The 121,803-nt window shown below is 43.9% G+C and overlaps 5 protein-coding genes and 1 long non-coding RNA gene across 10 annotated transcripts; 2 read left to right on the top strand and 4 right to left on the bottom strand.

Annotated features, from left to right (window-relative positions):
• Nucleotides 1-1,111: 1,111 nt before the first annotated feature.
• Nucleotides 1,112-22,784, bottom strand: LOC119712918 (pre-mRNA 3'-end-processing factor FIP1-like). Its single transcript, XM_038164787.1, has 16 exons — nt 22,289-22,784; nt 21,474-21,513; nt 18,519-18,603; nt 17,253-17,359; nt 16,486-16,544; nt 15,339-15,449; nt 12,946-13,076; nt 12,109-12,233; nt 11,053-11,158; nt 9,836-10,034; nt 8,924-8,950; nt 8,342-8,399; nt 7,807-7,862; nt 6,529-6,733; nt 4,858-5,016; nt 1,112-2,415 (listed from the first exon to the last, which is right to left on the bottom strand). Exons 1-16 carry the CDS (start codon nt 22,380-22,382, stop codon nt 2,283-2,285), a joined length of 1,695 nt encoding a protein of 564 aa, XP_038020715.1. The 5' UTR covers nt 22,383-22,784; the 3' UTR covers nt 1,112-2,282.
• A 978-nt stretch (nt 22,785-23,762) lies between these two features.
• CHIC1 (cysteine rich hydrophobic domain 1) lies at nt 23,763-45,433 on the bottom strand. Its single transcript, XM_038164788.1, has 6 exons — nt 45,212-45,433; nt 38,842-38,896; nt 32,317-32,472; nt 30,684-30,740; nt 30,431-30,490; nt 23,763-29,735 (listed from the first exon to the last, which is right to left on the bottom strand). The coding sequence occupies exons 1-6, from the start codon at nt 45,382-45,384 to the stop codon at nt 29,685-29,687; spliced, it is 552 nt and encodes a 183-aa protein (XP_038020716.1). The 5' UTR covers nt 45,385-45,433; the 3' UTR covers nt 23,763-29,684.
• A 57-nt stretch (nt 45,434-45,490) lies between these two features.
• LOC119695167 lies at nt 45,491-71,837 on the top strand. Of its 5 annotated transcripts, XR_005255070.1 has the most exons (8): nt 45,491-45,814; nt 46,193-46,291; nt 46,800-46,942; nt 48,622-48,799; nt 49,688-50,101; nt 50,456-51,720; nt 52,102-52,196; nt 71,660-71,837. It is a non-coding gene; the product is annotated as an uncharacterized LOC119695167 (long non-coding RNA). The 5 variants fall into 5 exon arrangements; XR_005255068.1 differs by having other exon boundaries at nt 50,456-52,196; XR_005255069.1 differs by lacking the exon at nt 71,660-71,837 and having other exon boundaries at nt 52,102-53,818.
• Nucleotides 53,856-62,073, bottom strand: LOC119695166 (homeobox protein CDX-4-like). Its single transcript, XM_038123127.1, has 3 exons — nt 61,641-62,073; nt 56,558-56,703; nt 53,856-54,071 (listed from the first exon to the last, which is right to left on the bottom strand). Exons 1-3 carry the CDS (start codon nt 62,071-62,073, stop codon nt 53,865-53,867), a joined length of 786 nt encoding a protein of 261 aa, XP_037979055.1. The 3' UTR covers nt 53,856-53,864.
• LOC119695165 (homeobox protein CDX-1-like) lies at nt 70,871-84,731 on the bottom strand. Its single transcript, XM_038123126.1, has 3 exons — nt 84,150-84,731; nt 74,320-74,465; nt 70,871-71,119 (listed from the first exon to the last, which is right to left on the bottom strand). Exons 1-3 carry the CDS (start codon nt 84,583-84,585, stop codon nt 70,871-70,873), a joined length of 831 nt encoding a protein of 276 aa, XP_037979054.1. The 5' UTR covers nt 84,586-84,731.
• Nucleotides 84,732-110,183: 25,452 nt separating this feature from the next.
• On the top strand, nt 110,184-110,984 carry LOC119695142 (keratin-associated protein 4-2-like). Its single transcript, XM_038123045.1, has one exon. It carries the CDS (start codon nt 110,184-110,186, stop codon nt 110,982-110,984), a length of 801 nt encoding a protein of 266 aa, XP_037978973.1.
• Nucleotides 110,985-121,803: the final 10,819 nt, after the last annotated feature.

Raw genomic sequence — 121,803 nt, 5'->3', positions numbered from 1 at the left:
ATAGTAAAGGCAAACAATTTACCTCTATTTAATGAAAAGAAACCAATTTAAAACTACTTACCTCAAATTCACAGCTACTCCTGACCCCAAAAGCCTGCCCCCATTTGTGGATATCCTGTGACCTGGGTCCAGCTCATTCTGGTAACACAGGAGGAGGTGCCTGGATCCATGCTGGATCCCCTATTCCCAGCCCCACAGCAGCAGCTGGGGTGCAGACTGGATGTGATCACCATGAACTGTGCAGGAGGTCAGGCAGTGGGTGTGGAACAGCCCTGGCTGCCCCTTGAGAGGCACCAGGGACAGCTGAGCACGCAAAGGTGGGAGAAATGTCCTTGTTTGGGGCCAACCCCCCTCCCCTGGGTGCAGCATTCCAGTGGAGCACCGTTCCTGATGCAGGCAGGGAAAGGCAGCTCAGAGGGGGCTGGGGGCACTGCCAGCCCCACAAGGTCAGAGCTCCTGTGCTGGGAAAGCCAGCAGCTCTCATCCTCACCAAACGCAGGCTCCCGAGGGAGGCTGGGCAGGGCTCTGGGCCCCTCTCCCCTGGCACTGCCCTGGCCTGGGCTCTGCAAGGGAGGGGGCCCCCTCTGTGGTGAGCAGTGCCAGGGGCACGGAGCAAGCACTCCCGAGTCCTCCTCACCGCTCCGGTCTGCATTGCTCCTCAAGTTCATCCCATTCTCCTGAAAGCTTCTGGGCACTCCCAGCTGAAGCCCAGCCCTGAGCAGAAGCTGCCAGGAGGATTCTCTTGTTGCTTGTGCACGCAGTGCCAGGAGCTGGGAGTGCTGCAGCTGGCAGAGCTGCCCAGGGGGCAGTGAGCGATATTCCCAAATCTGGGCTCCGCCGTGGCTGCAGAGGCAGGAAGGGCCTGCAGCCTGATCCCAGCTAACCCCGCTCAGTGCACACGCATTTCCCAGGAGCTCAAGCACATTAACAAAACTCCTTGAAAACCAAAGCCAGCAAAGTCCCACTTCTCCTCCTCCCCTGGGCTCTGCAGTTACAAACTCATCACTGCACTGTCACAATGCTGAGCCCAAACCAAAGGGCACTCCTGGCACAGGTTGGACACCTCCCAGCACACTCAAGACTTCCAAGATTACAATACCAAAAAGTACAGAACATTTCAGAACCATATTATTTTAGGACAAATATTTCAGACAGTTTTAAATAACAAGTCAAAGGAAAATGAGACATTTGTGGACACGCGAACAGAAGGGGAGGAACCTAATGACCTGACAGACGAAAACCCCGCAAAATTATTTCCCGTTCTTCCCACCCAGAAACATTTCTGTTGCCCCTTCCCCAACCAATACTAAATCCAAAGAAACTTTGGAATTTGACTAAATTTATTTTGGGATTTAAAGGAAAGGAATGCATTGGACAGGAGTGTTGGTGATACCCAAATAGAAACATCAGTCCCACGAGGGCAGACTGCTAACTGGGACTTGGTGTTCTCTACTGTACTCTAGGTTATTCAGTCAACTCTTAGTAAAAAAAGGAAATAGTCAAGTCAAAAGGAATTAAAGATAAATTCATGCTCTTGCTGTGGATCTTCATTGATTCCCCACGCAGGGGTGTAACATGACAGAACTACCTTTGCAATGGATAAAAAAACCAGTTTTGGAGTCTCTGCACACGCTGTGTGAACGCCCTCAGCAGCTTCTGGAAGCTGCCACATCCAGGCAGGCCTCTGTGCCCACCTGGAGCAGATCCTGCAGCTCCTCCTGACACGCCCAGCTGGTCACGGAGAAATCAGAAGCTGTTTTTGTAGCTATAAAGAAATTTATTCGGGGATGAGACTTTTCACTACTGGACACCAGACTCTAAGCTGGCTCCCGGGATCTAAGTCACGCTGTTCTTTGGACAATAAATTCAAGTTGCACTTACTGTCCTAGTTCTCAAAAAGGAATGATGATGACAAAAAGAACCAAGAACTATGACCTAATTGCGTTAGTTTCAGCTGAAGCCATCTTCCATCAGAAACCATAGGATCTGATACACCAAAGTTCTCCCCAGGGATGTGGATGAGTAGAGTAGCTCAGTGCTTTGTAACTAGTACTGCTGTATTGTCTTGTATCAAAAACAAACAAAAAAAGGAAGTTTAAGGGCACGTGCAGCCTCAGCTCCTGAAGCACTGCTGGCTGTGCCACGGTTTGCCCAGTCAGCCTCTTCCCTTGGAAAAAAGTAAAAAATAATAATAAAAAAAATCACCCCCCAAACAAAACATCACCAATTCCATGCTGGTTCCACAGGAGAGAATTCCTGCTGCGGGCTGATGGGGGCCTGGCTCACTCCTTGGAATCCTGCTCCTCACCCTCCTGGGCACCGTCCTCGCTGGCCTCCTTCTCCTCCTTGCTCCGCTTGTTCTTTTTGTGCTTGTGGCGCCGGTGGCTCTCCCCCTCCTCGCTCTCGTGCTGCTTCCTGAGTAGGGAACAGAGGGGACAAAGTGACATCAGACACAGTCCTGCCACAGCAGGGACCAGTGATGGGCAAAGGGGCTTTGATCCCCACCTGAGGGAGCCACCTCAGCAGTGCCGAGGGAACGGTGGGGCTTTTTGGGATGCATCAGCACTGCCACACTGCCACTGTCACACACACACACACACAAACACACTGTCACAGTCACACACACTGCCACTGTCACAGTCACACACACACACTGCCACACTGCACAGCCACTCCTGGCAGTGTCCACAGGCAACACCTTGCTGTCCTTCCACTCCTGAGCGAGCTCCAACAATTCTGACACAACAGAGGCTGAGAGGAGGAGGAGTCCTAAACCCAAGATGTGTTTGAAACTTTCACTCCTCTGAATGTGTGTGGGAAATCCCTGGAATAGAGGCAGCAACGGGATCAGTGGAGCAAGAGAAATGTGGGTTCCCCATGGGAGGCAGATCCTGTTTCTCCTTCTGCTGACTCACACCTGACCTGGCTCTTCACTGACTTCGTGCTTTGGAACTCCTTTATCTCTCCGTTTTCCCGATGTGGGTGATAAGTGGGTATGCTTAGCCAGGATTTCTGTGATGTGGGAGCAATCCCAGGCAGAAGAGGCCTGAGCAGGCTGTGCATGCCCTGAGCCTGTGCCATGCCAGCTGCTGCACAGCCCCAGGAGCAGCTCTGCCTCCCACCAGGAAAAGGGCAGAGTGCTGGTTTGGCCTCCCCAAAAGGAGATTTTCTGCTGCTTCTCTCACAGGTTCAAACCACAGGAGCTCTAAGGAGCTGACTGTGGTGTGAAGGTGGCAGAGTTAAGGCACAGCCCAGAGCACAGGAACAAGCAGATGAATTTATCCCAGGATAAACTGTGACTGTGCAGGCACAGCTCCAGCAGCAGGGACAGCATCAGGTGTACAGACCAATTCTTAGCACAGCTGGAATTCCAGTTTAGCAGCAGACACTGAACTGGCTGAACCTGGCTGAAAAGCTCCTGGCTTCAAGTAATTTTCTGGCTGGTTTAATAAATGGCTTCACAGCCATTAAAGGCAAGAAAAATAGGGAAAAATAAAAGGCTGCTGCCTCTCCACAAAACACCTTCAGCCACCTCGTGGCCGATGTGTCAGTGGCGTATGCTGGGACGATGTGACCGTCCTTTAATTCTGAAACCAGCGTCAGTGATTTCCTGCAGACTGCTCAGTTTGCAGGAAGCTGGAAACAAAACCCTTTCATCTGCAGGTGCCTCAAACAGGCTCAAACCTCAGTGTGCCTCAAGCAGGGAATACCAGAATGGTTTTGGTTGGAGGGGACCATGGGCTGGGATTCCTACAGTGAGGTATCTACTCCAAGGTTTCAATTCTGAGTAGAGGAAGCTGAGAAATAACCCTAAAGCCAATGGCTTGTTTGTCTGATACCAGCTCAGCTTTCAGTTCCGTATTCAATTATTATCATGGTCTTAATCTTTCTTCCTATCATTTTGCTTCCAACCCTTTAGCAATCAGTCCTTCCTTGAAAACTTACTCATCTCCTTAAGGATAAAACCAGCCTTTTTCCTCCAGTCACTACATAGGAGTTTTTCTGATACCAGCTTCAAAATAAGGGTAATTACCTACAGAGCTGACAGGAATTTCCCCTAAAAGAAGGGAGTTGACACATCAAGAAAAAAGAGCAAGAACAAGTCATTAATGGGATGGGAGGAGACATAGGACATGAGCACAGACATAGGACATGAGACATAGGACATGAGCTCTCTGGCCTCAGTCCAGAGAGCACGGCTGCTGCTTTGCTGGGGACTGCTCTTCCAGGAAGATCATCTGTTGCAAATCCATTTTCTGCAGAAAAGCTGCGATTTCAGGACATGCTGCTCTGCCCCAGAACTTTCACCTTGGTGCAGACCATCACCCCCTCACTATCAGGCTCTGGGCAAGAGCTCTGCTCCTCCTGCTCAAGAAGCAATTTCTGAGTGCATGCAGAAGGAAGTTCTTCACAGAAGGAGTGACTGGGCATTGGAATGGGCTGCCCAGGGAGCCGATGGAGCCACTGTCCCTGGAGATGTTTAAGGAAAGGCTGGATGTGGCACTCAGTGCCATGGTCTGGGTGACAAGGTGGTACTGGGTCACAGCCTGGACTTGATCTTACAGGTCTTTTCTGACCTAATTGATTCTGTGAGCTCTGCCCTGGTGCACAGCAGCAGCAGGATCAAAAGCTGATGCTTCTCTCACAGCCTTGCACCTCCTCTGTGTGTGCTCTTGTTAAGATGGCAGCTCTGTTGGGAGGCTGAGCTCAACCCCTCCTTCAGCACTGGGTGGGAACTCAACCCCAAGGTCTCCTTTCCCTGTCCCAGAGGGTTCCTCCTGCCCACGGCTCTCGGACAGAGGGAGCTGGGATGAGCCGGGCCGCCATTCCACCCGAGAGCATGAATTCCTCACTGACCTGCGGGAGGATTTGTGTTTGCTGCCGTCGTCCTTGTCGCGGTGGCGGCGCTCGCGGTGCCGCTCCTCGCGCTCGCGGCTGCGGTCGCGGCTGCGCCGGTAATCGCGCTCGAAGTCGTAGCTGCGCTCGCGGCTGTAGTAGCGGTACCGCTCGTCGTCACTGGGGGGACAAGGGACACGTGGGCACGGGGACACGGCCCCGGGCCTGAGCCACCGGGCAGGGCTGCAACCGCCCTCACCGGCAACACGTGGCACCTCCTGCTGACAGGCGCTCCGGAAACACCCGCACCAGGAGCACACAGGCTCCTCCATGGCTCCCCCCCTGCTGCTGGGGTCCCTCAGTGCAGACACCCCACATAACCTCCCATCCCTTTGCGTAAGGAGCTCTTTTCTTCTCCACAAGCTCAAAACTGTGATCAAACTGCGAGAGCAGCTTTCCGTCTGCGCCCCTCTACCTGCTCAAAGCAGCTCATTCAATCCCCAGGAGTGGGCAGGGTGTACCCCAAACTGAGACACATCCCACGCTCCCCTCTACATCCCCCTGGTCAACTTCTGAAAGCCAAAATCTGAAGGGTTAACGGTCCCCCTGTAGGAGCAATACTCAAGACTTGGGAGAAAGGATGTCAGAGACATTGTTCTGACACTCCTGGAAACAAGCTGCACAAATAAATGTTCAGGATCAATCAGCTGGGAGTGCTCCAAAGGACTGCACGGCCCCTTGCCCTGCTTTGACCTGCACCAGGGTGCTCCACACCACCCAGAAATGCCAGCAATGTGCTCAGGAGTGCTGATCCCAGGCCTTGGCTCCAGCATGGACCAGGAAGTCCATGGGGGAGTCTGAGCTCTTTCAATTTTAGCAAGTTTGTCTTCTGTTCTCTTCCTCCCCACTCCCATCCACAGTTCCCAAAAGCTTATAAAGGGAAAAAAAAATATTAGGAGCACACTGCCCTGTTTGCTCCCTCCCTGGGCTGGGAAGCTCCCCAGCAGGAAGTACCCTGTGCCAGGAATGCACATTCTGATCATGTTTTGAATGATTATTGGCATTTCTGAGCCTAGAGCTTGCAAAACACAGACGCTGCTGCTGACTGAACACCAAAGGGATGGGTTTGGGAAGTGTCTGCAGCCCAGCCTCCACCTCAGATGAACACAGGGAGGCTCCAAGCCTCCTGCTCTTTCCCAAGTGCTCCCAGCACTGCTGTCAGCTGAGGTCACAGCAGCTCCCACCAAGGTGGTCTCTCCAGTCCTGCTCCCATTTCCTGGCTGACTCCCAGGGAATGGCACTCCCAGCCCCACAGGAGAGCGGAGCAGAGCAGGCTGTTTGTCCTTTGATCTGACAGTGACATTTAGAAGACAAGAAGCAGCAGCTCCTGCAGCCAGTGCTTCACACTGAGCTGTGAAACACTGAGTAAACACAGAGGGGCTATTTCATTGACTGGCCTCATGGGAGAGCAAGAGGAACTGGTTCTGCTGGATTTAAACAAAAAACCCCAGACCCAGAGACAGGAAATCAGCCAGTGGCACAGCTCCCTGTCTGTGCTGTAGTTATTGATCCAAAGGAGCTCTTCCCCAGACATTCCAGAGAATTCAGCTGGTGTCCTCTATACCCAGCCCTTGGCCAGACACCCTGAGGTGGCCCAGGGCTGCCCAGGAGCAGCAGGAGGGCAGCACTCACTTGTTGTATTCACTGGTGGTCGGGGTGCGGTCCCGGTCCCGGTCTCGCTCCCTGTCCCGCTCCCGCTCGCGCTCCCGCTCCCTGTCCCGCCTGGAGCCCGAGTACTCCCAGTGGCTGCTGCTGGAGCTGCTTGTGCCCTTGTCCACCGTGGTCACCCAGGGCGTGTGAGACGTGGAGATGGGGGGGTAGCTGATGAAACCTGAATCTGCAGCCAGAGAGCAGAACCCTCCGTCATCCAGAGCATGCCCGGCATCCCCTCTGTCCCTCCCTCTCCAAAGATCCCCTCTGGCAGCAGAGCTGGATCCAAGGAGACCATGGCCCAGCTCCCTGCTGTCCTTCCCCTTTGTTCCCAGCAGTTGGCTAAGAGCAGGGAACTCCTCCCTGAGGAAGGCACAAGGGCAGGCATTTACAGGCAGCACTGCACAGTCTCTGTCAGCCCTGGGCTCTTGGTCACCTGTACGAGGTCCCACCTCCCACCAGGTACCTTCTGCTCTAGGGTGGCACCTGGGGAGGGCCAGGGGCACCAGCTGCCAGTGAAGGATGTCACCTGGGGAGCCCAGAGCAACCAGCATTTCCCAGACAGAGGTGGCCAGCTGGACTGGTGAGGTCATATCCCAAAGCAGTGCCACATCTGGCAGCACTGCAGGCTCCTCTCCTTGGGAAGGGCTGGCACTGCCACTCCTCCAGCCCTGTCCTGCAGGAAGGCACTGCAGGGCTGTCTGTGCTCCCACTGCTCAGCACAGCCAGGAGCCACTCCTGGTGACTACAGGACTGGGGGAGAACTGGGGCTGCACCAGGGAAGGGAATCTGCTGAAATCCTGGCACTGCCTCTCCATTACAAAACACAGGAGATGGTGCCTGTAGGCAAGGGAGAGGGTGAAGTGGGGGAGAGATTCAAACACTCGGGGAGGAGATGCCAAGCTCAATAGCTGTGGATGGTTGAGCTAATCCCTAAGGCTGGGGAAAAGGGAGAGAGTGAGAGAGGCTGAGTACATGTGTGTGCAAACGGGCAGGAGAACACACTGCTGAGGCACTGGGGAGGCTTCTCTGTGCTGGGGATCTGCCCTGAACAGCGACCTGAGCCTCAGCACTGGGCCACAAAACTGCATCAGCACACCTGTACAACACTGAGAGCAGCACACCCAGCCTGGGCTCCTGACTGGGACTGTCTGGGACACAGCAAGAGCCTGGAGCTGGAGCAGACATGGTGAGTGCCAGCCTCAGAAGAGCCAGGCAAGAGAGAGAGCAGCAGGGGGATGTGTCCTGCCTGGTGCTCACCTGCAGAGTTGTAGCCAAAGGGAGGTGGCTGCCTGTTGTTGTAGCTGGCTGGCTGCCTTTGGGAGAGAAAAGGGGGTGAGTTACTGACATCAGGGACCCCCACAGCTCTGGCTGTGCTGCAGCTTCACCCTGTTTTTCCTGGAGATCTGTGGAGCATTCTTATGGGAATCCCACTACCAGAAATGCTCACAGGTTTTGCCACAGCTTCCAAACATGCCATAATCCCACTGCTTGCCCCGGGAAAGCACCACTGCTCACAAACTACCTGGAGCACCTTCAGAGAAAGCATCTGCAGTAAGAAATCATGCCATGAACTACTCTAGGCTTTACCTAGATTTTATTGGCTCCTTCCTGTGCCTCGAATATGACAAATCCAGGCGAATGCACAGAGGATTCCTGACAGACTCTGCTCTCCCCCACCCCAACTCAACACCAGACCATGCATCCCCAGCACTGATTTTGGACCTGTTCTCCTCCCCGCCTCCCTCCAGGGGAGCAGCTCCCATGGTGTGATCTTACCCAGATGTGGTCTTACCCATCCAAGGTTGGGATGAGGAGAGCTGGTGGTGGTGCCAGAGGTGGTGGGAACAACCCTAGACACAGAAGGGTAAATCAGCATCAAGATCTTGCAGCTTCACAAGGGCTGTTCCATTAAAGCATCTTTTTACTTTAAAAAGGGCCCTGTTTAAAATGGAATCATTTTCCTTCAGGGTAGGATCTGCTCCCCAAATTCGCACCCTAAAGCTCGGTTAGTTTTGTAGGGATATAGGAAGAAAAACAAAACAAAAACTACCTTCTATTTTGGCTTATAAATACTGAACATAAGATTCATCAAGGAGTAACAATTAACTCTTACAGCCCTAGGGAGGAAAAGTGGTCCTTGGGATGGAGACACGTTACATTCTGATCAGAAGGCAACAATCAAGTTATTCTGACCAACAGATTTGTGTCAGAAGAGAAGATAAGCAGCTCAGGTTCAATGCTCAGTTGGAGTTTATTAATCTTAAATTAGCTGTGCTCCAAACTGGTGCCATCCTATTTCATGTTACTTAGTCCAAATGCTCTGCACCTGTGTGATCAAAATTGCTGCTGTTACTAAGAACAAGGTAACACCTACCTGGAATTGGACCTGGAGGTGGCAGGCCTGTGGAAATAAGCAGGGAAAGCAAGTGAGGACAACAAGGAAAGCGTGGCCTCTCTGTACTGCATGGACTCTCTGTACCTCAAGTTAAACTTCAAAGCACAATTTTGACTAAATCTCACGCTGGAGCAAATAGAGCAGGAGAAAAATTTGTGCTACTAAGCAGGAATTAGCCTATAAATTATATAATTTCCTCAAACATTCTCTTTACCTTTATAATTTAAAATGTTGCTGTTTTCTTACACTGGGAAACTCTTTTTCTGAGTGTGAACACAAGAACAATTGGTTTGGTCTTCAGAACAACTGAAGGAGCTGGAGAGGAGAACCTGCTGCAGGTTCCACTCCAGTGTGTCCAACTTGATTTTGCCAGCATTTTAATCTAATGCAGCAGGAAAAGCTACCATGGAAAAGTTACCAGGGAAAAGAACCCTTGAGTGTTGCAGCAAAACCTCCTCAGGCAGGAGTCACTGCACGGAGTGCTCCTGGTGCTGCTCCAGAGCCTGGCTGCTGCTCCAGGACCAGGAGAAGCCCACAGTGTGGCCCCCTCACTTCAGCTTGGTGTACTTAAGCCAGAAGCAACAGTTCTCAGCTTCCCCCAGAGAAACAGGAACCTGCTTCTTGACATTTATTAATAAAGCAAATGCATCAGTAGCACTGGAAGGTTCCTTCAGGGAAACTAAGCCCAGAGGTTTTTCTTCAAGGACCAGTTGCCATTTTTAAGTATTCAGGGCAAATATTAAATAGGCTGCTGGAGACTAAACAAAGGCTGGCCAAGGGTAAGGATCTGTTCCCTGAGCGCCCACCCACCCCATGGCACTGAACCATTTAACCTCTGACTTGCTCCAAGCCTGGGACATCCCAGCTCAGCTCCATGGAGTGACCACTTACCTGGAGGATGCAGGGGAGGTGGAACAGAAGTCACTGGAGGAGGAGGGTGCAGGAAGTGTGGAGGAGGAGGCCCGGCCAGCGGGGGAGGCGGAGGCCCTGCTGGTGGAGCAAACGGCTGCTGCTGAGGAGGCTGCTGGGGCTGGGAGGGCTGCTGGGGCTGCTGGGGGGGCTGGGGCTTACTGCCATGGTCTCCCAGGACCTTGGGGGGCACAGGAATGAGAAGAGAGTGTTTTAATCCCTCTGCTCCTGCAGCAGGGCCCTCACAATGCTGGCAGCATCAACACAACAGGACTGTGGCTGTGCCTGAAGAGTGACCAAAATGCAGAGGCACCACAGTGACCTGAAGTGCAGCTGGCAGTGCTTGTGAGGGGGAGGAACAACAAACAACCCTTTCCCAGCAAATTCTGTTTCTCAGGCAAACTCTTCTTGTTGGCAAAATCTGGGAAACTGACTATTAAAAAAATAAAGGGACCACACAACCATGGAGAAAAACCCAAGGAATTTGGCCTAGGAAGGAAAAGGTTCCATGTTTAGGTTTTTCTGGCAAGTTAGCAGAGTTGGCAGGAGGAAGGTGGTTAAGAGAAGGGGGCTTGGCAGATGGTCCTCAGACCCTGCAGCTTCCTGCCTAGGAACCAACCAGAACATTATGGTCACACACTAGGCAGGCAAGCCCAGAACTGAGACCAGCTTTAAATCCAGGCTTTCATTTCTTAGAAGGGACAAGATCCAGTAACACAGGCCCAGGCTCAGTCTGAGGTGTGGGCTGCACCAACTGATTTGAGACTAAATGTTACTTTACAGTAGAGAAACACCAGCCCCAGGTACAAACCCTTCACTGCAGATCTGAAGATTCCAACCCCACAGTAGAAGAGAAGGGAATAATCCACAGAAGAGATTCCCAGCTACACACTCCTAGAAATACTTTGGAAGGGCTGATGCTGAAAGAACTCAGGCCCCTACCATTCCAAAGGGAAGACTGGTCTTTAAAGGACAAATCTGGCTCCTAGCAAGACCAAGCTTTTAACCCAGAAATTAACTGAACCTGCAGAAGGGAATGATCCATGCAGATACCTCAACAGGGCCAATGCATTACCTGCTGCTCTGCAGGTATGAACTGGGACATGGGAAGTCAGGAACACACAGACATTTGCCCAGGGTTCACCAGAAGTGCAAGACAATCAGCAATTGGTCAAGGCAGCCCCTTGCAGAGGCTTTACCTGGATGGGGTTTTCCTCCGAGGCGTGTTTATCCCGGCGTCTCCCTTCCACCCTGCGGATTGTGCCTGCCTGGCCCCCGATCACATCAATGGTCCCACCCAGCTTCCTGGTACAAAGCACAGGCACCTTTTTAGGCTCAGAAACACCACAAGGAGCAATTTTCCCTGCTGTCAGCAGATTTCTTTCATGCTTTTTTTCCCACCAGGGAAACATCTCTCAAGGAGAAGCCCGTTTTGCATTCCTGAACAGTTTCCCTCTGAGCGGGGGTGGGTTTGGGCTCTCTGAACACTCAGAAATGTTATCCAAAGAACCACCACAAACAGGTGTAAAAACAGGGATTACACACCGGGACAGAAATGCTCCCAAAATGCTCAAATCCAACAGACTGAGCAGAGCTTTAATGCTCATCCTTGAAGCACAGAGCTGGTTCCCAGACAAGGGGTAAACTTGGGATGCAGGGCTGCTTTCTGCAAGGCAGGTGTGCAAAAGCTGTTTTGTGAATGAAGCAACAGAAACACCCCGAGCCCAAAGCTCTTGCTTGTCTGGTGTATTCTTCTGAAGCTTTTGATAAAACCCCATCGATCTCCTAAGGGCCAAGTGGTTTCCCCAGCAGAGGCTGCCCCTCAGAATGACTCAGTTGTTTTACCACACATCCAGCAGCGTCGCACACAGGCTCAGGAACCAACAGCTCCTCTTATCCTCTGCCAAACTTGTAATCCACTTCCACTTGAGGAGGCAAAGATTAACATCGTGGGAGTAGGAATAAGCCAAGCAAGCACAAGCAATGTCAGCAGTGTGAGCCCTCAAAGCTGAGGTGTTTGCCTGGCTCCTTCCACTCCCAGAGATGTGTCCCATCAGCTGGGATCCAGGATTCCCTCCCTGCGCCAAGGAGGGGGCAATGGAGAGGCAGGGGTTGCACTGCTGGAGGTGACACTGAATGAGTGACCACAGCAGCTTCCTGCCAAGCTTAAAAGCTTCTCTTTGAGGCTTGAGGAGACTCCGACTTGGCCCAGGTGGTTCCCAGGTGCCCCCATGAAACACACGCTCCTCTCTTACCTGTTGGGAGGAGGCCCAGCCTTCATTCGTCCTCCCACCAGAGCCAAGAAGTCTGTTTTGAACTCTGTTTTGATGATGTTGCTTTCCACTTCTTTTTCAGCATTTCCTGTTCTTCCCTGCTGAACCTGTGGAAGGTAACAGATAACACATGGGTGCTGTGCCCTTCTTTCAACTGAATGGAGCACCAGAGATTAACCCTCAGCAAAAAAAAAGGAACAATCACAGCAACATATTCTACAGTCAAGGCACAGCCATTTCTGTCAGCTAATGGCCATTCCAGCCTCAGCCTGCTGTCCACTGTCTCCCACCAGAAGCTCTGCTATGAGTTTATTAAACTCAAATCATTTTCCATGGAGTCACTACGTCAAAACTGGAATGAGCAATACTTGTACTGACAATTTGGCTGAAGCTCTGATGGCCACCACGGACTCCTGCAAGGTTGATGGCCAAGGCAATCTGCAAACACAAAAGGCAGCCACACCACTGCAGCAGGCTCCAGCAGTAAGCAAAACAACCCTGGGGGCTCAGCTCCCCTCCCTGCACTTCTCTTATCCAGAAGGTTTTCCAAGCAGACACCCCTACAAATCAACTGGAAATTCACTCCAGTCTTGCTGCTGTAGTGGTTCAAACTTGCCAGGCTGGTGGAACTATTCAACACAGAAAAGATTTTAAGCAGAGATTTAATCTTTAAAGATTCATTTTTGCATTTCTTTTTGCTGAAAGCACACAGAACAGTTCAGAACTGAGGTATCTCCTGCTCTTACACCCTCATCTCTGTGACTACAAACACAATCCCAGTTTTCCTGGAGCCAGGAGCTGGAGTCACGCGTCACCCACCGTGATCTTGTTCTCAGTGCTGATGGGAGGAGCAGGGTCCAGCCCCAGCTGAAGCCGCCGCTGCTTTTCACAATAAGCTTTCCATGTTTCTTCATTGAATCCATAATTAAAGTAATCAGAAAGATCAGCACCTGGCAGAGGGAGCAGGAGTTAGCACAGAGGTTCTGCACACTTGCACTCTCAAGCTGTCCTTTAACTGCTTATATAAAGGGTTAAGGCAACATAAGTTTTCCAGAGAGCCCAGCTTGTGCCTTCCCCTGTCAGAAAGCTGTGGGTGCCACAGAGGAGACAGTGGCTGCATCTTGGGTGGCAGGGGAACATGGCCTGAGCAGCAGTGGGAGCCCCTGGGACACACAGGACAGCAGTGGGAGCCTTTGGGACACACAGGACAGCACCTCCACAGGCCATTGGGAGCTCCCTGCAATCACTTATTCACCAGCCTGATTTTTTCAGGTTGGTTTCTTCCAACTGTCCATATGAGCTGAGTGCTGGGCACAGCACAGGACTGACAGTTCTAGCCCCCACCACAAAAATGGGGTGGAGACACAGAACCTTTTTCCTGGCAGAACTAAGCTCACACATTCCCCTCCTGACCATCACTGCCTTTGCTGTTTTGAGAGGAGATTCTGGGGCTCACCCATTTCGTGAAAGGCAGCTAAAGTGGAAGGTTTTTATTGATGCATCCCAGGCTACACAAGTAATTACAGTTCAGTCACAACCCTAATTAGCCATCCCAGAGTGTTATCTCCCACTGCCAGTCTCCTGTGCAATGTGCTAATTCAGCACGAGCACTTCTGAATGACAGAGGTGACCACAAACTGCTTGCCAAGAAACCAGAGATGCGGGGGGGCAATCCCAGCTGCAGGAATTACAGGAGCACCCCTCCCACCTCCCAGCACTACAAAGCACCTCCTGCCCTGTTGAGGTGTCCCTCAAACATCCCCCATGTAAAGATATTCCTACACAGACCAACTCCAAAACAAAGAGCTGCTACAAGAGCGAGGCAAAACTCTGCCCAAGCTGAGCTTGGTTGAACTGTGAGGTCTAAGCAGTGAGGCTTATCTCCTGGGCTGGCCACTCTTCCTGCTGTACCACCCAAACATGCAAACTGCATCCACACCGACTCAGCAACACAACATTCACCTGTCGATTTTATCAGCTTCTATTTCAGACCTCTATCAGTTCTTCCACACAGGATTTCTCCTTCCACTCCCTCACTCAAAGACATACCAAGCTGCTGAACAATTAACTGTAAAGGATATAAACTTAAAAGGCTGTTGAGTAATGAGCTACTTGCTATCTAAAATAAACTTACAGACCACACAGCTCTGCAGAAATCTTCCCTCTATTGCATTCCAACACTGTTTTAGGGCCAGCTGGCTCTACTTTGGTCCAGGGATGTCAGCATGGCCACAACCATGTCCACGCTTTATCTTTGAACTTCACTGCATTCTTTCTAACTCATTTTCTTCCCATTCCCCTCTGTCTCACTTCGCAATCAAGGAGAAATCCCTGCAGAAGAAAAGCTTCTGTTCCATTCTGCCTGCACTATCTGCAGGGTGTTTCAGTGCTCTTTGACACCTGGACATGCCCGTGGAGCTTTCAGCACTGGAGTGACCTTCATGTGGGCAAGAGGTACCCAGACCACACCACAGGCAACCTCAGGAAAGCTCTACTTACTCAGCACAGCAATACTGCTGAAAGATAAATAAGATACAGGGGCTGGCAGGGAGAATAATGATGGCTGAGAAAAGGCAAGTGGACTTTTTGTTGCAGTTGACATTTCATCAGAGCACATTTTATGAGAGTAGCACAGCAAAAATCTGGATGTCTAGTTCCTTCAATTACTTCTGTATCAGAAGAACAACAGCAGCTGATTTGTAGCATCCTACAGCTGTAAGAGGAGAAATCTCCCTCATACAAATAAGTGTGGGCAGCCCTAGGACCCAGATGAGGAGGGTCCACAGGGACAACTCTGGGCTTGGCCTGGGGACACAGAACAAGCTCCTGCACAGGAAGAGGAAAACAAATATCAACAGCCGAATCCTGACCCCACTCAGCTGCCTTTAAGGCCAAACATTATTGGATTGGTATCAGTGCAATGTTCTCAGGAAGCAGGGAATTAATAAAATAGACCATTTAAAAAAATAGCTGCTCCCTTTAGGGAAGTTCAATTACTAGAATAAATGCAACCCAATGTCACATAGAGCATGGCTTGTTCAATCAGTAAATGCCATTGACTGTCTAGCCAGGCAGCAGAGACCGAGCAACACATATTGTTCCAGCTTCCCTGTTCCCTGGCAACAATAAATGGACAGAAATTACATGTGGAAATCAAGAGACACAACTAGAACTGCAGAAAATATTTACCACAAGGAACTGTGAGGCCTCACCTGGCTTCCTCCACGGTTTGTCTTCAAATGAATCCAAATCCACTTCTATCACAGGCAATCCATTTATATTCCCTGCGGCATCCAAGTCAATACCTTTGGGCTGCAACTTGGCTTTGGGGAGAGAGGGACCGTTACAACTTTTAATGCAATGCCTTTAATCCACTCATTTGCTCAGCAAATTATTCCAGCAAAAACAAAGCACTGCAGTGAATTAATCACCAGGTTTACAGCACGCAGGTAACCACAATCAGCTTTTTAATAAAAAGGACTCCAGTCACTCCATAAACAAACAGGGTGTGCAGCACCTGCAGCTGAACAGCAGAGAAGCAAATTCAACCCAGATTGGTACTACAGACAGAGTAAATCATTAGGACATGCATGAAATTTACCCCAAATAAAATAAAATAAAATGAAATTATTTTTCTCCCCAGGCAAAGCACCTATTTTCCCCTCCCAAGACAGACACATTTTCTCATAACGAGAGGCGTTCTCAGGATCAGTCTTTAGTGGACTAACAGGAGTTTGCTAAAATCTTTCAGGTACAGAACCTACAAGGGGAATTTGTTCTTATTTTCTCAATCAGAAGAGAATTCATTTGGATAAAGCAATTAGTGGAAGGGAGCAGATGAAGCCCATGAAAGGACAGTCTCACATATGTGGAAGGACAGAAACCAAGACTCAACTTACAGTAGAAACTAAACTGAATGGTGTGGAAAATTTCAACAGCCAAATAAGCACAGCTGTTACTCAAGGCCAGAGTTTGTTTCTTTTAGCATCTCACACTGCAAGTAGCTCAGGACACTGAGTTCCAGTCCTTCTCCAGAGCTGCAATGCTCAGCCCCAGTGCAACAATATATTTTAGAAATATTCTGGGGTTTTACTGTAAAAATATCAATCAATACATTTTTTTCCTAGTTTAAATAGAATTATAATCACCTTGCTCAGCGATGGGTAATTAAATCACTCCATTGCATCCTATCCCCTCAGACTGTGCTGGGAGCACTGATTTTTATGAAATGCACTTCCTATTGCTGGTTTACACTAATTCTATATCCTTTTAAATAGAGCAAAAATTGCAGCTGCTGCAGCTGTCAGTGCCAGGTAGGTGAAACACTGGAAAGGTGAAGGATAAAAATAACAGCAGTACCTGAAGCTGATGCTCCATAGCCTCTACCCGTTTTTAAGTTTAGATTCATAGGAGTTCCCCTATTGGAAAAGAATCACTATGTTGGCATTTGAACAAATTACTTGGCTAAAGATTCTCATGCAAAATATATTCAAGCCCTGACACCCTTCAGGAGATGCTTTCGTTCACCTGGGTTTGCTATTCAGAGTCATCCATCAGAGTGAAACCACCTCTACAACAAGAGAAGGAAATTATCCATAAAGTGGAAAAATTAGAATATGCAGCAAAGCACAGGTAAGTCATTTGTGTAAGAGGAAGGCTGCTAGCAGCAAGCACAATGCTCTCTCATTATTTTTATTCAATGCAGAGTTGTAGAAAGTATAATTTCCTGCTTCTCAAATCCAGCCTTGCCATTTCTGAGCCACAGAAAATCAGACAGCTAGAAATTAGTAAATTCACAGCTTATGCAAATTCTTAGCAGTACAGATTTTGGTTCTGGAAGTTTTCATGTATGAGTTAAACAGAACTTCCCACCTTTGATTCTGCCCCAGGGAGGCCAGGAATTAGTAAGTTAATTTTCCAGCAGCAGCCCCACGGATTATCATTGCCATTTTACAGATGGATTCTCCAAGAAGCAATTGCAGGGCAGAGCTGCCCATCAGCTCCTGAGCCCGTGGCGGTGTTCTGGCCACTGCTCCCAGGAGCCAGAGCAGCTCTCAGCTCGTCCCTCGCCATCCACGCATGCTGGGGTCCCTCAGCCCCAAACCCCCACCCCCAGCAGTACCCACATGTAGGATGGTGCTCCCGTTTTGATGTTGCCAATTGTGACCTTCACATCATCGTCATCGCTGTCACTGTCACTGTCATCCTCATCATCCTCACCACTGGGAAGGGCCTGCAACAGCACAGTCACACAGCAGCTCATCAATACACACAGCTTGAGAATTCTCCAGCACAGCCAAATCTCAAGAAGCTTCCTGAACAGCCTTCAACAACAATGGGCAGCTGCCCACAGAGAAACTCCCCCGTCCTTTGAAGATTTGGCCCTACATGAAATTTGGAGTAATATTTTTGAACCTGGGGAAGGTTCAGCTCAGTTCTAAGAATTTTACCACATCCCTCAGTTCCTCTGCCCCACTCTTTTTGAGAGCTGGGGCTTTTCTGACACACCTCCTCCACAAGGGCCATGGTCAAAGTACACAACCACAAATGAAAACCACCAAAATACATTCACCAGGTTTCACCTAAGAACCTCAAGGCAAATATTCTCTCACCACATCTTCTGTGGTAGGGAGCTGCTGAGGAGTTTGGTTTGGCTGATTTAGCACAATCAGCCCTCAAGTCACTTCACTTTACAGATCTGACTCCAGTGCAACGCCAGTGCTGGGCACAAAAGGAAAGGAACAGAAAAAGAAATCTTCCAGATATCCAGCAAGTGCCATTTTGTGAGAAGCACGAGCTGAATTAGCACATCACCTGACATGAAGAAGGCATCCCTCACCCTCCCTCTTTTTCCACAGCGCGTGGGTCTGTCAGAACCCTGAATGAACCCTGCTGATGTGGCAGAAAACACACCTATCAAAGCCCAGGAGAGGAGGGTGGGGAGAAGCAACCCTCCTCCTCCTCCTTCAGCACCAAGCCATCAGATTGCGTTTTCAGAGGTCTGAGCCTGAACCAAAATTGATTCCCAGCATCTTGGGCTTTCTATCCCAGTGTTGCCCATATTTTACAGGTCCTTGAGAAGTCACATTGAATACTGAGCTGGAACACACCGTGTTCTGCTCTTCCTACCAGACTGCAGCATCAGAGACCCTGATCTGCCTCCTGAGAGGGTATGAGCAGAGCCTGCAGCAGGGTTCCCTCCCCACCACTCGAGGCAGGATGACAAGACAAGGCTGTTTCTGGACCTAGGTTTGGGAATGGCTGGCAGTACATCCCAACTCTGCAGATATCAGGTATTAGGCAGTACCAGGATCTTTACACCCCCTGCTTGTCCCCAGGAGTGCTGAGAAGCACAGAAACCCCCATGGCACCGTGGGCAGTGGGACACGTACGTGCTGGGACATCTCTCTGTCCTCGTTGTTGACGGGCCGGCTCTCCTGGGGAGCATCCTGCAGAGGGTGAGCAGACTCTGTGTGTCTGGTGAAGGGGACAGAGAAAACAAAGTGACCATGACACGGAAGAGAAAGTGGACAAGCCCAGCCTAGAGGGTCACTACAACCAGTTCTAAAGCCTTTGCCCGGGTGACTTTCACACAGTGCTTTATTCTTCTTGTGCGTTTGTTCTGCTGGCATTTGCTTAACTACCTGACAAAAAAAATCCATCCTCCTGGCTTGGCTTTGCTTTTGCTGGGAAGAATCAGTTTCACACATCTAGAGAGCACCTGACAGCGCTCAACAGCTCAGTGACAGCTGGCTCAGCCTGGATTTGGCACAACCACAACTGATAAGAATAAGACCATAATAAGCAAAATTTCACCTCCTCCTTAAGGATGCTAATAATTACACATGCATTTAGTCAGCAGCAAAGGCATCTGTCCCAGAAAAATTAAAAAAGAGTGATTTTAGTGTTTCTACGAATAGTTTACAGTAAGTAGTTAAAATTCCAAAAGGAAAAGTTACGGGAAAAATTATGCACCCATTCTTCTCACTCATTACAAATTAGACCTGATGAAACAATGGTCAGGTTTGGATTTACCTCCAGTTCAGGAGTTTTTACAAATGTTAACATTGTTTATGGCACTGGCCAAGAAAAAAAGAGGCATTGATGTACACACACTAGAAAAGAGTGTGCCAAGCGTTACAGAACTGAAATACAGAGAGCTCATCTGTGTCTAATGTCATAGGTAAAGCTCAGAAGAACTTCAAAATAATTCCAAGCTTTTTCAAGAGAGACAATCAGAACAGCCCAGGCCAAAGAAACCCAATTCTCCACCAGTGCTTTGTGGAGTTGGTGCTATTAATTTAAAATCCCACGTTGGACAGCAAACATCCACAGGATTGTTTTCAAAAATGAACAGGCAACATCTCACAGAATCCAAACACTGGTCACATTAAAGCCACTTCAGAGTGACACAAGACACCACACAAGAAAGGCAAAATAACACAACTCAACTGTTACTGAGTGTAAAACAAAGAACAAACAACCTGAGCATAACTGAAGCCCCATATTGGGAAAGTCCCATACACAAAGAAATTCATCAGGCCAAGATCAAAAAGAGGGCTGAAGGCTGGGCAGCTGACCAAGCACAGGTCCCAGGGGTGCCAAGTTCCTGATGTGACACCTGCACACACTGTCAGGTATAAAAGGCAGCCAATATGTCAGAGGGAAAATCAGCCTCCAGGTATTCCCATGCTGCAGACACAGGCTGTGACACAAGGACCAAAGCATGGACCACTGCAGAAAGTCTCTCTGATAGATTCAAAAACCTTTTGTCCAATACAAGCAACTCAGCATTGACCTTCACCCTGAATCTCCTCAAAACCCTGAGATTCTGTGTTCAAGAAGAGTGACAAATGTTACCTTCAGCTTCAAAGTCACATGAAGCACCTGTAGGTGTGCATTAAAATGCATGAACTGGAGTTCAGAGAGATATTTGGGAACCAGGAGCCTTTCCCTAACCTCTCTGCTTCCCAGGAATGAACCAGCTGACACGTCCCCAGCATTGTCTGGGCACAGAAAAACGTGGCAGAGATTTCACCTGCCCAGAATGCCAACATAATCCTGGGCACTGCTGACAGCACAGCATCCTGCTGGCCTCCAACACATCCCTTAGGCTCAGGAATGTCAGTGATGCTGCATCCCAAACTCTGCAGATTTCTGCTGGGGACAAACACTCCAGAGAAGCCAGCAGTGCATCCCTGGAGCTGCAGCTGCTGACAGCAGAGCCAACAAAGAGTCATTTTTCTTAAAACACCCCACAGCTCCTCATTTAGGTGGATTCTCATCGTGCAAGGAAGCAATATGGGGGGAAAAATGCAAAAAGAGGGGGAAAAAAAGGACAGCCAGCATGGCCACTAATATTCCTACTTCCTACATTTTGCAGCTATTGGAGACAGTTGCTAGAAATTCAGATTTTTAGTCTTGCTTGTAAAGTAAAATTACATTCAGATGAACGTGACGAGGAACAGCAGATTTTTGTAAAGCAGGTGTAAATTTCTGTCTAAAAGTTGCTCCTCCTCACAAAGCTCATTTGATGTTTTTAGGTAACAATTTACCATGTTTTTTACCACTTGCTTATTTGAACAAGCTTTCATATTCCTTAAGCACAGAAGTAGGACAGTATCTGTAACGAGCTCAACATTCCAGACACTGAACCTACAGTGACAATAAGCCCTAAACCGAACTTTGGAAGGGGCTGAACACACACAGGCCCAGTGAAAACCAAGCCTTCTGAAAAATGTTACATTTAAAATGGCAAACAGGTAATCCTGTGCTGAGACCAAGCTCTGCTGGTGCAAAACACACAGCTACAAATAGAGAGGAAATATAACCCAGGACAGACAATCCCTGCCACACACAGGAAGCCAAACTGATGACTGGTTTTATCTCCAAGTCTTACCACACCACTTGAGAGATCTCACAGAATGTGCTGGTTTGAGCAGCTCAAGATTTTAACCCAAGCTCAAGGTTTTTACCTTTCCCAGACTAAAGCACAGGCCAGCTTTACCAACGCCAGGCTAGCACAAAGGCAATCCTCAGGGCATCATTTTTCCCAGGGAATTAAACTGGAAAAGAGATCTGGTTTGAAACTAATTGCTGAGAGAAAAAAAAAAGGGCTAAAAGTTAGCTCTAAATCAAACCAGTCCACTCATCCAGTTCAGCTTCCATATCCATAAATGCCTGCCACCCCCATGGGGGCAGCTGGGGATGATCCCATGGGATGGGGGAAGGACAAGCTGCTGTTCCTGGCAACAGCAGTGCTCCAAAGCACTCACCAAGCTCTGCTCAACAAGGCTCAATCTTTACACCATGTATTGTTACAACAAATAAACAGCCTCAGGACTCACCCAGAAATTGGTCCATCTTCTTGCTTACCAGTGGTGTCATCTGCAAAAACAATGGTAAGAACAAAGGAATTATTCAAGTGAAAGGAAAAAAGCTAAATTCAAGCACAAAAGGCATCACAGGTACAGAAATACCCAGCAGTGCCAAGGCACTGTAACCCAAACACTCTCTTTTCAACTAAGTTCAACTAGAAATGGAACAACTAAAAATCAACCCAACCCAACAAACACCATCCATCTGCAGAAGTGATGTCCCACACCAAACCAAATTCAAAATGTATATCCTAAGTCTCAGAGAACAGAGACAACTATCAGATAGGAGCTGAAGTCACCTATCAAGGTCTTTATATAGAATTTTAACGTGCCAGGGAAGAAGAAACATAAAAGCGGTCATGTGGAAAGCCTACGGGGAGGACAAAGACGTTTCAATGAAGTCCTGTGGTTTATAGCGGCCACATTCCAGGCCCGTTAGCCCAGGGGTTCACAAGGTTTGGGTAATTAGGAACTGAAACTCTTAACAAAGCATCTCATTAACCTCCCTGAACAGTGTTACTGATAAAAGGACAATAACACGCCGCCACCTGCCCAGAAAGAGCCGCTCAAGCGCTCCTGAGGGGAGGCCGGGGGCGGACGCGGGTCCCTCTCTGGGCCCGGGGGCAGAGGCCGGTCCCTCCGGGGGGGCCCAGGGAGAGATGCCGGTCCCTCCCGCGGGGCCGCCCCCGGTCCCGCACGGCCCCGCAGCCGGGGGCGGCCCTGAGGCGGGGCCGGGCCCGCTGCCGGCCGGGGCCCCGCGCTGACCCGCGGCCGGCGGTACCTACCCCCGTACAGCCAGTGCTCCTCGTCCTCCTCCGCCTCCAGCGGCGCCGCGCCCGACACGGCGCCGGCGGCCGGCGGCTCCAGCTCGGTGGCCATGGCGGCCGCGGGGCTGCGGGGAGCGGCGGCGGGAGGAGGAGGAGGAGGAGCGGCGGCCCCGCTCGGCTCCCGCCGGGCCCGGGCGCGGCGCTCGGGCGGGGGTTCGGCGGCCGCGCTACGGCGCCGCCATTGCTCCTTCCGTGGCGGGAGGGGGGGGCGAGACCCCCGGCGTGGGCGCGCAGGGCCCCTGAGCCGCCCGCCCCGCGCCGCCGGGCCCTAGAGCCGCCCGCGGTGTCCCGCCGGGCCCTAGAGCCGCCCGAGCGCCCCGCAGGGCCCTAGTGCCGCCGGGCGCACGGAGCCGCGCTCACGGCCCCGCCGGGCCCTACCGCCGCCCTCAGAGCCCCGCCGGGCCCCGGCGCCGCTCGCCCGCCAAGCCCGCCCCGCCAACCCCGCGCGCGCATGCGCGGTGGGGGAGCGCGGCCTGCTCCGGCCCCGCGGCGCTCCGGTGAGGGGCGCTCGGCGCGCTCGGGCCTCGCCGCGGGCTGAGGCGCCGCGGAACGGAGCGCGGCGTGCGGAGCAGAGCCTGAACGGCCGCTGTGGCGCCTCCCGCTCGGGGCTGCCCGGGAAGGGCGTGAGGAGTCCCGCAGGATTGCCAAGGAGGCGCCGGGAAGCGCAGAACGCCGCTCCATGTCACTGCTGTCAGCGCAGCGCTGCTCCCGAACGGCTGGGGACACCTTCGGGTCTGTCTGGGGGGGGTTTGCACTTCCCAGGCCTGGCTGTGCAGCTCCTCGGTGAATGCTGAACTTCGCGGCCTGGAGATGCAGCGCCTGAGGCTCCTTCTGCAGCTCCACCTGGGAGCTCCTGTTTGGAGCATCACCCTCTCCTCTTCCGGAGCCCTTACCTCCATCAGTATCACAGGGAAACTCAGAGCAAGCTGATTTTCAGCACTAGTTCTCACAAAAAAAACTATAGAGAATCCTGAAGCAAATTACCTTTTCCATGTGCTAAACAGTTCCAGAAAAATCCCGGATTAAAATATTCCCTCTCTCTGCCCTGTGGTCCATTCGTGCTCCTTGTGCCCTGCTGGACCTTACACTGGGAATGCTGAATGAGTACTCACCGTAGGAACTGGAATTGGACATCCAAAAATCACCGGGAGTCACTGATGAGATCCCTGGTTATACCGATGGACCCAGGTTAACTCTACAGAAGTGGCAAAGTGCTGCTCACCAACAAACCTCAGCAGTGCCTTCCCATTTTCCACTCTTTTCCATTTACAACAAAACCCTGAATTCCTTTTGCTGCTCTGTTCAGACACTTCACTGTCAAAAATGTCCAAGGAGATTGCTGTAGAAACTGTCTGGAGAACCAGTAGTTTTCAATTAACCCTCCAGGCTTGCACACCATATAATTTACAGTAAATACAGATCAGTCATCACCTTTTGATTAATATTTGCCTTTTAATTTTAAATTCTTATTAGTCTGAGAGCTACTGTAATTCCTCTTTCCAATTTTATTACCTATCCCATGGGACCAGTACTGTTGTGAAGAAGTGTTTCTTTTCTAGCCAAAATCTCAGGTTATATTTATCACTGAATACAAATATACAAACCTATTTCCTGCAGAAATTTTAATTTACTGCTCAAGAAAGGCTCCTGTAGATCATGAGGTTTACATAAAGAACGTGAAATAAAATGTGAATGTATTGAAAGGATCATTACCTAAACACATTCAGTGATTAGGGAAAATGTGGAATTCAGCAGGTTAGCCCAGACCCAAATCTGCTGTTAGCATGTTTATAAAATAACCAGATGTAAATCAACCAAGTCCAGGTAGATTCGATCTCCCAGATAAACCACAACAAGGAAATTACTGATTCAGTCCGATGTAGAAATAACAGAAATATTTAAAGCAGGTCAGGGACTAAGTAAGTAAAAGGGCATTTAGAAAATCATGAGTAAAATTCAGGCATCTATCTGGGAACTAATCTTTTTAGTAAACTCCTTTGTGTTAATTTTTGCAGACTGAATCAGCCTGTGACAAACACTTTTTACAGGAAGACTGGGAGCACAAATACAAGGAGAATTGGAGGACTGGGAGGACACAGTAATGGAAATACTGAGATATTCACCTCAAAGATTAAGAGTACAAAGTGTCAGATGCTGAGTCTGGACTGAAGAGTGTCTGCAGGGAACTTGTATAAACTACAAGTGGCTGAAGAGAAATAGCCCCAGATTTATCACAGAACAGCTATGGATCAGAAATACAACACAGCCACTAAGGAGACAAATGTGACCCTCTAAATTTAATGGATCACATTCTTTTCACACAAGAGAGGGAACTATCAACACTGAAATAAAAACCTGGTGCCTTGGCCATGAGCCACTAACTGGAATATTGTTCCTGGTCACTCTTATTCAAGGAAAATTAATTCAAATAAATGCAAGCAGGATGAACAGAAACAGAACTTTGCTTTTGAGAGGAGGCTAACATTTAATTTGGGCTAAGAAATGAAGGGTTGAAGTCTCTCCAAGTTTCACTAGAAAAAATAAACTCAGCTAGAACAGTTCAAGTGATGACAGACACAGCATTATAAATACACTGGCACAGACACCACAGCGAGCTGCTCTACCAACAGGTCTGAGACTGCCTTCCAACAGAGTCGGGGCCAAATCCCAAATATCCTTAACACAGGCCTTTGCTACTGAGTCTGGGCAATTACATCTCCTAAAGCCCCCAGGGGATTAACTCCTGACTCAGCTCCTCATCCTCCTTTTGGCTGAACATCCCAGAAACATTCCCTGCGTTTCTCAGCCAACATCCAGGATCAGCTCCATGCTCCAGCAGCCCCGGGTTTGCCCAGAACAACTTCCAACAAAAACATTGCACGTGCCCCTTTCAGGAATGCGTGCTTTTCCCTCAGGGATGAGCCAAAGGCTTTAGTTTTAAGTCCTGCTTTCACAGCTCCAAAGCCAGGCTGGTCACACACACAAAGGGCTGCGTTGTGCTGGGCACAAACCCCTCTGGGAGCCAGGATTTGCTCACCCTCACACACTGTCCCTGCTCAGGCTGGCTCCCTGGGAGGTGTGAGAAAACCTCTGCTTTTGGAGAGGAATGCTGCAGGAGAGATTCCTGTGCCCTTACCAGGGAGGGTCTGTGAGCCCACCGAAAAAAATGGAATTGTTAAGGCTGGAAAAGACTTAGGAGATCACCAAGTGCAACCATCAACCAGCAGCACCACTGTGGTCACCACTAAACCACGTCCTCCAGGGCCACATCCACGTGTTTTCCAACGCTTCCAGGGATGGGGACTCCACCACTGTCCTGGCAGGAAGGTGGATCACCAGGAAAATCAGATTGATGATCATTCTGCAGTTCTCATCTTTGGAAATCCCTCCTCCTATGCTTTCCAAGCCTTGTTGTTTGAACCAGCTGAGGCCCTGGCCTGGCTGTGCCAGGCGTGTGTCTCATTTGGACACACCCCACCCCTGCTGCCATCCCACTAAAACACCTCTACAGGGAAAGACACAGAAAATTTCTTTTTTTTTTTTTTTTTTTCCATAAACACATTGCACTACTCAAGGTTTTCATCTTTGAATTTAATTAAAGAAAAATGTTTCAAAGTGATGAAGCATGTCTGACTTCCAGCTTCTTTCAATGGCACAAGCCAGTGCAGTAAATTATAGAAAGCAAGCTCAGTTAGAATTTTATTTTCATTTAAAATAAAAAATAGAGAGAAAACTCTCCAGACGTGAGGTCCTGTTAAAAAAGTGGCTGTTCACTTGTAAACAGAATGAAAGTGTTAAGAACACAGTTTCATACAGCTTAAACAAAACCACTTTTCAGAAGCAATACAAGTATGTTACAACACTGTAAGAACACCAAAAGCAGAAAACAAAAGAATGGCAGAAGAATCACATAACATTGCTTACTAAAGTGATAAATAATTGATGGTGAATGTTAATAGCTTGACATTTTTATTGCTCCAATGGTAGTGTGTTGACAAGAAAAGGTAGTAAACTGTCAGTGGGACAATAATAAACATCAATTTATGGTTTTGCATTTGGAGTTTTGTACCTATGAAGAAGAGCATATGAACTTTTTTTTTTTTGTATTTATCAAAACCACACCAGATTTAATAATTTTTTTTCTCTGTTTAAAAGTCACCCATTTACGACTGAACCCACACTCCCTAGACTTGGGTGTGCATGTTTGAACATTTCTGTGTTCCACCTCTGGGAAAACACCTTTGCAGGAGCAGCTGGGGAATCACTAAGGAGGGGCTTTGATGTTCTGCCAGAGTTCTACACTCCTTCAGTACTCTCCAGATACAAAACTTTCTAGATACAAACCCAAAGATTTCCTGGATAAAATCTAGAAACAAAATTAGTGTCAACATGTTGACATGAAGAAATAAACACTGATTTGGTAGACAGTAGCTGCTTTTCAAAATCTGCTGCAAACTCCCACTCCTGAGAGGGACCAGTTAGTTCCCTTTTCTCCTTCTCTGCACAATGGTGGTGGAACCAGCCAAGGCACTTTCTTTACCACTTCCACTCACTCTGCTGACATTAATCTGTTACATTGCTACAAATTCTGACAGATATCCTCCATGAACACTTCACCAACTCATGTTGATCATTTACTGTCAAAAATGAGATTTCTAGTCTTGAGAGACAGAATTACCTGTGCTGTTTTTGTATTAAAGGACAGGCCAAGCAAAAAGAAGCTGTGTAGAGTTCACAGCAGTACTGCCAGCTGCCTTCACCTTCCAGTGAGCTACGAATCCTGTGTCTTTCACATGCAAATATAATACTGCTGCTGGTTTTGCATTTTAATGCAAATTTATCTACTTATTAAAACATGGAGCTTACTGTAAATGACAGGTTTGGCTCTGGTTCTTTATATTATGGCCACATAATTAAATGTCAATTAAAACACAAAGACAAGACCCATTCATGGTTTGAAGACTGCACAAGTAATAATTAAGGACAAATTAAAATGTATAGGATTTATGTACTTCAAATGTAAACTTTACAGATTAATATTATATGCTTAAGTGTTCAAGGCCAGTTTGGATGGAGCTCTGAGCAACGTGGGCTAGTGGAAGGAGGGGGTGGAATGAGAGGAGCTTTGGGGTCCCTTCCCCCCAGCCCATTCTGTGGTTCCATGGGAAGTGCCTGTTCTCCCATTTGCACCAGTACAGGGAGAAAAATGAGTTGCATGAAGAAGAAAATCAGAACCTGCTGAGATTTCTTGAGTATTTTGCACAACAAAGTTCTGGCAGAACAGTAAGAAACTTGCATTGTTCTGTTAATTATTCCAGAAACTCATTTCTCAGTGAAACCCAAAGAAAGAACCGAGTGTGCCAGTTCAGTTTCGCTTTACTCTGCCTTTTCTGCCATTATTTTTTCTGCTTCCAGTTAACACTCATCCCCAAAAAAGAAAGAAATAAATTGGAGACAACACTTTGCTTGGTTCTGCAATGGAAATCTGAGTTGCAAGGTGTAGCTAATGATAATTTCAAACAACACAGGAGGTTTTTATTCATGTTACAAATGCAATTACACATTTAGTTGTCACCAATCTACCAGTCAAACAAAATTTCTGCATGAAATATGCAGATTTCAAACTCTGAACCATCACTCTGGGACAGGAAACAGCACAAACTTCCCTTTCAGTAACAACTTGCATAAAACTGGCCTTCTGTAAACACTGTGTACAAGGAATCTGACCTACTACAGGTATTAGGATGCAATGGTCTTACAAATACTGTATTTTAATAGCATATTGCAAACTGGAGAGATGCAAATACATTCAGAGGAAACCCCAAGTCACCCTGAAACTAAAAAGCAACTTGGGATGATGTTGCAGGGAGTCAAGATGCTGCAAAGAAATGCCTGGACACTGATAATGAAATCCACCACAACTTGCAGATGCTCAGTTATCTGCTGGGCTTGTTATTTCTAGTTAGGAAAGGCAAGGAACTTGCAACAATTTCCATTTGCTTTCTTTTATCAAGTGCTCTTGCTTAGATCAGCCATTAGAGGAAGTTCTTCTACAATGACTTCCCTTCCTGAGATCAGGCAAACAGGGAAGAATCCAAAATAATACTGAATTCCACAAGGCTTTCCTGGCTCTCCAGACAGTGCCTGACTGCCAAAACATATTCAGGAGCCCTTTCAACTGCTGCACTTCCTCCCCTCAACATGTTTGGAAACTCCACTTTGACTGAGATAAAACCTCTTTCCACTGGAAGGGACTTCATGTCACTTAACTGTGAAAATGCTGAAGTGCGACCACAGCACAGCAGTAACAAAAGTGCTGCTTCAGCTTGGATTTGGCTGTTCCTAATTTTTCTCTTCTGTAACGAAGATCTCCAATTTGAGGCTACTTTCTCCTGACTTCAAAACAAAACAGAACTTAACATCCATATATATTCCTCACTTCAAAAGAGACTTTAGGGTATTTTGTTAATAGCAGCTGCCATCTACCCCCGCACACGCAGCTTTTGCGGAGGTGAAGATTTCAGCTTCGTATTTCAGGCGCTGCAAACACCACCTGAAATACTTTTCAAAATAAAGACAGAAATGCTATGCATTTTTCATCCATTTCCTAAACAAAGTGCAACTGAGCCCTACACATCTGACATATGTACAAACTCCTTATGGCTTTCCCATAAAACCAGTGTGGGTGGGGCTGTACAATCCCAGGGGAATGAGCACATGGAACAGATGCTGGGGACTGTTGGCAATAGAATAAGAGCTATAATACATTCTGTAAACCTTGGCATACCACACTTTACATTATGCAAAGAGTCAATATTTACAAATCCATAGCGGGTAAACTAAAGAACCCCCTAAATGTAAATGATGATTTTGCAAAGTGCAGGACAAAACCAGTGCTGTTGATTGCAAGTCCTATGCAAGCAGGTTCTACTAAAATGATTACTACTGGAGTTTACCTGGACAGTCCTACTGAGGGTTTCTAGGATTGCAACACTTAGGATGGAATATATGATGACACAGCTTTAGGATGCACACTGGAGGACAGCAAAGAGAGAAATTAATAAGGCCGCATGCTCAGAACAAGTTTAAGCAGCACTGATGTTTTAAGATCCCTAGTGGCAACTCTATCAGTTATTGGTAATGTTAAAAATTCAGAGTGCAACATAGAAGCCTCGTTTAACATAAAAAAATGTGCAAATTGTTCTCTTCTTAACAAAAGAAAGTAACAGCAAGGAAGATTTCTACTGAAGAACATTTTTAAGTCACAGCAAAGTAGACCATCTTCTTTCCAAAATCATCTACAAGGCACTAAGGGTAGAAAATGACAGGTAACATGAAAGACCAATGCTGTTCCTCAGTCAGGTCGAAATATGGGGTATTTTGGTAAGAACTCTATTAATATTACCTGTTGAAGAAAGGAAAAAGACAAGAACAGAAGACAGTAACCAAAAAGTTCAAAGCTTCATCACAATTTCCATGAACATTAGCTAATTCATAAGACTAAATATATCTGAGATAGTCTGTGAGGAGGGAATGTTCCCCAGGGTAACAAAGCAAGAGATTGCAGTCATTCTGAAATAGAGGGATTCTGGGTGCTTGGCTTTTTTTGGGGTGGATCTCTTTCCCTAAAGCCTACACAATCTTCACAGCTATATGTTAAAGGGGATAGGGGAGTGGTAGAACCACAGAAATACTTGAAATTCTCTTTTCCTAAAAGGTCTGTCTTGTTTACAACCATGTGAAATTTAGAGCTGGCAAAAAATACCCCACCAATACAAACCAAAAACAAAATCACAAAAGAAAAGGTCTAACCAAAAAAACACATTACTGTAAAGATGCAATATTTCTGCAAAATTATTTGAATCAAAGGGGTTATGAACACCACTGGAAAAGATGGGTAAGTGTTAAGGAACTGTGGCCTGGTGCTGGTGTGGGAATCACTCCAATGCAGAAAGTCCCACTGGGTCACCCTCGCTCCAAATTACAGACCAAACTGCACATTTGTCTGCGAGATCTTTTTGCACAGGATCACTAAGTGAAGGATTTTCTCTATTAAATCATAGTTCTGTTGAATAGCAATAAGTAACAAGCAATACTCACATATTCCATCATATTGCTAGTTTCACATTTCCTTTTACTCAGCTTCCAGTGCAAACCAAGCTGAGGAAATAATTAACAAAGGATTAGCACAGCCCTGTTTGGAAGGGTAACGCAACAAGCATTAGCAATATTAAATTATTAGGATCTAATATTTAGGATCAGTATAAAGTATGGAATTATGACAAGACTGTACCATCCTTCATTGCCAATATTCTTCAAGCTGAAAAAAAAAAGAAAAGCACTCTTTTCTTACCTTATGATATAGTCTGTTATTTTCCCATTCTAATAACTTCTGAATTGATCTTCTAGTCTAGAAAGGAAGGCAGAAGTGCATCAGAAATGGTTCAGCAGCTGGTCTCATCCAGCAGGATCTCACTGCGGCATTTCTGGCTAAGGTGAATTTATAGTGAGTTAAGTTTTATAAAAGTAGAACGAACCAAAGAAATCTTGGAAACATGGAAAGAACATGGAAATCTCATCACTCCCCCTTTTTTCAGAAAAGGAAAACACTCATGGGATTTTTGTAAACTGAGAAGCATTGGAAAATTTCTAAGATCAAGTCCAACTTAGGCCTGTGGCTTTCCCAGAGTTCATTTAGTTAGTAAGAGATCCTTTGGAATTTGGTGTTTTTACCTCCCACAGCCAACAAAAAAGAGTCTCCTGGCCAAATCCTGCACTCACTGCAGGTGTTCTGCTGAAAACACAGATTTCCATACATTTAATTTCCAGACTTTGCTAAGGGAATTGTGATCTGGATCTTGAAAAAAACCCTCACCACCAAACTCCACAACAAATGATTTTAAACTCTTGGCTACCAAATGTGTCCTTCATGTCCTGCTCTTTCCACGACTGTGCAGAGGAGATAAATTCTCAAGTTTTAGTGATTTTGAAGGTCACAAAAAGACAACTGTGATGGTCCTGCATGGTATACATTTAATTTTAATCACTGCACAGTTGTTATCATCCTCACACCCCCATGGAAGTGCCATCATTTTCCCTACCTGGTGCATATTCTCTGTAGCCTTGAGAGTTTAATATAATTAATGGGCATTTCTTTAGATTTCACAGGCACAGGGATATTAAAAATGGCTTTAAAACTGCAAACACTCCTTTTGTATCTCTCAGGCATAAACCTCTGCAATAATTAAATTTATAAAAGCAGTTAAAATGAACTAAAACAAGTCCTGTAACTTTTTAGTGATGCAGCTTCAGTGATGAGCACGTCAACAAGTTAACACATTAATGCACTTCCTCAATATTTACTGCTGTGATAAATCAATTCTAAATGTAAACCACAGAGGTAACTGACTAAAGTGCTTTCCAAAATCATTACTTTGGACCTGATTACAGGAGTGGTCAACTCTTTTAGAGGGGAAGTCTTTAGAAAATAAATTTGCATTTGTTCTTAACAGAAGCAGCACAGGAAAATATGGCAAATAAACCACAGCTATGCAATGTTATGGTGTCTATTGCATACAAAAAAGTGATTTTTAAATTTTAAAGTATTTCTTTTGGGGGTGGAGGAGTGGGGATGGGGTGTGTGAAGAGGATAAGTGATTTTTCAGTCTCATTCTGCCACTCATTGAAGGACACCAAGGTTCAATTCTACACTCAATTCTTAGACCTCGAGAAATCCTGGAAATTTAGAGTATCATATATTCCATCATGTTTGAACTGAGATGAGACCAGCAATTCTTAAAACCACTGAGTCAACTGGTAATTTGGTGTAGTTTCAAATTTTTTCTATTTTCTAAGATGGAAACCAGAATAACCTTTTGAATGTGAGGCCAAACCGGGGTTTTAAAATGAGGAAGATAATAATGAAAAGTTATTTAATCCTACCAATAATTTAAAACACAGTAGAATGTGATGAAACATTGACTCACTCTTTTGTTAAGACAGACCACAGGCCACAGGCTGCAGCCCAGAGTGCAGCAGCAGCAGAGGCAGCCACAGAGCAGCCACTTCACATTGACAGGGAGGTTCTTCCTCAGGCAGGCGTTCACTCGGCTGATGCTGGTCTTGAATTCCTCAGGGGCCACCTGCAACAGAAGGCCTCAACTTCAGGGAGAGCCAGCACAGGTGTATTTTCTCAGAAATTGCCTCTACAGCTTAAAATGAAACAGGAAATGACACAATCTTCTAAAGGACTGGTCACCCAGTGAGCATGAAAAGTCCTTTTCCTGCAACAAATTAATTTCTGGTGTGTGCACTGCACAAACCTGAGTTCAAAATTCAAATATCTTTTAGGTGTGCAGCTCATCCATATTTATTGCACCAGAAATCAATAAATGGGCCCGAAAACACAACGAGCCCTGACAAAATCAGAACTGGGACACAGCTGGGCAATACATGCACTGGCTACACTGAGCAAAACCACGGAAGAATGACAGATGTCTGCTTTCCAAGGCAGTGTGGGAGCATTGTAGCAAAAATAGGCACCACAGAAAGGGAGAATATTGTCCAAATTAGTGTCACACCAATCTAAGGCTACACTGTGCCTGGGTGAAGGCTCTGTCCACAAATAACTTCCTGAAGTGGCCCACAATGAAGCCACAACTTCCCTTGTGGCTGCTTCCTAAAATAGGGAAGCCTAGAAAGAAAAACACTGGACTGTATTTAAGGCAGAGCAATGCACCTTGTACAGGGGTAGGAATAAAGCCTACTTATTGAAAACCAGCCTTTTGAAATGAAGGAATAAGTATTTTATACCTGTATTGCCACTGCAGAGCCACAGTGGAGCCCTCATTTTGTATCAGAAAGAAGCTCTTTTCTCCAAAAACTGCATTTCTCACCTACTCACACACCCCAAATCCCTCATCTCCCTACAGAATCCAAGTCACTCCATCTGACAAGTCAAACATGGATTTGAGGCAGTGGGTCCAAGATGACACCCTTGACTCTAATGCAGTCCAGCATTCAAATACACAAAGCAGAATAAATCAGGACCAACAAGAGACTTGACCAGGCAGGCAACTCAGAACAATTAAAAACCCCATCTTTCCTACCTATGAGCCATGCTGATGCAAATCCCCAGTGGGAGTCTGTACACAAAGCTGTGCAAGTGCTCCACACCCCCCAGCCAAGCCAGCCCAGCTCTGCTCATCTGACTCTGCAAACAAGGGTAGCAACATCCACAAAAGTTCATTTAACGACAAAGATTCTTTTCAGCAGGGGCAAAGCCACGGGGCAGGAAATGGAGAGGACCTGATGCTGCTGCCTCTGCCTATTGAGCTGAATTCTTTAGAGCCTTGCAGGGAAGGGAGTAAATAAATACAACATCTGTTTCCTGGCCATTCAGGTCACCAGGCACTACAGAGTCAGGGGGCAGCTGGGCTTGCACACCAGCCAGGCCTACAGTTAGTAACATGAGAACATAATGTGTTATTATTTTATAGCAGGAATTAATAAATACATAGAAAGTAATTATTTTGTCCCCCTCCCACATTATATAAATAGACTGTTTTGTTTTACATCTACAAAAGGAGCAACTAAAAACAATTGTCTGTTTTACAAGAGATAGTTTAGGGGAAAAAAAAAAGAAAATGGTCAAAGAAACCCCCTGAGATGCTTTGTACTGGGACGTCTGCAATGAAAAAAATCCCACTGTAATGTGGCAAACTATCCTGTACTTGCATGTCTCTGGAACAAGGTTTTATGAATTTCTTTGCCGGTGCCAGATCTTCTATTGGGAGATAACACATACCAGATGCACATGAGCAAAACATTTCATCTTCAATGTGGGAGACTGTTTTGCTGAAAAGAACATCTGGGCGGGTGGTTTGCAGCAACCTCAGGCAGCTGCTGCAGTCACTGCCTCAAAGTAAACTGGGATTCCTACATTAATTGGCATTCTCAACTGCTAAGGAAGTTTCCATGGGCCTTGTATTTAGATATCTACAAATGGCACTTCCTTTGATAGATCTTTTGGAATTTTATATTCTGTTTATGTGATCTATAAAAATAAGTAGTTTTTTTTCTGAGAATCCATTCATACTTTTGTAATGAGACTTCCTAAGAAAAGAGAATGTTTCCTTTTCCTTCAGACACAAAGTTTACTGGACCTTGACAACAACGCAGCCCAACCTCCAAATCCAGCTGAACAAACTTGCCAAAGACAATGGAATAGCACAGCCCAGAATTTAGTTTAACAAGAATAACCCTTATCATTGATAACATCCAACACAAAGAGAACTCAACCAGATTCTCAGATCACAGCTGGCAGAAAAATTTGGGACCTGAGAAGAAAGCCCAGGGAAATTCCCTCCTCCTGTGATAATTTTTAGGGACTCACTGTTCACATCAGAGTAACAAGCTCCTACGTTTTAAGATGAAAGCTGAAGTACTCTCATTCCTGCAGGGCAAATGGCTAAACCAGAAACCAACTTTGGATGCCACTAAGCACCAGAAAATTCCCATTTCAGGAGTTCTGGTCTGATGTTTACCTTAATACACTATTATGAAAGCACCACGACCTGCTAACTCACCAAATATCTTCATGTAAAGGTGAATCTCTTGGCTACAACATTAGATGAAATTCCTTAAGATGCTTTTGACTAACCCCAACTATTGGATTGTTTCTGCCTTTAGGAAATGGAATCACAACACATATTTCTGTCACTAATGACACATCTTTCTCTGAAATAAAAGGAACTGGAGATCAAGACAAGCCTCATGTTGTGATAAACAGAAGAAATCACAATTTTGTTGCTCAGTTTACAAGCTCAGTGACAGGTAAGCATTGTTACACAGTGATTAAGAACAAAATACCTGTAAATAATTGTTCTAATCTAATAATGAAATGGAATCCAAATGAAAGTCACCACAGAACTGTTGATTTTCTGACATAATTTTAATTCTTGCCTTCTTGCAGGTTCAGATTTTGAAAGGTACATGTGAAGGGGCTGATGTATTTCAAACAAACAGAATTAACAGCTCCTCCTGCACAAAGACAGCCCCCTAAGAAAGCCTAGTTTTGAGTAATTCTGGAAATTTCTTGGAGAGTTTGTGTCTGGCTCTTGAAAACAATGAGATAAGCACTTTGCTCCTGGCTGTGCTGTACACCTTGTGAAGGGATATTAGCTCCTTTTAGGAGGGAAAAAACAACAACAAAAAAACATAAAAGGAAAGGAGGGGGTGTCATAATATTTTACAACAGGATGCAGAGGATCTCCAAACACAGGAAGGGAGCCAGCAAGGCCCAGCAGGCCTGATCTTCCTCCTTCAATCATCATGATCAGCAGCCCTATCAATCACACAGCACAACGGCACCACAATGCCCAGCCCTCACTTTATGGCTCACCCTGCCCTGCACTGCACACTCCTCTCTGGGCAGGATCCCTTTGTTTCAAGATCAGAGCAGGAAATTCCACTTTTCCCCTTCAGGATCACTGCCTCCATAATTTTCTGGTCACCTGGAGCAGTGCTATTGTGCTCCACATCACAGAGAATATTTTGTTAAAAGCGTTTTTTAAGAGAATTAATAATCCTGTAAACCTGTAGCACGTGGAATTTAAATTTAACCAGCATTCCAATTTAGGCCAAGGTCCAATTACATTATTAAAAGTTAAATATTGCCTCTGTATTAAGTGTAGTCAAATCTATTCTTATAATGTTCCTCTGAAAAGAAGCCTGGCTTGGGATTTACAAACCAGGGGAGTTTCTGTCTCATCCTGCAAGACAAATATTAATCCAGCTGAATTAGCCACGCCAAACATCTGATGTACCTGGGATTTTCCTTTCCTTTATTATTTTATTGTCTATGCTTTACCCTCAAATGTACACATTCACCTCTCCCAAGGAAAGCAACAAATGAAGTCTCAATTAAACACTGAAGCTGTAATTACAAGCATGTAGCTCTAGGCGAATCTACAACAGCTATGCAGGCTCTGTAAAAACTGGGAGACTGGGAAAATGGGTGAAGGAGGAGGGGGATTCCAGATTTCAGAAAAAGAAAATCAGGTTTGCTGCCATCATGATGTGGATGGGCAAAATGAAGGCAGGAAGCTTCAGGAAGTTACTAACACAAGAATGTGGCATAAATCCCAAAAGTTTGTGCTTCTGAGAGAAAGGTGCAGCTACAGAGTTTTCTCTAATTAGGATTTTCATCCTGCTTTAAAAACCTACATCTTTTACATCTGTATTTATTCCAAAGAAAACCAGTACCACTGAGAACTCCATCAAGCCCATCTAATGGCTTCATCTCTTACACTCCATTAGCAGATGGGATTTATTATTAATATCAATTCACAGGGGACAGCAAAGCCATTCAGCCTAATGTTACACAGGCAATATGAATAAACTATGGTATTGTCTTAGAGGAGCTGAGGACCAATGCAAGTTCAGAGTAAACATTTTAATCCCAATTTGTAAATATAAACAGTCACTGTTATTCATAAATTTTGATTTCATAAAAAGCAAAAAATTACATTTTAACAACAGAGGATCTTAAAGTGGGGTCTCAGTTGACTACGATACTGATTATTGTGAATTATTTAACAGGGTATTTGAAGGAAAACTTCTTACTGGAAAAAAGGACTGAATTTTCATTTTCAATAGGGGTTGAGATGATTGACTGCCTCAACCAGAGGAAGAAGCAGATTCTTTATTTCTTGCAATTGAATGAAGTATTAAAAACCGAAAGACCCACAACTGTGGTTTTTAATGTCTTTCATGGCAGTGGTGGCAGGCAGGAAGAAAAATGTGTTTACTATCTTGTTTGATTGGTGTTCTCCCCTGACAAAAGGGAATTCATTTCCTTGCTCAGAAAGCCCCTCAAATCCACAAGACAACAGAATATCAAGATTCTCAGCAGAGGAGCCTCCCCATATACAGCAAATCCCTGCCCATGGCACTCCTGTAGCACTGATTACACCCACAGAACAAGAAGGGTAAATGCCAACAGAAGAATTTCCTCTTTTCTCTCTTTGCTAAATTAAGTCCAAGCACTCAAGTGAACTTTAATTTAAGCTTTTGTTCACTGTCTATTTAACAAGAGGAGGACAGTCAGGTGGAAAATGTGACAGCCACTGATGCTGGTATTAAAAAGTGTAGACCTGGTTGCAGGCTGGTTTTTTTAATAACCCAAATATATTTTAGAGAGACAGAAAGAGATTAAATTATATAATTAAACTTAGTTTTAATGTTTCTTGCCTGGGATTTTCCACAGGCTTACTTATAATAAACTACAACTTGAGCAAAAGAACATAAAAATTGTTTTTTCCAAAATGTATTGTGGCTGTTCAGTGATCAGAAAGAGCTTCCCAGAAAAGAATAAACCTCAGACAAGGTGGTGAAATGCAAAGTGTTGTCAGCAGCCCTCACACTGGAATCAGTAGGATTTGTCTTTCTGAGCTCAGTGAGATCCTAAAAGTCCCAGGCTGATTTTCAGCACCCAAAAACTCCAAGCAGAACCTGCTTTTCAGGGGTACTGCTGTCAGAACAGCTGGACAACCTCAACACAAGGGCTTGATTCATTGTAGTCTGGTGTGAAAATGCAGGAGGAGAAAGCCCAGCTGGATCTGGCAGAAGCAGGAGCAAGCACTCAGCTGCATTTGGTGGATTGTTGGTATGACTCAACCTCTGCAAGGGGCTGCAGAGGGAGTGCAGCTCTATGGGATGACATGAGACAAAGCAGATAGAGCCAAATAAACTTTTTTCTTCCCAAATTCTGGAAAAGATACACGAGGGGGATATAAATCAAAGCAAAAACAAAGCACTAGAGAGTGAAACAGCAGGAAGAAAAAAAATTCAGGAGAAAAAGAATTAAGCAATTAAAATATTAAAAAATACAATAACGAAAATAATTTAAAACTGAGAATTTAGTGAAGATTGAATTAATAGCTACAAATAACAGTTACATATACTTGCATTAAGTAAGATGACAGGACTCTAGAGAAAGCAAGAGACTTGTCACCACTAATTTTCAGAATTAAATGGTATTTGTGAAAATGTACTGAAAACCTACTTAATTTGTAGATTTAACACTATGTTTTGTTCTGTAAAGCTTCAGATAAAACAGATTCACTTCCAGAGATTTGTCTAAACAAACTCGAGGCTTGTCAGACATACTCCAAAGAGAGGTCTAAAATTTGTACTGATTTAATTCACCCAGGAGGGAGCACAAACTCCAGGTATTTAAAAAGCAAGGTTAAGCGAGTGCTGCTTTCATGTCTGCATGGAAACAGTGGGATCCATGGTGAGCTTTGCTGTGTTTGGAATGTCAATAATGATAGCAATCACTGCAAATCCTTCTTGTTTCCAGCTACACTGAGGGACTGGGCAGCGAGCAGCTGGGTCACACAGGCCACAGGTAACAGTTTTTAGTGGGTTCATGCTCAGGTATCCAACACAGAAACCACTGGATGCACTGGCTCCTCCCATTGAAAAGAACAGTTTAATCTCACACTTACCTTCCCTGTCAGAACAGAAGGAAATTCTGTATCAAACTTGTTGCTCAAGCCAAACCTTGAAAACAAAAGAGACAAACAAAATATATTCCACCTAACTTACTTTGTTTCCCTTAAGAAAAAAATGTAAGAAGAGTTTTTACTTTAAAGAGAAACCACTATTAATTTCTTTTGCCCTTACATTTGCATGATTTCACGAGCTTTGATCTAAGTTAATACAAGGTCTCGTGTACCATTCAGCCATTTCCAGACAGAAACACAGCTCGGTGCCTTACTCCAGTACCTCCAGAAGGGCAAAAATCCTTTTCCAATTGGACGGCAGCAAGTTTCAATCTTTGATTTCTGTAAGAAAAAACCCTCCAGCTATGAAATCCCAGGTTCAACAACCCTTTTGCTTTCTCACACATGCAACTGTTCCCCATGCAACAGATGAAGTTTGTTTTAAGGAACCCATTCATCACCATCTTAGAAAGTTATAACTATGTGGTTTTAAAAACTTCCTTTGGGCTGAGTTAAGGTACCTCGTAAGAGCCTACACAAAGGACAGTTTTACAACCACTACAAACTTCAAGAAAATTAAGTTTTGGGACCACTGTGACTACTCTTCACTGAAGTGTTTTGGGGTTTGAGCAAAAGGTTTTCATTATAACCAGTGAAAGCTCCAGGGAGCTGGATTTGGTTTGTAAACCTGTTACCAATTATTCCAAAACTCCTGAACCTTTAAAATGTAGTCATTTAACAAAATACAGCAACAGCTGGCCCTCAGCTAAAATCTGTATGTTTGATGAAAGTTAAATATATTGTACATCAAGTCAGCTCTGCTAAACTATCTCCTGAGTATATGTGTTCAAAAAAACCAAAATACCTGAAAGAATCACTGCCAAAAAGAACAGCACAAATACACTTGGAGTTATTGAAGAAACCAACTTTGCTTTGAGTCAAACTGACACCTGCCATACTCCACTGGTCCTGGGTACCAATACCAGTATTGCTGAAACATCACAGACTTGTGGGATGGTTTGGGTTGGAAGGGACCTTAAAGATCCCAACACCTTCCCCTGGACATCAGTGCCCATCATTAGATCACACATACACATTCCTACACACTCTGTAATACCCCAGATACCCAAAACTGACAATGGAAATTGTTCCCAAGTAACAAAAAGTCAAATCAACCTTAGAGAAGAGAGAGGCAGAACAGAAGACTTGTGCTGGCTCTAGAAATCCAGTAACTGAAATGTTTGGCAACAACACTGGTGAAGTTCAATCCAGTCCTTCAATGAATAAATGAAGTTAGAGCCTCTTGTACAGAGCAGTAGTTGTATGAAATGTTACAAACCCCCCAAACAGTAAAACCAGTAAGATTTTAGGCAAGCACAAAGGTTACTAACATAGCACATTTCCATCCTCTCTGTAATCTGGCAAGTCAGCCTCCACATTTTGTACCTTTTCAAGCTGAAGTCTTCCAGGTTTTGTTATATATTTAGTTTTAAGGAAGCTTGGAGAGCAATGAAGTAGTCTTTTCAGTCTTAAAAAAAAATTAAAATTACTAAAATTATAAAGCACATTCACAAGGAATGCTTTGAGGAACCCAGACTTTTCTGTGCATCAGCACTGGAACAACCTGGAATGATCACAAAGCAGGAGCAATCAGACAGCAGAATAAAAGAACTGGAAAATTCAAGAATTGTTTACTCTACCCATCTAACAGACCAATTCCACTACACCATGCCAGAGGTCCATCTTATCCTCAACACTGATTCTTACAGTGGCCAGGAGCAGCAGCTTAGGATACAGCAAAAGAAATGAAAAAAAAGAGCAAACATGTATCAGCTGCTCCTCAGAACTCTCCTCTGACCTTCAACAATTCAAGAGTTCAAACACTTCCTAAGCCACAGGTAGTGTCTTTTATCTCACTGATCAAATATACTCATGAAAATTCCCATTCACCCCAATTTCCATAAAGAACAAGATAAATTAGTGCTTTCTGATTAATAAATCTGATTAGGAATGCAAGATCACAATGTGTTTTGGGCTAAATTTCAAAGCTGATGTCATGACACATATTAAAACCCCCAAATAACTTATTTTTATTAGTTGCCAAAACGTTCCCTTCAGTTGCAGCACGTCCAGGAAACCTGAGTTACAGAATGGCATCTCACACTGACACCTGTGAGTGGCTAAAGAATGTAACTTAATGTTTTAACTATACTTAAACACTATATTTAGTCAGAATCATTGATGGCCTTTAGCAGAGTCTTACTGAAATATCTCTGGAAGCTTTACAGACTGTTCTATTTACTACAGGGCTTAGAAACATTAAACTCCTGTTAGATGGAGCAGAGGGGTGACTCAACAACCCAATAAAATAAAAAGATTGAAGCAGGATGTTAAACAGTTGTACAGCTTTACAGCCAACTCTGTGAAAGTACTGAAGAGTTATTAGAACCTTCCGTGTAAAGAAGTTAAAATCCAAAGTATTGATCAAGAGGTAACTAACATAATTAGACTTCCCACAACAGACTAGTGATCTAGCATGAGCAGGCCTATGAAATCTGCTAAGATTCAGTATATTTAAAAATCACAGTAACATCAATTCCAGTAGCTGTCCCTTAAGTCATTCAGAAGAGCAGTTGGCGGTGATTTATTTCTGGGCCAGTTCTGTGACTCCTCAGTGCACGCTGCCCGAAGTGTAACATTTAGAAATTCAGATCAGTCACCCACGTTCTTTGTGGCACTTTTCTCACTGCATGACAAGTACCTCTAAGAGCCAGGCACTGTTTCCTAGAGGCTGCAGCAGAACCAGGATGACCTCACTTGCCAGTTCTGGCCCTCGTTCCCTGTTTTCATGGATGGCATCAGGCAAACTCCATCACCTCATTTCCCCCCATCTGTAGAGTAGTGAGAACACAACTTGTCCTAGGCAGCTATAGTAAGAGAAATGTATAAATCCCTCAGTTAAGGGCTGAAATGAACATCTTGAACCACCAGTTGCAAAGCTCACCTGCAACAGGTACCACAAGATAATGTTTATTAGCTTACAAAGCAGGAGGTCAGGTTTTCTGTCCCAGAACTGAAACAGGGAGAGTTTGGAAACACTTTCCTACATCTAGAAGAAAAATATTTCAAGGTGCTTTGCCTTTTTATTTTGTTTGACTTAAACCTGACCTCATTCTCAGTTCTCCCACTCCTGTATTTATAGATAGTAATCAGCCTTACTAGACTGCACAAGTTAAACCTGTTTAGTGAAGCTCTGCAGCCCCCTTTAGCACAGCTCCTTTCCCCACACCTAATCCAGGTTATGTTTAACCTCTCTGCAAGAGTGGAGCTCAGATCCCACACTGCTCTTTATGAGGTATCAGCTGAGCTTTGGCCAACATTACAGGGTAAAGATGACATTCCTCAGGAGCCCTGAGCTGAAATCTCCTTGAACATTTAATATTCCCCAGTTCAGAACATTTTCCTGTGAAGCCAAGAGAACTATCCAAGAATCCTTACCCATGGATAATGTTTTGGAAAATGAAGGTTTTGGTAATGAGTGGAAGGCTGAGGTCATTTGCTGCTTTAAATATGTGGAAGGTGGAACAATACCAGATAATACTCAAATGTTATCTCAACTCTTCCCTCCCTCCCCAGCTGATGAAAATAAACTTTTCATCAGCACCTGGACCGTGGGTCCCTGGGGCATTTCTAGAGAAAACAGGATAGAACACCAAAAGTTAACTTCTAGCCAGATTAGGAGCTTTGCAGACTTCAGCAGGAAGCTGGATACTAATGGCAAAAATATGTTTAATTGCTATTTCATTACCTCATTACCATCCATCCAAATGGACCTAATGATATGGAAAAACTACAGCAGATAAATACAACCCTACAGCCAAGTTACAGTTTGCTTACTGCTCCGTTTTTGGAAGTTATTGCCTTTGTTTGCTAGGCATGACTCAGTCTTCACCACAAATGTCTGTGTGGAGATACTTGGATACACCAAGCAGTCACACCAACTACGGGAGAAACAGCAGACAAGGTGTTTAGAACTCATCAAAATGGAATTGCAGAAGAAAAGGCATTTACTAGGACCTAGTAATTTATCTGTGCTAAAATCCAAAAGCTTTCAAAACCAATAAATATGACAGAATTTTTCCAAAGAATCCTGGACAAGATGAACATAGATTTTGCCAACCATTTTTACACACATCCTCTCTAACTAAAATAAAACAAATACACTTTGCATGGTCACTCGTACCATGCACAGGGGTAGAATGGCTAGCAAAGTGGGAAAAGCAAGATACTGCTAAATACCCTCAGAAAACTCTTTGATTTTTTATTTAGTACTGTTGGATACTGCAGAATAGTTACTCTGTTAGAGCAAGCAGCTCACTGACAAGGTCATAAGAAGTCTCTGGCAAGAAAGTAAGAGTGTCTGAATCTACCAGCTTGGGAGTTTCATAAGAGAACTGGACATGAAAAGCTGAAGCAGATGACCCTGGAATTTGAGAATTATCCCCTTCTCTATACACCAGAAGTATTAAGAAGGCCAGTGTCAGCTGAGGAACAGGAGACACCTGAAACAAAAATCCATGGGAAACAATGGCTTTATAAAGATAACTGGTTTTCTTTTTTTTAATAATATCTGATTTGTCAGGACAGACATTTTCATCAGCAGTACTCCAGACAGGTTCAGCAAACAAACCCAGGCTTTCCTGGATGACGTCTCTCCCTTCAGTAACTGGAGCAGGCTGCTTCTGCAGCCAACTGATTTCAAAAGCAGCAGCATCTGTATGATCAAAAAGTGACAGAGTCCCAACACACAAACTCTTTGGGAAGCGAACCAGTTCCCATTTAACAGGAGGTTAGGATTATATACTCCAGTGTCCAGGGTTTACTTGCATTTTATTGGTAACATCCAAGAACTGTTTTTATCAGCATAAGGAGATTTAAAAATACAGCATGAGCTGATAAAAGCTGCTTCCTACCACGGAGATAGGTCCTGTTACAGGAAGAAAACTGAGAGGGGTGGGAGAAAGGGAAAAGAAGTTGGATGGGGATTCAGTTCAGGTGGTTACAAGGGCACGTAGCTAGCTGAGGATTTCCACTTCACTGACAAGAGTGCTTTTTTTGATGTAGACATCCCTAGTTCTTGGAGATGCTCCTGCCCATCCCAAAAACATGCTGGAGCCAAGAAGGAACTGTAAGTAAAATCACTAACACACAAAAAAACATTACAGAAAGCAAAGCAGATGAGTGTGTAATGTTTTTTCCAGTTCAGCACTTCAAATAACGTGGCTCCTAAGATGGGTACTTGGTATTCTGAGCATCTTGCTTGTGTTCCACCTCTCCTTTAGTCAGGCCAGCAGCTATTTGGGGTGAGGACACAAAGAAATTCCATCTGCACGAGCAAATGCACTGCGGTGCAGCAGAGCAACTCCCCACTGGCACCAGCTCAATGCAACCCTGATCCAGGCTGCCATGAGGACACAGATCCAACCCCACTGCCCACGGCATGGGAGAGCCTTCCCCAGCCAGTGCTTTTGCTGCAGGGACTCAGATCACACTGCACCTATTTACAGAGAGAAATGGGAATTTTATGCAATCCAAAGACAGAGCCAAAGCAACACAAGCTTGGTGGGTCTCCGCTATACATAAATTTCAATACCTCCCTCCCTGCCGTGAAAATTAACATGACAACCAACAACTTGTTAAGGATGTACTTGCTTCTATTAATTCTTCAGCTTGCTGGAGCAGGAATACTAAGAAAATCCCTACGAGTAAACATTACATATAAGGAAACACAGCTTGCTCGTCTTCTGTTCAACTGTTTAAATGAGCAGCAAACATTCTGGCTCACGCTGTGTTCCAGTGATAAAAACACCCAATCGAAACCAAACTCTCAACTAAGTTCGGGGCAGATAAAGTACAGCACGGGCAGGAGCCTCCTCTGCAGTGCAGTGTGGGGGCTCCCTGGCTCAGCTGTGGCACACAAGGGTCACAGCGAGATGGTTTGAACAGGCTGTTCGTCCTCGCATCGCGTGGACTTTGCTTTTTATCTAACAAATTGTTTGGATAAAGAGGAGCAACCAGGGAGGGCTGCCAGGGCTGCGCTGCAGCCTCCGCACCCGACGGCCAACGCCGGCTGCTCATTCACGGCTGGGGGTTTCCTCGAGCTACCGGAAAATGCCCACGTTCACAGCACAGCTCCCCTCACAGAGAGGGGAGAGGGGCGCAGGGCTGTGGCTCTCGGCCCCGCGGGGCGGGAGCCTGGGGCCGACAGGGCCGGGGCACGGTGCTCCCGCTGCCCTCACCCCTCCCGGCGCTCCCGCCCGGCTCCACCGCCCCGCCACACCGGCCCCTCACGCTGCCCCCGCTCCTTCCTTACACGGTGATGTGCCCGGCGCCCCGTACCGCTACGGGATCGGGCGCGTCGCGGGGCCGGGGCAGCTCCTGGCTCCGCACCACGGGCTCGGGCTCATCCTGCTCCTCCTCCTCGTCCTCCTCCTCCAGCTCGTAGATCGTGTCGAAGTCCGCCATATTGGGCAGCAGGACGCTCATCGCCGGCCCTCCCGCCGCGCCTGCGCAGCGCGCGCCGGGGGCGGGGCCGCGCCTCGGCCACGGCGGCGGGAGGGCGGCGCGCAGGCGCAGCGCGGCCCCGCGGGAGCGCTGAGGGAAGCGCGGCCGGGTACCGGCCCCACGGTGCGGCGGACGCTGCCGGGCTCCCCGCGTCACCCCCTGCGCGAGCTGCCCGGAGGCGCTGGGGAGCGGCCTGCGGCCGGTCTTGGTGACCGGAGGCGGCCGCTCAGGTGCGCGCGCCCCTCGCCGTTCCCTGGCGGCGGGTAACGAGCCGGCACGGGGAGCTGCTGAGAGGAGTTAGCGTTGGTGGTTACAGTAAAGCTGGAATAACCTCGTTGAACTCTTTAACTTGTTTTCAGAGACTCGCTCTAAGCCTTCCGTGCACACGGAAGCGGAATATATCTCTGCTAGCGTTAGTAGCGTTTGTAACTGTCCCGTCCTCCCTTCCCTTCCCGCCGCCCCCGCCTCGGGTGCGCGAGGGTCGCGAGCCGGCGCGAGCGGCTCCTCAGGGGAGTTTTAATTTGCTGGTTACAGGGAAGACGGGAAAAAAAACCTCACTGGGTTTTAATTCGCTTAAAAAAAACAACAAAACAAACAAAAAAAAACCCCATAACCTTTGGCGTACAAGGGACCTGACTATCTGTACTCTTGTTACCGCATTTAAAACTCCTCCGCACGCCTCCCTCAGGTGAGCGCGCGCCCCTTCCCGCCCCTCAGGTGCGCGAGGGGCGGCTCCTGAGGGAAGGTGGGGGCAGGTGCTGATCCTCCTTTATTTTAACATCTTTTCCAGGCGTGTTTCTGTGACGGTTTTAATAAAAACAGTCGGGTAGCGCTTTCCGCCCTTCTGCTCCTGTTTTTGCCCGCTGTGTCGCTCCCCGGGACGCCGGAGGTGAAGATGAGGGAGGGTGAGGGTTGTGGAGCTTTCCCGGAGCTTTGGGGTTTGTTGGTGGGTTTGGAAAGTGAGTTATGTGCAGCGTAATGGGATGGTGAGAGGGAAGAAAATCCACATAGGAGCAGCAAAACTGCGATAAAAAATTCTCTCAGAATACTTAAGGGGAATGCCCCCATCAGCACACAGGTGTAAGCTATTATTGAGGTAATAAACACTTAATTACTCACCTACTGCAAATAGAAAATAATCCAAAAACTATTGGTATTTGTAATTGCAATAGAAGAATGAAAAACGAAATTATGAGCGGGGTGTTGGTCCTTCTTGGTGTTAGCGTAGCTCTTATAAATTGTTGGCTCTGGTATGTGTACAAGTCAGCATTCCTAACCTGCAGGTACTCTAAGGAATGAGCTTACCTCCTCCTGCATGAGGTAAAAACAGGTCTCCATCCCTGTCTGTTGTTTCCAGGAAAATGCTTCCCTCATGAATCATCTTTATTGTTTTTCAGGAGTTTCTAGACTGCAGCAAAATGCAGATGACTTGACAGTGAAAATTTTCATTGCCTCCGAAAGTAACATTTTATGAGCTACAGTTTTGTCAGTGCTGCATGCTCTTACTTCAGCACATTATCCATCTTATGTGGAGCTGCAGGTAAACCACACTCTAAGCTAGAGAAAAAAATTAAGAAGCAAATTGTTATGAAATGAAATTTTGTTCTCCTGTTTTTGTCAAAATGCTTTTTTCTTATTTAGTGTTGAACGTTGCAGCAAATTGCGGAGAAGGTAAGTACATCCTTGACCAAATTGACCAAATACTGAAAATACATCCTGTTTAGAAACATGTTAAAAAAAGAGAAAATTATTCTATACTTAAGGATCTGATATTTTTTCTACTGATCTTCATCTTTATATAGATTCATAACCAATGAAAATCAAGTGTTGAAACAACTGAAATAAAGTTATATATAGGGGTATTAATAAGGTACTGGTCTTTATTTTACTCTTAGTTAAATTCTGGATGTTTCCATTAACTGGTGTGAAAACCAAAAAGGTGAGTGTTGTAACTGAGAGCACTGGAAGAAATGATAGTTCTGATGCTGTGCATTTACATTATGGGCTTTAATATTCAGTTAGGACTGTCTTGGTAGATGGCTGCTTTGGTGACCTGTCTGTGGGAAAGGCCATCCAACCACATAAAGCCATGGGCAGGGACACCTTCCACTATCCAGGCTGCTCCAAGCCCTGTCCAGCCTGGCCTTGGACACTTCAGGGCACGCATGTGTTCAGTGTTTTTCCAATAAAAATGTATTGAAAATTTCACAAGGATGAAAGAGCAAGGGACAAGCAGAATGTGTACTGGAGAGTGAAATAAATCCCATGGACTTGTCTGCAAGGATGTACAGCTGTCACGTTCAATATGACAGTGGTGGCACTCAGGTGGTAGGGCGAGGTGTGGCAAACAAGACCACATTCAGCACAGTCTCGTGTTTAATTGAAAAACCTCCATTTAATGCAACCTGAGTTTTGATTTAAGAAACAAGCCAGTGTTACAGACATTTAAATGGACATTGTGCCAGAAGGACACATGTGATGTGGCATTAAGCTCCAAAGCAGGTGGTACAATAACTTGCTGAATGGAGTGTAAAATGAAGCATAACTTCCTGTGTGACCTCTTTATACTGAGTGTCTGAGGTGTTGACAAACCAAGAAAAGAAGTGTTTTTAATTGGAAAATGTACTTTGCTATAGCAGTTCATATTTAAAAACTTGTGCTTTTAAATAATAGATTGAAGTCCAAGTTCAGCTGAAGTTGCAGTAGATTTTTTTAAAATGTGTATGTGTTCTCTCCCATAGGAGCAATGACCATCTGGGTGAAAATAGAGTATTTTAGAGAAAACACCTTTTGTGTCCCATGTCTGTATTTAAAGACTGTCTGTTTAGTATTGGGTTTGACAAGTCAATACTACAGGGAATTTTTTCAGCCTGACTTATCAAACTTTATGGCTTCAAAGAAAGAAATAGAAGCTTCGTTTTCAGTACTTCTTTAGGATGCTGTTTATTTGATGAAAGTATTATGCCATAAAAACAGAAAGATTTTTGAAGGATGATGGTCTCTGGTAATGTTTATCCACATAAATCACTTCCTTTCTTGGAATCAGAAGGGTTCTTATATAGAGCATGAAACACAAAGAGCAGAAATCCAGGAGTTAAACCAAAGCACAGTATTAAATAAAGGCAATGTTGGGAGAAGATGGAAAGGGAATGTTAATGTGGGCCTGAGAGATTCTGAGTCTTCTTCTAATGTCCTTTTCCCCTGTTCACCCCCACACAGGCATTCTTCAGGAGGAAGAATATACAACAAGTGATGTCAGGTTGGCTCTCAGAATTCCCTCATTTCAGACAGGAAGAGGTTGTTGGATAATGGGAATATACTCTTGGAGAATGTATTATAAGTCTGGTGGACAAACCCTCATTATTCTTGATCAGCTGATGCAAACTCTTTTCCCAAGGTGATTTGCATCTCACTGCAAGTTTCCATTATTTTGTTCAGAAGTAGAAAAGTGAAATTTAGGCAAATGGGGATGGGCTCATTTGTTGAAGAAAGGCAAGTCAAGAGTTGTGTGTGAGGTTCAGTGAAACTGATTTTGTGATACCAATATGTTCTAATGTCTGGAAGGGTTTTGGCTTTGTGCAGGGGTCTGCAGCTCTGTGTTGCCTGTACTGAAAATGCCTGATGTAGATAAAATTTCAAAAATAATCTTAAGTTTCAAGAGTTTGTCAGGTTTCTGACCCAGGTGGTTTTTTTGACCCAGATGACTACTACAAATAGCCAATTAGGGGTTTAAATTATGCCGTCTTTGTAAAGTGTATTGTAAATATCTTATAATGAGGTACTTTCCCACTTCTAGTGTAAGCTATCTGTAACTAAGGGCACATCTGTATTTTTCTTTATTTTCTCTCACTGATCAATATTTAGAAGTTAATTACTGAAGCAAATTTACTGTGGTGCTACACTGAGTGTCAGCAGGAGCAGTTTGTGCCAGAGGCCTTTCTTGATGAAGTATTTCTGGACAGTGGGACTGAGAAGGGCAGTTCTGCCAAGGCTTTGGCTCCTCTCAGGATTCTCATAAGAATCAAGATGATCAAATGTCAGAAGGGGTTTGCTGGCTGCTGGAATTAGACAGTTGTGTGATGCAGAGTTTTCTTTTGATATCAGCATGGTGTTAAAGGGGCTCACTACCTTGCAAACTGGAGCCATCAGTCAGTCAGCTGAATTCAAACAGTGATGGTTTTCTATTTACAACACTGAAAAACAGGAAACTTGGAGAGCTTGGGGAAGAGACCCACTGGGTGCAAAGGATGGCTTTTGATTTATTATTATTTTAATTGCTTAACAGTGCTAAGGGAGAGTATAACTAAAGTCCCTGGAGCAGTCTTCAAAGGAAGAAAGATGAATATTGAGAAATGTTATTTACAGCCTTTAGTGTTTCATCCATGAAAATACAAATTTAAATACAGGGGCTGGTCACATCTGCTGAAGTTTCTCCTTCACAGAAGCAATGCTGAAGAGTCAAACACAGCTGCCCAGAAAATGGTGGAATGCAAGGACTTTGACTGTGATGCCTCCATCCAAGTGCACATCCTGATCTCGTGTTCCCATGCTGGCAGAGCATGACCAGGGATGGGCTCCTGCCAGGCTGGCCTGGAGTCCTTACTGGCCCTTTGAAGTGTGCCAGCATGAAGTGCTCAATTTATATTTTGGTTTGGGATAATGTTTTCTGGCTCATGGCATAAGGCCTGCAAGAGGCAGGGTAAGGATTTTCTTTGAGCTGCTTGCCATTTCTCCCTCTCTCTGGCTGTGACTTTATGGTGCTTGTATCCCCATCTGTCTGTTCATGCTAGATATTAAGTTCTGCAGCTCTAAAAGTAGTTCAGAGAGCAAAGGGAGAAAGAAGAAGCTTGGAGTTTGTTATCAGAAACTGCACTTGCTCCCCAGCATGCTTCTCCTCGACTGTGTTGGCTGCAGTAGACAGCAGGAGAGAGCTCTCCTTTGCTTTTTAGTTAGTTGTTTTTTTGTTTTTTTTTGTTTTTTTTTGTTTTTTTTTTTTTTTTTGCTAGCTAAGGCAGAGAAGTTCCCCAAACTGTGTTCTTTTTCTTTTTCTTAGAACTGTTCAAACCTGCTCTAGACTGAAAACCCAGAACACCACCAAAAGCTCACACCTGTAGCCCACTGGGCCCAAGACGCTGCATTCCAGCAGCAGAGGGACTGATAACAAACTGAATGAGCTGAGCTGCACCTCACAAAAAAGACTTTCTGCATTTGTCATGTCTTCAAAACAGCAAGAAGTTTGGTTGTATTGTTCATTTTTTATGCTAGTAAATACCTATTAAATAAACAGGTTTTTTTCCACTTTTCTCCAAAGAAATCTTTTCCCAAACCAATTAAAAGAAGAGCCATTTAGATTTGCTTTCTTAAAAAACCCCAATTCAAAAGTTTCCTCGAAAATTTGTCCTAAACCAGGACACTGGCTTCTCAGCCTCCTGAGCTGATACTCTGACTGCAGTTAATCACTCTCGGATGGAGTTTACTAAAACATATCCTGATTAGTCTAAAAGAGTTTAATAATTTTTTCCTTAGATTATTTTGAGAAACAGCTGTGCCACTGCACTATGTTGAAAAGGACATTATGATCCATATTGGGGGTAGTTATGCATAGCAACAGATAAGGGGAATGACTTCTTGCTTGACTTAACTGTAGTCAGAGAAGATAATCTGATCTACTCTGTAGGCTTAGAGATCATTTTCTAGTACATGAAAGAGATTCTCCCCTAAATATTTATTAGCATATGATTGGGATTCATTTAAAACACATCTGATGGATAAAATTTGGGATTAAGATAATGAAAAAGAGAAACAGTTTTTATTGACAAAACTGATATTAAACATGCCAGAGGGGGTGCTTTGTATCCCCCTATTCCAACTCTAAAAACATCTAAAATGGGCTCATTTAAAGTGATTCCTTTATCAGCTGTGGTTGTTCTGAGTGCAGTCAGTGGCTTCAGTGGCTCCTCTGAGCAGTTTGTCAGGGCAGGGTGTGTTTCCTGACTGCCTGGAACTTGGTTAGAGTCTGCAAGATGATGATTTGAATATGTTGAATGTGAACCTGGTAAATATCTGTGTTTCATTTCAATTTTATCATAAATGAGGAAGGAAGTCTGAAGCAATGCATTTCTAATGCACAAATATAATGAATGGTGTGTTGTGTGTTATAGCTGTACTTGCCATTCATCCTTGTTGATATGAAAACTGACCAGAGGAAAAAAAATCTGAAAACTAGAAGTTTTCTCTCTCTCCATTTCTGTGCCACTGCTAAGCCTCACAAAAGCCCTCTCCTGGTTTCCATAGAAATGGCCTGTCTGCTGATTTGAGGTAAAGGTTCACTTCCTTTTTTCTTGTATATCTAAAGTCTGAGTTTCCTGAGAGATTATTTTATCCTCTACATCCTTCATGTATAGAAGGGCAACCCAGGTAGAAGGGCTGATGGAAAAAAATCTGGATTTATTTGACTGAAGAACAAAGAAAAAAGGCTTGTGTGTGTCACATGTGCATTTCTGTGAATGTGAGCAGAACCAGCTCAGTGTGTGCATGTTCCACAATGTGCTCTTGCTCCTGTAATGTTCCTGTGATCCCACTGGAACATCAGCAAGCAGATTCAGGAGATCCTGAGTTAAAGCCATGCAGATGTAGGCTCAATTTCTCATCGGGCTGAGTTTTATAACTATTTATGTACACAAGATTTTCTGTTTACAGTTTGTTTGCATTAGAAGAATACACCCATTTCTTCGAACCATATGATAGAAGATGACTAGAAGATATATTGGGGAACCACCCACAAAATGTTTACAGTGAGTAAGGTGTTAATCAGTTACAGCACTTCTTCCTAGTTTAGTTTGAGACAATTATGTCTACAAAGAAAAATTCAGAATTTATCTCTGATGAGTGTTACTCTTGGAACTTCCAACAGAATTGCTTTAATGGAGTTACTGTAACAGAGTTATTTTAAAATAAACGGGGAATTGTGAGGCATATCCTCAAATTTGTTAGCTAGTGTTTTGAATTCAGATGCTGAGTGCTTTGACAAGTTCTGTCCGTGGTGTTCAGTGCATTATCGATGCTCATTGACATGAAGAAAAGCAGAATTTATTCTGCTGTTTCTGAGAGCAAGAGTTTGATGTTGCTGAAATAAGCGATGCATGATTTTCATAATGCTGTTTTCTGTTTGTGTTCTGCTTTTTTCCCTTTTTCTTACCTTTGCTCCCCTTGACATTTTCAGGAATATTAAATCTTCCCAATAGAGCTGTTTGCTTCTATACTAGCAAAAAGGTCATCTTAAGAAATTCCAAAGAACAGTACTACAGAAGAGCTTGAGGATTTTTTAGTGCTTTGGGTTTTCTTTCTGCTTTTGCCAGACTCATTACTTGTCTCTCAGATACCATTGCTACCTTCTCACCTGTCAACATGGAGCAGTAATTAAAGCAAACCCCACTGTGATCATGTCCTTAATTTGTGCTCTTTCAGGAGTGCCCATGAAGTGAACATTTCTTTTGTGATTGCTCAGCTGCAGGTGACAGCTTCAAAATACCCTCTCAGCTGCTTTGAGAGAGTTGTTGCCTTCAGCCCCAAATAAGTGTCAGGGATAAAATCAGTGGCCTCAGACTGTTCCTGTTTCACTTCCATGGTTTAAAAACATCAAGCAAATTCTTTATTTGCTTTTTGGTGGTTTGCTTGTAGTAACAGTTCTGTTTCCATTCCATTTGTGCTCAGATTTTTGAGCAATAATATGTGCAATCCCAGAAGACTGAGGTAATACTTGTCTTCCAAATTTTCTGGCATTTCCTAATGTACATGAGAAATTGCTGCATTTCTTACAGTGGAAGAAATCTTGGCAGGTTTGGTATATTCTGTATCTGTAGCTATTGCTTGAATACAATTCCATAGGACAGAGATGATCTGTGTTATTTAATTAAATGCAATATGTTGGTATAGCAACATTATTGTGTTCCTTGAGCATTTAAATGTTTTCAATGGTTTTGCTGTTTTCAAAAAGTAGCATCTTTTTCAGTCCACTTAAGTGTAAATATTTATTAACATCTAAGGTTTCCTCTAATTATATAAATGGAACAAACCAAACACACCCAGATGGTTACATTTTCTGCAATAGGACTCTATTTTATATTCAGTTCTCTTGGTTTTCTGTGTATATGGATGATCAGACTAGAACTACCTGTACTGAATCTTCAGCTGTCTCATTCTTTGTGTCAGCGTCTGAAGCAAATTACCTGCTAGCAAAGATACTGAGAGATGAATCTTAGCAGCACAAAGTCCCTGAGATTTTTGCAATAATTAAAATATTTTGGTTATAGGCTCAGATTTCCTGCTTAGACATCAGCACTCTGAAGGCAGATAAATGAAAACGGTCCCTTGGGAAGTTGAGTTTCCAAGGTGGGGGTTGGCAGTGGTGGAGAAATCCATTCTTGCGGTTTCTTTTTCCTGTTTTGGTTTTTTCCTTCTGTTCATTCTGAAACTATGACTTGATGAATGTCATTAGGCTGTAATCCATTTATTCCATGTGGTGGTGGGAACAGAGAATTTGACAGTTCATTTGGACTGAGTGAACCAGAGTCACTCTGAGCTGAGCCCCCGCTGCCATCAAACTGCGAGATTTTCTTCTTGATCATTTTTCTCTCTTTTGCTCGGCGATTCTGGAACCAGATTTTCACCTGGGGCATTATAAATGATACCTGATTAATTCAAAGTGTTGCTCAACCTTTTTACAGTAATCATAGCAATGGAAATGTAGGTAGGTTCAAAAACACTATTTAAAAAACCCAAAACCCAAAGCAAACAAACAAAAAGCCATGAGGAAAAAAAGCCTCAAAGCTAAAACCAAACCAAGAAACCCTCCACAAACAAAACACTGAATCTGTGCAGTGAAAAGTATTTGCATTATTCTGTGTTAATTTTTGGCATAATAACCAATGAAAAATTGATTTTTTCTTTCTTGATTTCTTTTTTTTCTTGGGGCTTTGGTGTAAAGTGAACACACTGTGTTATATTTAGGAACACAGAAATCAATGAAGTCATTGAGACTCAGGCCACAGAGTTCATCATTTTAGCTTTGCCATTGTCATAATTTAGGAAGAAGCAATTATGGATTAATTGTGAAGATTTCTTTATTATCTATGTTACAGATTAATTCAAAGCCAAGTAGTGAGGGTTCTTTTTCTTCATTTATGTTGTGAGTGATTTTTGTGTGTATATGTACTCTTATGTATTTAAAAGTTTTGGTTGTTTTTATTACTGGAATGTATATTTAAACATGTATTTTACAGATACATATATACTGTTAATGTATAAATAGATATATCAGCATTACTTCAAGACACTCAATCTCCCCGGCTCATTGTGCAGGTGAAAGACTTCTCTGTTTAAAATCTACTTTACATCTCTATTTTGTTTCCTTATGTGAAAGTGTGAATGAGGAGGAACTGCTGTTTGTGTTTTCCTGCTTGCTAACTGTGTTCTTAATTCACAGTATTTGTTACAGCCTTTAAGGCGTGTTGAATGCAATACAATATAAAAAGTTGTACCCTCGCTTTCTGTTAAAAAATCTCAGTATTTTATATTTATTTTTACTACCTTGCTGGTATTGGCATAAAGAAGCATTTAGCTTTGTCTGTCCTGTGGAAATGCTGATCAGTTATGCATTTTGTCTATATTATACTTGAAGGAACTTTCCAGGTAAAAATGGGGTGGCATTAGGAGCAGCAGCTCTGTAAAAGGAAACTGCTGATTTTCTGCAGGATCACTGGTGACTCCAGGCATGTCTGTGTTCTACATCAGCCAGCTTGCAGAACATTAAGGTGGAGGTTGCAAATCTCTCATAATTGCAGTTCTCTGAAAATTTTCCAGTGCAGCTCTATCCTACTGTGTGACCAACTTACTCCATCCATGATAAACTTGTTTTTTGTTGTTCCTGCCTGGGAGCACTCACAGTCGGTGCAGTGCACTCTGTACTATTTGGGTCTGGGACTGAGCATCACTGCACTACAATATGTTTATAAAATCCCAGTGCTTGATCCTAAAACACCATCGATTGTCTCTGCATTCCTATGCTTCCAGCCTCCATTAGTGCCTCTCTATTCCATGCTCTTCCACAGACTGAGTGCAGAATCAGAGGAGGCCACTGGAAGAGGAATATTTTAAGAGACTTGAATGTGTATATTTAGAAAGAACAAAAGCTTGTAAAATTCTAAGAAGAAAGACCTTTATATATTTACCTCAGGGCAATAATCTGTTTTTTAAATGAGATGACTAATTCAGTATCACCAAATCTGCCCTTCTCCTCCAGCAGAACCATTGAAATTCTGGAGGCTTGGATCCAGCAGTTATTATTTCCAGACACTGCAGAGCTGTGCTTGGGAGAAGTGCTCTCCAACACAGGGAATTTAGGGAATTTTCATCCTGAGTTCCTCTAGTGTCTGTATGAACACAGCTAACATGGCTCCTGTGCCCTGCTCAGGAGTCTGGCTTTATCCAGGACAGAGATTAAATATGTACTAGACAGGAGTGAAGGCAGAGCTGCTCTCCAAGGGAGCAGTGATGCAAATATGCACTTGAACATTCCCTGGATGGATAGTCTTGACTACACATATGAGTGGCAAAAAGAGATCCTGACTTGAAAATCCAAGGCTGTAAAACTACCCTGAATATGCTGAAATCTGTCAAAGGAAGAATGTGGCCTGTGGAAATTGTGGCAATATATTTGTAACAAAAAAACCTATAGATATCTCATTGGATTGAGCTTTAACTTTCCTGTCTTCCAGCTGAAATATATCAAATCAAGCTAGAAAGCATGAGTTAACTCCTAATGTTGAGTTCCATCTAACTGGAGGGGTCTGTCAAATTAGCCTGTTAATAACTGTGGGGTTGTGTAGTGGATTCTCTGTGTGTCAAATGCAGAGAGGCAGGAGGTGGCTGCTGCCGTGTCCCCTGGCATTGGCAGTGCCTGGGCACTGTGGCACACCTGAGGAGTGCTCTCTGTATGTGTCCCCTGGCAGTGCCTGGGACCTGAGGGGTGCTCTCTGTATGTGTCCCCTGGCAGTGGCAGTGCCTGGGCACTGTGGGCACACCTGAGGGGTTCTCTCTTTACGTGTCCCCTGGCAGTGCCTGGGTATCTGGCACACCTGAGGGGTGCTCTCTGTACCTGTCTTTCGGAGAGTCCCAGGTTTGCTGCGAGTTCTGACTTCCTCCTGATTGTAATGTATCTGTTGCAGTGAAATTCCTTCTCTAATTCCAGTCTCTGGTGATCTGTGTAAACAACCCGGTACTTTTCTTTTGTTCTTGTTTTACCTGGTTAGAAAAGAAAGATTATTCATATATTGAGTTGGATTTTCCATAGCAGCTTGCAAACATCTCAGGCATTTCCCAGACATTAATTAAACTACAGGATACTTGTATGGGATTGTTTGCTGTGGTACAGAGGAGGAATAGAGGTGCAGGGTGAAGTAACAGACTATTGGTTACCATAACTGTCTTTCCCTCTTTATTTCCCCTCTCTGTAAACATATTTAAATGTGAAACTCTTAAATGATAAACACCCTGAAGCATCTGAAATAATTCACAGCAGTACATAATTGGTGCTGGCTATATGAATCTCAAAGGGGTGTCATTTCAGTGCTCAGTGAAGTGACTTCTGTGTCTATGAGAGCATAAATACTCAGGATTTAAAGACTGAGCTTCAGTCTTTAACTCTTTATCTGAGTTTCTAAAGGTTGCTTCTGTAGCACAAAGGTATGTCCTACTAGAAATGCTTTTCCTTTCTTGTGTCTCCATAGGATAAATTTAGAAGTTCAATAATAATTTAATGTAGTTTTTCAAAAAGGTCCAGTCTTGCAAGGTGCTGAGTGCCTGTAGGATATTCCTGAGGGTACTCTCTGCTGGGCTTCCTTTGAGAGTTGGAGGTACTTGACAATTTGTAAGATGAGGCAATAAAATCTTGTAAAAGGATTTCAGGATCAGCCTCTCTCTAATGTATAAAAGAAATATTCTTAGGTATACCGGATAAACACTGTTAAGAGAAGCATTACTAAATGTTTAGAATGTATCTCTCATTTAATATAATTTTTAGCAATTCTTCATGTAATAATAATCCAGTGAGATCAGTTTTCAACTTATTTGTTCTCCTTTGCACTTTCAACAACCAACTAGATAGTTTTCCTTTTTTCTTCTGATCTTCCCAGTTTTTTTTGATGTGAGTTTTCTGGGACAAACTGTAGGACAAAGACTCCTTTAAAGTGGTTCCCTAAAATCCATTGAGGTGTTAAGATGAAGCACACGCCACACAAAGGAGCGACAAGGAGATCTTATCAAGAACCCCTTTCACATTCAGAAACACAAGCCAATTGGTTTGGAATTTACAAGCCCTAAACAAATGTCAGACGCTTTCATCTTAGCAGAAGAAAAAGGGACAGAAATAGATGAAGGAATATTTTTTCCTCAGTTCTCTTTAATTTTGGACCCACACCGAGGACAGACTGGGATATTTTTATCTGAAGGTAGACACAGCTGAAATAAGCATAATTTTCCCAAATCCTCTGCCTCTTCAACTTCCAGCATAGAAGATCTTCCTGCTTAAATTTGCAGGACTAAATCATTTAACTAAGTTTACTTTTTTCATGGTACAAATCGTTGGCTTTGAAATATTTGCCCTCAGTGATAGTTCTAATGCTAACAATAGTACAGATATTCAGGTTCCTTGTAAACTGAGGGCTTAGAGGGAATCTTTGAAAACAAGTTAAAATTCAACAAGGTTATTCCGGCCTCACTAGAATCAGCAAATATAACCATGATTTGAGGGGGTGGAGAAAAGGAGTAGTTTTCCCCATTCCCCTTGGTCATAAAATTCACAGAGTATTTCTTCTGAAGACAATAAAGCTGGGAGAAGGCCTCTTTATTTGCTGTGAAAATCATCACCCTTTCCGGCAATATAACTCCTGAAGAAAAGAGGGAGAAGGAAGAGACAAGACTGCATATCAAAGCAAAGTGAAGTGTTAAAAGGGTCTGTTGCCTCAATATGACAGATAGGCCTCAAAACCTCAGACAATGTAGACCAGTAGAAAATAGATGTCACAACTAATTTACAAAGAAAAATAAATTAGCATTAAAGCAGGGGCCTGGCCTTTTTTCCTGCTATTCTGTTTTGCTTTCTGGCCATGTTTCTGCTGTTCTGTAATCTGAATTACTTGTACATCACAGCTTGTTTAAACAAAGACATAAAATGTGTTGGCTATAGTTTGAAAAAAATCCTGTGGCTGAGCTTGTAACATATGAAAATCATGTTGATCTTTTGTTTAGTCCTGTTAAAGGCCCTTCTCTTTCTGAAGAGCATCACTCCTGGATGAAGTGTCATACGAAGTTTTAAACCCTTTTTCTAGGCCCTTTAGATACCTTTTCAGTAAGTTTTACACTTTGAAGGTTCTCTTGCTCTCAGAAAATACACATCTTACCCTGTTGATTACCCAGAGTTTAGAAAATAATTGGAAGTTCTGCTCCAGCATAACTGAAGTGGATGGCAGATTTTATCATAGATTTTCAGTAAAACCAGGATCAGACTGTCAGGAATTCTCTAGATGTTCTTTTCCTCGCTTGGAGGGCCTGACTGGGAAGGTCTCTTTAGCAAGCCTACTTTTCATGTTTGGTTTTTTAAAAATTTGTTGTTGCCTTGTATATTTGCAATGTTTGTGTGTTTGAAGTAAAACAAAGGTTGGTTCTGAATATACAGTTATGGTCCTTTAGTCAGAGGATGTTTCATTTCAAATCACATTTTATCTGTTGAAAGGACAGAGTACTTCTGTCTTTGTGATCTTGTTTCATCCTGAAGATTGACTTGATCAGGTAAATTTTCATTTCACTTTACCTGCAATTGAATTTTGTTTTGTATCAAATGCTAAAACAAGCATATTGAAGCAGAATGTAGTGTATTTAATAGAGTCTAAGCAGAGAGGAAACAATTCCCACTGGTATCTCCTCACTCAAAATAATTCCCACTTTCTTTAGGACAGTATTTCAGGAGGCTCCTTTATCAAATGAGATGTGGTATGGTTTCTGTTACTCCATTCTGCTCGCATACATTGATGTGTGTACACACTGGTGGAGTTAAGGACATACACATGTTTTTGCATAGAAATGTATTTGTAGAGTTTGGGGCTGTCATTCTGGGATTTTAAAGCAATGAACTTCATTAAACAGTGATAACATTGAAGGAGAGGAACCAGTAGCTACTGTGATAACCCAAATAATACTATGGCAATAAGGAAAAACAGCAAGTGCATTTCAAAGAGGGGTTATAATGGCATCAAGTCAGTTTTCTTCCAGAGAAAACATTAATAAGGTAGTACAGAGCAGTGCATAATTTTAGCCTTGTAATTTTTATTTGAATTCTTTTCTATTTATCACAATTTTTTCTGTGTCAGGATTAAAATTTCCAGGTTTTTTTTTGTTTGTTTGGTTTTGGTTTTTTGTGGTTTTTTTTTTTTTTTTTTTTTTTTTTTTAATAAACACCAATGGAAAGCCAAATCTCTTTGGTACTTTTCTTGTTTTGCACAATTACCACATTTGTGTTTTACTCTCACGGTCTCTTTTTTAAAGGTGGGTTGATGCCTTGAGCTCACTTCTGTGAAGTCCTCGGCTGTTTTTAACACTTCAAAGGATTGGGTTCTAGGAATGCACAGCCTCAGGACATGCAGCTATTGCTGGGCTGTGTTCCACCTGTCCCGAATGGTTCATAAAGTGTTGCAGAATGTGTGTAAACCCTGTGTAAGCGCTTCTGAGACTAGAGATGAATTTAGGCCCAAAACAATGTCTCTGAATTGCAAATACATTTTATAACTTTGGACAAGCACGTGAGAAACCTTTCAGGGTCTTCCAAGACTGTTCAATAAGTGTAATGCACAGATTTAGATTTTTAAAGTGTGTTTAACTTTAAGAATGTTATTCTTCAAGAATGCCACATATTGAAAACTCAGTACCAACATGACACAGCCACGGCTGCCCCATTGACATTCAGTAGTCTCAGCTGAATTTGATCTACATTAGTCTTGCATCACTTCTACACCTGGCAATCTCCAATGATGTTAATGAAGTTACTGGGATTTACATGAGTATACAGAAGGGGGGACAGCAGACTGAATCTGCCTGGCTTTGAAGGCCTTTGTAGAGACTCCAAGTGGCAGGAGAGCATTGTGATATCCTAATGTTCACCAGGCATTTTATATTTAGTAACAGAGGCAAAACAATGTGTGCCTGCTTTATAATTAAGAAACAATTACCGGGCTAATTTTGCTCCTGAGTAATAACCATTTGAAGGAGGATTCTGTCTGAAGCAGCAGTGCACATTTTCTGTGTTTTCTAAGATTGCTCCAATTGCTCTGCTTTTTTTCAAGCACTTCTTTGATGCTCCCTAACACACACTTATTGCTTTTAACCTGAACCACAGATTTAGCAAACCTTGCTACACCCAGTTTCCACCTTGGGAATATACATGGAAGGGTTCATCTGGCAGGCAGCTTGTGGCAAGAACAGGCACATCAGAGAGTGCCACTTGCAGAAAAGAGATTTTTAATTGTGTAATTGTGGAAGCTGAAAAATTCTGGCATGTAAGGGAAATAAAACTGATGTGAAATTATATTAAAAGGAAGCTTAACCAAGGAATTATGTGATCTGCAAACAAAACAGTCTATGCTGATTGAGTCAGATTGCTTCTCTAGGAATATTTGTGCTCACCTAATAAATCTGGGCAGAAAAATATGAGACACAGGAAAATTGCAGAAAATTACATAATCACTGCAGTTAGATCAGAGCACATGGTTTTCTTTATAATTATTGAGAAGTCTATAAGGTTTAAAAAGGTCAGCCTGATTCTATATTGATATCTCCCCTGCAGCACAAAATAACTATGTAGTATTTCTGTCTGTAACTGTTAAATGTTGTTGCATTGCTCCATAACACCTCTATGATTATCACGTTTATCACACAAAATGCTTTACGGAGTGTTCCAACAGGGATTCCTGGAGCTGAGACCACATCAGCACCCACAGCAACCACAGAAAGCCTTTATGGGAGAAAGTGAAACTAGCACAAATTTAGTTAAAACTGCATTAAACAGCAGTAGGCTAAATAAATGTCATAAATGACCCACCAACCTATGTGCTTCAAGTAAAGTTAATTATTTCTAAGCTCAGTGATAGCAGAAGATGCTTTCTGAGGTTGGAAGTTGAATTTGCACTCACCAGCAGTGTTGGTTTGCACCGTTTTCCTCATCCACTCATAAGAGCTGTGCCTTTGGCTGTTGGGAGAGATTTGCTGGGCATTAATTGTATCTACAGGAGGTAAGGCCGCAGCAGCAGCAGCGGGGTGCAGGGAGCTGTAATCAGCAGAGCTGTAGGAGCCCTGGCCAGGGGACGAGCCATTGATGTGGGCAGCGGGCCCGGCGCTGGAAGGGCCTGGGCCGTAGGCGCTCCAGTCCTCGCGCTGGGGGCCGTAGTGGGAGCCCCAGGCGGGCGCCGGCTGCCCGTGGCTGTCCAGGGCTGGCACGGGGTGGTATCCCATGTAGTCGGAGTAGGCTGGAGCAGACACGAAGTTCTGCACGGGCAGGGTGTTGCTGGCCCTGGCAGGTCCTGGGTACATGCTGGGCTCCTTCTCCAAGAGCGAGCTCACGTACATGGCTGTCCCAGACTGTAAACACGGCGTCACAGCATCTTGGTCCGCAGTGTCTTCTTTTACTGCTCAAAAATATTTGTTTGGTTTTCTCTAATAATGCCACTCTGCTTGGAATCTTCTACTTCATCCTCTTTTATTATCAACTGTGTTACCAGGTGCTGGTGGTAATGGTTTACCAAGATCTTGTCTGACGTCAGCCCAACTGCCTGCCTCATAATTACATTTACATTCAAATGAAGGGCTGACCAACCCCACCTTGCTGCTGGTTCTGGTGCTTTCTCTTTCAGAGAACTTTTATCTATCCTATTATCCTGCCCTGATATTCAACAGTGATCCTAGTCCTGTAAGATGATGCAACAGTTGCTTGGATTTGTAACTTAAATAGTTAAGTAAATCGAGTAAAAGAAATTAGAATGGTAACTATAATAGCAATGTTTAACATTCTTCTTGTCTGAAACCTTTATTTTGTCAGGTATTATCAATCTACAAATAAATCTGTTACTCTCTTAATTATATGAGAAATTGAAAAAATCTCCTTTTTAGTCTTTAATGGATACAGTCAATTTGAATAATTGCAATTCAATAACTTCAAAATATAAAGCACACCTTGTAAACAGCATGTCTTGAGTATAAAAGTCTCAAAAATATTCCTCACATTGTTGATGTTTGCAAGAGGTTTTCCAGAATAGGAGAGTTTAAAGCTCTAACTGTAAGACACATGTTCACGCTCTCCCCATACAGAGTGATTTAAGAGATCCCTTCATCTGGTGGCCGTTGCAAACTGATAAATTTTAAAAAGCAGACAATAAATCTTCCTAACAAAGCTGGTGCCAGAAGTACAAAGAAAATGACTGTAAAAAGTAGTGAAAAAAGTCTTTGATTAGGCCCAGGAATATTGTTGGCTTCTGTTTCAAGCCAACCTTTATCTGCCTGAAAGGAGGCTGGTTCCTTCCTCTGAGGCTGCTGGCTATAGTCTGCTTCCCTTGGCAGCTTGGGCCAGGGAAATCAGCAGGGAGAGACATCTGGGTTGTTAAGTTTGTGAATCAGAAGTGCTCTGATGCTGCTCTGTGACACACGGATGCTCCCTGGGTCAATGTTTGTGTCCCTCTGAGAAAAATGATTCTGAAAGTGGCTTTATATCCTGCTACTAACAGCTTGTTATTAACAGGAGAACTAAGCCACACCCTAGGACTTTAGAATTGCCTCTCTGGGTTGTGTAGCTGCAGTTTGTGAATTCGCTGTATTTTTATTTTGGATGAGTTTCTTTGCAATGAGCTATTTGTAAGGGCTATGCTTGCAAAAGAGGTGCAAATTACAATGAGTTGTTTCCCTTTACCGAGGTGTGGGTTTTCATTCAGTATCCTTTGTATTTTGACACTGCTCGTATTCACACATCCCTCCTAATTCCAGCACTAAAGGATTCTAAGTGTGTACTTACAGACAGGAAAGATATTCCTTTTCTCTTTAGGACTGGGCTTTCTGGGGAAAGAAGTTGTACTGAGAAGTAGCAAAATCTCTGTAATTAATTTTGGTATATTTACAGAATTCTACATTAAGCATTGGGATCCTTAGAATATTGAGACAAGTTGCATGGGATAGTGGATGGAAAAAATAAGATCTTCTGTAATTGGTGTACCTTTAGAAAAATAGACATTACAAATAAATGGAAAGAGGCTCTTATTCCCTTTATCTTGAAAGACACAGAATTTTAACACAATTTTTGAAAGCCCACAGACTTTTTAGTACTGAATGTCATCCAAATTAAGGAAGATTTGTTTCCTATATCCTTGAAATATTTACCCTGTTTATGAGCAGTATCCCCCAGTCAAATTGCCCTGTATTGCTGTGTGTTGTGCAGGGCTGTCAGTCATAGGCAGATCCATAGGAGGGGAAGGTTTTGGCGCCACTGGCTCCATCTGCATCAAGGGGGTCCATGAGCACTGGCTGCTCAGAGATTTCAGCTCAGCCCCGTTGTTTGACTTCCCCCAAACACACCATTTTCACATCCCTGTCAATGATGTAATCTCATATTCTGCATAGTAGGTGATGAGAACATTTTAAATCCCTGGGGTTCCTCTTGCTTTATGGGATGTCTCTGCACATACCCCCACAATTTCAGTATCACTTAATCATATTTTTTGTATCTCAGAGCGTTATCCTTTATTCTCTGTTCTTCTTTTATCTTTTGTTTATGCTCCTCCTTTCCCTTTCTTGTTTTGCCTGTTCCATTCTCTGAATTTTCTTCAGTTCTATTTCGATTCTTTCCAGAACATAATTAGATCAAGATACTCTGATGGCAATTTGCTACACTGATTTGATATCAGCTAACAATAGTAAGCTTTGAATAAGGCATTTTGTTTAAAAAGATTTACATAGCTGGATAAGATTGCTGAGGAGGACTGCAGATTTTTAACACCAAAGTGAGAATAAGATAACTAAAATAGCAATCTTCAAATGATCTGCTCCCTGGTTCTGATATCTCCTGTTTTGTGTAACAGAACAGGATGAAGATATTAAAAAGGAGCTGTACCTTTGCATGTTATCCTGTAGTTTGAGGCTACCAAAATTTTGGGGTAGCTGTCTGTTTTCTGAGAGCTAATTGACCGTTAATCCGATCTGCCTTCCCAAGGATCGTTTCTTGGCCAGGCTCAGGCCCAGCATGTCTGCAGCTTCAGAACCACTGACCCTTCTGTGCAGTAACTTAGGCTGCAGTTCCAGGGATGTTTCTGGTGGGCATGGCTTTCAGGGAGTACAAAAAAGAAGGGAAAAAGTGAACTGCCATTGCCTTGGACTGTGTGGGGGATGGCAGTGGCTGGAGTAAGGGTTTGCTGTGCTGCCTGTGTGAAGTGCTGGTGGAACATGGGCCCTCTCTGGACACTCTGGGGTGGTGGGGAAGTGAAAACAGTTCTGAGGCAGTGGGCTGGACATCCAGAAAGCTCAGCCATGTGGAGTATTGTATTTGCAGCATTTTCTGCAGAAGCAGGATCTGTGTGGCAGCAGCAGCAGTGCTGTGCTCCTTGGCAGAATTCAGAGAGGTGGATTGCCAGGAAAACTGAACTCCAAGGTTGTTTTTTTTCTTCACCTGTTCAAATGCCAGGTGTAATTTATCTACTAAACCAGTGGCCATAGGAGTTGTCTCACTGGTTGTTAAAGTGAAGTTTTATGTGTGTTAAATCAAATGTACTTTGAGATCTTTGGGGAAGAAAATTTTCTAGTTTTCTAACAAGTGGTTGATGAAAAACTATCAATAATAACAAGTGTGGTGCTCACCACTGGAACTCTAAAGGGTTTGTTTGTACAGGCAGTGGAGATGGTGCACTATTGTATAAGAGCTATTCTAGCGAGCAATTCCACCCCAGTAATAATAACATAATCACAAACGTGCAATTAAGTGTTTTAATGACAGCTATTAAAACTGCAATTTCAGGACTACTGTTACTTTAAAACTTGCCTGTAGAACGATAACTTACATTAAAGGTGTTTACAACTCTGATAGTTTTTATTAGGAACCCTTACTCATAAAATTACTCTTCCTTTTATATGGAGATAAGAAGACAATAATCTGTCTGTCTTTGAAGCGTGAAAATGATGTGAAATCTCTCTTGTTTTGGAGAACCAAAAAGCAGGTGAGCTGAATGTGCCTCTTTGTGGCTCAGGTTTGTTTTCTTGCCTCCAGATGACCACTCCAATAACACTGCAGTCTCAGGAATGCTCATAGCTCGTGCTCTTAGAGCTGAATGCTTGGAATTTCACGCTCAGGACTTTGTTAGGGAGCTCTGTTTTGCTGATTGTTCTAATGCAGTTTTTTGGAGGTGTTACTGACCCTGTATTCAAGCTGGGTTTGCATGCACATTCATTCCTCCTAAAATTCTTAGGCAGCAGTAGGAATCTTGAGGAAAGGTCAGTCAGGACATGGTTTGCTGTCAGCTGAGGGCAGTTCTGTTGGGGAAAAGCCCAACTAGTGACGAAGGAAGGCAGATGGGTTTAAAATCTTAAAACACAGCTAAAGAGGTGGCTTTTCCTTTTACTGAAGCTTCAACAAACCCAAAGCTTCTGAAATTTTTATTTGCCCTTTTAAATTCGGCTTTTTTAATATACAGAACCCCACTTAGGTTTCATTTTCAGGGTGTGAAATGCAAGCATGTGCACATGGCAGATGTGGCACAGCTCAGAGAGCTGAATGAGCGGTGCTGACTGAGCTGTTCTCACTTGCTGAGCTGAATCTTCTGGGGAAAAGGAAGAAGGGATATAGCACAATTTCAGTTCTGCCCTGTGTCTGATCCCTACTGGGGATCTGTTTTTCACAAGAGAGCAACAGAAGAAATAAAGATGCCAGCTGCCTGTGAAGCCTTCCTCGGTAGTATTTGGTTTAATTTCATGCTCTGAAGTTTTGGTTGTTAACAAATCCTTTTGAAAAAATGATGAAAAGTGGCTGGTAGAGAGCTGATTGTATTTACCCTTCCATCTACCCTACTTCTGTTTTTCTAACTGCTGCTAATGACTTACCTTTAATTTCTAAATGTTAAAATATGTTTAATTAATATATTTAATGGATACTGTGCATCAGTTTTGCCAGGAAGGAATGGTCTGAAGCTAAAGGAGGGTCTTATTATTCTGAAATCGAAATGGTTTAACTTCTGCTTCAAAATCAATACTGACAGAAATAAGAGCATTCCTTACAGCTCCACAAGCAGCTTGAATTCAGCAGGAGTTACAGAGCCTGTGTGTGCACCCCAGGGTAAATCAATTCTTTAGCAGAACCATGAAAATGAACAGCAACTCCTCGACTGCCATTGATTTGGTTCCTTAACGAGCAGTGCAGGGCACTGAGCTGATCCCTCCTGCCCAGGTGTGGCCGGCTGGGACTGTTGGGTGCTCCCTGTGAATCCCGCAGGCATTATTTGGTGTTGGCTTTCCTGCAGGAGGTAACAAAGGAATCGATTGCCTTCCCTGTTTGCCTGCCACCTGCAGCTTTCTGGTGCTGGCAGCCTGGCATTTCTGCCCCACACATTTAACTCTGGGGTTACTGTCCATGTAGGGTCTCTGCTGCCTCAGAGGGGCTCTGTTTGTTGAGGCTTGGATGACCAAGAGGTGTCTCTTAATTAATCCTCTCCATTTATTGTCAGACATTTACAAACAGGTTTTTTTTTGGGGTTTTTTTGGGTTTTTTTTTGAGAATTGAAAGAATTTGTGCTCTTTGGATATGAAAACAGCTGGCAAACATTTTCATCATAAAACCTGAGACTATTTCTTTAGCTAGTGAATTTTGCACAATATTGTGCCCAACTAACATCCAGTGCCATCTGAAATGTGACTGTGAGTCATTTTCAGTGCCCCTGGACTGCCCCAGCAAACCAAAGGAGCTAAAGCAGAAATCTGCTTTTTAATTCTTATGGTAACATCCACAATTAATATATTTGTGAAACTCCTCCTTGGGTAGAAGGTGACACATAATTGATGCTCTCTCCTATGTCTCTTAATGATTGCATAACCCCTAAGTGAGAATTGAAGATTTTGTTTTAGAAATATCATTTTGAATTGTATATTTTGCTTAATTGCAAAAAGATTTGGTAGAAGGTGCTGTTTGCTTGATTTTTTTGTACCATCTAGATCACAGTTCTAGCTGGGAAACAGGGTTTAAAGTTTAGTGAATTCCTCTGAGAATTGGATATTCCTTGATAGTTCTTTTAATCACAATTAGGATTAAGGGCTTAGATATTCCTGTGATGTAGCCTAAGGTATGCTTTTCTTCTTCAAGGCACTTCCCTAACAAGCAATCAATCTTCACAGTACTCTGCTTTAGTGTCCTGAGTTTTCAGATGTGATAAAAGTGATGAGTTATTTGATATACCCCAAGTCAGGAAGAAAGTGAGTATTAGCCTGAGGATGGCTCCAGTATTTCATAACCCACAGTAAATGCAACCAAATAATTTCAGCTGATTTGTCTGCAATTTTCTGTCTCTCTTATTTTTATTTGGACAGAGTACAGCAAGTTAAGAGCGCTGCACAAGCTTCTTAGAGAAAAAACACTTCCTTTGGGATTTGGTGGGCAAGTGTTTAAAGGATTAGAGCCCTTTGGAAATACTTAACTGGAGAGGCTGCTGAGAATTCTTACAAAAAAATCTAACTACTTAAAACAGCCACTGGCATAACTAGAAGGTTAATAATCTCTAAGGTATTGCCCTGGTTTATAGATACTGCTTTTGGAGCAATAAATTTTAACCTTTGAACATGTGCTTCTGCAAATAAAATCCAGCCTTATTTTGTGTACTTAACAACTTCTGATTGGAAACACATAGCAACCTATAGCAAGCATGCTTTCAGCAAACTGGAGCAGAAATGAAGCAGATCTTCAAAGTGGTCACTTATCTTCCTCAATAACTCTTCTACATGTAAACAAGATAAACCAGGTCGTTCTGCCAGATCCCACTCTCTTTGAATGATGTTTAAATAATTTTAAAGAGAAAGATGTTGTGTTCAGAAACATTTCTTAAAGTTCTTCCTTGAAGTACTTTTTTCCTTTTAGAAACTTAATGCGAAATTAAGCTGTGTCATGAAAATGGGATTAAAATAGGTAGCTGTGGACTTGATTCTGCAGAACCCTGGGGCCAGGCTTCTGATCACTTATCTAGAACTAGCTCTTAATTTATAGTATATAAGTGCAAAAGACAAAGTTTCCCTCTATTCTTACCTTTTGAAAGTCTAAAACTGGATTTTTAAAATTGGTTTTTCTCTAGTCTGCAAGCACAATTCCATTTAATTGGCCAATGTGAAGATGCTTTTCCTATTGAAGCCTTTCCAGTCTCTGTTAAGTTAAATATCTGTGTATATGTGAATAAGATCTCTGACATTTCCCTCTGCCAGCACAATGGCTGTTCTGTGTATTTCCAGTGGGTTCCTCTTTTGGGTAGATCCAATGGCTCTGTTTTGGGAGAGCAGTTTGGTTGCAATGCTCATTGATGAGGATGGGAAATGCCTTTTGTTCCTGTGTGCTCTTTGTCATGTTCCTCTTTTCATACCATGTGGAAATCAGTTGGAGACTTTCTGTTGCTGAACTTTGAGTTGCAGCTTCTTCCTCTCCCCTGTGCTACCTGTGCTGTTGGCAGCAAATGGAGCACCACTGTGACAGGAATGAGTGGGAATTTCACAATTTCACAGTGCATCTTCTCCATTTCATTGAACTCTACCTTTGTTTAGCACTGTCCTTCTTGCAAACAAAATGATGAATCCAGTTCCTAAGTAGTGAAAGCTGCTGGCTCCCTGAACCATCCTGCTCTTCCCATGCTCCTCTAATTTCTCTAAACTGTTTTACCATCACTCCTCTTTTAAATTTGATATTGCAATTCAAGAACAGACGAACCATGAAAATCTGCAGGTTCACTTGCTGCAGTAGCTGATACACATTGCAAAATGGTTATGAAAAAAAGGCATTTATTTTAATGCTCTTTATGTACAAAGTCATTTCACATCACCAACAGTTTGATACTCTAATAGTACTATTTGTTATAATTAAAGAACAAACCCAAGAATGTAGTGCCTAAATGACTTAATGCTCCTAAGTCTTTTTTTGCAACAGTGACAGAGAGATTTCAGGGGATACCTTGATGGAAATTACTGAGGATAGGCATCCTAAATTCCTAAACTGCTTTAGACAGTGAGGGTGTAACTTCCCAAATCACTCATGTGCTATAAAAATTCTCCCTTTGCAGACAGAAGTTTTGTGCATGCAATTGGGAATCATATTGGGGAAATAAGTATCCAGGTTATTGTTAAGTACTGATTACCTACCAAATTCTGCTTAGTATGGAAGGGATCAGCCCTTCAGGAATTGAGACCCACATGAAAAATGCTGAGAGCTTTATTTTAAGTCAAGTATTTTGTTTGCTTTTTCTTCTAATCGTTTGGCTTCTCAAATTATGTTAGTGTTACAATAACTCATAAAACTGGACCAGATTTAAAATTGGTTGAATGCAATTATTGCATCTTTATCCATGGACTCTGCTGTCTCAGGAAATGCAGTCACTTCTTGAAATACACTTTTTAAAAGTATTTCTGCCCCGTTTTGCTCTTTCTTTTAGGATCCAAAATTAATCTGACATGAATTTTCTTTGTCCGAAAATGAACTTGGGCCAAGATTCACAATTCCAGAATGCTTTCGAAACATTTGTAGTAAGATGGAAGAGTGCCTGTTTATACCAGTGTATGCAGCATTGGAAATCATACCTGTCAAAGACCAAAAAATTCAAAAAAGCTCATCCCTGACCTTTGCCCTTAACATGTAGTGAGTGCAACCACCCGGCTCCAGGCTTTCCATCCATCAGGCAGGTTTGCATTTCTCAAGATGCATGTGGAAAGTCCACGGGGGGAAACAGTACACGGAACCTGTACTGTGGAGATCAAAGGAGCAGGAATATTCTCGGGCACAGCCGCCTCAGCAGTGTGGGACTGATTGCCCGGGCCAAGTTTGGTGCTTTTTTTTTGTCTGCAGTGGAATGAGCTGTTGCAGCAGCTCCTGGGCTCTGTTTCCCCGTGCCTCCCCAGCTGCTCCAGGCCGAGGGCTCCTGTGGCACAGGCATTCCCTTGTGGCACAGGCATTCCCTTGTGGCACAGGCATCCCCTTCCCGAGGGACCCCTGCAATTCCTGGCCCTTGGCAGCTCGTGCTGTGCTGCTCACCTGCCGGGTGGCTCTGGTTTAGTGTCCTTGAAGCTTGTGTGCCCCAGGCTGGGGCACGCTGGGGACCCCCCCGGGCCCTGTAGCGCTCCGGTGCCGGTCCGTGGGCTCGGTGCCACCGTGGCAGGCTCACTGCGAGGCCACCACCTGCTGCAGGGTCCCTCCGTGCTGCAAGGTGCCCATGGGCAGAGCGGGCGGTGGCGGTGGGAAGAGGGAAGCGGCCATGTCCGAGTGGGTCTGTGCCTCGGGGCCCGGCATGGGGCTCACCGAGCCAGGGTCACTCTGCAGAGAGCCCAGGCTGCTGCCGTCAAAATGAGTCATTTTCTTCTTCATTAATTTTCTCTCTTTGGCTCGGCGATTCTGGAACCAGATTTTCACCTGCAGAGGAGCAGAGGAAAATTGTTTTCAGTTGCTACAGGACTGAATGTGGTCCTTTGTGTACTTAAGTCACAGAATCATAGGGAAAAGCAGGGGCATGAGGACCACTGGGAAAGGCAATGACAAACTGAGCCAACAGAGCTGTTTGCTTGTTTTTCATACAGTAATCTTTCCTATCTAGTAATAAAATATTTATTAATAGCTTGATAAAAAGTGAATTTTGTTGTTAGTTCAGTTATTTCTTTATGGAATGAGCTTTGATTTATTTAATTTTTTGAAACAAAAATCTAACCGAACAGAATCTCGTGTATCCTAGTGATTGCCAGAATTATGCAAGAGTATTGTTACACTGAAAAATGTGTGCCCCAGTCAGGGCAAGCCAAGATCTGCTACTGGCCTATAAACTGAGGCACAAAAGCTTTCCTGATTGGATGGTGCACATTAATTAGTGAGTTCCAGTGTGGAAGCCAGTGGAAATCCACTTCTGAGCAGAATTTCACCAGCAATACACAACATTAATTCAAAATGTTGTCTTAGCAGTGCCTGAATAGCTGAGTGCCTTCTACTTCAATTGAAGATGGAGCCAGAATCTGCTGCTGCTTCCCAGACAATCCAGTGGCACCAGTGTCCCTGCCCTGTCACTGGCACACAGCCACCTTGGGGAAGGGATGAAGGACCTGCTGAAGGAGGATCTTCATCCGGGTGGGACGAGTGAGGATGTGGGCTGAAGGTGAGTAATGGTCAGCTGAAAATACTGCAGAACTTGTTGAGGTGTGAAATGTTCTGTGGTGACTGGACTGGCTTTGGATGTGAATCCCCAGGATTGGATTTAAAGCTGTGCGCTCCAGCAGTTTATCCTTGGAAGTGGCCCTGGATCATGTCTAGTCAGTGTAATAAGTCAAACTACCTCATTCAGGTTTGTTGTGTTTTCTTGTGCAGACAGCAAAGGAAACACTTCTGTCACCGTTTTCTATAACCCAGAGAGAAAAAAATCAATATTTTGCTGAGAAATATTGGTCTGTTCAGTTATTTTTTGTTAGAAACTAGAAGGGGAAAGAGAATAATGATTGGAAAGGAGGTAAAACAGTGAGAGGTGATAACACCTGTGGCTACCAGGCTGCATTTTAAAAGAAAATCACTGGTGAAGCCCAACAAAACATCTTAAGAACTCTGTGACAGTGTCAGGGTGCTTCTCCTTGAGGCATCACTATTCCTTTTTACAGTTGAAGGATTCAAATACATGCAAAGCCCATGTGAATTTAATCCAGGTCTCTTAAGTTCCAGGCTGCCATCTGAGATGTTTGGCAGTTCCTTTTGTTGTCTTAGTTCTGGAATATCATTTCAGTACCAAATTATGTTCTATTAAACCAGTCTCAAGCCCTCTCAGATCTCTTGCATTCTGACTGTGCAGAGATAATCCATTCTCATAATTTCTCTCATACATTTGCCAAAATGTATGAAAAGATGAAACAGTCTGAAAACTAAACCAACACTCCAGAATTACCCTCTGGCTTCAATGTTCCTACCTGCCTGTGAATTGAGGTTTTTGTTCTGGTTTGTTGTTAAACTGGGGAAGCAGATTTGCAGAGAGGAATTAGTAGGCACTGCAGGGTCGTGTGCCAATTATCAAATAAGTCCAAGTAAGAACAGGTCTGTAATGTCAGACTAAAAGCTGACAGGGCCAGCTGCATCTGTCTGACTTGTTCTTCACCTGTCCCCCTCTGTCCTTTCAATTCTTTTTTTCATGCAAATCTCTCTTCCCCTGAAGAATGATTTTCTCTCTTCTTTCTCATCCTCATCATCTCCTTTATTTCTGTATCCTTCCTATATTAACAGTGCTTTGCTTTGCCTTCTTTGTCTTAATTAGATATTGTATCTTTCCTTCCTTGTTTAAACAATTTTTCTTCGTCCTTTTGAGATATTCCTTCCAGGGAGTTTTGGATTTTGGCAGAGGCAAGAAAAAAGTTTTTCCAGAAAATCAATTGAGATTTTAGGTAGTGTGCAGAGAAACTTGGGATAGAACAGTTGTGTGTTCAGTTGTGCTCATATGATGGAGTTTTTTAATTTGTACAAAAGGGTGGTGGTGGGAGTCTATCAGGTATTTCTTACTTAATCTTCCATTTTTAAAAAGGACTTCAGAGATGTAGGTTGTATGAACTGGAATTCATTTTGTTCTTGATATATTGGTGATGGTGAAGAAGAACAAATATTGCAAAAGCTGTTGCCAAGTTTTCCCAATACATACAAAGAAATAGATCACATATTTTTGTTTCACCTCTTCAAATACACTTACAAAACATTCATCAGGAATTATCACTGAGCTAGGAAGTTTCAAGTAAATATCACTGGTTGTTTACAGAAGCAGAGCCATAATATTCAAATTCACCATTATTAAGTCAAATTACGGATGTTTTAACAGCCAGCAAAAAGACACACAGTGTATTTTTTATACCTAGCTGAAACAATTTAATTTTTCAACAATTAAATCCTGGCATTCAGCAGCAGATTGAGGAATATTTGCAAAATGGGTGTTTGCTTCTCCATTTCTTAAGCTCAGCATGTGCTGTGTGAGCCAGGTTCAAGCTGGATGGACAGTGCTCCAATGGGTGGGCTCTGGACAATTCCTGCTCAGCAGAGCCCATAAAACAATAGTGAATCAGACCTCATCACGGGGTTGTGTTTTGATTTGTCTTCTGGGAACAGAAGTGGAATTTGGAGGGGAGGAAATGGGGTAGGAGAAAGGAGTTGCACGTATGTAGGAAACCTTTAACAAAAGGTACAAGGCAGCCAAGGAAACAAAACCCTTCAAGTGTCCTGAACATACTCGAGCTCATCACTTCCATCTCCGCTGAGTCTGACCTTGTTGCATTTGGTTCTGAAATTCCCACTGAATTCCCAGCAGAACCAGGACTTCTGCTTTAGAAAGTGCAGCATGAAATTCTCCCTGCTACCACAGCCCAGAGAGAAATCCAGGCAGGATTTTGGTGATGTGGTTTAACTGGTGTTTCTCAGAATGGGAAAAAGATGGTGTGTGTGTTTCCTGGGTTATTGCACAGCCCTAGTTTGGGTTCTACTACAAAGGGAACCCAGTGTTTGGTTACTCGAGGCATTAACATTTCTGTATTCTTTACCATACAGTTATCTTCTCAGCAGCAGTCATAAACTCAAAGGAAAGCCTGGATGAGTGATCCATACTCTACCTGTCTCTCGGAAAGTCTTAGGTTTGCAGCAAGTTCAGACTTCCTCCTGATTGTAATGTATCTGTTGTAATGAAACTCCTTCTCTAATTCTAATCTCTGATGATCTGTGTAAACCACTCGGTACTTCTCTCTCGTTCTTGTTTTACCTGTTTTGAAAGAAGAACACATTGCTTCAAGCTAGAAATTTTTCACTTTAGTACCACAAAATACCTGGCTTTACATCTGAAAATATCTGGGGGGATTTTAGGCCTGATTCTCTATGCACTTACCCAGAGTAACTCCCTTGACTTGGGTTTTGATTTACAACACAAGAGGTTCATACCATCAGATACTAGGTTTACTCCTTAGTAAATAGATAATAAACTGCTTCTCGTGTTCTTTATCACCCCTGTGTTATCATTTGGGAAAGGGAAGGCATTCCTGGTAAGAGTAAGGAGCCAGGGAACCTGGGTTCTGTTCCCAGCTCTGCTGCAAACATCCTGCCTGGTGTTGCATTGCTCTTGTCTCTGTCCCTGGAGCTGACACTCTTACCTGCCTCAGAGAAAACTGTCAAGGACATTTTACTGCACATAAAATACTGAGAGCTTCCAAAGTTCCTCACTTCTTGTTGCTAGAAAAATTCCCACAACGTTGTGATTGTTACTGCAATTTGAAGGTTGTGTTTTCCCATCAAGTCTGGCACAGTCTGCCCACGACCTGATAACAGCGCAGGGAACAGTAACATAGATTTTCAGATGACAGTTCATAAAAAAGAGAAAAGGCAAGCAATAATACTTCACAATGGGCAGGGAACTGCAGCATCTGCTGTTTTGGGAGCAGCATTGCTGCCTCCCTTCAGCTGTGGGTGCAGCTGAGTGGAGCAGACATGGCTCAGCAGCATCCAGGGCATTAAAAGGCAATGGCAGATGACAGGAGCCAGGGAACACAGATGCAAGGAGCTGAAATTTTATGGATTCCATACGGGGTCATTTCTGAGGACAGAATGTGTGGCTGCTCTGAAAGAAAGCTGAGAATGGAAAAGGCTGCTGCTGGCTCCCTTCCTCTGTGGTTTATGATTTAGGGAATCAATATGCTGGAGATCAGCACCTGCTCAAAGCCAAAACCTGAGGTCTTCCCACACTTTTAACAAATTGGATCTTTGTTGTGTTAAGACCAGTGTTATCATCTTTGCTGACCACAGTCTTGCCATTTTTTGATGTTTCCTTGTTTACCTGTATTTATATGGACATTCCTTCAGATGTGCATATTTAGCCAGTGAATTATCTGGGACAGGGAATATATTTTCAGTATTTTTTTGCTCTGTATTCCATTGTGGTGCTGGAGGTTGTGAAACTGTGTCCTCAGTGGTCACTGCAGCAGAAGAACCCCCTCAGGTTCAGGTTCTCCCAGGTGATGCACAGAACTCAGGTGTTTGTACCTGTACCCATCTGCTGTTGCAGGTGTCGTGTGGCTTTGCACAGCAGCTCCTGTTTGCTTACAGAGCTTTTTCTGACAAGGTTATAGAGATGCTTAACTCCTCAAAAAACAGGTGCCACAAGCTCCTAATAATTATACTCTAATAGGAGCAGTTAATTTGGAATGGGATGAAATAGATTCTCAGGCATGGAGTTGGTAACATTTTAGTGTCTGAGTGGATCCCCATGGCACAGAGCCCCAGAGCCACCAGCTTCCCCTGGCTGGAGGGAGGAGAGGGAGGGGCCATCTCTCAGTGCTGCCAAAGGCCTATTCCTACCCAGCTCCTCCTTCCCACTCCCCTTGCTTCTGAAGCTTCATAGCTCTCAAAGATCAGAATTTAGGGTACAGGACAACAGCAGAATCTTGGGTTAATGTTTTTCCCCCATCTGTGGAGGAAGATGTGGTGTCTCTGTTTTTTTTATGGAACAAATTTAAAGTTAGCATTGCTTTCCACTTGCCATGCACACTATATAGGGTCACTTTTGCCTCTTCCAGTATTTGACAGTCAGGACTTTGCTATTTCTAAGAATTTTTGGCTCACCAACCTATTGCTTGCATTAGAAGTTTCTTCAGGTTCTGCTTCTCTTTGTACTATTTGTATAGATCCTAGAGCCAGAGTTGGTGAGCACTGGAAGTCCTGGGCAGTGCAGTGCTGTAAATAAATCCTTTTATAGCCTGGATGGGGATGGTTCTGGCTCACCCTACAAGACAGGAGTTCTGTAGGACTCTCCCCAGGCTTGCAGAACCAAATCTTCATCAGAATTTGGTCCTTCAGCTCCCATGTTCCAACCCTGGGGGAGCACCAATAGTGCCTTTACAATGCTCTGGGCATCATCCAGCCCTTCTTAAGGCCATTAGCCTGATTACTTGGAATATTTCAATAGGGAGAATAGGCGTGGGATTGCTCCTTAGGCTCTGGGTTCTGCTCAATCCTTTGTCTCAAATGTGTTACCTGTCTGGGAAGGTGCTGGATGTGCAGGACATTCTCATTCACTGGCATTTCCACCTCTGTGGATCTGCAGTGGAAGCAGAATTAGCCCAGTGACTTTACACTGATAATCCAGTGAAGAGTGCTGCTAATTTTACAGCTTTAAGGTATGAATTGCAGAGTCTCTAAGGAACAGCAGTGATTCAGTTCAGTCCACATAAATACCAGGACATTTGTTTTCCTTCACTGGAAGTGTAAATTGTTTGTTTAACATATGGTAACCTGTGGTGCTTTAATGCCTCATTTGATATTTTTTAACTTTTGATCTCTTTAACTGGTAGTTTGGTTAAGGGTTTTTTTCCTCTTCAAATGAGAATTTGGGGTCATTCTACGGGACAAAATGTTTAACATGTTTCCTTAGTGTCCTTTGTGTTGGTAAGATGGAGTACACAAAAGAGCAACAAGGTGATCTTATCTTGACCTCTATTCTCATTCAGAAGGCACAGACAAATATCAAATGTTCTTCTATTGCCAAAACAAGGTGGTAAACTACAGGAAAAACCTTCCTGTTTCTGGTTTTAAGTGCTTAAACCCTTGCTACCTGAATAGGAGAGGGTTGTGGTGATTTTTTTTTGTTGTTGTTGTTGTTTGGTTGTTTGTTTTTGGTTTTTTTTTTCTTTTTAGAAGAAGAAATTAAATGTACATGGAAAACAGAATTTTCTCCCATAAGATCCTTTATTTCTGAATGAGTAGCTCTCAGGTTCTTTTAGTGGAATTGATTATATCTGGATTCTTTTTGAAGGAAGATTGGTAGCTTTGATATCTAATTTCTTTCTTAAAGTTAAGAAAATAATTTGAAGTAAAAATAAAAAAGCAAAAGTAAGGAAATTCTGAGAAATGCTCTGAGAAAAATTCTCTGATGTGTCATATAAATCTTGTTTTTAATAATTTGATTTTTTTTTTTTTTAATGTGTGGAGTAATACTGTCTGTGAGAGACAAGAGACAGTGGGAGCTGAGATCTGCCAGAGTCTTCCAAGAGACACTTTTAGCTCTGGCAGAGCCATGTTTTAGTTTGTTAGGCCTTTACTCTCCTTGATGTTACTGAGAGTCTTCCTACTGCCTTTGTTGGATGCTAGGCTGGAATTAGTCTGCACATGGCACTTCCTTTCAAAGGCAAAGCACACTTTTATTTGCCAGAGTTAACAAACAGCAGCAACAGAACCCATCTAAACAGTTTGGGACTTCAGCTTCTGAATTCCATCTGTTAGAGCAGATCCACTCCACTGTGTTCTGCAGACCTACTGGTTTTAGTTTCAATTGCATTTTATTTCCAGGAGTAAAATTTACCTGAGTAATTATTTACCTGAGTAAAATTTGAGGTGGGACTTGTGGATTCACCCCACAAACAGTGGGAGGGTGTTCTTCAGTACTCAGGACATAATGGCAGAATTCAATAATGCAAGGATAAAAGTCCTTGAATTACTGCAATTCTTAATGGACTCCTGCATTTCTCATTTAGGTGAGTGAAATAGCCAACATTTGACTTTGCACCATCTTAATTAATCTATCTTTTGTTAGTGAGAGGTTAAAATTATAATCAGTAGCACTGTGCCAGTTCTACAGGGAATATGTTCTGGCATGGACAGGTCCACCATGGAATTGTGGTTGGAGAGGTTATTGGTGCTCGGGTGGAAGAGAAATGAAACAAAAGGGCTTTGAAGCAGCTACCTTTGCAGCCTGCCTGCCTTTGTGCTGGGGGAGTGGATTTCCTGGGTTTAATGAGCTATATAAGAAGAGGGAGTTTTGTCAAAACCCTCTTTTGCACTGGTGAGGAGTGGCTTTGGACCAGCAAGAAATCAGACATTTCAGAGCTGGAAATCTTTTTGTGGGATATAGTTTAACAATGCTGCTCCATCACACTCACTCTGGCAATTTTTGACTGGCCAAGTTTTGAGTTGGGGGAAGGGAACAGCTTTCCCATTGGTCATAAAATTCACAGAGTATTTCTTCTGAAGACAATAAAGCTGGGAGAAGGCCTCTTTATTTGCTGTGAAAATCATCACCCTTTCCGGCAATATAACTCCTGAAGAAAAGAGGGAGAAGGAAGAGACAAGACTGCATATCAAAGCAAAGTGAAGTGTTAAAAGGGTCTGTTGCCTCAATATGACAGATAGGCCTCAAAACCTCAGACAATGTAGGCCAGGAAAGGAAAAAAAAAACCCACCATCAGACCTCACAACTTGTTTACAAAGCAAAATAAATTAGCATTAGAACCAGCCCTGGGCCCTCTTTCAGAGCCTTCTCTCTTCACTTTTTAGGAATATTCTGCAGGCACTGAAACCAGCATGTTTCATAAAATCAGAAGCTGCCTGAAGATATTCTAGGATAGGATAGTGTGGGATTTCTGTGGGATTGCTGACAAAGCATTGCAGCCTGGATTCCAGGGTTTAGCAGTGTTTCAGAGGAAGTTATGGCTGTTATGGCTGTCCTTGGTGACTGGATGTTTCCTTAAATCCTCCCAGAAATGTCAAACAGCTTCTGGCCTGAGGATGTGCTCTGTTCCCACTTGCATCTCTGCTACTTTAGTATTCAGAAACTGATGTTAATTTTTGAGTTTATAAAGATATAGACTGAGAGAGATCAGGCCTCAGTTTTGTTTAGGACTCTAAGTACTTATGTACTTTAAAAGCATAGGAAAAGTAAGGGGCAAATTCTCACTGACTTAAGTCAGTAATTTCACAGACTCAATTTAAATTGTGTAGCAAAAGTAATTTTAAATAAAGTTGGAAGACAAACATTGTGCTGCACATGATGTTCTGTAAAGCTAAATTAAAAAAAAAACAAAACCCACCAGCCACTGTGAAAAATTTGAAATAGATCCAATTTGACATAGATCCAATCTTATGTAATATTCCTGCCAGAAACCTTGGTGTGATAAATAGGTGTCCTGGTCCTGTGCATTACTGCCAAGTTAGGTGCTAAAGGTTTGTGAAACTTGGTGTAATTCTGTGTTTGTATTTTCTGCTACATCTCTCTCATCTGTTCTTTTATACATGCTCAGATTGTTCATGCTGAAAAAACAGAATAGAATCATCGAACTGAAGCCTTTCAACAGACTTGAATTTTCCCTTCTGTTTTCAATTTTGAATATGTTCTGCTATTCTGGAATAAAGCTCATTGGCCAAATTCTGTTCTTCCCTTTGCTAGTGTAAACTTTCCTACTCATCTTCATCTACAGAAGGAATAGTATCTGAAGCAGAGTAATTTTTATTCTTTTTAAGCAGTGACTGGACAGGCAGAAGCACTCAACCTGCAGAAAATGTCAGTGGATTTCTGAGTGGCAAGCCAGGGGAAATCCCATTGCCAATGACTGTATAGACTAAAAGGACAGTGGTTGACTGAGATTTTTTCTCCAGTGTTGTATGTTCTTTAGCATTCAGCATTTTACAGGAATGGCCCCTAAAGAGCTTATTCCTGTTCCTTCCATTTGGGGGAATGTAACTCCTTCCTTCAAAGACTAAGTGAGATACATTTACAGTACCTTTAGTCATGATACTCTCAGTTTTCCTGTCATCAGCAGCAGAAAACTGTCTTTTGTGTCTGCATAGTAAATTTTTATTGAAGAAGAATGCTAGGACAGTTGTCATCTACAGGAAAAATCTCTCCTCTAAATTAGTTCACCTGTTTCAAAACGTGTCCCCACCCTGTTTTATGGTAACATAAGTGCAGATCTTAAGGTGCACTTTCAGCTTTGTGAGCAAATTTTCCTGGCAGTTCCCTGCTCAAACTCAGTGTTTTGGGCACACTTTTACTGCAGGTGTGTGTTGTTTCCTCACACAGTCATAAAATCAAGTCTACTCCTGTGTGAGTGATGACACAGCTCCATAAAAATCCTGAAATCAACAGGATGAGATTTGTAACTTCTTCCAAGGTGGTTTTATTCTACTTTCCATCAAAGAATTTGCCTGTAATTATGTCTTTTGTGTGTGTGGAATTACCACCTCACATTTCTATCTGTGGCTTTGTTCTGTTCTGGGTTACAATTGCTCCTTGTCCATTCTGTGCTCTCTCTCTCCAAGGAGAGGTTGAGGAGACAGGAGCAGTGTTGGAGTAGAGTCTTTTTCTCTCAGTGTTTGTGGCTGAAAATCCTGAGTACTCAGTGCTTCCCCTTCAAGTGTTCTGAGTCAAAACACATTGGCTTTTTCCTGAGGAGTGCAGAGACAAGGCACTGGATTCTACGTGCACTGAGGATCCAATCCCTGCAGCGCCAAGGCAGGGACAGACGCTCAGCCATCCTTCAGGCAGAGAAAGGAGGATGCACAAAAGCCTCAGCAGGACTTTCCTACTGCAATGTGTTCTAGTAGTATTAAATCAGAAAGATAATCTCACATTAAATAATGAGGTCTTCCAGAGGTTTCAGGTACCCTCACAAATTTCACTTTACTTCAGTTGAACGCATGGTTCTACATCGATGTTGTTTTTAGAGTTACAGAGTAAAAGTTGAAATAATTTGTTCCTTTGTTTCAGGCTAGTTGTGTAGATAACAGTATCAAAAGACCTGGAGGGCAGGAGGCAGTGGTAGAAATTGCAATAAAGTGTTTTCCTTGTCATCTGTCAGGACACAAGGCTGCAAAGCACCAGTAAGAGAAGATAACCATGAAATCTCTGGAGATGGGAGTGCCACAAATTCAGGGCCTTGTTTCTGAAGCTGCTCCAAGTCAGACTACTCAAAGTGAGTGAACCTTTGGCAAGAATCTCTCCCAGCCTTAAAGGGATTAGATTACAGGAATGTTTCTTGCACACTTCTGAGAATATTTTGCAAAAATTACTTTCTTTAATAATTATTGTTTTCACAGTGAAATATTATTGGTAGTGCTAGTATTGATAATTAGTGCTTTGCAGAATGTAATGAATAAATAGCAAAATTAATTTGTCTAAATGGTTACTGTTGTGATCACCTCAGGTAAGTCTGAGCCTCCTTTTTTATCATTAAGAACAGTGGTCTATATCTATTCACAGGGAATAAGGAAAGTTAATAAATAATAAGTGTGATTCCTTCATTCTTGCAACACCAGACCTTTACTGAAATTCCCAAAGGTTTTGTAAAGAGACAGAAGGATAATGCTCAGTGAGCAGAGACAGCTTTAAGGATGTAAAAAGAATTGGATTAAATCTAAGAAAACTATGAGGGGTTTGATCATCATCCAGCAAACAACATTTGCAGTGAGCCTGGTCATACCCCTGAAATCGCTGCAACACCTGCATGGACAGAACCAAACTCACTCAGGTGCTTTCCTAGAGCTGACACTGCTGCAAGGGAAAGTATTTTAAAGTTATTTCATTTTTTTGGAAAACCATGAAGGACAACTGTGCCCATGCTTTTAAACAGAAAAAGACAGAGGATAAGGAGTGAGGGGAGAGAAGGAAACCAACTCCAATGAAGCAGATCTGCTGGCACTGAGCCTGCCTGGCCTAGCAGAAATACAAATATATATATGAGGGAAAGAAGCAGCAGGAGAATTCCTTTTCTAGATTTTTTTCCCTAAAGCAGCACTCAGTAGCTTTTAATTGTAGCCTTCCACTGGCCCATGGACATTTGGGAGGGTCTGTTCCTATGGCCTGCTGATTTCTCCAGCTCTGGACACAGATATGCTCAATATCTTCTTAGACCACTCCAGAAAGGAGACACTCCCAGCTCTCCTGGGAATGCTCTGACCTTTGCAGGCTTGAAATTTGGGAAGTTAGAAATCTCTAAGTTCTTCTTGAGCAGCAGTTAGAATGTGCTATTTTATATCATGTGTATATATCTCTATATGTGTGTGTGCTGTATCGATCTATCCCACTGTCCCACTATCAAAGGGAGAGCACAGAACAAATCAGGTCTTGCTCCCTTGGTGTGACTGGAATCCACAGGAGCACAAAGCTGGTAAGGAAGGGATGAGGAGCGGTGGTTTTTTTTGAGCAAGGATTCTGTCTTCTGTAAATCCTACAATTAGTGAGCAATTTTGTTGCCCTTGTAAAGACTCCTCAAAAGTAAGCCGCAAGTTTTTTTCAAAACAGGCCCTCTTTCGTTTTTTCTTGGATAATATTCAGTGAAGAATTTTAAAATTACAGTTATGATTTTGAAAATACAAACTTTTTTATCCTCCCAAATTCTTATTCATGCAGAACAACAGCCTGTTCTGATTGCTCTATTGAATTCTGTGGACTCTCCCTGAACTAAAGTTGTGTTCAGCTGGAGTGAGGAGGACTCTGCCCATACAAATTAAATGCATTATTTTAATACAGACAACTTTTCTATGCAGTTGCTTTCAGTTCTCTAATGTCTGTTTTAAGTAATTGCTTTTCTGCCAGAGATTGATTCAGTCCCTGCTTTGAAGACTTTTATTTACAGGCAGGTGTGGAGGGAAGGAGGGAAAGAGAAGGAACCTTCCTGGGATGCAGCACTGAAATACGGGGAGCATCTCTTTAGGGGAGGGATTGAGCATCCCTAATTTCTACTGATCTCAGTGCATGTCAAAGCTGCTCAGCACTCAGAGGATCAAATACTTTCATACAACAGATGATGCCTCTGTTCTTTTCAGGCAGTTTTCCTTTTTTTTTTTTTCTACTCCCCTTTCTTGTTTAATATTTTTTTTCATATACAGGGTGCAGATTTTTGTTTTAGGGATGCTCAATGTTTATATTTTTCTCTTGTTCCTCTTCCCAATCAAACAGAACCTTTCCCTCAAGCTTTGTGGCTTATTTTTGCTGCTTAAATACAATTGAACAATTGTTTTGTACTCCTTGACTGTCATGCAGCAGAGCCTAATCTGTGGCTATATTACCAGGCTGTGTTACCATGGATCTTTGTATTCCTGCATATTCGGAGAGCTGCTACTACAAAGTGAAGCAAGCCTTTCCTTATCATCCCTGTTTTTAAAGTATTGACTCACTGTTTGATCTTGCAGATCTCATTTCAGTGTTCTGAGGTTTGGAGGGGTTGTTTCTGGTAGAAAGCCTTACTGCCAACCCCCTGCTGTGCATATTTTACTTGAACTTTTCCTAGGTACTCCAAAACTTGAGGAAAGTAAGCAAAGGATAGGTGGTGGTGAATACAATACTTCCTGTTTCATCCCAATCTATAGGACTCCTATTAAAAGCAACTATTGGATATCACAAACTTTAAAAACATATCTGAAGTGAGGAATGAAAGGACACTGCTTTTCATCTCCCACAGGATTAAAGGTCAAGCAAGAAACACAAGAAATAATCAACTGACCAAACCCAGCATCCAGTAACTGAACCAATATTTAACTGCTAGCAAGAGAATAATTCAGAGCAATCAGGATCTTTCTTTATTAATCTGAATCCTTCCCTCTGAATAGGGAACCTGGCAAAACCCCCACAATGACACAACAACAAGTAAAAATCTCTTCTCAGCACAAAACCTCCGTGCCCTCCTACCTGTGGACGTGGATTGCACCGTTTTCCTCATCCACTCATAAGAGCTGTGCCTTTGGCTGTTGGGAGAGATTTGCTGGGCATTAATTGTATCTACAGGAGGTAAGGCCGCAGCAGCAGCAGCGGGGTGCAGGGAGCTGTAATCAGCAGAGCTGTAGGAGCCCTGGCCAGGGGACGAGCCATTGATGTGGGCAGCGGGCCCGGCGCTGGAAGGGCCTGGGCCGTAGGCGCTCCAGTCCTCGCGCTGGGGGCCGTAGTGGGAGCCCCAGGCGGGCGCCGGCTGCCCGTGGCTGTCCAGGGCTGGCACGGGGTGGTATCCCATGTAGTCGGAGTAGGCTGGAGCAGACACGAAGTTCTGCACGGGCAGGGTGTTGCTGGTGCACCTTGCGGATCCCGGATACATGCTGGTGTCTTTATCCAACAGATAGCTCACGTACATGATGCTCACAGCCTGCCTTTGTCTTGCTGGGACATCCTGCTCTTCACAGGGTTTGTTTGATCTCCCTTCCCCTCCTCTTTCTTTCTCTCTTTTCTAGCCCAGCCTGGCTCTATAAATGACTCCTGCTAGCCCTGATGTCCCTTTACTACACATGATTAACAATGGTTTTACCAGGTGCTGGTGGTAACAGTTTACTAAGGTCCTGCCTGATGTCACAGATAACTGCCTGCCCCAAAATTACATTTGCATTCAAATGAAGGGCTGCCCATGCAGGCAACCCCACCTTGCTGCTAGTTCCAGTGCTTCCTTTCTCACAGATCTTTATGTATTGCCAGCCCAGTTCTTTACTTTGAGAATGTGGTTTGAAATCTCGTGGTCTTCCAGCAGAGCCGAGTAGGTAGTTAACCAGAACTGTTCAGGCAGTAGAAGTTGTATTTTTCTTGAGCAGCGCATGTCAGGATCTCACTTCAGGCACTCGGTTAGAGTTAGTCAATTCGTGGTGTCTGCTGGTCCAGTAGTAGTTCTGCTCCAATGTGCTCTATTTTTTTTTTTTTTTAAAGCTGAAACCAAAGGAGTAGTTCAGTGTTTAACAGCAGCTCTTACAGAGCTCCTCACATGAGCACTCTTCTTGACTTCAGCTCTTCATCTGTGTGGGAGAGCACTTAGAAACCACAGTAATCCTGGTGATTTTACCATTACAAAGGATATACAAGAAGTCTCATAGTCATTTTGAGCATTTGTTCATACGAATAGTCTTGTTGATGTTAGCAAGCTATTCATGAGCTGGCTGCTTGCCACAGTGATTGAAGTTCCTCTATTCTAACCTCCAACGTTCCCAGAAAGGGAATCTGTTATTGAGAGAATGCAGAATTTGTCACTTTCCCTGTGCTTATGTCTTGGTTGTGATATTGAAATGAGTGATCGTTTTCCCTGAAGGTTTTTTTTTTTTTTTTTTTTTTTTTTGTTCTCATTGCTGTGCTTCTTCACAATACGTAACACCTTTTCTTGGAAATACGGGAACAAATTATAGCTTTTTAGCTCAGGAAAGCAGTTTCCTAACTTTCAGGAGCAAACTTATGTTTGGGAGTAACAAATCCCTACGAGATAATCTGTAACCAGGAGCAAGGAGAGAAAGTGTGGATTTCTCTTTTTAAAGGAGATGGATACCTTGGCATTGTCTCTTAATGGGACTTCACTCTGTTTTCATTCCTGTTCCTTTAACGATGTGATACTTAATTGCACCTTTATTAATGATTCGACTTGTTAAAAGGAGTTTTCCCTTAAACAGGTGCAAAGTATAATGAGTTTTTTCTTTGTTCAGAGGTGTATTTTTCCTCTGAGTCTTTTGCGCTTTAACACCATTTAAACTTCCAGGTTCTCGGGAGGAAGGAATCACTTTGCACACCTGACAGCACCGTTGTTTCCTTTAGTGAGAGAGTGGTGTCCTTATTCTGCATTCACAATGTGCCTTGGGGGGGGACTTGTGGAAAAAGCTTTTTTGACTGATAATCTCAGAAGCACAGCTGCCTGCTCAGAGTATTCAGATTTTCCTGCTGTTCACTTGGGTAAAATTTGTGCTCTTTAGCTTGTTTGCTTGTTTTGGGGGCCTGATGTTTTGCTGATGTAATTGCTGAAAGGTATTTTAAAAATCATTAGGTGGTGGGAAGTTGCCAGAAGCTGTTTCTACTGCTTGCATATGTGAGCTTACTTGCTTGCAATTTGCACATCTGTGACAGCTGGTCACTCAAAATTACCCAGCAGAGCTGCTGGGAAGGACTTCTCAAATCCAGGGAAGTCAGTGATCAGTGGGTCATGGATCTGAACTGCTTAATTCTGCTGCAGCAGCAAAATAAATCACAGTTGTCCAGTTTAGAATTAGGTGTCTCTGAACAGCCTGTCTGCAGTTAAAGAATGATTTTAATGTAGTGGGATCTTCCTATTTTTTAACCCCAGTGTTTTTGTCCATTCTCAAATTTAGACCACTGTGGTTGCTCAGTAGCTCTTGAGTGTTGAAATAGTTACAAAGAAAGATTCTTTACATCTTTTTGTTGTAAATTGATTTCATTTCCTTTCTTCCTCTTCAAAACTGTTGAAGCCTCATCCTTGTAGGCATTTCAGTGCCTCTCCTGAGTGCAGGTGTAGCAATAAATCAGCCAGAGGAAGAAACAGCATTTGCTCCTTTACTGGAGCCCTCCAGCTGTCTGCAAAATGTTCTAATTACGTTCATTCAACAAAACTGTTCCTGCAGGCTTTATCTACCTGGTAGACCCCAGCACAGAGCTCTGCAGAAGGGCTGAGCTGGATCTGCCCTTGTTCAGTGTTCAGGAATGTTGGATACACCAGGCTCCAGCCATGGATTCATTCTCTCCCACTGCAGCATTGTTCCATGAGGAACATTTTGGTCTGTATTTCACAATGGTTCAATTTGTCTCATGGAGCTACTGAAAGCAGTACAATGGTGATTAGTCCTGTGTATTAGAAAAATCACATAAAATACCTTTTGATGCTTTCAATAACACATGGATATAATGACATGGAAGGAGATTTTTCCTCTTCCATACTGCCTAAAGAAAGAACTTTACAATCTGGGATGGTTGAACTGACAATGCTTTTGCTCCTCTGGCCTCATGCTGTGCCTATGAAGCAGGAAACTGTTTCCTTTGGATTCCTGAGTACCCTAAGATGGTCTGGCTCCAGCAAGCTGTATTTTAGGTTTGATTAATCCAAGCTTTATAATTTGTATCATTTCAATCTTAACTATAAGTCAAACCACAGTCATTCGACTGTAATTGCTGGAGCTATGTTAATAATCACATGTTAATGTAGTTAATTTAAAACTGAATATTTTCAAAAGTTCTCAAATACAAAGTGAATGGAAATGAGAAATCGCCCTGAATTCTCAAGAGGGAAAAGAACTTTATTGAGATGATCCTAAAACACCTTCACCCTCGGGCCTCTCTAAGATGCATTTTTCTAGTTCTAAATTTGAATAGTTTCCATTCTCTGGAGCTGGGAGTTGGTGTCCACCAGAGATCCTGGATGGAAAAACATCTCTGAAGGAGGCTTTATCAGGTGATGCTAATGTGGGCAGAGACCAAGCAGCAACACTGAGATCCTCCAGTCCACTTTGATTATTGCTCTTCTGCTACATTAAGAAGTCTCCAGAGCTTTCCTTTGTCATGTCACAAAGCCATGGATCTGCTAAGGCCCCATCCTTGTGTTTCCAAGCTGATCTGTCTCACATTTTAACCACGTCCCTGTTCTGGGATGCAGAACTTCTCCTACACATCCCATCTTCTTATCTAGGGTCTGACAGAGCTTCAGGAGCTCTCTTTTATTTTTCTGAGCTTTTATTTTTCTTTTTGGTCTCCAAAGAGAAGCAGCACCCATTTTTGGAGGCGTGTTGCCGTTCCAGGCCTGATCTCTGACTCCAGTGAAGCAATGGGGACAGCTGCTGGTCAGCTGCCTGCATGGCAAGGAGACCTTTCCGGGCTTGCAGGGACCGTGACCTTATTCAGATTTCGAAGTTCTCAGCCTGCCCAGGAGTTTGGAGCAGGACTCGTGTCTGTCACATGTCCAGCTGCAGGAAGCAGCAAAGCTCCTGAAGAATCCTGGCTTGGAATTCTGGATATGTTGCAGGGATTTTTGCTCTGCTGTTTGGTTAATGGTAATATCTCTCCTTTGAAACCTGGAGTAGACCATTATGGAACATGCCAGGCTTTTAAAAATTAACTTTTACAAGGAATTTTCTGGGCTAAACGGGTCTGAAAAGTGCTGCAATACAGAGTGGGATTGCTGAGCAGTGACCAAGATGGGGTGTGAACAGGCAGAGCTGGGACACTCCTGCCATCCAACGTGGCACCGAGCCACAGGGCTGGAATGTCACATCCACTGCACACCAGGGAACAGTCTCAGGAGGTGATGGCAGTGAGGAGCCAAGAGCAGGACTGTGAGGTTTTAATCTTGTATTCTCTAAAGAGTAACTGTGCTTCAAATGTATTCTCTTTGTTAATCAATGCAGTTGCTCTTAAAATAAGGCCCCCAACTGCCAGCTAACAAAAGTGTAGCCTTTAGGATGGCTACAGTAACCAGCTGTCTCACCAGAACTCTGAGAATACTCCTAGTTCTGAAAAAAAGAACCTCCTTTCCTCGCTGTTTTCTCTGTGCTTTGAATTTTAACACCTTATAATGCTCTGGATCTCCTTGGGCTGTGTGAGTCACGGCCCTGCTGCAATGGGATTGTAAGTGGTGACATTGTGGCGGCCTTAATTCACTGCTCCATAACCTTCCCAGAAGTGCAAACAGATCACAGCCCCTGTCCAGTGTCTGCTGCCTCACCTGCTGCTGACAGGAACAGGAGAAAAACCCATCCACAAAGAGCTTCCTTTGCTCACCTCACACCTGGTGCACAGGTGTGTTCCAGTCTGCCCACAGCCCCAGGCTGAGGGGAATTCCTGCTCAGCTCCCTGAGCAGCTGAGTCCAGCAAAATGGGATCCAGCATTCCCATCTGTGGGGTTTTGTGTTTGTGGTTATCCCTTCTCTGCTGCTGGAAACCCCTCCTTGGCATTTAGAAGGAAGCTGTGCTATATTTTAATATTAGGGCTGCTAAATCCTCTCTGGGGAAATTCTTTGCCTTAGGTGATGGTTTTGAGAGCTCTGTGAACACCTGGCTGTAGGAGCACATTCTAGATTCGGGCACTTGGCTGCTGAGCATAGACTGTATGTGGATTATTTTCATCGAATTCTTAACTAACATCAAGATTTTTTTTTTCTTTTCAGAAGTGTGTTTTTTCCACCTTCCTTTAGTATAGAAAATATCCCTGGATAAGGCAGTGTCTCAGCGTAGGTGAGGGATCTTCAAGTACATTTCCTTCAGCTGTGTAGTCCTGAATGAAAGTCACCGCAGAGGCCTCTCCGAAGTGACAATTCCCACTAGGTGGCACTTTGAATCCATGGCACGGGTGGAACCCCGGCTGATGGAGTACCTGGGAGCTGCCACTCGCATTTGTACTTAGTGATTGACCAAGCTAAAAAAGGATCAATGTAGTGCTGCCTGCAGCAAGTTTCACAGCTCCGTTTAATACCAACATTGATTAAATCCCCACCCCCAACTCCGTGTGAAAGAGCATTAGCACAGAAATTATCCCCTCTCCGAAGCCCTGCATCCAGCTTTCTCCACTGCCCCACCAATTTTCCACCTCCAAAACCACCCTCAAACCCTCCAAAAACCCCAGAAAGACTAAACCCAAAATAAACAAACAAAAAACCTCAAAAGCCCCAAAAGAAAAACAACCCTCCAACCAAGTAATCGTTTATATCCCTGGAAATTAAACTTCATGCTGTTGTTTAGAAACCCAAATTTTATGGTTTTATTTGAAGTGTCCAGATAAGTGTCAACTCCCCAAGCTCTCTTCTCATTGATATTCAAGGCTCTCCTCAGAGTGGTGCAGGAATTTGGAGTTTGCACGAATAAAATAGGCCATAAACAAGGACAGAAGTGACTGCTGGAGGAACAGGCAAAGAAAGAAATTATATGGATAAAAACAGGAGTTGCAAAGGGAGAAGTGCATTGGGAGTATTTGGTTCTGCATTGTCTGACACGGGCTCAGGGGGCATCACACAGCACCTCATAACCAATTCCCTGCTCACTGCTACTGCTGATGCTTCTCAGCCCAAACCTTTGAGTGTGCAGCTGTTTGAGAGCAGAAATAAAAGACACAGGACAGCAGCTGAGGAAACCTAGAGCCAGGTTTTAGCGCAGCTCGAGTTGTGTTTTGTTGCCATGTTTTTTAATCTTTAATTCATGGCAATGGATCTTAAGCTGTTCAGGGGTACAATGGCAAAATCCTGTTCTTCACCATGAACAGAGGAGCTCAAGTCAATGAGAGACTGGACTGAGTCTCTTCCAACATCCTGTTAAGGACACAAGTTCATGCTCAGCAGCTGAAATGTGGGTTTGTGAGCAGTAAGCTTGCATATGGCTCTCTGAGTGGTTTCTAGGGTTCAAAAATTACTCAGTAAGCTCAAAAAGAGCCTTTCAGCTATTTCTGTTGGTTGTGCCCTTTTGAGGGAAGCTACTCTAAGTAGTAGGCTTGCAATTGCCATTGTTAAAAATTCATTATGAACCAGATGATATTATTAAAAATAAATCAAATACTTTGGGTTCGCTTGTACTGGTTAGCTGAATGTATTTCTGCAAATCCTGGTATAAAAACTCATGAGTTGGAAACATTCAAGTTTGGTGTTAAAAGCAAAACTTCCAACATCACCCTGAGAAGCTCTGAAGACTCTTTGTGGGAGTCTGTGGCTGTAGAGCTTTAAGTGCACAGCACCTGCAATGCTGCAGCAAGAGAGGGACTCAAAATAGCAATGTGTGGGCATTTAATCTGTTTATTTGGGAATTGACAATACCTGGGAGTGCCCCTTGTGAGGGGCACTCCCAGGTATTGTCAATTCCCAAATAAACAGATTAAATGTGCATGGGAGTGCACTTGGGAGTGCATGGGAGCTCACTGTGCTGGTCTGCCCCTCAGAACCTGAGTGAAGGTTCTCAAAGCACACAGATCCAGGGCAGCTTTCCAAAAGGGAGAAGGCAGAGATGCCCCTCTGCTTGCTTTTCTTGCCAAGCTGCTGAGGGCAGGGGCAGTTGTTTTTAGCCCAGAACAAACGGCATGTGCAATTTACTGCTGCAAAATATGGTTCTGAACAAAGAGCTCAGGAGGAGCTGGATAAAGATGTGATAATTGCCTGAGTCACAGGCAATACAATGTTTAAAGAATCTCAATCCTCGGGCTTCAAGCTACATTGTCGGTGTAGTTTTCCAGGACTGTGCAGAGTGATTTACTGAAGTTTTCTCTAAAGTATCTGAGTTTAAATTCTGATTATTTGGAAGACGGCATGCTTGAATAAACGCATCATTGCATTTGTTTTGCATAACAATCCTTGTTTCCACTTTTACAGCTGTATAATGGTATTTCATACTTTTTACATTGCCTGATAGTCAAGGAGATCAAAGTATTCAGCAGATATTTTCCATCTTTGTACTTCTAGCAGTGGGATAAATATTTCTGCTCAAATCTAATCTGTTACACTGGGACTTCTATGGCTGCTCAACTGAGCATGAGATAGTCTGGGGGTAGATGATTATCTGCATAGATACTTCTAGGAAGTAATTAGAACTCACTTGGCATAATTATATGGAGTTTGGACATTCAGAGAATAAAGAGTCATGGTTAAAAACGTTTATTTGAACGTTTGTTGAGCGTAGGATCCTACATTTAATGAAATATATTATTAGAAGCTCCAGTTCATAGAATTCTCTAATAATGTTGGTTGTTTCAATGGCAGTAATTCTCTGTGTGTATCTTTGCTGTGTGGCCATCCCTTCCCAATGTCCTGTCATGTCCCCTTTTCTTGCAGTTCCTGGATGGGACTGTGGGTGTACATGGAAAAAGAACAATTTATGTAATTCTAATTATTTCTGTACTATTTATTTCTCTAGGATTGCTCTGATTATAACTCCCAAGTGTTTTTTCCTGCCATATTTCCTTTTCTTGACTAGAACTATTTCTTTATTTCTCTTAAGGCACCGGAAGGAATCCTTGAGGTCCCAGGCTCAGTATGTTCTTTTTTTTTTTCTCAAAGCCTTCCAACAGGATATCCCATTTTCAAAATAAATACAGCATTTTGTTTTTGGAAAACAGGAAGGGCAGGCCATGAAATAGATGGCAATAAAGATTGTTGCTGAGGTCCAAACTTGGAATTCAGATTTTAGCAGAAGGTGTACAGATCATGAACAGGAATCTTCCCTTTTAAAGGCTTCTAAGGAAAAGAAATTACAGCAGGAAATGCTAGATGGACTTTTCAGTCTTTCCTCTAAAGAGATGTCTTAGCCACAAACAAAGCCACTTGAAACAGAGACTGGCTTGTAAACACAAAGAGAAATCACTTGTAAAGTAGGTTTAGATATTGTCTGCTGCTCAGTGCATGAATAAAAGCTAAAAAAAGTTTTTATTGCACAATAAGCAGCCAGTGCATCTTATTCCTGTGGTCATGGTGAGGAGGTTTGGTTTTGTTCTTTTTTGTTCCTTTTTTCCTTCTCCTACTACAGTCATGGTGCAAAAATTTAATGAGCCATCTGCTGAACCACAGTTTTACTCTGTAAATCAACAGGGGGAAATAGCAGCCTCTTCCTTAGCAGAGCTATTCTTTCAATATGTTCAAAGCAGGATCTTTTTGATCGAAGTGCTATCACTTTTCATAATACAGCAACAATTTTAACATTAAAGGCAATTGGAAATTTTAGCCAAGGTTTAGCTCTTGTTTGGTTGTTTGGAGTCACAGGATACTGGATGTGGTGTTACAGGGACAGATTGTCCAGGTTTTTATTAAACCACAGAAATTCCTTCATGGTCAAATATTTCCAGGTTCATCAAATCAGAGGCAAAACATCCCATTTGATATATTAGCTGCTTTGCCATTAGCACAGTTATGTTATGCTCATGTCATACCTGCAGCCTGAGATGAAAACAATCTTCTCTTGCAGGCTGCACACAAAAACATCTCAGCACAGCTCCATTGATCTCACTAAATCACATGTTTGGGGGGTTTCTTGCCTTGCTTCTCAGGAGTTTATGATGAAGAATATTACCACTTGCCTCTCACTAGGTTATGGTTTGTAATTGCAAACCTCATCTCATTAACAAATCTCACATGTAGAAATTTTTCAAAAGGTTGCTGCAAGGCAGATTTTCTCCTGTCTCATCCAAAAAGTTTCCTTTTGTAAAATCTGGGCTTAAACATTACAAAAAATTCCCCACAAAACCAAACAAACGGTCTGGTATAGAAACACCTGTGTAAGCCTGACTGTGCTTGTGATTACCCTTTTGGGTTCCCTTGGGGGGTTTTGTTACTTTTCGATCTAAGTCGTTGTTAAAGGAAAAACTTGGTTTTGCTTGCTGGACAAAGAGCACAACACAAATCCAGTATGGTGAGATCTTCCTTGCTCCAGAAATTGCTGGGAAGGGAGCAGTAAAGAAGCTCTGAGAGGTTCAGGTAGCCCTGAGAAAGACCAATGAAAAGCTGCACCTTCTCCTTATGGCTCAGTGTCATGAATATTCCTGAATATATTTCTAATGTTGCTGCTGGAAACAAGAAGAGAGCTTCACCCTTCTCCTGTTTGTGGCTGCTGGGTTGTGAGCATCAGCCACAGGGGATGAAATTGGGTTTCAAGGCATGTCCCAGTGATATTTCAGAGCCACGGATGCATCTGACTTTGCCTCATGAATAAGCCACAACAAAAAGTGCTCCAGCTGGTGATCAGTGCTGCTTCCTCAGCAAATGATCCTGTTGCTATGAGACAACAGGGACTCTGGGCTGGCTGCAGTGGCTGGTTTGATCCAAACCCCATCCAGAAAGTTGCTCTTGCCAGCTGATGCAGCCTCAGTGATTTCACAGTATTTACAGGACCTGCTGGATTCTTGTTAATAAAATATTTCTTCTATTGGGGTGTCACCAGAAATAGAATGAACCACATTTGTGATGTAGATTTTCGAAGAAAACTGGCAAATGAAGGGTTGGCTTTCAAATGAGATTCCAGGTGGGAGAGGATCCCTGAAGCTTTGCATGTCCTGCAGGCCTCAGGAAAGAGAGACTGAGGCACAGAGCTGCAGGTCTGCTTAGAGATCTGGTGAAACAGCAGAGGGAGAGGATTTCTTTATAAATGATTCTGTAAAATGTCAATAGGAGAATGTAAAGGAGAGGAGGGTGTCAGACCAGAAGTGCTAGACCAGAGGATTCTGTGAGAGGTGTAGGGTCTTTGAAGCCCATGTACTCGGTGATTCTCTGGTTAACACCAAATGCTTTGGAGGTAATTATAAAACCAGCAGTGAAGCCATGACGTGTTTGAATGAGGAAGTCAGCAATGAGCTGTGGGTTTGTTAGTGTCAATAGAACAGAGTATTTCTTCCTGCTGTTTCCAGGTCCATCAATTGAAGGTTTAAGCAAACACTGTTTTGCAATAAGGTCTTTAAACTTGTAAAGTGAATTTTAGAACTGTTACATCTTTGTCTGAGCATAATCAGCCTGAGCTGCTCCATGCTCTTCTTTGGCCATGATTTTGGCTGCTGAAATCCTAAATAATGTTGTGTCTAAATGTGAGGAGAAAGGTATTCTGCACTACCAGGTACTGGCTGGTTTCTTTGTCAAATCAAGGTATTGCATAGCTTTGAAACACAACTGGGGTGCACAGCTCTGGAAATAGCTTCCCTGAGTTTTCTCTGTTTAGAGGCAGTTTGGAATTCCACTACAGAGAAGATTGACAGGTCTCTGACAAGGAGAGGTCCTTCAAAAGGTGTGAGTGTTGTCCTCTCTGGGGTATCTCCACCCAAACTCACCTGCACTGTGCAGCTCCTCAGAAACACATTAGCAGGGCAAGAACTACTTCAATATATTCCTTTCTAATTTCAGCTGATACTAATGCTGCTTCAGGGACTAGGAGAGAAGAAATGAAACATTTGCAGACTGCTTTTTTCTTATTTTTCCACACTGTCCTTTTTTCCCCCTCTCTGGGATGGTGTAAATATTAGCAAATTAAAAAAGGCACATTATTTTGAACTGATCCTCATTTCACAATAATTAGCAAACTCTAATGGCCTTTAGGAAAAACCTTTTCCATTCCATTTTGTTTGATTAGAGGAGCCCAACAGGAGCAGGAAGAGAGAACAGAACTGTATTCCTTGCACATTTGCTGTATCATAGAAGAGATAGGAGATACTTTTGCTCCCTTCTGGTGATACTGTTAGGAAAGTAGCAGGAGCAGAGTTGCTCTTGCAGGTCTGTTCTTGCATCAGAGTATTTAGAAAATAAACTTCTACTTCAGAGCTTGGTAATCCTTAAAAGGTTTGTCAAGATTGCTGGAGTCCACACCAAGTGCTCAAAATAGTTCTGCTGCACTGGCAAAAACCCATTTGCTATTACATTTCGTGTCATGCTGTGTTTGCGTGGGGGGTGGTTTTTTTGGGTCACTCTCCTCACAATTAGGTAGTTCTGAGAAGTTTGAAGTGTCAGTGTGAGCCTCAGGTTGTTGCAGCTCTGTTGGAAGCAGCTCCACATCCGTGTGAGGGGAGGGAACGGGCTGGTTTCTTGAGGTGACAAGGACACTGGTGCCTGTCCAGGGCAGAGGAAGGCTTTGAGCCGTGACATCCTGCAAGTGAATAATGAGGGCTGGGCTGGAGACCACAGCAGTGCTCAGGAGAGCTTGAGTGAAAAGAGGAACCGGCAAAGCCCAAGAAATGGGGCTGAGGGCTGCTGTTACCTGTAACAAACACTGCCAAAGCAGTTTCTTAGGCTTTATCTTCACATCATGGAAAAAGCCCTTAAAAAACTATAATGAGACTGCTCCAGGCTCAGTAGGAGTTAATCTCCAGCTGAGCTACTTGCTCCTCTGAGCTGAGTCACCTCCACATCCACCCCCTCTTTTTCCCGGGCTGCTGGGATCAGGCAGGCGCTGTTCCACCTGCTGCAGGCTGCTGAGTGCTCCTGTCTGCACAGCCAGCTTCTCTCAGCAGAGGGGAGGATGGGCTGCAGGCTCCTCTGCTGCTCTGTCCCCGAGGCGTGCATTCCCCACCCTGGGCTCTGTGGTGCTGTGGTTCCCCTCGTGAGGAATGCCCTGGAAAACAAGCAGCAGTGCTGGGCAGGGGCTGCCTTTAGCCCCAGAGTGGAACATTTCACAGCAGAATCCCACAGCAGTGCCAGTTTAATGGAAAATAAACTCACTCCAGACCCCCAGGCATTGCTGAATCAGATCAGATCCCTCTGCTGTGTCACCTTTGTTTCTTGCCAGAGGGAATTGCCTGAACTGGGCAAATTTTTGGGCCTCCTTCCCCCATGGTCTCCCAGTCTTGTCCTTAAGGGTCAAGAGAAGCCAGCAGGGATCCTCCTGATCATCACAGAGACAGAAGTGGCAGCAATACTTTCCTCACATCTGGAAGTCTGTGCTGGATAATACCATGTCACTGTAATCCTCATCCGATGAGCTCCTCCTCTGCTAGGAAATAGGGATACCTGGAGCTGTCCTGATGAGTTAATGGATGCAGCAGGTTCTCATGCTCTGGGACTGCTTGGTCTTTATTTACCAACTGTGTCTCCATAGCCATGTGCACAGGAAGTGTGTTCACTTTTAAAGGAGAACCTGTGGTGTGATCTTTGACTTGCAGGAGCAGTTTTCAGACGCTTGCCTAGAGAGCAAATCCATAAATTCAGCCTGTTTTTTATGTACTGAGAAGTTGTTTTCCACTCTTTACAGCAAGTCAGCTTTTCCCATCTCCACATGTCCCTCATGAATTTGGTTTCATTCCCCTTCTTCAAGGAACAGAAATTTAGAAAGCACAGAAAGGCTAATTGCCTCTTCCAGAACTTGAGGGCTTTGAGTCTCCAGGATCTCACTGCCTGGTACACACAGCTACCTGGGATCAGTCCTAAGCTGGCTGAGGCTGCTGTGAAGGGAGGGAATGAGATGGTGCTGTTCCTTCTCTTTCTCCTTTCTCCTATATGGACTTAGCTGAAGGGGATTGCTATTTTGCCATTGTTATTTCAAAACCATCTTTTCTGTCTAACTGCAGATTGTTCAAGAATATTGCACAAACCATGTTGTGATGGCTCCCTGGCCTGAGCTCAGGAAAGAAGAGTTAATCTGTTATTATCATCATCTTTTGTTCCAAGGACTTGGCAGTCTGGGACATGCAAAAATAAAAAAAAACTGATTGTGTGCAGCACTTGCAGGGGAGTCAGATGGCTCATTCTGTACCAAGGGTGTGCAGAAGGGCTCGGTGACACCCTCTCACTGACAGACAGCAGGAGACACAGCTTGTATTATAGATTATAGCTTTTAATATTTTATCCAGTGCTCTTGTGTAACTGCAACTTTTACAGCTGTGATTTGTGGCTTTGGAGTTGCAAATTTAATGGCTGAAGCTTGCTGTAGAGTGCTGAGAAGCGTTTGTAGCTTTTGTTGTAGGGAGCAGAGGTTCTGCTAAACATTTACCAGGTAATTCCTAAGCTAATTGGCTACAAAGATTTAAGGGATTTCTCAGTTGTACCATGGCTGTCCCTCAGCCTTTCCACAGAGGAACCAGCTTCTCTCAGTGCTCAGCCTTTCCACAGAGAGCTTTACCAGATTTGCAGTTGCAGCTCAAACATTTGGCAGCTTCCAGAAGGGTCCCCAGTAATTCAGAGGAGTTTTTGATAGTATTTGTCTGATAAAAGTGGAATTCAAAGCTGGGACAAGTTGGGAATTCCTGACTTCAGTGTTTTCTGCCTTAACATTAATTGATCTTTTGATGAGCTATCATAAGCATTTCTCTTTTTTTTCATCTAAGAGTGCTCCTCACTGCACAGGCAGATGGTAACTCTCATTCCTCCTGCCAAAGAGCTCACAGTCTAATAGATAGTGCAGCCAAAAAAGTGGGAGGGAAAAAAGGGAGAGAACATAATTGATTGAGTATCACTTCTCACAGAACAGAAGCATCACCTAAGAGCTGGATGGGAAGGACATCACCAGCTTGAGAGGGTCCAGAGAAAATGCCAGCCCAGGGCAGAGCTCAGGCCTTCAAAGCTTTCAAATCAAATCCTCTTATATCACCAAAGAAAATCAAACAGAAAGCAATTATTTGTTAAAGATTAAGGATACTCAGCCTTTTCAACAGAAAATCCAATAGCAGCAGCCTCCCTTTGGAATGGGATGCATTGTTGGGTCTCTGAACTCCTGAGGTCAGAGAGGGATTTTATTTTGTGAGTGCAGCTTGTTATCTCAGTGCCATGGAAAGTCCTGGCCCGGGCTTTTATTCACCTATATTCCATCTCCAGAGGGAAAGTTACTCCCACATAGTCACTGAGTGCTGTGAGCTCCCTTACACTGTGCTACAAACCTTGGGAAATACTGGTACCACTCCTAGAAATGTTTATTCTTAAGCTTCCTTTGGATTAAAAGGTTGTGCTTCCAGAGATTATAATTTCTAAATTTGTATGGGATGAGATGAATGTTCATCTACATGAGAATGAGTAAGTTTTATTATAGCGAGGGAGCAGCTGCATCATCTTCTTTCTCTGTGTGGTCATGAAATACTTTTTGGTTTGTAGAAAATCACATTCTGGTCTCAGTGCACACCAAGATTCCTGGTGTTCTGCAGTGTCTGGTTCTCCCTGGGGTCTGTGCTGGGTGGACATGAGCAAACACTGACCCCAGAACTCTGTCACCAGGAGGAGTCACTGTCTGCAAACTGTCCTTAGACTGATGCTTGCCTACACCAGGCTGTCCTGGGGGTGAGGTGAGGGGTAATCAAACAGCACCAAGGACTGCCCCTGAACACTGACTGCAACTACAAAACTACAAAATATACCTGGAGATGTATAAGCTGAAGTCCTGGCTGGGTATTTTTTAATTCTACTTTTTGAATAACACTAAAATTGAGCTGATCTCTAACAAAGAAACAATGATTAAGCAAAGCCTGCTGCTTATTTTGATGAATATTTTCTTTTTTTCTAGAGCAAGATGCCTTCTTCTTGCATATTGAAACACCTTCCCACTTTGCATCTGTTATTCTTAGCACCAGTCCTGTTGATAGAAAAAATAACGTAAAAATAAACATAAGAGTAAAAAAGCCCCTCAATTTTCAGACTTGAAATGACTCAAAATTAATGTTTTAAAATTTTTAAGTATCTAATTAAATTGACATAAAGTGAAATGTAATCCCTGAAAAATCAAATTTTGAAGCAAAAATTGTTCTGATCAATTCTGAGTCGGAAGGGAACAAAGAACAGTTATGAAGTTGATGCTTCGTGTTTTTTACCTTTTGTGACCCACCAGAGCTCTGATGCCATTCCCTAAAATCCTGTCCTCTCCCACATCTCCTGGACAGCCTGCACAGCTCTGCAGGGAGAGCAGCAGGGAGCTGTGCAGTGAGCTCTGTGGAACCTGCTTTCTCAGGGGAACCTGCTTTCTCAGGGGAACCTGCTTTCTCCTCAGCTCAGACACACTCTGGCTGCTCAGGCTGGAGATCAGCTCAGACACGGAGGATCAGGGAACAGCACCTGCAGGGTTTTCCCGTTTAGGCAATTTTCTTGGAGGCAGCAGCGTTTCCCTGGCTGTTTCCTGTGCAGAACATCCTCAGTGTCCATCCCCTCAGCTCCACACCTCTCCTGTGAACTCAGGATGGGATCCAGAGTGGAATCCAGCAGGAGCAGCACAGGCAGACTCTGTACCTAGTCCCAAATTAAAGCTTGATTAACTCATTAACAGGATTATTTGCAGGAGGCTGCACTCTGTGAACCAGTGATGTCCTTTTCAATCCCATGTCCCCAGACCATGGAGCATGTGTCACAGTAATTGCCAAGTGCTTATGGAGGGCACAGAAATGCTTGTAAAAATAAACCTGGGCTGGCACACAGATTACATAATGGCAATGTCCATGTCAGGGGCTGTAAGGACCCGTGTCACTCATGACTCTGCTGCTTCAAAGTCAGATGTCACAGCACAGAGCAGCACTTAGAGAAGCTCTGGGAGACAGGCAGTGGGAATTGCCAGGAGCCTTGTGCCTGAGGAACTCACTCTTTTTACTTTACACAGTCTGACAGGGCTCAGACTCCCTTTTTGGGGGGTTTCCCAGGGGAGTTGCCTTTCTTCTCCCCTGGGTAGCACTGGAAGTGAGGACCTGACTCCCACAACCACTCACCACACTCACAAAGTTCTTCATTACAGCCCTGGGAAGGTTCTAAGAGGAGCCAGGGGGGAGGTTCCGGCTGTGCTACAGCTCCTTCCTGCCACTGGAGCTGACCTGATGTGGCAGCCAAGCTGCTCAGGGGCTCCCAGGAGGAATTCTGTGGCTGCAGGGACATGGCAGTGGGTGTGACACACTGATAGTTCAGACATCAGGGACATGCCCAGGGCAGGGCATCCATGGGGAACAGTGCAGGAATGCTCATACCTGGATTACTCCCAGTCCTGCAGGGATCACTGCAGCTGGGGACACAGGAGAGCCTCTGGGTGCAGCTGGGACTTGCAGGAGGTGTCATTTTCCTCTGGTTGTTCCTCCAGGATGCAGATGGATGAGCCACAAACTCAGTGCTCCTCTGCCCAGAAGACTGCTTGGTGGAAAAGCTTGGTTCAGACAGCGATATTTACTTAATTTTGATTCCTCTGAAAGGAAATGAAGGTTTTTAGGAAACAAAAGTAAAGTCTCTAATAGGGATTGAGTCTTCTTGAGTCCACAAACTCTCTAGAAATGGCTGCATTCCCTCACATTTTCCAGGCAAATGCTACAAGTGGTGCAAACCCTCTTGACTCACAGCTGCTCAAGATCGAGATTAGGAGAAGCAAATCAGAATACCTGCATTTAAATCAGGTAACCCTGTCCTGCTACCACTTACACATGGCTGAGTAACTCAGCTGAGCAGAGAAGTCTAACCAGCAAAATCTGATTTCAGCAGGGGTACATTGAGGTACCCTCATAAGCATTTATTTGGAGCCATGATCACAGTGGATCTGTGTGATGTTACTGTGGGTTGTGAATGTCCAGGAGAACTGGACTTTAGAAGAAATTCCAATATCTCTGTGGAAGAAACTTCTTTATAGCTCCTTGGTTAAAAAAGCCCCAACAAACAACAACCAAAAAATCAAAAATAAACAACCCCCCCCCCCAACAAAACAAAATACCACCCCACAAACTACCCAAGTGAAAAACATCCAAAAAAGCAAAACCACAGAGCCAACTAACTTCTGGGAACATGACAGTACATCAGAGTACATTTTGAGAAAATTTGCTCTATTTTAGCTCGATATTGAGGAAAAGGGAGAAAATAAGTTACAGATTTTGAAAATTACATTTCTTTTCATTATTCCGCTTCTGGCTTGCTTCACTCTGTCAGCACCTGTTGGTGGAGGGAGGCAGCACATTCAAATCACAGATTTTAGACCTTGTGTCTGCAGCTCATGGACAGCCTGACACTAGCACACAGTGAGCAGCATTCACTCACTCACGTTTTGGGTTTAACCCCCACCAAACTGAAGAAATTAAATTGTAGTGGAGAGAGACTTCTGATGTTTGTGCCATTTTTTTGGTTCATTGTTTGTTCATTGTTTGTCCTGAATGAGTGCTTGTTCAGATGACTCTTGTGTTCCCCTTCATCCTGATCACCCACTCTACATTCCCAGCATCATTTTGTTCCACATAATCTTCCTTTCATGCTGTTCTCTGCAGAGCCTGAGTCATATTTCTTCTGCTTCCATGGAATTTGCCAACTCTAAGCCATCTTGGCCAGCATCTTGTGCTTTTTGCAATCTGTAGCTGTGCTGCTGCAGGGGTGAGCAGCATCCTAGATTTGAGACACTGTGTTCCTCCTTTTTCATCATCCTCATTTCACAGTTTTTCTTGACCATCCAAAAGACAGAGCTGCTCTTCATGCACAGCACAGAAAACAGCCACCTGCCTGTGCTCAGCGTTATGGTGGTTATGGCACATGAGGAGTTATGGCACATGAGGGACCCCAGTGGCTGATGGTGGCAAGTCCCTGCATTCAAAACACTTGATTTTCTGTCTCCTCTTCAGAGTCTGGCTGTAGTAATTCCAGTCACTAAATTGTTTGGGCATTACAGAGTTCAGAACTCACCCACAGCCTAAACCAGACTTAAACGCTGAATTCTGAAGAGGTCCCAGAGAGCCACAACTCTCAAAGTCACAACTTTGAGACAACAAGGTGTTTTATTTCAGTACTTTCAATCCATTTTTAAAGCAAACCTCAAATTTCATCTTTGTTTTTTAGCTGAAAACCAGCAGCACTGCAAAACTTAAGCCTGGAACACTGGGGACATCTGAGACAGCTGAGATCTGGAGAAGTTTTTCTTACAGGGCCTAACAGTTCAGTCAGCTCAGGTCTGTCTCTGCCTGTTGTCCTGAGCTGAATGCACCTGGCAGAGGGACCTAATCACAGTGGGAGAAACAGCAGATCCACAGTGGGGAATGCAGGACAAAAATACTGCTGGATATGTCTGTGCTACACAACAAAAGCTCTCAGCTGGTTTGTTTGCCAGTGTTTGCTTATCCCTATTAAATGAGTTGTTTAAATTCAGTTGGAACTTGGCCCAGTCAAATGCTGACCCTGCCTGCAAGAAATATTTTTCTCTATCAGCTACTTGAGCTAATTTTGGTCACTAATTTATGCATCTCTATACATAATGATATCTACATCATGTCTTTTGGAGAAACATTTGTTAAGGCTGACAATAGCAACTGCCAGCTACGTTGTAGGTGGAGTTATTTGCAGTGTTTGCCATCCTTTCTAGAGCAAATAAGTTTTGTACTTCTCCAGAGTAAGAGCTGCATTAGTGACCTTCATTTAGAAACTACAGAGCAAGAACAGGGATACAACAAAGAGCAGAATTCCCAAAGCACTAAATCCTAAGCCATTGGCCCAGCCAGTAAATCCCCTTAAAAGAACAGAGATTCCAGAGGTTTGGAACAGTGCTTAGTCCTCTCAGTGGAAGAGTAAACATAAACACCAGGCAGCACATTGGATCACTTTATAGGTGAGAGGATTGAGCATTTGCATTACTTTTTTATCTGCTTCCTGACTGTGTCTGAGTAAATTCTGTTAAATTCTGACATTTCTCCCTCTTTTCCATCCTCAATTCTCACATTTCATTTAACAACCTTGCCTCAGTCAAATTTGTGCCTGCTGCTCTGACTCCCTCCCTTGTGTGCCCCCACCTCCCCTTTAATTGCTGGGGAATGCCAACATCTTTTTCCATATTAAAAATAGGTTTTTGCTTTTGAGCAATTGGCAGCTGCTTGGGTGCAAACCCGTCCATTTTACTGTGCCACAGTGCTCAGCCCTGGGTAGTTTGATGCTGGTTTCAGGGGAAAACAGGGACTGGTCAGGCAAGACTGCTCTGGCTGAAGGAGCTCTAGGAAAACTCTAAATCAAAGGATTTGAACTGAGTGATTCCCCACAGTGGGCCCTGCAGCAAGCACAGACCTGACAAGCCAGGTTGGGAGAGGAGGTTATTGGGAATGAGCATCACTTGTTTATCGTTTCTGTTGAAGTAAGAAATGCAGCACTGGGGTTAAAGGATCACAGCCAGCCTCTCCTGGGCCAGAGGACCTGGCAGAGGTGCTCCTGGGGTGTGCAGGCCTAACTTCAAGACCACTGGCTTATTTTACACAGGCTAAACACAATCTGTGCTTTTGACTTAGTCCCACTGGCCTGCAGCTGCTGTGCTCCAGGGAAATGAGTCCCTGGCCAAACAGCTGCCAAGGGGACTTAGGGCTCCTGGATGAGGGAGGAAGAAATAAGGGGCTGCTGGCTTTTTGTAAAGTCCTGTTTCACTCCTCAGCTTGAAATCCTCCACCATTCCTCTGCTGCTGAATGAGGAATGCAGCTAAGCCCAGAGAAGTATTCACAAATACAAAATGAGGGGTGTGGAAGCAGAGCTTATCTGCCTCTCAAACACCCCGTGGAGGTAAAGTGCATCCCCATGTGTGACAAGTGACGTTAGCTGGAACTAAATATAGAGCTGCCTGCTGCACACTGATCATATCTCCCAGGGTCAGCTGAGCTGCTCTGCCTGATTTCGGCCTCCTGGGTCTCTGGAGGTTGTTGTTAGCAAAAGGCAGCAGTGCTGTACTGGGTGGAGCAGTTCCTTTCTTGGATGGTCAGCCAGAGGAGCCTGTGTCCATCCTGTCCCACCTCCAGGGCTGCAGTGTCCATCCTGTCCCACCTCCAGGGATGCAGTGTCCATCCTGTCTCTCTTCCAGGGATGCAGTGTCCATCCTGTCCCACCTCCAGGGATGCAGAGTCCATCCTGTCTCACTTCCATGGACTGCAGTGTCCATCCTGTCCCACCTCCAGGGATGCAGTGTCCATCCTGTCCCACCTCCTCTGAGTTTAGACTGATGCAGTTCATTATATGGATAAATATTTAAACCCACATTTTCCCTCACTTGAGGGAGAGTTGTCCCTTTTGGGAGACTGCATTTGGAGCAGTAGGAAGGTTAACACAGTTACAGTCACAGAGTTTCTTACATCCCAATAGAAAACAAATATTATTTCCAAGCCTCAGAAGTAATTTGTGAATGATGTTAATGTTCAAGCAGCTCTGTCACATCTCTTTGGTCAGTGTTATCTACAGAGCCTCTTATTTTCATGGGGCATCCCTTCATCCTGTATTTCAAAACAAACCTTGTACTGGAGTAATTAGTGGGGCCAAATTGAAATGATTGAAATCTCTGGTTTGGATGAAATTACCCTGTGTCCTCTGCTCTAGGATCTCCTTCGACCTTTCTGTGTGTGCACTTGAAAAGATTGTTCTTCTCCTTGCCTCTGTCTCTGGGAGACTTGGATCCCGAACTCCTGCAGTGGGATTCAGAGATGATAAAGTCACCCTGGTTTATCAGTCTAGTGACCAGCAGAGCAGCCCAGAGAGGTTTTGGAGCCCAGCATGACTCAGTGCATTGCTAAAACCTCTACTACATCAGAGCCTCATCCTAACCATGGAAAACAAACTGCTTCTTGGAATGAAGTTCATTCAGGAGCTGGAATCTGGGAGCATCTGGGAATTGGTTTAGTTTGCTTCTGGGAGGGCTTCAGTACCAGCAGCTAGGGAGTGATTCAGTGGCAGCAACAGCTTGTTCTTCAAAGATTTAACTCTGCTTGTGGTGCTTCCAGGGATAAGGAAATTGTTTCTCCTGATTACTTTGAATAAATGTTTGATGAACACACAAATAGCTAATGTAAAAGGAATTTAAATGTGTTATCCAGAAACAACTCCCTTCTATCCCCATTCTTTCTCTGTGGACAGAACCAAGAGCAGAGGCTGTACCCAGCACAGAATCACTGCTTTGCACCTGGCTCAGTCTGAGGCAAAAATGATCCAAAGGATGAAGTGGGAGGATGTGGAATCTGCCAGGTCACTTAAAATGTACATCTTTAAAACTGGAGAAGTAATTCAGATCATTAAGAGGAGTAATAGTAAAAAACCTGCAGATAAAGGAACACATTTATCTTGAACTAGGGAAGCTGCAGAACTGGCTGAATTATCTCATTCACAAAGACCTTGTTGAACTTGGTGCCCGGAACCATTCTGGAATTACGGAGTGACCTATTTCGATTTCACCGGGGGATGAAGGAGCTGCCTTGTCAGTCACCTTTGTGCAGGACTTGCCCTGATTAAGAGGCATCACAACGGGAACTCCTGCAAAACTTACGGCACTGCCATGGAGCTGCCTTTTCACTGAGGGCATTTGCATTTAAATGGGGAGAGCTGAAGTGCAGCGGTGGTGCCCAAGGACAAAGCATTAATCACTGGAAACTGCTCTGCCTGTGCAATTGTGCTGCCACATCTGGAATATTCACCTAGAGGAGACAAGGCATCTTCACCTCTAATCCACAGATCCTCCAAATACCTTCAGTTCCTGCACAGGAAACCTTGTCTTTCTCCTCAGCGTGGTTTTAAGCTAGCCTCAGTTTTGTTACTTTTTAAATGACAGGAGGCCAATTTCAGACAGAAAATCTTCAACAGCTCCAAGTTTTCATGAAATTCGTTCAGAGCCGTCGAGGGTTTAAGCACAGGCAATCATTTTCTGCTGTCACCAAAAGGCATTGATGGAGTCTGAGGGACTGTGATGATAGGAGGCATTTCTTGTTTTCACGCCTGCTTTGTTGGAAGAATGCAATTATCAGAACAAACTATAGACAAAACACCTTCCAAACACTTTTAAAGTGATTCAGTACTGAAAGGTGCAGTGCATAATCTTATTTTTCATTTTTTGCTAGCTAATGATACAATTGGAATTGTCACAGCCAAGTTAGAATTTTTGATGAACCACCAGGTAGCAAAAAATGTTTTGTAGACTGGTTTATGTGCATTCGTAAATGCACTTTGCTCTTCACCAGAAGAGCTCAGAAACAAGAATTTTTGTGAACGTATAGAATCTGAAAACACTGATTACCTGAACTATTTGGAATGAGAGTGTATCAAGGCCTGTGAGGGTGCAGCATGAAGCAATGACAACCCTTGCATCCCACTTAGGCAATGGGTTGCAATAAGGCTGGAAAGCAAAATTTCCCCTGCAAGGCAAATTAAAAACAAAATCACTTTTAAAATTCACATTGTATATTATATCAATATATGAATTATTAATTATATTAATGATATGATGTATTATAAACCATATTATTTTTTAAAAAATAAATAGACAAGTACTGAGAGGTGACAAAGTAATCAGTGCCCACTTAGACTGTGCAGAACAGGATATTTGTGAGTTTGGCATCTGACCTGGCAGGTGTGTCCATGTGCCTTCACCACGGGGGGGATCTCGACCCAAAGCTGTCAGAGGAGAGTCAGCCCCACGGGACAGCAGCTCTGGGACAGCAGTGCCTTTGCAGCACCCAAACCCTTTGGCTGCTCCTCAGGGACAGATGATGGGCAGTTTAATTGCATATTTAGAGATGAAAGGCTGACCAGGGATTTATTTAACAGCCTGGGTAGCACAATGAACCCAACTGGCTTTAGTTACCTCTGCTCAGATGTAGCTCCACATCACGCTGATAAAGTTCCTCTGAGGTGATCATGGCAGCTTTTCTCAGTAGATTAGGGCTAAGCTTGACAAGCACACTCTGGTTTGTCACCGGCACAGCTAAATGGCAGAGTCAGGAATATTTCCACCTGGCCAGATTAAGGTTCTTTGACTGTAGAGGGGTGGAGGCAAAGGCTGAGCTGGCCCTGTGCAGTCCCCAAGAGCTCAGACAGGTGCCTTTAACAATTCCAGGTTCTCCTACAGCTTTAAAAGCTCCTTTTCTAATGGCTTGTGGTGCTTTATAGAAATCTTGTATTTGAAGAGCCTCAAATCTAGGTCACAAAGGTTGACTCAGCTCTGGAGCAGCTCCTGGGTGCTGCAGCTGTTGGCAGAGCAAGGTTTGGGTGGGAGCTGCAGTGCTCAGTCCTCCACCAGAATAAAGCCTGGCTCAGTGCACAGCAGCTGTGTCCAAAGGACCAGGATCAAACCCCTGGGGATCAAACCTACCCCAGGGGATCTAGATACATCCACGGGATCTGCATGGAAATGGCTGCTCCAGGAAGGAATGGGGCAGCCTGCTGTTGGCAGAGGGAGTTCAGCACAGCTCAGTGTGGCTTGGGTTTGTCAGGAGTCCCCAGCAGATCACTGTCACATTCCAGCTGGAGTGGATGAGGCTCCAGCACACGCTGTCCTCTCCAAAGGGAGGAATTTCATTTCCAGCCTCTGAGGCCCATTACAGCTGAAACTCCAGATGGGCCATATTTATCTGAGAGAACTTCAGTTTGTCTGCTTTGCTCAGGGTCTGTTTGAAATCAGTTCACCTTTGAGGAGAAATTTGGAGTTTCACAGCGTTTAAACACAAAGAACTCCCATTAGAACAACTCTACCTGTGGCATGAGTGAATTCCTGTGGGTTTTAAAACCTTTTAACTTATTATAAGGACCCAAAATACAAAGAGGTATCACACATCCCACCAGTGGAGACTTACCTGAGCTAGGTGATTATGAGTACAGAAAATATTAGAATAATTGCTAGAAGAAAGCCCCAGCTGTTATATAAAGAAAGGCATTGACTATTAGCAATATTCTTCAGGCCATTTACTTTAATTACATTTCATTTTACTCCATAACATTTTGATAAAGTAAATTTGGAGTCTTCTTTATTTTTTTTCCAATACCCCTAGAACTCAATTAACAGCCTTTGTCTTCAAAGTTCTGGAGAGAAGAGTTTAGAAGCTGAAATAAAAAGCCCATTGTAAAGCACAGAAGGTGCAGTTTCCACCTGAACTCTCCCCCAGCCAGTTTGGCAGTGTCAGGACAGAATTTTCATTGCTTTGACTGTGCTTGTGTTACACTGAATTAGTTACAATCCAGAGGGCACTTTTAAACCCTATCCCCAAACATGAAGATTAAATATTACTCAACAGTTTTCTGCAATTTAGAAGACAATTCTGAAAAAAAAAAATCACCAACCCAAACCCAACAAATAAAGTCCCCTGAGAATTCAGGGCCTCAGAAATGATTTTGTGCCATTCCATATGAATTTTTGCATTCAGCCCATTTTGGACCTCACTGTTTACAGTGGTGATGCTGCTCCAAGAGCTTTCTCATCAACTTCTCATTTCTCTTTGAAGCTACAAGTTTATTTTGAGCCAATGTTTTAGGATTGACTCAATTATTAGATATTGAGGTAGGTCCCAGATCACAGTAGCCTGCTTTTCATTAAATATAAACACTGTTTTGAGAGTTTGGCATTTTAGAACACCTCATGGCAAAAAATCTCCCAGTCTCTTAAGCATAAAGAGCCAAATAAAGAAATTAATTCCTACAAGCTCAAACCTTTCCTGTCTCTCTCCCCCTCCATAACTTCTCCTAGAGGTTAACAAAAGTTGAAGGGTGAGGAAGAAAATTTTAAAAAATATCCTGTCCACAGTGACATAACCACCTGCAATCTTGAAGAGAGATGTTTAATCATAGACACAAAGGGACTTTTAAAGCTGCTGACCTGGGTATTAGAACATTGAGAACATTCCACCCACCCTGGCTCTGTAGCAGAAAGGCAAAGCAAAGCCTGGGAAAACTGGGTTTTCCTGAAGGAGGGGAGCTGGACTTTCTAAATGATTCAGCCAAAAAATGGCAAGTAAGGTATTGATAAACCTTTGAATTCATTCCCACTTATTTGCACAAAAGTTCTGAAAGAAAGAGGCCCAAAGCTCCTTTGGGAATGCAATGTCCAGCCCCAGTGTGCCAGGCTGCGGGAGCTGAGGCTGCACAGCTGCAGTACCAGGGGGTAGAATTTGTGGGAATGAGCACTGAGGAACAGGAAGGACAAGGCTCGAGCTTGGGCTTCTTCATATCAGGCTAAAATCTTAATTCTACCATTAAAAAAAATTAGTAGTAGTAATTAACTTTGACCTTTTCCATTTAGAAATAGTGTAGTGAACAGATCCATGCTGTCAGGGAAGGAGGGTGGATAACCTGTAGGTTTCTTATCTTTCCCTGATTTGCCATCCTTTTCAAACCTCCCTGTGTGTCAGGAGGGGCTGTCAGCTCCTGCCTCGGAAGTGCCAGACGCCAATCTCGAGTCTGGATCCCTCTGACCCAGGGAGAGGCCACATTGTCACCTCTGAATCTCTGCCCGAGCAGGGACGAGGAAGAGCACAGCGTCAAAGGTGCCCTAACACTCCTCAGGAAGCCTCCATGGGCTGATGCAAACAGCATGAATTACATCAAATATGCAAATCTAGCCCAGAATTTGGGCAGCTTTCACTGTGCTGTGTGCTGGACGTTCCTGGGTGTCAGAGCCCCTGGGAGTCTCTTCTCAAAGCTGCTCCTGGGCTTTTGACTTGGATTTTTTTATTTAAATTTTTTTTAATTATTTTTACTTTTGATCCATCCGTGCTGCGGTTTGCAGAGCTCTGCCTGTCACATGTCAATAGCGAAGGGAGTCCCGTATCCCGCAGGAGCTCTCCGGGTTCTGTGTGCAGGACCAGGGGTCCGGGATCGCTCTGACTTTCCCAGTGCCACCACTGGATGTCCCTGGGAGACCAGCGTTCCTGCACCCAGCCTTCCTGCATCCAGTGTTCCTGCATCCAGCGTTCAGGCATCCAGCATTCCTGCATCCAGCGTTCCTGCATCCAGTGTTCCTGCACCCAGCCTTCCTGCATCCAGTGTTCCTGCACCCAGCCTTCCTGCATCCAGCCTTCCTGCATCCAGCCTTCCTGCATGCAGCGTTCCTGCACCCAGCCTTCCTGCATCCAGTGTTCCTGCACCCAGCCTTCCTGCATCCAGCCTTCCTGCATCCAGTGTTCCTGCATCCAGTGTTCCTGCACCCAGCCTTCCTGCATGCAGCCTTCCTGCATCCAGTGTTCCTGCATGCAGCCTTCCTGCATGCAGCCTTCCTGCATCCAGTGTTCCTGCATCCAGTGTTCCTGCATCCAGTGTTCCTGCATCCAGCCTTCCTGCACTCAGCCTTCCTGCATCCAGTGTTCCTGCACCCAGCCTTCCTGCATGCAGCCTTCCTGCATCCAGTGTTCCTGCATGCAGCCTTCCTGCATGCAGCCTTCCTGCACTCAGCCTTCCTGCATCCAGCCTTCCTGCATCCAGTGTTCCTGCATCCAGTGTTTCTGCACTCAGCCTTCCTGCACTCAGCCTTCCTGCCGCGCTCCCCGGGCAGCCCTGCGGCATTCCCGCATCCCATCCTGCATCCTGGCCCGCGGGGCAGCCTTGTCAAACCTGTCCCAAGCCTTCCCAGCATTCTATCCCAGGAGTAGAGCATTTAATAAATGCTGCTTTGCTTCAAGTCAATACACATTTTTCTCCTCGATGCCCTAAAAATAACAAGTGAGAAGTGTAATGATTTTGGAAATAGTACCCAGGCACTTTCGGAGCAGGAGCTGGGGTTTGCCTGGATGAAGTTCTCTGCACACAGGGATTGCCCCGGTGCAGTAAGCAGCAGAATTTGCTCATCAGGGTGAAAAGAGGGTTCTGGCCAGCACTGGGGATTACATTTGGCAGAGATTTGCTTTGTTCTCTGGAGCTTGAGCTATTGCAGGACTGCTCCTGAGCTTCCAGAGGCTGGGGACATCGCTGGGGTGTCAGGGGACAAAGACTGTGCTCATTCCTGCCTCTGCTCATTCCTGCCCCTGCTCATTCCTGCTCCTGGTCATTCCTGTCCCTGGTCATTCCTGTCCCTGCTCATTCCTACCTCTGCTCATTCCTACCTCTGCTCATTCCTACCTCTGCTCATTCCTGCCTGCTCATTCCTGCCTCTCCTCATTCCTGCTGTTTACCACTGACTGCACGAGCATACCTGCCAAGGGTTTTGGGAGCAGAGAGATTATTCCCTTTGGCCATGGAACCCCAGGAACATTCACCCCTCACTGCTGGGGCTGTGCTTTGTCAAAAGTACTCAATCCCTCCCCCAGGCCTGCCAATGCTCCTGCTGCAGTGATAGATTTGGGTATGCAGCTTCCCATCCCACACTGTCTTCTCACTGAAACAAATCTCTTTAATTGTTTAGATGGATATTCTGAATCTGGGTTTGCTTCTGTAGTGATTTATTAGCTAGGTAGGGATAAATAATTTTTTTAAAAAAAGAATTATTGGTTCCAGGTCAACACTTGGTTCAGTAATGACTCCAATTTTTCTCTTGAGGGCTAACAGAGTGAGTGACAATTCTGACAAACTTTTATTCTGTGAGCAAATAGAGAGAGCAAATTTAAATTCAGCCTCTGAAATGAAAGCAAATGGGAGGCAATATCTATTAAAAAAAGTTAATATAAATGCACATTCTGAGTGAGTGTTGCCCTTATGGTAATGTTGCTGTTTGCCTTTGTAATCAGGACTATTTTTACATAACCCATCTCATTTTTTTTTTCTCTTTGGGTCTTCAAATACTGTTCTCACTGTTTAAATTTGTATGTATGAGACTGTGTATATGGCTACATCCACAATAATGTAGAATAAAGGCTACAAAGATTTGCCGTGCAGGAGATAAGAAATTTGCATTACTTGTCTGGTAAAGTAAGATGATAAAATAGTCCTAAAGAAGGCAAATTCATTTTATTCCATATGCCTTTGTGCCATCCACCTTGGGAAGAATGAAACAGAACCCTCCTGTGATTATAATAATAGCAGAGAAGTAGGATTACAGCAGTAGAACTTACTTATGCACTGTAATTCAACCCATCCTTTTCCCTTCTCATCTGATATTTGCAGTGTACAGTCCAAGCAGGCAATAAAATACTTGGGATTGTTTATCAGTGAGGTCATCCCTGGAATGGCCAGCTCATGGAATTAGTTCCTAATGAGATTATTAGGCCAGTGTTTATTTTGTGGGCTCTGAACAGCCAGCATAAACTTAGACATTGTTATTTTGCTGTCAAGATTGTGGCTGAAGCTCATTTTCTTTCCCAAGACTTTAAATCTAATCTAATCTAGCCCAGCTCCCAGAATTAGCAGGACTGTTTGTGTTGTAGAAATCTTCATTCTGCACTGGGGAAAAATGAGCTTGAGCAGGTTGCCAGCCAACTGCATGCTTTGTACTGATCAGGTAAATGAAATACACCGCAAAAAATCAAGGAGAGGAGTGGGGGTTCTCTTTTTGGATGTGTTTTCATCCAGCCTCGTTGTAAATGTGGTGATTTTAGATGAATAGAGTTCCTTCCCCAGTGAGGTGAAGTCTTCAATGGATACACAGGGTTATGCAAGAATTCTGCCTTTCAGTGGTGTTGATAAAGTGGAGCACAGCAGTGTTTGAACAAATCCCAATATTGAGCAGCTGAGATGAGGAAGTGCTGAAAGATTCTGTCTCCATGTAAAACCACAGGGGAATTTGCAAAAGCAACAGTTCAGTTACACAAGGAACAATTTCAATTTTCAGGGCCATTTCTCTTGAATCCATTTGACTCGTCTGTGGAATTACTTAAATGCACAAAATCAGAATTGACCAGAGAAGTTGTTTAATGAAGTCAACCACTGTCTGTGATTATGTACCAGAGAATAAATATTATTTATGTATTTGATCTTTATCCTCACTAAGACAAGAGTTCTTGATTCCTGAGTTTGACCTTCAATATTGTTGAGAGGAGCTGAGTTCTGCAGAATTCTGCATGAAGCCTTTTCTCAGACTAAATTTACTTTGTGCTGCTCCACTGAATTGTGGAAGTACAAGTGAATGTTGATAATGGCTCTTTTGCATATTCCCTCCCCTGTTCCTGTCTCAAACATCTCCTTCAAGCATGCAACAGAATGTGCTGGTAAAGAAGCATCTCTCAGAATGGCTGTGCCAATTTTTGGAGTGTGGTCTCCAATAGTTTTTGGAGAGTCTCAGAAAAATTTCAGTTCCTATCAGCAGCATTCTTGCTGCTCCGTAGCATGGGATCCTTCCTGCAGCTTCAGCCAGGATTGATTTGGTCCAGCAGGGATTGATTTGTTTTGCAGAGCATTTCCTCAGCCACGAGCCTTTGAAGGTCTCAGGGCCAGTGCAGGATATGCAGAGATATTTATATGCAGAGATATTTACTTACCCAAAAATTCCCTTGATTTTTTTATTCTGTTTCAAGGTGTGGAAGCTCTTTGAACTTGAACTTTTTCTCACTAGAGCTGAGTTACTGGAGAATCAAATTTATCTCTAGGAAAAGCCATGAATTATTTTGGTACCAATTTTTCCAGGATCTGTTCTGCTTACTTAGACCTTGGGTATTCAAAGAACAAAGTTAAAGGAGCTCCTCAGTGTCATGGGATGGTCAAGGCATTTATCCAATGTGGGATTTAATCTCTTTCCAGTTACAGTTAATGTTCAAACTGGTGTAACATCACATCCTGGTATAAACTGAGCAGTTTGATCTCCAACATGTTCTCTCTCTACCACTTTTTTGTTGGTTTTACAGCATTTTGGGTTCTTCTTTCCCTTAAGAATGAACTTGGGAATAATTGTTGCCTTTTAGCATGGAGTTTCCTAGAATCTTTTTTCTTGGAGAAACATTTACTTTAATTGTTGTGAGATTAATAGGCAGGGAAAGGAGATACAATAAGAGATAATGTGTTCATATTTATAAAATCTTTAGACAGGCTCCAGTGAGTTCTCTAATTAACCACAGGAAGACTTTATGAGTGCTGAATAAATTAACATAAAAAATAAAAGCCTTGGTCGATTAGAATGCCTGAAACCAGGCTATGTATTGTTGGTCTTGAAAACAGGGGTCACCAATGGTCAGAAGAACCTAAAATGAGGGTCTGGTTCCCTTTTCTTGTGTCAGCAAACTCTCTGGTGGCTCATAGTGATTTACAGTGATGTAAGAGCAAATCAGGTCTCCACTTCTTACAGACTTAACAGAGGCCATAAAGTCTATTTTGGCTCAGTGAATTTGTTCTTTTCACAGATACTTTAAGTCAGAAAAAACCCTCAGGAACACTCTTTAATGAAGGCAATATGAGCAGTTTTGGAGACTGAATTACCACACTGTGTGTGCTGCCTAAAAGAATTGTGAACCCCCTCATGGGTGCTGCTCACACCATTCCCTTACCCAGGCTGTGCCAGGGCAGGTTTAGGCTGGAGATCAAGAAAGGTTCTGCCCCAGAGGGTGCTGGCACTGCCCAGGCTCCCCAGGGAATGGGCACTGCCCCGAGGCTGCCAGAGCTCCAGGAGGGTTTGGACAGCGCTGCCAGGGATGCCCAGGGTGGGATTGTTGGGGGGTCTGGGCAGGGACAGGACTGGACTGGATGATCCTGGTGGGTCCCTTCCCACTCAAGATATTCTGTGATTCCATGGGACAGAGATTTGTTGATGACATGTATTGACCCCTTCCTCAAAGTGCTGAGTATAAAACATTAATCACAGCAATTTCCTTGATGGCTTCTTGTCCCCTGGAAAAGATGAAAATTCAAAACCCATCAAGAAGCTGATTTGTAGAGCAGTTCCTGAGCACAGTACCTTGCAGTTGTGGTAGTTCCTGCGTCAATATTCCTGGGAAGCTGCCAAATTAATAGTCAGCTTCTTGGGAGAATTAACAAAATGGCTGTGATAATGAAATGTCTCCAGAACTGCCTTCTCTATCAGCCTTTGGGTGTGGAAACCAGCAAATCCCTCAGGAGGAAGCCTGGGGTCCCAGGAGTCTTAGGTTGGAAATGTAAGATGTGGTTTGGAGGTGTGTGCTCTATCCCCATCTGTCAGAGCTGGGGCAGTTCTTCTCTGCTCACTGGGCAGTTTTTTCTTTATCTCTCCCACAGCCCATCCTCCCTCCAGGAGATCTCTGCTGTCCATGGCCACTGAGTGTCCCTGCAGGGCTGATCAAATTCCACCATCCCATGGGAGATGCTCTGCCCAGGGCAGGAGCCCAGCATTCCTACCTGGATCCAATCTGAGCCTGGAACAGCACAGCAGCCTTTGCCCCCTGCATTCCCAGAGGAGCAGCTTTCTGCTCCCTGCATTCCCAGAGGAAGAGCAGGCCCATCTCCAGCAGCCCTGGAGCTGCAGAGGAGAACTCCACCCTTGTCCAGGATCCCTGCTCCAGCAGAAGCACAGCTGGCCCTGCAGGAGGGCTGAGCCACCATGGAATAGGACTGTGCCACCACCCTGACCCACAGCGGGGCAGCTCCTGCTCTGACTCTGGCAGTGGGGGTTTTTGTTTGTACTATTGCATTTGTATTTTAGTTTTCCTAGTAAAGAACTCTATTCCCCTATCTTTGCCTGAGAGCCCCATAATTTCAAAGTTATAATAATTCAGAGGAGGTACAGATAACATTTTTTCATTTCAAGGGAGGCTCCTGCCTTCCTCAGCAGACACCTGGCTTTTCAAACCAGGATGCAGGAGAGGCAGGGAAATCTTGGAACAGGGTACTGTGTCTGGATTTGGGTGTCATCTCTGCCCTTCGAACCAGATGATTTTTAGGGGCCCCTCAGACCCAAACCTGATTGCTTACCTGTATTTTGAGAGCAAATCTGAGCTGTGCCCCAGAGAAAGAGTCTTGAGCTGGCACCAAGCTCTCTGGATGCCAGAGCAGGTGATATTTAAATAGCTTTGTGAGTGATTCCCTGTGCAGATGAGATTTTCTCCTCAGTGCAGCTCTTCCATTTGTCTGCATGATTTCAACACAAGGGAAGAAAGAATTGAATCAGAGAAAGAGCCTTAGGGGTGGGATTCATGTCAGCAAGGATTCATTCCCAGTGCTCCTGCCTCTGCTCTTCCAGGTGTTCTTCCATGAGCAAATGGTGGCTTCCAGTTTGAAGGAGTCAGCTTCTGAAAAGCTTGTGTGTATCCATGTGGGAATACAGGGAAAAGGGAGTGCATGATGATGGAGTTCTGCAAATGCTCCTTGAGTGTTCCAGACTAGGGCACCACCATGGGTCTGGGTTATTCCAGCTGGTGCAGACACTCCCACTGTACACAGTGAAGCACTGACGCTTCTGAGAAAGTTATTTCTTCACTGTCAGGACATGTAGGTGAGAACTTTTATTTCTCAGTTCACAATGAGGATTTTGAAGTTGCTTGTTACATGAGAACACAGGATTCAGACCTGTCCAAAAGAACTTGTCCCAGCTGCTGCTGCATTTAATACCCAGCATTTTCCAGGAGCACAGGTTTCAGGAAAAGGTGCAAAAAGTTGACAATAGGATAAAAATATAATAAGCAACTTCTGGGAATTTTTTCTCATGTTTCCTGACTTTGAATTCCAATGGATTTGTATTTCTCCTCTAATACTGTATTTCTGTGACCCCTTCTAAATGTGGAGGTTCTAATTACCCACACAAATGCTCAGCTCTCTTTTGGCTCTTACTGAATTCCTGCAGGTCACCAGCCCTGGCTCATAATTTCATGAGTCACTGCTGAACATGCACAAATATTGGGAGTTAGGGCAGCCTGACCCTCAGCTCCAGCACGACACTCCGTGCACTCTTTGGAGAGGTTATTTCACAGCAGCCCTTCCCACCAGAGCCCCCATGCAATTGTGTCATTATCTGGGATTATAAATGCATTTACTGGGCAGGAACAGCAGCCAGCAATGTGTCTGCACCTCTTATGCCCTGCCAGTTTTCCTCTCCCCAGATTTGCTCCTGGAAAGCTGCAGGTGGAGCTGATGCAGAGTCAGAACCTCTCCCAGGATCTGGGAAAAGGAGGGGTTGGCTTGAAATTACTCTTCAAACATGATCAAACTGTTCTGGAAGATTGTTCTGGTAAAAGCATTAATCTGCATTAGCATTAATGATATTATTAATGAGGGGACAGCAAGAAGCTTATAACACTATCTCTACCATAAAGTCCGATAGATAAGAGGATGTAAACCTTGCTGAATGACCACTTATCCTCTTTCATAATTCATAGATTCCACTAGAAGCCTCTCACTTCATTTCCAAACTTGAAACACTGCTCCAGAGATGCTTTTGGTTATTTAGGGACATGGAGTTATTTTAGACACGTTTGAATCCTGTGCCCTGGTCAAAGGACTGCCTGACCTCAGACTGTTTCGTTTGTCTTTGGTTTGTTTATGGCAACCAATTCCCAAAGGCAAAGCCATTGTTTGGACTATTTTGCTGAGTAAGTCCAGAGCCACAGAACCAAGCTGATAAATAGAAGCAGCTGTATATATTTAGTGTATATCTATAAGCTCCCAGTGCAGTGGATTCACCTGCTGAGCAGCAGCTCAGAGAGTTTCCAGGCTGTGATCCTGGAGGCATGAGCAGTGTGTGCCCCGAGTGTGACAGTGAATTGGGTATTGCCCTTCAAGAGCAGTTGCAATTAAAACTTTGAAAACAATCTATTTTTCCAGTGCTTTTCAGACTGGAACATTTTTCTCTACAAAATTCCTTACAGAAAACTGGGTATTTTCCCCTGCCCTGGAATATTTTCCCCTGCAGCCTATGCTGGAGAGCAGTGTGGTTTCAATTACTGAGTGGCACTTCGAGGAGAGCAGGTGAACAGAATGGTTGTAACTCAAAATGCAGGAGGAGGGAAGGCAAAATAATCCCTTAGGATTTAATCTTCCAGGGGGCAGAAGAAAATTCTTTGAAGTCAGCCAAGACTTATTTGCTTGTTTGTGACCTTCAAGGCCAGGAGGGACCTTTAGATCATGGAGAGTGTCTTGGTGTGTGACAGAGCTTGGGATGTGCAGGGATGTGCCAGGTGGAGCTCCTTCGCTGAACATGGCTCCAGCGAGGGAACATCCAGCCCCAAATGAGTTGGGATGTGTGGGTGGGTGTCTTGATTTGAAAAGCCAGGTGTCTGCTGAGGAAGGCAGGAGTCTCCCTTGAAATGAAAAAATGTTAACTGTACCTCCTCTGAATTATTATAACTTTGAAATTATGGGGCTCTCAGGCAAAGATAGGGGAATAGGAAGAACAGTTCTTTACTAGGAAAACTAAAATACAAATGCAATAGTACAAACAAAAGCAACACTGCCAGAGTCAGAGCAGGAGCTGCCCCGCTGTGGGTCAGGGTGGTGGCACAGTCCCATCCCATGGTGGCTCAGCCCTCCTGCAGGGCCAGCTGTGCTTCTGCTGGAGCTGGGATCCTGCACAAGGCTGGAGTTCTCCTCTGCAGCTCCAGGGCTGCTGGAGATGGGCCTGCTCTTCCTCTGGGAATGCAGGGAGCAGAAAGCTGCTCCTCTGGGAATGCAGGGGGCAAAGGCTGCTGTGCTGTTCCAGGCTCAGATTGGATCCAGGCAGGAATGCTGGGCTCCTGCCCTGGGCAGAGCATCTCCCATGGGATGATGGGATTTGATCAGCCCTGCAGGGACACTCAGTGGCCATGGACAGCAGAGATCTGCTGGAGGGAGGATGGGCTGTGGGAGAGATAAAGGAAACTGCCCAGTGAGCAGAGGAGAGCTGCCCCAGCTCTGACAGATGGGGATAGAGCACACACCCCCGGCCACATCTTACAACCCAGGACACAAAGCCACGCCTGGGGCAGGGCTGGTGGCTGCCAATCCCCAGTGGAACATTTGCTGTGCACAGCTGGATCCCAGCTTTGCTGCTGTCCCCTGAGCAGTTTGCTGGGATCACTCTTGCCATTCCCTGTGAATCCTGGGAAAAGCCAGTGCCACCAGGGTGTGGATGGCCTGGGGTGCTTGTTAATCCCCTCCTGCACTGGATGGGAGTGGAGCTGTTAGAATGGGAGTGCTGTTAGAATTTTGCTGAGACCTCATTTTACTCTACATTTTATGAGCTTATAACCTTAACAAATCTGTGGGAGCCATTTACTGTCAGAAAGACAAAACTCCCTTTTGTAGACTTAATATTTCAAAATATTCCTTTTTTTTTGGTCCCCTTTGCTACCTTTTTATAGCTCATAAAGAATGATTTGGTTTTCCTGCTTTATTTCTGTTGTAGTTTATGAACCTGCCAGCTAATAAAATTTCAGGAAAATCTAATTCCTTTGAAAAGTTCAATTTAATTTTTTTAATAGGAATTTTATTTGAACACCCTTGTTTTAACATAGCTGCCAGCAACATGAGCAGTTTTAGGGGTTTGTTGGAGAACACATTTAATTTCCCATTCCAAAGATGCCCTGGATTTTAATAATTTCCAAGGGCAGGACTGAATACTGAAATGACAAACTGCTGTTGCCTGCACAACAGCCTCCAGGCACCCTCACAAAAGCATTGCCAGCAAGAAGACTGCAAGCAAGGACATTGTGGGAGTGAAGGAAAAGATTGGAATTCCCTTGCACCCATTCCTTTCTTGCTGAGTGGACACCAGGCTCTGAGCTTATGAATTGAAGGTATTTTATCTGTGCACAAAAACTGGTGCAAAAACCGGAATCCCCTGGCTCATCTCAACACTGCTGGCATTTTGTGAATCCTGAGGAGGGCCAGGATTGTTGCCTGCTCCCTGGCAGCCATTCTTGGGGGTTTTCTATTGCTGGCTTGTCCTCAGAGGGAAGATGGGACAGCCCAAGGGCTGCTGCCTCAGGAGCAAAGCAGAAGTCAGGGCTCTGTGTGCACTGAGGCAAAGGTGGTTGCAGATATTCCCGGCCTCCCTTTCCCCAGTCTCTCTCAGCCTGGCACTGACAGGTGCTTTTGTCAAAGTTTATCCGAGAATACTCAGCCACACAGTTCAGAAAAGTATTTTTGGTTTGATATTTTGGTGCTGTGACATCCTGACACATCTGGCAGAGGAATGCACATTTCAGCAGAAATGGTCACATAATTAACAAAATTAACTTAAGGAAATAATGCAAACCTCCAATTCCTCCTGTTTCCAAAATCAATATTTTTAAGATACTTGGCACTTTTAGAGTAATATAATTAGTGTTTTGTTCAGTCTTTTACTCTCATACAGTCTTACTTTCAGTTTCTTCTACACACCCCTCAGTTCTCAGGGCTCCCAGCCCTCTCTCTGTAATTTCTCAGCTGTTTTAATGAATGGGCCCAGCTGCTGTGGGGCAGGGTTGGAGTCTGTCCTGTCAGAGTTCAACTGCAGCCTGACAAAGGGACTCTCTCCCTTTAGATGTACATTGAAGGGGCTGGGGTGAAACCTTACACTTCCCCTAAAAAAGTCACTTATCCAATTCTCTAGATGGATTTTTAAGACTGAAACTTGAAGATTTTAATGTCTTCTTCTGGAAAAACCCAGCACATTCTTATTTGCCTTCTGCAAATCTTCCTGAAAGGAGATTTCCTCTGCAGACATAATCTAACACAGACCAAACCTTCCCCTCCACAGGCTCTTTCATCTAAAAACTACAAAAGTTTGAGCAATTTCATAAATCTATGCCCATAATCCATAACTTTTCCAGGAAAGAGCTATGGTAATTCTCTGTCCTGTGAAGATGAGTGCCTCACTTTACAAGCAGTGCCTGCTCTCAATTGATCAAAGTTGGTATTTTACTGATTTTTTAAGTTTCTACTCATTTTCTCAGCCCTGTAAGACACATGAAGCAGTGATGATGCATTGAAATGATTTTGTAAATGTATACACATTCCTGTCTGTGTGGCACACAAAAATATTGAAATATGAAGTGTCATTATAACATTTCCAATCGTTCTGTGAGCAAATTATGTTCACCAGCAAATGTAAATATTGAAGCTGTGTTAAACTTTCATTGACTCTCTTTGCAATCCCTTTCTCCCTCATTAAAATGAAGTTCTAACAAGCATTCTTTGCAGGCATATGTGACAAACTTCTGGGAAGTGGCTTTCTTTCAACTTCACCCTAGAGATGTTTCATATGATGCTTCCTGTCACTTTTGAGGACATAGATTTAAAAATAAAAGTACAATACTAGTTCTCCCTTTTATTCCTCTGAAGTACACAATCATTCTGGAAAAAAGAAATTTTCCTTTATGGCAAAAATTCACGTTTGGACCTTTTACTTTCTATCAATAAGAGCTGGTTTTGCCAACCTGATTCCAATTGTCTCCTTGCAGGATCATTTTCCGGATTTCATCCTGGTACAACTTCACAATCACATTTGGTTATGGGGAGAGGAATTAACCAGCTGCAAAAGTTCTGGAAGCTGGTTTTGTACCTGTCCCAAAGTCCACCTGCGCCTGTCCTTGCTCTAGGCCTGCCCTGATCTCTGAAGTTTCCTGTGTCTGTTTTTCTAGGAGAGAATGTTCTGCTATCAATAATGAGCAGAAATGTTCCTGCTCCCTCCAGAGCAGCAGCAAAGACTGACCCAACCCAAATGGAGGAATGGGAATGGGGAGATGGA

Source organism: Motacilla alba, chromosome 4A (assembly GCF_015832195.1).
Source record: "Motacilla alba alba isolate MOTALB_02 chromosome 4A, Motacilla_alba_V1.0_pri, whole genome shotgun sequence".
NCBI classification, from domain to species: Eukaryota; Metazoa; Chordata; class Aves; order Passeriformes; family Motacillidae; genus Motacilla; species Motacilla alba.
Note: the sequence above shows the minus strand (reverse complement) of the source record. Positions and strands in the feature narration are given on the sequence as shown.

Bases quoted from the DNA above. Each gene is read 5' to 3' on its own strand.
- LOC119712918 (XM_038164787.1), bottom strand. From the start codon at position 22,382: ATGGCCACCGAGCTGGAGCCGCCGGCCGCCGGCGCCGTGTCGGGCGCG. The intron at 15,450-16,485 runs GTACTGCTGTTA...CTCTCCCCAAAG, and splicing joins CTATGGAGCATCAGCTTCAG to CCAAGTTGCAGCCCAAAGGT. The intron at 10,035-11,052 runs GTAAAGCCTCTG...GTGCCCCCCAAG, and splicing joins CGGAGGAAAACCCCATCCAG to GTCCTGGGAGACCATGGCAG.
- CHIC1 (XM_038164788.1), bottom strand. From the start codon at position 45,384: ATGAGCGTCCTGCTGCCCAATATGGCGGACTTCGACACGATCTACGAG. The intron at 30,741-32,316 runs GTGAGTCAATGT...CTTCCTTTCTAG, and splicing joins TGGTCTGTCTTAACAAAAGA to ACTAGAAGATCAATTCAGAA. The intron at 29,736-30,430 runs GTGAGTATTGCT...TTTCTTCAACAG, and splicing joins CTAGCAATATGATGGAATAT to GTAATATTAATAGAGTTCTT.
- LOC119695166 (XM_038123127.1), bottom strand. From the start codon at position 62,073: ATGTACGTGAGCTCGCTCTTGGAGAAGGAGCCCAGCATGTACCCAGGA. The intron at 56,704-61,640 runs GTGAGTGCAAAT...TTTTCTAACCAG, and splicing joins GGTGCAAACCAACACTGCTG to GTAAAACAAGAACAAAAGAA. The intron at 54,072-56,557 runs GTACAGAGAGCA...ATAATGCCCCAG, and splicing joins TGGGACTCTCCGAAAGACAG to GTGAAAATCTGGTTCCAGAA.
- LOC119695165 (XM_038123126.1), bottom strand. From the start codon at position 84,585: ATGTACGTGAGCTATCTGTTGGATAAAGACACCAGCATGTATCCGGGA. The intron at 74,466-84,149 runs GTAGGAGGGCAC...CTTTCAAAACAG, and splicing joins GGTGCAATCCACGTCCACAG to GTAAAACAAGAACGAGAGAG. The intron at 71,120-74,319 runs GTAGAGTATGGA...GCTCCTCTGCAG, and splicing joins TAAGACTTTCCGAGAGACAG to GTGAAAATCTGGTTCCAGAA.
- LOC119695142 (XM_038123045.1), top strand. From the start codon at position 110,184: ATGTCCCTGGGAGACCAGCGTTCCTGCACCCAGCCTTCCTGCATCCAG.